Source organism: Mercurialis annua, linkage group LG2 (genome assembly GCF_937616625.2).
Source record: "Mercurialis annua linkage group LG2, ddMerAnnu1.2, whole genome shotgun sequence".
Classification (NCBI taxonomy): domain Eukaryota; kingdom Viridiplantae; phylum Streptophyta; class Magnoliopsida; order Malpighiales; family Euphorbiaceae; genus Mercurialis; species Mercurialis annua.
Window position 1 is genome coordinate 55,603,839 of NC_065571.1, and position 126,449 is coordinate 55,730,287.

Here is a 126,449-nt window from a genome sequence, read left to right on the forward strand (position 1 = left end):
CTGGACAATGAAGCCATTTTTTTAAAGAAATTTGGTGCAATATAGAATATCATAAAAGTCAAGAAATTTCTTCAAAGAAATTAGGAGAACGTTAGGATTAAAGTTACTTGCCATTACTTAATTATAAGCTTTTTACACTCGGATATCATCTTATTATTTTTTATATTTTGATAATTCAATTATCATTTTCCTATCTCAATTCTAGTCAATAGTTAAAATTGAACGCCATCTAATTTTGCATTAGCTACATAAACAATAATTCGCATGAATTGAGTGAGTTAACTAAAATTTACCAAAAAGAAAGTAAAAAATAAAAAGATGGTAAATGAAATGTAAAATAAATCTAATTCAGTAACCGTAAAAATATTTAAACAGCGAAAGTTAGGTTAAAGAAATATCTGCTCACCGAATCTCTAACAACAATCGATGGACGAGCATTATAATTGCAAAGATCCAAACAAACTTCCATTCCAGAATTTCCACAGCCAACAACTAAAACTTTTTTCTCCCGAAACAACTCGCCACTCTTATAACTACTAGTATGAACAACAGGCCCTTCAAAGCTCTCCATTCCTTCAATATCAGGCACAACTTCCTCCGCATTTTCACCCGTCGCGACGATCAGCCACTGACACACATATTCGAACTCTTCTAGTTTCATCCCGAGCGTCTTCACTCTCCAAAACCCGCATCTATGATCGAATTCTGCACTCACTACTGTGCTATTAAAGACCGGTTGTATACCAAAACGCTTCGCGTACGTCTCTAAGTAGGCTAAAAACTGTTGTTTTGTGGGGTAAGTGGGGAAATTTGATGGAAATGGCATGAGCGGAAGCTCGCAGAATTGCTTCGGAAGATGAAGGCGTAAACGATCGTACGTTTTGAGTTGCCATAATGATGCTATGCAATTCGATCTTTCGAGAATCAGACTCGGAACTCCTCTTTCTTGAAGACAAGCGGATGTGGCTAATCCTGATGGACCAGCGCCAATTATGAGTCCTCCCGGAACCCAAATACATCGGCTTGTGCTCGTTGTCGTCGTTGTCATTTTCGCGTTGATCGGATCATGGATTCTTTTGCCTTCCACTTCTTTCAAATACTCCATGAAAGAGTTTTATTAACTATGCTTTTTCAATCAACAAATAGAGAGTTTCATGCAGAGTAGGAAACTAAATGGAAACCTCATTAAATCTTATCTTATCTAAGATTAAAAGAGATTTTGAGGAGATTATAAACTCCTTGATTATTGGAAATATAGGATATTTGAAGAGGGTATTATCCTATTTTATCAAACATAAAAGATTTTCATAATATCTATAGGTTTTTTTGGTTCGATGTAGAGAAGAAATTAAAGGGGAGAGCGATAGCTACGTAGGCTAAAAAAAAACGAACACTTTTTAGTTAAACAGAAAAATGGGAATTGAGTTTGAAATAGGAACCGTAGTGTATATATATTGGAATTGTGAGTGGTGAATAATGTAATTTAGTAAAATTCTTTTTTGTTTTTTTGTTTTGATAGTATCATCATAAATTGACACTACTGCTTCTCTATATTTTTTTTAGAATTCATCAAACTTTATTAATCGAATATGAATGAAACAGTTACATTTGTAAAAATTCGGGAAAATTCGAAAACTAAACCCGATGACCTGACATGGAACAAACAACATGCTGCCTGATTCGCAGATCTACTTACGGAAAAAAAAATATCTAACTGTTTCGCCAATAAAGTACCGATGTTCGCTCAATCTTCACCATCACCCGCAAACTGATTTATAAAATCAGAAACTGCAACCATGACATCGGATACAACCAACACATGAAAACTCTTCATAAAAAATGGACAACAACCTTTCACATAGAAAGGACAACAACCTTTCACATAGAAATGACAACAAATCCTTCATATAGAAAGGACAAAATAGAATTCTAAAAACAAAATACAATATTAAAACAATAAAAAAAACTACTATAGCCAATGAATAATTTCATCTTTATTGTTGAAAGATCTCCAATTTATCTTCGGTTTTTGATTTATAAAAATTTCAATTGGATTTGCGTCTCGTCGATAAATGTTAATCCATCAAGAAAAAAATGAAAAAAATTTGACTACTTATTATACTATATGAAATTAAAATAACATAAAAGAAAAGATGGCTACCGTCAATGGCATTACCTAAACCATTGACGGCAACCGAAGAAGAATTGAGAAAAGAGTTATGAACGACCAGGGTTTTTTCTACTGCTTCTCTAGTTAGTAAATAACTAACTATTAACCACCACTATACAAGGGCAACTGGCCTAGCCACTCTTCATACCATTACTCAATTATATATAGTACATCAATTTTATAAAATAGGAAAATATAAATCCATTACATTAAATTGTGAGCATAGCAAATTAATTTGTTTTCCGCACCAATTCGAGTAGAAATTGATATGAAAGACTTAAAAACATCGTACCATAATTAAAATCTATTCAAAATTCTTTTACCAAAATGCCAATGTCGTTTGGTCCAAAATTATTATAAAAAACAAAAAAAAAAACCAACAACATGGTATATAAAAGTTATGGGTAATGAGATGGAGAAAATAAAATAGAGGGCGGCTCGATAAACAGCTCTAGCCGACCGATATTGTAATATTCTAAATTAAATATGTGAGTGTTTGCACTGGCCCAAAAAGAGCTCATATGGGCTAATTCGGATTTTTGAGCCTAAAAGCCATCAATTATCATTTTATTCTTATCTTAGCTTAGTTGTTATCTTTTTTGGTCATTATCTTATTTTTAGTCATTATCTTAGTTATTTAGTTTAGTATTTATCTAAATAAGAGATTGTATCTCACTAGAATAGTTTTTCTATTTTAGGGTTTGTCCCCTATAAATAGCTAGCTTTAAGTTTGTATTAAGGACAACTCAAATTAATCAAACAAATACAACTTCAAAGCCCTGTGCTTTTCTATCCCCAACCTCCGCGATTGGTTAATTTAGGAGTAGTTTTCAGTATTAATCTCGCCTGAGTTCATAGCTCCCAGATTATTACTATTAGATCACGTGGTTAAGCGTCTTTAACCAAACAACACACTTTTCTGACTAAATTTCGGTCTAAAGCATACTTCCATACAGAACCCATCTATAAATTCAAAAATTCGAGTTTGGAAATATTTTCCTGCGAACATCTTTTGGCGACTCCACTGGGGACGTGTTATGGTTGACACAAGGACTGCATTTTAAAAGTGTCAAATTCAGACTCTTTGCAAGCTGTGGTGCGATCATAGTTTTGATCAAATCATGTCTTATTATTCGAGTCAACTATCGGCGATCGTAGAGAATATGAGAGCCGAACGTGCTGCTATCCAAAGGGAGATTAGGGCCGATTTTAATAAATTAACTTCGGCTATAAATAATCTTGCCAAAGTGTTAGGAGGCGAACAAATCAAAGAGCCAGTTTTTGAGTACGAGATTACCGAGTTTTCTTTAATCTCTACTAAGGAGATCGATAGTGTTGATGAAATCTACACCGATGATGATATTGACGCCGATCTTAATGTTAGCGATATTGAGAAAGAAGAGGCTTGCATCAATGATGATTCTAATATCAGTATTGACCTTGATAATATCAAGGCTGATATTGCTAGGCGAGTCAAGGATACTGGGGGGCATGGGCAATCTCTTTCCCTCTTAAGAGATCAAATGCAATCGGTTTTTGTACAAGCCGATATTGTTGAGGATGAAAACGCCGAGAGACAAGGCCGATCACCATTCGCCTTGACGAGTCATGCCAAATTGATTGTTAAGAATTTACCAAGGTATTCGTCGCGGTCAATGATTCTTGGAAAATGGAATGGAATTTTCAGTCAAGGTACAACTTATTTTCTACTATGCTTTCGGCTAAGAATTAAATATATGAATGATCTGAATAAGCCGATTTATAATAAAAAAGTTCACTTTAAATTTTGGACAATCTATTTGAAACAACCACGAAGAAAAAAGCAGATCGTCCAAATTGAAGGTAAGCCGATCACTATATTACTAATTGGTTGATGTTGTGTTAAGTGGTCGGTTAAAAATAGGTCTTCAATAAATAGTCGACCAAATAGCAAATGAGCATAATGGTTTGGATCGGCCCTTAATTTTTTTTTTTGTGGCCGATTAAAATAGTTGGTTGTTTCAGGAGTCTCACTTACTCCGTAAATAACTAATCAAGTTGCATGGGATTGAAATAATGGACAAGGTGTTAACCAAATATTGGTATTAAAGCTCGCCCAATCAGGTGAAAGTTGAGATTAAATGAATGGAAGTGAGTATATAGCAGGTGATATGGAAATTCTTTGGATGTGAGTAGTGGGCTATTAAAATCGATATATCAAGAAAAGGAGCATTTTTGGCATTAATATTTTAATGGATCGGCCAATTACTTATTCATAGACTTGGCCGATTAATTATATCGGCAAAGATTGGGCATCAAACTTTATTTTTTTATTCGGTCTCAACAATGACCGATTAAATCGTTGGACAAATGAGAGACTAAAAATACATCACAAAAATACGTCTTCTCACCTTTCTTGACATCAGCTAAAAAGACGTGGGGGGCATTGTTTGCACTGGCCCAAAAAGAGCTCATATGGGCTAATTCGGGTTTTTGAGCCTAAAAGCCATCAATTATCATTTTATTCTTATCTTAGCTTAGTTGTTATCTTTTTTGGTCATTATCTTATTTTTAGTCATTATCTTAGTTATTTAGTTTAGTATTTATCTAAATAAGAGATTGTATTTCACTAGAATAGTTTTTCTATTTTAGGGTTTGTCCCCTATAAATAGCTAGCTTTAAATTTGTATTAAGGACAACTCAAATTAATCAAACAAATACAACTTCAAAGCCCTGTGCTTTTCTATCCCCAACTTCCGCGGTTGGTTAATTTAGGAGTAGTTTTCAGTATTAATCTCGCCTGAGTTCATAGCTCCCAGATTATTACTATTAGATCACGTGGTTAAGCGTCTTTAACCAAACAACACACTTTTCTGACTAAATTTCGGTCTAAAGCATACTTCCATACAGAACCCATCTATAAATTCAAAGATTCGAGTTTGGAAATATTTTCCTGCGAACAGTGAGATAATTTGAATGCTACTTATGACGCTTAAAATTCATATACCAAATTAATTTGGATTAACTATTTTGATTAGTTAATTAGATATGAAAATTAATTTGGTCCAGTTGAATCTAGACTATTATAAATATGGGGAGTGGATCGCCTCAAATCCAAAAAAATTTATATATCCCTTAAATCCACTTAGAGCATCTCCAATAGACTCTTTAAAATTGACAAACTCTCTAATTTAAAGAGTTTTGTTAATAAATTAAAGTCCAATTGACTCTTTAAAATTTAAATTTAGAGTAGAGAATGAAAATGGCTCTCTATATATGGAGAGCCATTTTCACTCTATACTTCATTTTTAAAAGGATAAAATTTCAAATTTTAAAATAAATTGATTATTTTTCATTTGAAATGTGTTATTTTAAATTTTTTAATTTAAAAACTGAATAAATAAATTAATATTATTAATATTTTCATAAAAATAAAAATAAAAATAAAATGAAGAGTAAATTTTAGAGTCTATCAGAATAAATCTAAATATAATACTCTTTAAATCAAAAATGCTCTTTATTTTCACAGTTATACTCTTTAAAATAAAGAGAACGATTGGAGATGTTTGACACCTGAACTTAGTTGTCAAAAATCTGAGTAGATTTGACAAAAATGAAGGGAATTTAAATTTGAGTGGACTCATTCCCCAAACATGAAGCCTCCGCCCACCCCCGCACAACTCCCTTCCCCTGATATGGTGGCCCTCAATTGAATACTCACCTTAAATGTTGCATAATTTCATCATAATTGAAAACCAATCGGTTGTTTGAAGTTGAAACAAGATAGATTTACCTTCACCGGATAATTAATATATTTTCCTTATGATGATGTTCATCACAGTCGTCAAATTGATGTTGGACCGATTGGGATTTTTTTTTTTTTGACGAGAAAACCTCCAGCGGAGTCCACCATCTGAGTAAATTTTTGAGGAGGCTAGATTTGGCATTCCACTGTCCGTGACCTTCCATTAAATACGGGCTTTTAACAACTCGTCCAGCAAGTCCCATGTAAGAGATCTAGAATTCAAACAAGTGACCTGATCTTTGTTCCAATATGGTTATGGTCGACACATAGAATCAACTGAGTCAATCCGTAGTGGATATTAATAGATTGGGATGTTATTAATCTAATGGTGATATTTTCTCAAGTCTTAAGTTAGTTACTAGAAGGCCTACAATAAACTGGGAAGAAAGGGTCAACGCGTCCCCTGAACTTATGACACAGGGTCATCTAATCCAATTTATACTTTTTTGAGCAACCAACCCCAAAACTCTTCATTTTTTGGTCAAATGGCCCGATAATTATATTTTTAAAACGTGTAAAATACAAATCGGATGTGAGGGATGCAAAAAATAATTAGATACTTTCCTAATTATTGCGATATAGTTATCCTAAATTTATTTTTTAAAATAAAAATATAAATTATCGGGTTATTTGACCCAAAAATGAAGAGTTTTGGGGTTGCTTGCTCAAAAAAGTATAAACTGGGTTAGATGACCCTGTGTCACAAGTTTAGGGGGCGCGTTGATCCTTTATTCAATAAACTGGGGTTGTGTTTACCAAAAATAACTTGAGGTTCAACCACGGTTCAACCAATGTTTAACTCGTAATATAATTTACAAAGATTTATAATATGTTCATGTCAGTATGTGGACTAACAGTATAATGTTTACTATTTTATTGTATACAATTAAAGTTTACTAGTTAAAGAGCAAAAAATATCACTAGTCGAATGGTGGAAGTGTTGTTTTTTACTTTCTAATGCCATATATGTATGGTTCAAACGGGTCAATTGCCCGGTTTTTTTGAAGAATTTCAACAGTTCTTTACATAAAGGGTTATTATAGTAACCTGAACTGAAAACTCGTCAAATTCACGGTTATTTTGGTCGAACCGGCAGGTTCGATTCGAATTTGATAGCTATGGTTAAAATTTATTAGCGAGACGCATATCAATTCAATTTATCAAAAATTAAGAATCAAAGACAAATTTAACATATTTCAACAATAAAAATGGACTTGCTATGGAGTTATAGTAATTTTATTTTTCTAAATATTATACTTTATTGTTTTTCTTTTTTTATATAATTTTGTTTTATTTATTTTTAATGAAAGATTTATTTGTCTCTTTTTTTTTATGAAGGATATGTTCAATGGTGGTTGAACTAAATATCATGATTGTAGTTTTTTATATCTCGCGGGCAATGAATAAGTTTTGAACAAAAACTGTATTTTTTTAACGAAACAATTTGATAATTTGTAAACCCATTTCATGCTAGGTCATCGGAATTAATTTTCAAATTTTTTCAAATTTTTGTAAAATATAATTGTCTCGGATTCAATTTAATGAAATTTGAATTCGGAAGAAACATATAAGTTTAAGATATTATTAAAGATTGTGGAGTAGGGAACTAGTCAATTTATTAAAAACAAAAGATTTGAGGATGAAAATGAAAATTTGAAGCTGTAAAAGATTCTAAAAAGATCCCCGAATTATTCAAGGAATCCTAAAGTGGGATACCTAGAAAAGAATTGGTTAGTACACTACTGCTTTGATAAAATCTAGAGACATCGTCATGAATACTTATATATGTCCTTGGAAAGACTTAGTTCAACACGTCATCCGTGGACTAAACCTATCACATTATGACACATCATTAAAATAATTGCACTATTGTAAAATTACTATTCAAAAGTATAAAAAAAATTACGATAATGCCACTATTTTAGTGACATGTCCTAATGTGATAAGTTAGTTCACAGATGACGTTATAGACTGAATTTACCTAAAAATCTTTTATGTTCTTGCTTTCCCATTTCCAAACTTGCAAATAAAGATTTTATTTTGTTACATTGGAATAAATTTTATTATAATCATGAATAACTTTTGTTTTGTTTATAAAATTTTAAGTTCATAATATGAAAGTGAAGAAGAAATGATATGAAAATGTAGTTTCCAAAAATTCCGTAGAGGCGTGCCCTAAAAAGAAGTGTGACTCGTATCTTTTACAGTTTTGTATTGGGATTTGGCATTTCCAATACAAACATAACGCATGTTTTTTCTGTTCATCTCCATTAAACCACTCCTTGCTCCTTTCTTCTTCTTCAATTCCCCTTATGCATGCTCTATACTTCATGTGCCATCGACCATTTTTTATGTATAATTGTCAGAACTTCTTTTCTTTTCTATTGGTTCCTACTCATTTTCTGTTTTTTCTATTTTAACTGTTTAAACCCTAATATGAACTTTTTTCGGTTCTTTCATTCAATGTACCTTATACTTAGAATCAGTGGCGGAACCAGAAATTCTTTATAGAAGGGTCGAGATTTCACATAAAAAATTAAAATTACGTTAAACAAATTTTTTGATTAAATTAAAGTGTTAAATATTGAGTTGATAATAATAAATAACACAAACAAATTAATAAAACACTAAGAATTGAAAAGAATAAGAGGCGGCAGGTGAATATGCCGGTTTGCTTTGTTATGAAAATGTTATTAAATATTTTTATTGTCGATAAAATCAAATAAATAAAAATTCAATATGTTTGTTTTTCTTGATCTACCTTAAAAGTTGACAAAAAAAATCAATTTAATTCATCAAATCAATTCATCAAATAATGGCAAAGAAAATTATCAATTTAATTAATCAAATGAATTCACCAAATTATGGAAAAAAAAGTCATCAATTTAAAAAATAAACAGCAACCAATTCATTTATATAATAATTAAAAAAATAAAAATCAATTCGTCTATAATTCATCATCAACACACTAAAATAAATGTGACAATTATTTTTAAAAATTGTCAGACCGGTGACAATTATTTTTAAAAATTTCCTTACTTCCTAAATTGTAGTCTAACCAATTCTTTTTTTCGTGGCTAAATCAATTTAGATGGCCTAGGTTATAATTTAACATAATTATTATACAAATATATAAATTAAATTAATTTATACATATAAAATATATTAAAAAGTTTATTTAAAATCAAAGGTGGATGGATAGATTATGGAAGAAAAAAATTAGGAATTAAAATTATTGGAGTAATAATTGAGAAGTTAAATTAGAAAACTCAATTGAATAAATTAGAAATTAAGAAGGAATTAATGGGAAATTTGTTTGAAACAAGGTTTTGAGAATTTAAACCTCCTCCTTAATACATAAGCTGGGCTTTTATTTTAATTAAGTGAAATAAAGCCCAAACGACTACTTAGCCTGTTATTTTTTTGAAACCTAACTTTTTCTTTTCTTCTTTCTTCTTCTTGGAGTGAGCCTCCAAACCAGCGCCTGCCGCCGCCTGTATTCTGCAGCAAATCTCCATTTTCTGTGGCTGGGAGATCGAAACAAAGACGAAGACCGGTGGAGTAGCACCGGTCCCTCGCTTTTCTCCGGCGAGGAGGAGGGTCGGCCGACCCTCCTGACCCTCCCGTGGTTCCGCCACTGCTTAGAATCACAAAAAGTTAACTTCATGTGATTAGAGGATATTAAACGCCCTGGATCATTGGGTCACCGGTAGTTACAGAAAGATTACTATATTTTGTTATAAAAAAAGTTACCGAACGGTGCATTTTGTTATAACGGGAGGTTAATTATCTGTATAAAACTCACCGTTTCCGCACTAAAATGCACCGTTTTTTGCTTAGGGGGCAAGCCGTAATTACAAAAAGAGAAATGACCTTTTTATAATTTACGATAAGTTTAATGACCTTTTTATAATAAAATTAAATTTAATAATTGGACTGAATCTGCCTCACTAACCTCGCGTTGTCATAAAAGATCAACACAGGCAAATACAGTGGCTCGGGTGTTTAATATCCTGTAATTAGTTAAACCCGTCTAATTAATATCCTGTAATTAGTTAAACCCGTCTAAAAAAAATTACTTAAGTAGAGCATATCTAATTAAAGGGCGCAAGTTGACCAATGAAATGAATCAGATTTATAGTGATGGGATGTTCAAAGAATGTTACTTATGATGCAAGTATTGAACAATGAAGAACATTTTAAGCCATTACTCGTGCCCATTATAAAAGAAAATTCTGGGTCCGGTGACAGATTTTGCAGAGAGCTATTCAGGTTCCATGGTGCAACTTTTGCAGCAAATAGCCAGGCAACTCATTTTTGGAAACAAATTGTCTGACATTAATTCAGTAAACAACATTTCTCCAATATTTATACGAATATGCATGATTTATGAATATAATTACTATGATTCTTGCACTCAAATCACCTATATAATTAGCAACTTTTAGAAAATTAGTTCGCACTTATTGTGAATATGACAATATATGTGGCCTGATGAATGGTGCTTTTAGTGGCCTACAAAAATTTAGATTTCATAAGGGCAGAGTGTGTTTTATATAAACTAACTATATATACAAATGGAATAATTTTAATGATAACTTTTAATATTTAATAGAAAAGAAAAGCTAAAAACCATCTTCAATGGATAGGGATGGCAATGGGGCGGGGTGGGGACGGGGAAGCCATCCCCATCCCCATCCCCGCGTCTATGGGGAATCCCCATTCCCGTCCCCATTTAATTAATGGGGATAAAATCATCCCCGTCCCCATCCCCATGGATTCCCCATCCCCATGGGGATCCCCGTTCCCCGTACAATTAAATATAATTTATAAATAATTTTATTATTTTCATAAGATATTTGAAAAAAAAGATCATTATAGAAAATACTATTACCTTTTATAATATTATATATTTATAACTAAATAGAAACTAATAAAAAAAATTATATTAAATTATTTAAAATTATGAAAAACATACTAAAACTTATAATATAATATAAATATACATAAATATAAATCGGATCCCCATGGGGGCGGGGATGGGGATCCCCATGGGGTGGGGACTATACTCCCCGTCCCCTCCCCATCTCCGTGGTTGGGGAATGATTTCCCCCCATCCCCGTACCCATGTGGGTAATTGGTGGGGATTTCCCGCCCCATTAGGGGCGGGTCCCCACGGGGAACGGGGAATCCCCTCCCCATTGCCATCCCTATCAATGGACACAACACAAAGCAGCCTTGCATGATAAGACAAGCATTTTTACTTGAAATTCAAAATTTCACTTATATAGTAGACTTTCTAATAATCAATAGACATAAAAAATTAAAAATTTATTAGTTATTGAAATTATTAATTTATTATAGTTATAAAGAAAAAATTATTAAAAACAAAAAATTAATATATTTTAAGCAATTGGTACTTGTGAACCTAATATTAATATTATATTATAAAAAAAATTAACTAACTGTATTTTACAGTCACTAAAAATTTATTCATTTATTTACTTTATGCTTCGGTAATTTGATAAATAAAAAAGTCTTTTATTTTAGCATCATAATAAAATAAGTGTGGAAAAAAATTTAATTATAGTCCATGCAAATGATTAATGTAGAATAAATTAATACACACACACACACACACACACACACACACACACACACACACATATATATATATATATATATATATATATATATATATATATATATATATATATATATATTCTTTTAGCTAGGACATTTTATCTAATAATTAGTAACATTTATATAGAAAATATTATAAATTTTATAAACAATTAAATAATACAATCGTTAATTATCCGATATGGAATAAACTTAGTATTCTAAAACTTTGTTAATTATTAAAATTATTAATTTATTGATATTAAATATAAGAGAGTCAACTGAAAATATATAATGTATTTAGATATAACTCAAAAATAATAAATGAGTATCGGTCAAAAATATATATTTGCGTGTAGGAGTCGGCATTTTAATCGAGGCAAATCAAACAGAATGATATAGTTTTTTCAAAAAAAAACAACAAATTAGATATTTAATAATGTAAAACATCAAACTAAACTATTCCGCTAGGATGGTATTTTCGATTTGATTAGCCCTACAACTTATTCAAAAAAATGTATGTTTAAAATTAGGTCAAATGTCGTAAAAAGGCCAAATTTTTCACAAAAGTTTCACAAAAGTTCTGACCTTTCAATTTTGTCGATTTTGGCCAAAAACTGATTATTTGGTTTCACAAAAATCCTGACCTTTCAATTTTGTCGATTTTGGCCAAAAATGGATTATTTGGTTTTATAAAAGTCATGACCTTTTTATATATGTGCATGCCACGTAGGCGCCATATAGGCAAATTGAAATTAAATTGAGAGTTGACCACAATTGAAACCAAATAATCTGTTTTTGGCCAAAATCCACAAAATTAAAAGGTCAGGACTTTTGTAAAACTTTTAGAAAAGGTTTGGCCTTTTTACGACATTTGACCTTAAAATTAAACCGAAAAACCAAAATGTATTTATGATATCAAATTGAATTGAACCAAACTTATTGATCCGGTTGGTTATTCATTTAAACAAAGTGCTTGGCCTAAATATGTAAACATGTATACTATTTTGGGAGATAATGTCATTACTTTCACATGTCTAATCACATTCAAATTAAATTAACATTAGCATCTCTATAGCCTTTACAAGTTTGGTTCTAGCTAGCTGTTAGGTCACTTTTGATCACATTAATTATGTATTAGAGTGAGATTTAATAAGGTTTAACATGCAGATATATTTGATGGTTCAGTGCAGATAAATTAATTATATATGTGGGTCTAATTATAATATGTACTTTATACTAATTACTAGTAATTACCTTTTAATAATTTAGAGAAGACAATTGTACGACCAAATAGGCCAGCATCAATTAAGCTAATTCCAATTGACTTATTAAACCATTGAAGCATAAAGCTTCATAAAGTACAATCAATTTTCTTTAATTTTTTTTAATTTAATTAATTAGAAATGGGAAGAGAGAGAAACAATGGAACGCTCCATATTATATAATGTTACATATTTTCTATTTATAGTGGTTTTTATGCTTAATTTGCCCCCACAAACCTTTCTGATATATTCTTTTGCTATTTTATTAACATACTTACCGGAAAAAGAAAAAGTTAGAAGGGAATTTAATTGAGATGGGCCTATTGATTAAAACATTAACAATCAATTTAATTATAAAACTATTTTTATGTAAATTATAATAATCCCACTTTGTAAAGTTCCGCTCGAAAGCTTCATTACTGAAACTTCACTTGGTTTTTATTTTTGGGTGAAGAATAGAATCCGTTTTCTATCTTCATGTTAGTTAATTTTGGGCATCAAAATATAAGTTACTTATCTAATGTTTAACATTAATAACTTTTATTTTCAACAATTATAGGCTCTTTCATTTTTCATTAATGCGCTTCTTTCTTTAAAATAATTTAGCAAATAACCAACAATTTAATGAAAAGGGAAAATTAATGTTTTGTTTATTGAATGAAATAAGATGTGTATTATTTTAAAAAGAAATAAGAACATATTGTTAAAATTTCAATGAACAAAGGATCATTGGGGTTAATTATGACAAAATTAGATCATTTGGATTCCTGAACTTATCTACCTTGTACAATTTGTCCTAGATTGATCTAAAATAGAGAGTATGACTAATTGAAAAAAGGCACAAAAAACGGCAAACTCTACTAATTAAGAGCTTACGCACACTTAAGATTATAACTCTGAGGAATGAGATACAAAAATTACTGGATTGATATACAATATCAACTTCTAAGAAAGTTTAAAGTAGAATACAGAAAAGACGAACATTTATACAAGAAACTCGTAGTGATAAAATAATTAAAAATTGGGTTAAATCACGCTGTTTAAAAATCGTCTTTTTCATGAACTACCAAATTTTCTCAAATTCATACACCGTTTAAAATAAAATATCATTTGGTATCCAACGATCGTTCCAAAAAGAAATCGAAACACCTTTACTAATACGAAAACCAATATTCAAAATATAAAAATATCCCAAGTGTGAGATAATTGATTCTGACGTATAAATTCATGGACCAATCTTTGTTCAATTTTATTCTTATATCGGGTTCATGTCATAAAAATTCACAAACTTTACACGTTTTTTCAATTTAATCACGTTCTTTAACACTTCTCACAAAAATACATCAACTATTATTTTTTTTCTAAATTCATACACGGTGCTAACGTGTCACTCATTCATTGGTTAAAATGACTTACACCTCAACAAATTGCACCAATTAATGAGTGTCGCGTCAGCATCGTGTATGAATTCGGAAAAAAAAAAGTTGGTGTATTTTTATGAAAAGTTTTAAATAATGTGATTAAATTGAGAAATGTGTAAAGTTGGTGAATTTTTAATATTATCTTTTTATATTTGAATCTTTTCTTCTCAAGAGAATATTTAGTATTTGTATTTTTATTCTTTTTTTAATGCTCAATGCAATGCATAATTTTGGTACTCTTTGTTAGTTATTTATTTCCTAAAGAAAAGGTCAACAAATACTCTAAATACCAAAAGAATTCTTTGGAGTACCATATGCCATAAGTATTTTAATTTAAAGTTTCAGGTGGAATAGTGATTAAGTTGTCGTGAATTAGAATTTATTCTTGTAATTGATTTTAATGTAACATTGAGATAGAACTTGCCCAATGCTTAATTATAATAAGGATTTATCTTATTGCGAATATGCCACTGAAGTCTATATTCAGCCGTCAAATTAAAGTGTATTGGAAACTTCTTCATGAATCAACAAATTACATGTTAAAATTAATTAAATTCGGAAAATAAAATAAAAGAAAGTGTCTTATTATTTAAAATAAGAATATAGAAAGTTTATGTGTCGTCCCACATTGCTTAAGAGAACTCAAATTATTAAATTTATTAATTTGAACTTTCTCATTTGGATTTGAACCCTAAAGAATACCCAGTTTTTGAATGGGCTAAGAGATATATATCCTACCGTATTTACCACACGCGCGCCGTCCGGCCTGTCGGGGTCGGTTTGGTCGGCCTCGCTTGATCTGAGTTCGGTGGGTCGATTAGGTTAACTTAGCCTGGTCTGAATTGGGTGCGTCGATTGCCTGGGTCGATTCAGTATTTATGTTCCATCTTTATGATTTTCTCGACAACTCTTTTCCTCCAGCCTATAAATATTGGTCTCTCTTTTCATTTCAACACACACTGAAATAAAGCAATACAAGCAAGAAATAAAAAGCAATATATAAGTGTTTTCAGAGCTGCTTTCACAGTGCAGTGAGAGCAGTATATCCGGCTATTTTATTCTGAAGACGTCGCAGTTGATAGCCAGCTTTGCATCACCGAGCAGTGCCGCAAAATGTTTAAAAGAGAGCGACCTAGTCCGCGACTCTGCCTCATCGTAATTATGTTCAGTTTCAGCAATTGTTCCAACATTACATATTTCCAATAAGTCACTAAGACCATCTTCAACCAACGGCGGTATTGCACCGTAAGAACAAATTGGCGATGTTTCATAACATGAACAATCGTTATAAATTAATGGCACAGATGTAAAAAAAGGTAGGGTCGGAGGAGGGCGGAGTCGGAAAAAGGCGGTCTCGAATGAGGGCGGGTGGAGTCGGAGGCATTCAAATGTCAGAACAAATGTATAAAAAGTTAGTATCATTAATTCATATTAAATAAAAAAAATAAAATTTGTGGGGAAGAAGGAATTTTTGTTCTATTTATAGCATTAAAAGCTATTCAGAAAATACGCTAAATATGAAGGATTTTTTTTATTTTTAAAAAAATTAATTTAATGCTTGAATGTACAATGGAATTTCAAAGATGCATTTTTTGATAAAATTAGCGATTCTATAATGTTATGTTATAATTGAAAAGGGGTTAAAAGGTAGATGTTTTTTTGAAACATTAGGCTTAAAAATTAGGGCTAATATCTTAAAAAAAAAAACTGACCTTATAGCCTCTTTTCGATCCTATCCTGATGTTGAAATTTGTTAATTTTATCATATTTTGCATTTTATCAATTTAATTGTATCTTATTAAATTAAGAGGAGAAATTTTTAATGCAAAAAGAATTAAGATAACTAACTAAATATAGTCTTTTATATGGTGGTAGACAATAATAAAGTAACCACGCAAAAGATTAAGAAGTGTGGATCCTAATTGAAAATTAAAGTTAACGACAATTTTAATTGAACTAAAAGGATGTAAATGCACTATGATTTAATGAATTGTGCAATCATTATTGTTTGTCTACAATGAGTGAAAATTGTTCGAAAAGGTCATGGAGCGGACCGATTAGATTGATAATGTTGTATTGATGATTTCAAGCAATTAGACAAGACAAAAAGGCTTCGTTAATCCTATTTCCAAAAAGTTTTCTGTTAAAGTTCTTTAAATTTTAAAGAAGATACACTTGAAAAATTAATGTAATGAAAGATATGAAAAACTAAGATTTGATTATGAAGATAATATTTTAAAAAGATTATTTAGACCTGATTTTTTCATAGAAAATATTACTGTAATTCAAATGATATAAGTGCTGGACAGTAAATTGTTAAGTTTATGAGTTCAAATTTTCCCTTAAACGCTTCTCCTTTCTAATTATGGAAAAAAATTTATAGAAAGTATTGATGATGGAAGGGATATTAGAAGAAAGAAAATTTATATACTGTGATTGAAGACTGAAGGTTACAAAAGTTTATATGATAAAATTTATAGACAATGTATAAATATAAGACGAAGTAATGACGGTAATTTTGTAAATTGTACTTGTAAATAGTAGATATGCTATCTTTTCTTCTATCTTTGTAAAAAGAAAATCATAACAGATGCATATCCAATATATATATTTTAGTTAGTTTTGGTGGGCAAAATGAAATCATGACCATAACTTTTACATATTTCAGATGATGATGATTCATAGTCTTCTGCTTATGGGTTTGGCATAGTTGGGTTTGGCAAAATTGGGTTTGATATGAGAAATTGTTTAATTAGGTTTTATCTCAAAAGTACATGAGTTAGAGTTTTTATTTCATGTTTATTTCATATAACAGTTCGTGTCGTATCAATATTGACAACAAATCAGTGGACATTTATTATAAAAAAATCTTTAATTAATATTTATTTTTTATCATTAAATATCTTAACATGACAGACGCTTTATTAATTTGTTAATGTGGCACAATCATAATAATTAATTTTTATTTATTGCATAAGGAAATTTAAGGTCTAAGGTATTTTCCTAAACTCAACCTTGGTTCCTGAGACAATAAACTCTATTGTTTAATTTTTTTTTATTCTAACAATTACAAATCCTAACAATAACAAAATCTCTAACCATAGTGTTAATACTCCCTCCGGTCCATAATATTTGTCGCATTTGAGAAATTTTTTTGGTCCATAATATTTGTCATGTTATAATATTAAGAAAGCATTAATTGCTATTTTTCCATGTTTGCCCCCCATTAATTTATTGAAAGAATACAATAAACAAATGAAAATAGTAGTCATAAATGTAAACAAATTTCAATGTAGGGTTAACTTAGTAAAAGTGTTTATAAATTAAGACATATTAATTATTTTCTTAGTTCTTGCGCCAAAGCCAAATGCGACAAATATTATGGACCGGAGGGAGTATGTAGGTGTGCATTCCGAGCAAGGGCCACTTCAATCCGAACGATGTGCATCTAATTAAACCGAATTATATATATGTGTGTAAATCTAAATAAAAAAATCCGAACAATAAATATCGACATAATGAACAAGTATTCTTGTCTAGGATTAAAATTCTCTTAAATTAATTGCATATGACATATCATCAATTGCGTATCAACATTCCTAATCAATAGGACTGAATTTTTATCATTCCACTATTAAAAAAAATATGAACCCAACGTTGTGTCGTGCAACTGTTTTTTATATCAAACTTAATTTAAACACATTATTTGACTCTTTAAAAATAATTAAGGAACAATGTGCTGTTTAACTATTTTAAAATAATAGATGAACAACATATTTGGTTCAAAAAAATAATTCTAAAGAAATACTCATTAGGAAAAGGAAAATGAAAATGAAGGTTGTTTCTAATTTTATTATAAAATAAAGGGTCAAATTTGTCCTTTTGTCCTTTAAAACTTAAAAGAACGTTGCCATACCTAATTAATCAATTTATCTAAAAAAAATAGTTAACATAATCTTGTTAAGAAGAGAAATGCTAAACATCACGAAATATTCCACACACGAAATACACTACTTATTTGTAAGTTGGCAATTAATAGTAAATGGCTAAACTTCTTTCTCATTTGCTCACGTGTGAAAGCTTAGTATTGTGTTGAAATCTAAAAAAGAAATCTTCAATTTTTTTCCCTTTTAACTTTTTGTTATTTATTTTATAACTCTTTATTTTATCGTCAAATAAAAACTCTTTGTTTTATTTTTTATTTGTTTGTTCTATAGTTTATTTTTGTTAAAATAAATAAATAAAAAATTATAAAAACAAAAGGTATAAAAAAAACTCAAAATTTTCTCAAAAATACAATCAGCCTTTATACTTTTAAACACAAAAATCCTCATTGATTTTAAATTGAATCACATTTTTTGTACCTTATGCCAATTATAAAATAAAAGTTATAAAATTGAATTTTTGTCAATAAAATTGTGAATATTAATAACATAATTAGTTAAATAAATGTTTTTTATTAAATTTTTAAAAATAAAAATAGAAAACAAGGAAAGAAAATAAAAAGTTATAAAATAAATAAAAAATAATATCAAGAAAAAAGAAACTAAAAATTTTGCTTTGAGAAAATAATAACAAATAATATAAGTAAAATTTTCAGTTTCTTTTTATAAATAAAAAAATTAGAATTATTTAGGAATAAGAGGATAAAATAATGCTAAAAAATTTATAAATATAAAACTGATAAGCATTTTAAACATTAAGAGTATTTTTAATTTTTTTTTCTAATGCCACGTCAGCTACTTAACAACTGTTAGTAAAAGTCATGGATAAAAAGATTTTTTTTTCAATTTAAAAATAATGAGGATTTTTTGTGTCCAGAAAAAATTAAGAGCTAATTTGTATTTTTGAAAAAAAAATTCGAGGATTTTTTTGTTCTTTTTGCCTTTATAATTTTTTATTTATTTATTTTTATAAAATTAAGCCGTAGAACAAAGAAATAAAATAATAAAATAAAGAGTCCTTTTTACGATAAAATAAAGAGTTATAAAATAAATAATAAATAATTAAAAGGAAAAAAATTGAAGATTTATTTGTTACATTTTAACACAACACCAACCCTTTACACGTGAGCAAATGTAAAAGAAGTTTAATTATTTAGCATTAATTACAGCACTTACAAATAAGTAGTGTATTTCGTGTGTGAATAGTTTCGTGATGTATAGCATTACTCTGTTAAGAATAGAGAAAATGTGTAGATTTTGTCATCATAACGACGTAGTTTCATTGAAACTTGGTATTCTGGTATTGCGGGCCTTCTGGCCGCGTTTCACTGAAATATTAGGGGTTTTGTTCTAAGTGGATACAGCATGGTTTTAGACGTAAGCCTATTTAGAATTGCTTTGGGCCCATTTCAGAAGAAAAAAAAAAGAGGAAATTAGATGGTACACTGTGGAAGCCGTAATTAATCTCACTTTTACTATATCAAATGTCCGTGTTGAATAATACTTTCTAAAATTGTTTCCTACGTTTCTGCTATTGAAAATTACGGTGTCATTTGTTTTTGCTGCTCCACGAATCTTCCATTCATCGTCATCAACGCTGCTCCTCCTCTTTGTTTCTTCGAAGAAGAAATAAAAAGAAACGAACGGTTCCAACGATGGTTTAATAAGCAAAACTTGAAATTTCTGCGGCGCGGTGATGGAATTTCTTCTTCTGCTAGAGGTGCGGTGATGGTTGTTTAGAATCTGTTGTTATTAAATTGGATCGATTGATGGGTTGTTGATCGATGATTGTGGTGGCTGAGGGTTTCCCAGATTTTGTGGATTTTTTTGAATTGATGGGTTTGCGGTGGTTTGCTAATGATGAAATCAGTGCTGGATTTTTGATTAAAATGGGTAGTTGATAATTTTGGGAGTCAGTGAGCAATGTAAGTGGGCATGCAGTTCACTAACAGTTTATTAGTAGTTTACTAAAAGTTTTATTAATTATTTTTGCGAAACCATTAATGAGAAAATAGAACCAGAGATTTTCTATTTCAGGAGTCTGATTTATTATTCAGTAAAACGATAGTAAACTGTAAGTAAACGGTTATTAAATATAAATATGCTTTATATTTAATAAATTAGCTATAATTTTTAGTAAAACTAATAAACTGTTAGTAAACGTATGGTAAATTAACTTATTTTTTAGTAAACTGATAGTAAGTAAACTGTTAGTAAACATTTAGTAAATTGATAGTAAAGTTTTTGTTAGTAAACCGATAGGAGATTTACCGTATTTTTATAAATAAAAACCGTTAGTAGAATGTTAGTAAACCGTTAGTAAATTTTTTGTTTGTAAACCGTTAGTAAACTGTTAGTAACCCGATAGTAAACTTACTGGTTTTTTAAAATAAAAACCGTATTTTTCAACTCAAAAAGTGTAATTTCGCAACTTTTAAAAGTCAAACCGTAAAAATCAACTCCAACTGGTCAAACCGTATTTTTCAAAATATTTATAGACAGTATGGATATTTTTGAAAAACTCTCAAAAATAAAAATTGTTGTTTTGGACCTAGGCCCAACACCCAAAATGATTGGTGGGAGAAGGAGAACTCAACTAAGTTAAATTATCGGCTAATTACAAATAAAATAATACATTGTAGCATATTTTACAATTAGAGCACAGATTTTAAAATTTAACAAAAGTAGTCACCAATTGTTAATGTTTCAAAATTCAAAACACCGGCCTATTTTTTGCTAAAAACACACTGATGTGGCTGCCGAAACACTATGTATCATAATGGCTACATCGGCGAATTTGCAATAGAAAAATACAATGTCCTGATTGACTAAAATATGAAAGTTTGTGACTGATTTGTCAAGTTTTACTAATCGTGCTTTATTTGAAAATCTCGTTAAAATATGTGGTTTAATTTATATTTAACTTTTAAATTTTTTAGTTTTTTTATTCTTAAGTTGGCGTTGTTTTATATTTGGACATTTATTTGATTAAACTACATTTAGAGTTATAGTGTGCAGCCTGAGTTCTAAAAAGGGGTCTATTGAATATTGTCACTAAGTGAAAGGTTTGTTTTGCGCTATGCCTACTTTCTTATGATCTAACTTCCTTTTTTCGACGATTCTTCATCTCCTGGCTTAAGTCAAGATTTGTGTTCGGCTAATCTTTTTTCCTTCTCTTTCCACTCAAAATCCCACATTAATTTTATACATGATGTTTTTTTATTTATGTGCGCATTCGAGGATGGATACAAGAAGTTAGGGTGTGCAGAGTTTGAGAAAATTTTAAGATTAATAAATCTATGAATCCTTTGAAATTTAAATTCTTTAAAATGAGATCTCAAAAATCTTACCATAGATTGGATCAGTTCGGTTTAAAAAAATTGTTTTACGGTAAGGTTTAATTTAGGAAGTTAGTTATAACAGATAGAATTATGTTCGGATGATATCATTAAAACTACGGATATTATTTTAAACATAATCGTAAAAAAATTGTTTTTTAGATATGTATCACAGTACAATTGAAAAAATATAATATTAAAATAAAAAATTTAAAACAATTGCATTTAGAAATTATACCTTCTCACTTAAAAGATAAAATTAGATATAAACCAACGACATATATAGTTTGGAGTTCTTATCCAATACAATACCGTCGAAAGAGATTTTCAAGGTGGTACTGTCATAAACGTAGTCATATAACTCTTCATAGAACTAAGGGTTTGAGTAGGAGCAACTGATAGAGGAGGTGTACTGCTTCAACGCCATTATTACTTCCGAAAGTTACAGTTCTCTTTTTATTTGAAATTAAAAAAATTACCGTATTAAATGCATTAAAAAGATTGAAAAATTGTAGAATAAAATATAAATGTCCTTAATGAAAGAAATAAATCATAGTAATTTTACAATTATCACTATCATGCATAAATTGCATGTCTTTTAACCCGATATATCTTGTCATTTAAATTATTCTATTAGAATTTGAGTCTTGCCGAATTCCTGCTAGTAAACATGTCACCGGTTTATGACATAAATTAAATGGATCGTGTTAATGGATCGATTCACAAATCCGCCTAATTTATTTATATTTCTACTATTTATAAAAGTATAAAAATAAAAAGAGGTTTCTTTTGTTAGAGATAGATCTAATCTAGATCAGTTCTTAGATATATGTTATATTAAATCAGTCTTAGGCCTCGCTTGGTTCGTTTTATAGCAATTCATGGGAAGTAACTTCCCGGGAAGTGTAGTTCCTGAAAAGTTAACTTCTCAGAAAGTTTGATAAATGTTACTCCCTCCGTCCCGTTTAAGAAGTCCCATATTCTATTTTGGGATGTCCCATTTAAAAAGTCCCATTACTATTTTTAGAATATTTTTGCATTGAATATCCTATTTTACCCTTATTTTAGTTATCTTAAAAGAACTCTATGGAAAATTTCACTATCATTAATAGGGGCAAAACATGAAAAAACATGAAAAGACAAGAATAATTAATGTTTTCTTAATCTGTGTGTAAAGTCAAATGGGACTTTTAAAGTGGGACGGAGGGAGTATTTGTTTCAATTTTTACTTCCCGGGAAGTACAAAATTAATTTTAATATAATATACTATATTTTTAATTAAAAGACATAAATGTCCTTTGATAATTTTTATATTGTTAAACAAATAATTTTAATTTAAAAATCGAGCAATAAACAATTTAATTTTTGTTTATTATCTCTTATTTTACGATTCAAGTACTATTTAGGAGAGTTTTTAAATATTAAAATTTAAAATTTATATTTTTTATTTGAATTTTACATAATATAAAATATTTAATAAAAATATTTACTTATTATTAACAATTATAAAATAATATAAGTATATTTTTTGAAATAAATAAAAATATTTTTATATGAATTTTAAAAGAAAAAAAAAATTAAAGTTAAATTAGGAAAAACCAACAAAAGTGCTAGGGAAGTTCTACTTCCTTGGATTTTGTTAGGAAAGTTGCTTCCCTAGTTAAAGGGAATTCAAACATCCAACTTTCCGGGAAGTAAAATGTAAAAATTGAACCAAGCAAAAAAAATTTGCTACTTTCCGGGAAGTACAACTTCCCTAGTCTATTTACCCCCAACCAAGAAAGGCCTTAATTTGGCTGTGCTGAGATTCAAAATCCAGATCTCAGAAATGCACTTAAAAATCTTATTCACTTGAATTAGGCCTCACTAACAAATAAAAAAATTATAATTTCATGTAATTTATTTTAATTATATTAGCATATAGATGAAATTTACTATATTAAAAGATTATAATTTGAGTAATATATGATTTAAATATTTGTACATGTTAGAAGGGTTCGTGTTGGTCGTATCGTACTAGTTATATTAACATATTAGATGCTTATCTTCATGTGTTATGTCGTGTTGTTATTCGTTTTATATTCATATCGTGCTACCGAATATTTTGGAGGAATTCAATGAAATGTTTTTATTCCGAGATCTGGAGAAATAATTTTGTGGTTTATTTTTATATGGAAAATCAGAAAATGCGTGAACGTTCATCTTTTCCAGCAAAAAAAATTATTCTTCAGAATCATCTATGGATACTTCATAAAAGCTATTTCAAACTTCAAATGTATTAATCCATCTCTTCCTTATTTGGATTTTAATTTCTATCAAGATGCAAATTGTATTCTATTGTTCTGACTTTATTTTTGTCTTTTGGGATCGTATCCTTAAGTTGCATAAGCTTCTTGAGTAGTAGAGATTTGTCAACTTTCTAGCTTTTTTAAGTGGACTATTATTTATCATCTCTAAATTATTAGGTATCATTCTTTTTTCACCTAAATACCCTTCTTCTGCCATTTTCCTTTTTTCTAATTCTAAAACTCACATTCAAATCCTCTCAACTCACACTCAAACATAAAGAACCAATAACAAAAATTTCGAGTGAAAACGTCGGAAACCAACCGGGGCGGACAACGAGATAACATGGTAAGTTTTTTTGTTTATTTTTTAAATTTATTTTGTAAAAAACTTCACCTGAACGTCTCCAGAATGGGTCTCTCTAGAGGCAGAGACGCAATCTAAAGACGTCTCCCCAGAGGAGAAGTCGTTTTCAAATTGCATCTCCCCCTCTAAAAACGTACCCCCCCTTTCTCTGGGGAGTTGTTTTCTGGAAATGTCTTCTAGAAGGAGAGACGTAATCCGAGTGCAACCCATTATAAAAGATTAAAAAAAAATACCTGGTAAATTTTTTCGGAATCTTGATACTCGTTTTCCGACGAATTGGAATCGTAATCAGCCATTACAATTTTGAAATTGAAATGATGTTGAAAGGAAAAAAATTGTATGTTTCAGGGAAGTAATTAGGAAGGGAGGTATATAATAAAATCCTTTTTTAAAAATATAAATTCAATTCATCACAACAAAAGATAACTCAGATGGTCAACAGGGTAAAATATACTACCTTTTTTCATTTTAAGAATCGATAAGAGTTGAAGTTTAAAGGGATATTCGGCTAATAATCACCGACGGTCCTCGACTTTTACCCTAACCTTCCGTAAACTCCCCAACCTTTCAAAAGCTTTCCTAAACCCCCCAACCTTTGTGGCGGCGCCATTCACGGCCCTTATAGACGAAACTACCCTTTTGGTTTTGGCGGCTGTCCTTTTTTTTGGAAAAAAATAAATAGTGGCGCCACATGTTAATTGACACGTCATTTAATGTCAAAACAAAATTGAAACACCCAAAATACCCCCTAAAAAATTAAACCAAATCAAATTTACTTAATCAAACCCAACCCACGGTCAATCCGCCCGCCAACCCGAACCACTCACCGCACCCGCCGCCGACCACCACCCACCGCCGACCCATCGGAATCTGCTCTTGGAGAGCAGATCTGAATCTGTTCTCCAAGAACAGATTCAGATCTGTTCTTGGAGAGCAGATCTGAAATCTGTTCTTGGAGAACAGATGCACATCTGTTCTCCAAGAATAGATGTGCAGAAGACGAGCAGCAGCTCGTCTTCTCAGAGAAGACGAGCTGCTGCTCGTCTTCTGAAAAACGGTCTCAAAAACGGAGAAGACGAGCAGCAGCCCGTCTTCTCAGGGAAGACGAGCTGCTGCTCGTCTTCCCAACCGGAGAAGACGAGCAGCAGCTCGTCTTCTCAGGGAAGACGAGCTGCTGCTCGTCTTCTCACAACCGGAGAAGACGGGCAGCAGCTCGTCTTCCCCTGAGAAGACGAGCTGATGCTCGTCTTCTCAGCAGCATCTCGTCTTCTCAGATCTGAGAAGACGGTCGTCTTCTCAGGTGAGAAGACGACGAGCTTGGTTGTTTTCTCACCTGAGAAGATGACCGGAGGCGGGTTCGGTTGTGGCGGTTCGGTTTCGATAATTCAGTGGTTTGAATGGGTTGATTTGCTTTGATTTTTTATTTTTGTTTTAATTAAATTTTAATAGTTGTAAGGGTGTTTTGGGTTTTTCAATTTTTTTTTAGATATTTTGCCACATGTCAGATGACACGTGGCGCCGTCTTTTTTTTTTTAGAATTGTAGCCGCCAAAAAAAGACGACGCTTAGGGGTATTTTCGTCCATAAGGACCGTGAATGAGCGCCGCCATAAAGGTTGGGGGGTTTAGGGAAGCTTTTGAAAGGTTGGGGGATTTACGGAAGTTTAGAGCAAAGGTCGAAGACCGTCGGTGATTATTAGCCGGGATATTCTTAGTAAAATAAGGGCATATTTACACCTTTTGTCTAATTTAAACTTTTAATTGGCTACACTTTACTACAGAGTACAGAAATAGAATAAACAAAAAGGATAGACACATGGCAGGACCTAGTTGGAGTGATCAGTGATGGGTTCAATGTCTATGATTGTATGCGACAGAGGTGCACCACATTACCACCTGGGCTCACTTCAAGTTGACACTGGAGGGCTTGTCTTGTGTGCGCGAGGGTGTATGTCAACAGTCAAAAGGTAATCGCATTGGGATGCTAACACGTGCCACTCCAAGTTCTTACACTATCCACGTGGACGCATCAGACGAAGGAAAACTGATAATTCTCATTCCTACCTTCCTCTGAATAAGAAGAGAATATTTTTATAGGCTGTAAAATTTTATAATATTACAAATAATAAAGAATAAATTATTCTAAAATTCTTCATGTTTATCTTTCATACCTTTTATTTAAAAATTAAATGATTTATTATCTCAATTTCGATTTTGTAAAGGCTTAATTACTTAAAAACCACTCCCCTTGAACTTTTTTTTCGTTTATACCCTGACGTAGGAAAAAGTTCATTTATACCCTGACGTATGTATTTATGTTTCACCTCTATCCCGAAGCACTAAATTAACCTCTTTTCATTTAAAAATAAAATAAAATAGTTCTTCATTTTTAACCTAAGCTAATTAGAGTTTAATTAGAAATGAATTTTTCTCTAAATGAAGGACTATTTTAAACTTTTTTCTAAATAAAAAGAGGTTAATTTAGTGCTTCGGATAGAGGTGAAACATAAACACATACATCAGGGTATAAATGAATTTTTTCCTAAGTCAGGGTATAAACGAAAAAAAGTTCAAGGTGGGTGGTTTTTAAGTAATTAAGCCTTTTGTAAACTATAAAGACTTTATGTTCTGTTTATAATTTGAAATTTACTTTTAAACGATTTGATAGCTCGGTTTCAAGTATACAAACGATTTGGTACCTGAGTTTCAATTATATAAACCATTTGGTACCTCATTTTCAAATGATTTGGTAACTCACATTTCATTTCGTTAACGATTTAATATTTATATTAACAGAAGGGCCTTATAATTTACAAAATTAAAACCGAGATACCAAATTTGATTTTTAAATAAGGGATATCAAACTGTGAATTATGACAAACGTGAGGAGCCTTAATTTGCTCAATAATAAAATATCCTATCTGATATTTTTTTATTAAGTTATACATATAAGGTCAGAACAAGGGATCACTTTAATCTCTCAAATTGCGTCAAAGTGGCGAACCCGGGTCACTTATACCCTGAATTTATGCAAATCGGGTCAAAAACCCTTGTCATCTTGATTAGAGAGTGAATTTCATAAAACCACAGTTTACTCTAATCGATCATAATTAAATACTAATTATAACAAATTAAATTAGGGACTTTTTTGATCCTTTATCAATTTTTTTCAATTCTTTCAACAGATTGGCCGGAGCATCATCTTGTCGTCTCAGGCGCGGAGGAAGATCTCCTTGCCTGATAACGAGAAAATTAAAAAGAAATCGACTTTTTTTGTAAAATAAAAAAATCCTTTATTTTTTTAATAAATATTGATATGGTATATAAAATTTTAAAATTGAAAAGATTAATTTATTTTTATAAAAAAAATTATTAAGAGTTAATATAAAAATTTAAAAATATTTATTTAAAATATTTTACCATTAAAAACTATTTATCCAAAGAAAAAAAACCATCATCAACAACCGGTGAGTGTGCTTCATTTTTTTGGGATGAGAGTATGAAGAGAGATTTTTGATCGAATTTACACAAATTCGGGTAAAAGTTTTCATATTTGAACTTTTATGATACTTTTGCGTAAATTGAGGGGGTAAAGCGATCATGTGTTCTATAAAGTCATATATACTCCTATTACTTGTTCGAAAAATCAACTAGACAGTGTTGTCTTAAAAAGGGCGTAAACATAACTAATATTTTTAAAAATGGTAATTTACATCCTCGCAATTGAAAACGTTATTTTCAAATGTAGATGTCGTTTAGAAATAAGTTATGTGTAGCACTCCGGATTCAATAAATGCAATAATGAAGTATCAATTGATCCTCTAGACAAATATGATAGGTTTATTTGATAATTTTTCCTTTGAATTAAAACAGAAAGAGAATTTGAAATGAAGTAACTAATTTTTTAAATAATGATCAATTAAAAACAATTCGTAATAAAGGTTAAAAGGAGTAATTATCTTATTTACATAAAGAGCTTTCTCAAAAAAAAAAAAATTGTACAACACTGTGATATATTTTATCAGTAAACGATATATTATATGCCAAATTACAACAAATTTTAATGATAAAAGACTTTTAAGATTGAAAAATGATAGTATATTGTATTTTCTATAAGTTTAAATATAGATAAATAAAAGAGGTAACTGTAAAATAAAGCATAAATTTCAGAGTATTTCATAATTTAAAAATGAACTTTCAACTTTAATAATTTAGAACACGAACTATAAATTTTTTAATTAAAAAAGTAATTTTAGATAAAAATATGTCAAAGGGAACGTTATAATAAATATTTTTAACTTCAATATGAGCATTTTGTTTTCCACCAAAAAATTGCTTAGTGTTTCATATTGTTAAAAATTGATAGTTCATATTTTCAATTGCTAAAGTTAAAAACATGACAAGTTTATAATTAATTTTTCATTAATAAGTAGATAAATATTATTTAACGTGCATGTGGAAGAATTTTCAGTATAATTGTTGAGTGTATCTTTGTAAATTGAAATTCATAAGTTAAATTTAACATTATAGTAGAAAACTTCTATGTTTAGCATAATTTTTTTTTCAATATAAATGAAAAAGTAAGTGGAGCTATTAATCTTAATGCTAATTATTTCATAACTTTTATTTATTATTCTATTATTTAATAAATATTTTCAATTGTATGTTCTAATATTTTACAAATGTATTTTTTCTTTTATATAATTATGAGCATTCTATAAAAAGTATTATTAGAAGAAAAATGGGTTGTAAGTTTTTTCATGGAAAATGTGATATTTTATGTATTATTTTTATTTTAAAATGAAGAAACATGGTCATCATCAATAGAAAACACAAAAACCATAATTTTAAAATAATTTTGCCTTCTCAACTTCAATGCTCCTTATTAATAACATGGTGTATAATACAACAACAATAAAAAAAAGATTAAATGCACAAAAAAATCACCAATTTTTGCGTGTTTTTTATATTTAACATGAACTTTTAATTTTAGCATACAAATACATAAACTTTTAAAAAAATTCAATAATGACACCAACACCGTTTTGGATGTAAAATGGCACCTTTAGATAATAAAAAAATATCACCGTTTTGAATAAAAAACACAAACGTGATACATAATTTCAAAATAGGAAAGTTCATGCATGTTAAATATGTCAAATTAAAAATTCATGTTAAATACCAAAAACACGCGAAAGTTAGTGATTTTTGATGTATTTATATATACCATTAATTATTTTGTAAAATAGATTTAATCAATTAGAATATTTTAAAAATACCTGATATTAATATCTTTCAAATTGCGTTATTTAATTTTGATATTTGTTGTATTAATTATAATCTTTTAAAAAAATAATTTGAATTTTTTTCACAAAGCAACCATGTCACAGCCAATTTAATAATTTCTATCAAACAACTAATTTAACATTTTATCAAAAATATTGACCATTTAGACAAAACCGAACCATCTCTTACTTTAACTCATTTTTTTATTAAATCAAAGTTTTTTAAGCATTCTTTATTAATTTTTTTTTTAAAAAAAAAACAAAAGTGTCACCATTTTGATTGAGAAATTGTTTTTCAAAACTTTTTTGAGATATTACTTTAAAAAAATGTTTTTTTTAAATAAAATAAAAAGGATATTAATTTACTATTAATTTTAGAGGTGGCCTCACAGTTCGTAAATCGGCCTATAAAAGGTCAAATCCTGTATCGGGCCAAAACTGGCCCGAGACTGCGCGAAGGCCGGTCACGAACCGGTTCCAATTTTTTTAGAACCAGAACTGGCGGTTCTGGATCAAACCCTTTTAAAAAAATTACAATTTTACCATATTTATCTTTAGTATGTTTTACTGTATAATAATTATTTATTTTTAAATACATCATACAATATATACTATATATAATTAATCAAATACTTGTTTTTGCTTTCTATTACTTAATTAGCTATAAATTATCACTTATATCTATGTTTAGTTAAAATTTATTTATTTTTTGATAGAACAGTACAAAGTTTTAAAATTCACATCGACAAACAAAGAAGAACCACAATAAGAAGCTTATAGAAAGGATAATAGTGTTATTCCCTAAACCTCTCTTACGTTTATTTGTTACTAATATTTAATATCATATCTATCCATCGACTTAAGTATCAGAGCGAATTCGGATCCCAAATCCAAGTTTTTCCGTTACTTCTCTGTGAACCTATCTTTCGCAGGTAACCCGATCTGTATTTGCATTCCAACCAGACCCGCACGATCCCAAACATATCTTTATCCTCTTTATGGTTTGATTATGATCATTAATATATGTGTCTTTTTATAACTACAACCCATTAATAATCTTAATTGTATGGCTTAATAGCAAAAGGAAGTCAAACCTTTGCAATGATCCTTTTAATTTTTGTTGTTTGAAAAATATTAAAAAAAACAAACGAATAAAGGATCAATTTTGCTTTCAAGTTTATGTCTTGCAATCATATAAGTTATTCTACTTTTTTTAGTTAAATAAATTTTTAAATTTGCATTTTGAAATTAAACAGAGCACTTTATACTAGTTTCATAATCAAATAAGCTACGCATTTGTGACACAGAGATTAATAGTTATTTGTCTAAACTTAAAGAGTTTGAGATCTAATCTATTAAAAAAGTTGAAAGTGATTATTTGATGAGCAAATTATTCTAAAATACCTCACATTTATTATAATTTACAGATTGATACCTCTTATTTGAAAATCAAACGATTTGGTACCTCAGTTTTGATTTTTTAAACTATAAGGCCTTTCTGTTAGTTCCGTTAATAATTTGAAATTTATTTTCAAACGATTTGGTACCTCAGTTTCAATTATACAAACGATTTGGTACCTCAATTTTAATTATGTAAACGATTAGACACCTCATTTATAAACGATTTAGTACCTCACATTTCATTCCGTTAACGTTTGAGTACCTATATTCAACAGAAGAGTCTTATAATTTACAAAATCAAAACTGAGGTACCAAATCGTTTGACTTTTAAACAAGAAGTATCAAACTGTGAATTATGATAAATATAAGGTACCTTAGAGTAATTTGCTCTTATTTAATCTAAAAAACTGGAAGCTGGTTTGATGTTTTATTCAAAAACAAATATACTGCATTCAAGAATTTTCTTAAATTACTAATATTTTGACGTTTTCACCACTGGTGTCTCAACTTTGCCGGTAGAGAATAATATTGTTTTATTTATTTGGACTGTACGGGCAAAGTTGAAAGTTATGAATAACGTGGTATTGCATTGGTGTGAGGAACCTCCACAAATGGTTACAGCGCTGTACCTCTGAGTGTGACGGCCTCTTTTCAATCTTACAGAAAAGCATCACAGCTTTCATTAAAAGTTAGTAAGAAAATTTCTTACTTCCTTGTTGGAACTCTAAATACAAATAAAAATTGATTTTCTCTTGCATTTCATTGGACTAAAAATCATTTTTTCCGGTTCATAATATTTATCGTATTTAATTTTAATACTATATAAATAAAAAACTAATTAATATGTCTTAATTTATGAACACTTCTATTAAATTAACCCTATATTAAAACTTGTTTACATTTATGACTATTTTTATTTGTTTGTTGTATTCTTTCAATAAATTAATGAGGGCAAACATGGAAAGTTAGCAATTAATGCTTTTTTATATTCTAAATTGACAAATATTATAGATCAAAAATATTTTTCAAATGCGACAAATATTATGGACCGGAGGGAGAGGGAGCATTACAATTTGTTACAATAATTGAATTTTATAGTTTTTGCATTAATGATTTATGAATAATAAAATTTCATATAGAAAAGAAAATATTTATATATATTGACCCCTAATTTTAATAAATTTTACATACTATATAAAAAATAGCATATTTTTCTCTTCTTAATCTTAATTTCTAGCTACAACCCTGCACCTCATCGTTCACCTAAAAGAAAATTAAGGATTTTTATAAACTACATATAACAAAAAACGAAAGTAAAATTTAAAAATTTCATATTTGATTTATATATCTATATAGAGCTTGTCAAAAATTATGCTAAATTTATAAGAATTAATTAAAATATAATTAGTATTTTATTTAATATATTTGTTTTTATATGTATTAAATATATTATATTATTTTTTTTGGATGATTCCTATTCACCATAAAATTATTTTTTTATGATAGAATATATGGCGTAGTTGAATTTAAATTTTCGATTGGTGCATTTTTTTTGTGATAACCATAAAAAATTAAATGAATGCATCACTATAAAGTATATTATAGACTAGATTTTCAATTAGATTCGTAGTATAATTAAATTAAAATAATTAATCAATACATGCCACATTATTCTATTAAGATTAGATCAATGAATTATAACTCAAATGGTATAAGCGTTAAGCAACGATCTGTTAAGTCGTAGGCTCACAAATTCTCTCTCGCCAATTATTAGAAAAAAGATTAAATACTTCAATCATCAAATTGATGTGTTTTATTGGGTAATTGATCCAATTTATGCACACATTAGATTATGAATTGACTATTTATAATTTTACATGATAAATTGAGTTATCTTAAAAACATTTCATGATTAAATTAACTTTTTAATTAGCATTATATATTTCCATCGATTCAAATTTTTTTATAAATACATCATCAATAAAAAAAAATTGCATGATAAATTTAATTCAATTAGAATTTTTGTATTACACTCAATAAAAAAATTCAAGCAATAATTTATTCATTCAATTCCTATTGGTAAAAATAAAATATTCAAACATACATCAAATCATTCAGCGAATAACATTACACACCTAATATATTATATATGAAATTGTTTAATATACTTTTATAGATGATATTGTAAAATTGTTCCCTGCGAATAAATAGCTTTTCTTTAAGAAATATTACATTTATACAAAAAGAATTTTCTATTTATTTTGGTTATGATACAAAATAACATTTATCATAAGCAGTATATGGCCTTCTTTTAATCTTTTTACATGAAAATATTACTAGAGAAAAAAACTAAAAAATAATTAAAATACGAAAATTAAAAAGAAAAAAGAAGATAGGATGCAAGAGAAATCATGTGAATAACAACCAACTAAACTCAACTAAAATCCACCTCCAAAAAGAGAAAATGGATAAGGCGGCGGTGCTGCGTTCGCGTCCACATCCGCCGCAAAATCTCCCAAATAACTCATTTGACCACCGCCTCCATAACTTGTCAAATTATTACCCGCAAGTATTAGCGGCGACGGAGAAACTGCTACTGTCATATTACCCTCAATCCCTCCACCTGAGTATCCCGGCTCACCTAACCACCCTACAATATTTATCTCCGGCGACGATGAAGACCGACAAAAATTATTGTATACTTTGCTATTATAATCCCCATCAAACCCAGCTTCTTCTTCTTCAGACTTCACTGAACTAGAAGTGGCAGCTCCGCCAGAAGACGACGTCGACGGGGAAGAAAACAACAGACGACGCTTCTTGTCGCTATTAAGTTGTTTAGTTTTTTCTTTTTGCAGCATCATACGAGGAAGAAGATCGGGATCTTCAACAACTTTATAAAGAAAAGCCATCATTTGTTGCGGCCGTCGCTCCGTCGCTTCTAAACGCTTATTCATGCCTTCAAGTTCCTTATCCAACACTCTCTGTTCTTGCTTTAGTCTTGCTATTTCCATAGCCAGTTCTTCATTATCAAACTCTTCGAATTTACCCGAACTTTTATTATGTTTGCGACGAGCTATATTCTTCAGTAATTGCTTTTGCCCGCGAAGAAACCACTCGTTGGCAAATTCCCATTTATCCGGATCAACTTTTCGAAATCCCTGATGATTAACATTAAATCGAACAAATTAAATAAATTATACAAACACATTAAATAAAAGAACATAAAGATAATAAAATGAGACTCACATAAGTATTTAGCTGACGAACGAAGCTAGAAAAGTTGTTGTGCTTGAAATAAACCGGCAAAATCCGTTGCGAAAAGTCTAAAGGGTCAACGACGACGAAAGTATTGTTAGCTTTACCCCAAGTAATTAACGGATCGGTGATCGGATCGTTGACGATTTGATAAGTTTTCATGACGAACGGAGCTATAATATTATTGCTATTACCACTCTCCATCCCATACATACAAAAAAAACCCTAATTTAGAAATAAGAAGAGAAAAAAAAGTGTGAGAGTGGGAGAAATTAGGGATTGCTAAAAGGAGAAATGATGGAGCAGTGTAATATATAAGTGGACGCGCATACACTGTAACAATTAATGGCCTCGTGGCAGAGTAATGTATGGCTTGTGATATCTCCTCAGTCACGAGATGTGGGGCCCACTTTTCGTTCCGCTTTTATCATCTTTAGCTACACCTCATCATGGTCCCGTTATTGTTTAGATATTTTAGATTGTGTTTTGAACACTCGCGGTTATGGCGCGTCAGAAGAGGCTACAGAAATGGATGGTCCCCTTCTTTTTGGCGACAAAAAGAAATTAATTGAGGTGAGAAAAACGACAAGGCTCGGCTCTACATGAACACGCTGTCGCACGCTTTGGAATACAAAACATTATCACCCTACGATGCGCACTATTTTTATTGGAGATTTATTTCTTTTAAAATATTCATACAAACCGTTGTAGAAAATCTTATGCATAAATCTCACTGAAAATACTTATACATATAAAAAAAATTAATTTATATAACAAAGAGACTGAAATGTTTATTTTTAATTAAATGTTATATATATATATATAATCAATAAATAAAAATAAATTCTGATATTTTATAATAATAATTTGTAGGGGCAGATTTAATATTTTTTTACTTTTACAAATATATCATATACTACGTAAAACGAACAAATTAAAATTAAAAAGAATGCTTTTATCAAATTATAAATGATTGTTCTATCTTTATCAATTGTTATCATAAAAGTAGTGTAATCTATTATGATAATAGTTAGTAAAAATATATTTAATGTTTAATTATTTAAATATATTATTTATGATCTAAAATAAAAAAAATAAAAAATTTAATTTGTAAATAAAAAAATAAATTTTTATGAATGTCTTTTTAGTTTGACTCATGATCTTTGATAGATCATTGAGTCGTTTATAGATTAAAAAAAAAATTAATAACGCAAGAAATACGAACGATGCTAAAGCCGTGAGATATACAAATATATATTTAAAAAATTATTAAAAGATAGATAATAATTTTTGTAATCTAAATGGAATTTATGTATTATTTATTGAATCCTTTTTATATATTTATATATTATATATATTTTTAATAAGAATTTAATGTTTACTTATTACTAAAATAAAATATTTAATTTTACAATTGTGCATATACTCGAACAAGGAGTGTAGAAGTCCGAACTAGTTTGATCTAATGGTCTAAGTTTCAACTATTTGTACGCCATAATCGCAAGTTCAAACTCCGGTTACTCTCTTTTTAATAAATGGAGTGGTTGAACTGAATTACTGACTAATCCCTCCGTCCAAATAGAGTGGTCAACTTTTAAAAAAAATTGTTTTAAAATTGTTGTCCACTTTCAAAAGATAACAACTTTTATACTTAATTTTTCTATATTATTTCTATTTAAAGTTGAATAATAAATAAATTAAAAGTAAATTGTAAGTGGGGTCGATATTAAATATGAAAAATGACAAGAAAGCGGGAATTTTTTTACAAAACTCATAGTAATAATTGTTTTTTTTAAATTGTGTGATAAATATAAAGTGGATAATTCTATTGAGACGGAATAAATATATTATAGTATGTAATTGTCGGTTATAGGGGTTTGAAGATAATTCATATTTCGAAATTTGACAATAATTTTAGACTTTGGCTTAGGAAGTGAGACTCGTCGAAAAAAGAAAAATAAAATAAAATAATAAAACAAAAATAAAGAACAGTGACTTAGATTCGGTAGCTACGAATCGGATATGTTTTCGGCTTTAATATTGGGTTAAACTTTACTCGTGCGTTGGCTGCACAAAGTCTTTTCCGTTACGTGTCGGGTTGTTTATTAGCCACGTCGCTCATTCCACGTATTTAATATTTAAATGATTATTCGATTGGTGTTAGGGCCGTAGGGAGCAACTTTATTTACTTAAACACTGTTAACGCTGTGGCGCCTTTTTATTGGCTCATTCTCACTTGCCCCTAACTTTTTCATTTTTGTTTAATGATGAAGACATAAATTTCAACTCAAAATTTTATTCAAAATGTTACCCATTTCGATATTTTAAATTAGATATTAGTAGATTATTGTAAATATTTTTATTGATTATAATAAAAAAAATGCAAGTACTACATAATACAATATTATATATAATAATAAAGGACGTACTTTCATAGAATTAAGTAATTTTATCTTTGATAAATTAAATATCTTTTATATTTATTTATCTCATTAGAATGGAATAGTAATTATATTAAAAATGTATTAAAATATAAGGTTCCAAAAAAAATTCAAATTGTTGAAAAGGCTAACTTGTTCATTGAAATAAAATTATAAATTTTAGATACAATATTTTTAAATAATAATACAAATACTATTAATTTTATGTATAAACAGATAAAAAAAATTCCAACTCGTTTAAAAAAGATTAATATTTTTAATTAATTATTATTAATATAAAAAAAGACTTATTAAATTCTATATTATATTTTGATGTTAGTATGTAATTATATTTTAATATGTGTTATAAACTTATTTTTATGTTATATTAAATACATTTATAATCATTTAATAATTAATGGATTTAAATGTGTCATTTTAAACAATTAATTTAACAATATATATTGTCTCATATAACCGGATGCAGTAAAATATATTATATTTAGATTTAAATTTAAATTTTTTAATATAATTATTAGTTGTGTCGTATTTATGTTACGACCAACTATATTTCATATTTAAATTTTGGCTAAACGCATCTAGAGGCCCTTGTACTATATCATTTTTGTTCAAAAAGCTCCTGTACTATTTTTTTGTTCTTCAAGTCCCTCTACTTACATAATTTTTGATTTTCAGGTCCTTTTTTAGTTTTTTCCAGTCCCTCTACTTACAATTTTTTTGTTCCTCCAGTCCCTCAAAAGGACCTGAAAATCGGAATTTTGTCAAGTACAGGGACCTGAAGAACAAAAAAATAGTAAAAGGGCTTTTTGAACAAAAATGATATAGTACAAGGGCCTTTGCATTTTAAAAAGTACAAATCAACCCTTTTATTTTTTGGGCACAATTAAGCCCTTGTGTTTTTAAAATTGAACAATTAAATCCTTATTGTTTTAAAATCAAACAAATAAATTCTTTTAGTTTACTTTTGGGACACTTACCCCCTCGAATTTCGGTAAATATTTTAAACATTAAAATTATTTTTGAACTTTTTTCTATATGATTTTGAGAGACATGCCAGCCATTCACGAGTGTTTCTAATGATGCTGGACGAAAGGGGTTATTTGTTCTATTTGAAAATAAAAAGAGCTTAATTATCCAAATAAATAAAAGAGCTTATTTATACTTTTTATAAAAACTACAAGAATTTTTTTATACTTTTTGCCTGCATTTATTGTCCACGAATTACTAAATTCAATTATAAACCAACTCTCTCTCATTAAGGCAATAGCAATTAAGGGTCTACAACTAACTAACCCCAAAATATAAATAAAAAAGTACTCCTTTGAACTTTTTGGTTCAACTAACTAAAACAAATAATGCACAACTTTACAATAAAATTAATTATATATTTAGCATTTCTTTGAACTTATAGTGAGGTTGAAGAAGAGAAGAAAGCGTTATTTGAATTCAACAACGGTGTTCTCTTTTCAAAGAGAGAAATCCAAATCATAAAGAGAAAAAAATTAGAGAAAGGGAAAAAGTTTTCAAAAAAGATTTTCATGACAGAGGGGATGATTTCCAACCTCTCACTGTATTTTGTTTATAAAATTAGGAGTATGATTTTTTATGATTTTATTTAACAAATTACTTCATTTTTTAGAGACTTGTTTCATTGTGTTTTGATATATTTTACAAGTATATTCTGATTTTATTTAATTATTTGGTTCAATCAAGAGCATTTAATGTTTATTCAAACTTTAGATTTTAATTTTTTAAATAGATCCAGGTTGATGTAGTCTTATTATATCTATTTTTTTTTATGAATTCTCATTATCTCTTAGGAACGGGATATATATGAAAATAGAAATTTCACGGATTTCATCACTTGAATTCGTCTGATATTAGTGCATCAAAAGTTCGTTTTAAATTTTGATTACGTTGTTTCATTTTTAGAAGATTAATTGCTCGATTTTGTTTGTTTTTCGATCTTTTAAATTAGTGGCTTTGCAATGTATTTTAATATTGTGTTAAAAAAATGTGATATGTTATTAGAGCATATACGTGTACAACCTAGGGTTTATTTATTACTAATATTTATGCTGAGTCATTTATTAGTTAAATAATTAAATGTTCTCACTCTCAAGATTCCCAATTTCTTCATTAAAATATAGAGAAGAATGGTTATCTTGATGGAGTATCTTTCTTTCTGCTTTTAGCATATGAGTATCCAGTTATATGTGCACATATAAAAATATATTCCCAATTGAGTGGTGCGGACAATAATGTAACTAAACAACATTATTTAAACATCAACAGTCCATCTTATAATAATGTTTTTTATTTTTCATGTATATACCCATAAAATTAGAGTTCATTCAGTTAAGCTAGTTTCATGATTAATTTGATACAAATCAATTATGTATACTTGCTTGAGAGGCAGATGTAAATTAAGGGCTATAGCACGCAGGATGCACGTGAGATCAGTGTTTTTTTTATGGCTAAACCCATTTTGGGTCCTTAAATTATACGATTTTAGTTCATTAGATCCCTCAACTTCTATTTGCCTTACTCAAATTTTTTTATTTTTGGTTCATTGGGTCCTTTAATTTTGTTTTTTTGGTTCATTGGGTGTCTAAACTTTTGTTTTTTGAGTTCATTTGGTTTTTAAATGGATTTCCATTTAATGACCTAATCATTCAAAAAATAAAAATTTAGCGATCTAATAAAGTCAAATAGAAGTTGAGGGGTTTGATGAACCAAAATAGTATACTTTACGGACCTCAAAATGGGTTTAGCTTCTTTTTTTTTTCGCAGTCATGCTCTCTCCATTTTAAAAAGGCCTAATTAATATCTCAACTTTTTTATTTTTTTTTATTTATGGCCCTATCTTTCAAAATTTTAATTTTAGCCCATTTTTAAATTTTTACTTTCAACTATGCCCATTTTTTAAAAATTGAAGTGAAAAAGGAGTAAAATAAACCTCTTATATTGCTTCATTTTTAAAATCAGTTATGATAAATATACAAATTGAAAAAATATGAAGTAACATAAACAATAAATTTGAACTTTTTCCCATTTTATTTTGGACAAATAGCTATACTTGAAAATGAATATTGAAAACTATATTAAAATTGAATATTTTAAAAGATGAGGCCACAGAAAAAAATAAAAAATAAAAAAGAATATTTTTGGATGATTAACTCTTTTAAAATGGCCGAATTCAATTTTACAATATTTATCTATCTATATAATATTTTTAAGTTAATTTTTTATTTTCTTGTTTATCATTTTTTAATCAGTTTAATTTTTCAAGTGGACGTGCATACACTGTATTTTTAATTTTTTTAGGAGTAAGATTTTTAATGTAATTTAGTTGAATCAATTTGAATTGATTAGCATGAATTTTCTTTCTACTGCGCTAGCTACAAAAATGACTTGAGCATCCTAGAAACATGGAAATATCAGTCTGACAAGTGACAACCAAAATTGTGAAAATCTTCAATCATAAAATTAATTAATTAATTGGACTAGTAGATGCACTAATCAATGTCTATGTAATCTTGGATTTGATATGAATTTTCTAATTTTTCTCTCTCTATGAGCTTTCTGGAAAAAGATCCCCAAGAACCTTCGACGGAGGACAGAACGACTAAGAAAGCTAGTTTTCAAGATGACGACTTTCAGGCTACCTCTCCGCCGGTCATGTCGTTCTGGGATAAAGTTATGCAATCGGAGAGGGTTAGGGAAGAAGCCCTGACTGGAGCGTATGAAGATTTTGAGGTCAATCCTGATGATGTTCTTGTCTTTAAAAATGAGAGCACGCCTTCCATTGCCTTCTCCGATAGGGTGCAGGAAGAGTTATCAAAGCAGTGGAAGACTACGGTGGTGGTGAAGTTGCTTGGAAGACCTATAGGGTATAGAAACCTCTGCAATCTTTTAGAGTCCATGTGGAATTTTACTCAAGTGTTTGATGTTATTGATCTTGAGAATAATTACTTCTTAGTACGTCTAAAAAATGGTGGAGATGTAGAGGCGGTTCTTATAGGAGGTCCTTGGGTTATGCTTGACCATTACCTATCAGTTTACAATTGGAGTACTAAATTTGATTGTATTACTGACAACATTGAGATAATCCAAGCATGGATCAGATTACCGGGAATGCCAATTCATCATTATAATAAAAAGGTCATTCGTTACATTGGTGAGATGGTGGGTAAAGTGATTAAAATTGGTGAGATAGTGGGTTCAGCTACTCTCATAGAATTGAGGCGGTGTGATTCTCTTGTGGCATTTGGATTCTTTGGAGGCATGAAATTAATATTCTATTCTAGACAATAACAAGTATTTCATTCATATGAGAGTTTATGATGGGACGAATTCTTTTCTTTTTACTGTGGTTTATGCGAGCCCTAATGCCTCGTTGCGACAACATTTTTGGGCTGACCTAACGGATTTGGCAAACTCGATGATGGAACCTTGGATTCTCGGAGGGGATTTTAATGCTTCCTCGTTCGATAAAGAAAGGAAAGGAGGAGCTTCTGACAATGCTGGTTGGTGCAAATCTTTTAGAAAGTGGTTCGAACTTTGTAAGATGGTGAATTTAGGCTTCTGCGGTTCTCCTTTTACCTGGAAACGTGGAAATCTTTTAAAGCGACTTGACATATTTGTTTGTAATAAGAGTTGGGTTGGCAAATTTGCTTACCATTACGTTCTTCACCTCCCTAGACTTAACTCTGACCATAACCCAATTTTTATTCGTTTTCATTCTCAGCGGGATAACTATTTGGGGAGCAAGCCGTTTAAGTTTCAAGCTACGCGGATTGGAAATGGGGGTTTCAAAGATATGGTAAAGCATAGCTAGAACAACGAGAACTCTATTAATGACTCTATCGCAACGTTCTCTGAGAAAGCAAATTGTTGGAATGCTAATGTTTTTGGGAATATATTTAAGAGAAAAGACAATCTCTTGGCTAGAATTTATGGGATTCAAAGAACTAGAGACTATTATGATTCTTAAAAACTGATTGAACTTGAGAGGAAGCTTAATCAAGAGCTTGATGATGTTATTAATAGTTATATTATGCTTATGTAAGGGTAGTATAGTCCTTTGTAGAACAAGTTTTCTAATCTGCTTCACTGCTCTTGGATTCTCAAGATTGCGAGACAGATACCTCCTAAGCCGAATTATGGAGATGACATCATCTATTGGGGACATTCTTCGTTAGGCTTGTTCACTACAAATACTGCTTATAAAGCTTTGGAAGAGAATAAATGGAGTGATGAAGAGTTAGGTTGGAAAATTGTGTGAAACTGGTATGGGCCTAAAAAGATCCGCCACATGTTGTGGCTTACGCTGCATGAGAAGTTGATGAGTAACGTGGAGAGGTATCGCCGACAAATTACTATCCACAAATCGTGCGCTCGCTGTTTTGCTGCTGAAGAGGATGCTGACCATATCCTTAGGAACTGTATTTATACCAAACAAGTCTGGAATAGAGTGATTGCCCCTGCTATGCATCAGAGATTCTTTGTCCTGAATTTTAAGAATTGGTTGTTACGTAACTTGTCGGGAAAGGACTGCTGTAAAGGAAAAGAAGACTGGAAATGCCTTTTTGGGGTAATAGTGAGGAAAAGTTTCCTTTGGAGGAACAGAACAGTGATTGGGAAGGAGAAGATGGCGGTTTGTCAAATTGTGGATGATATCCATAGTAGGGCTGAGTACATCAAGCTTGCCTTTGATAATAAGAAGGCTCGTATTAGCCCCATAACTGATAGGAGGGAAATCCAAATTGGGTGGGTTTGTCCTCCAGTTTCGTGGGCTAAGATTAATAAATATGGGGCCTATTGTTCAGTGATGGGGATCGCCAAGGCATGAGGCGTTATAAGAAATGATATGGGGGGTTGCCTTGCTAGCTTCTCATCTACTCTAGGTGAAGGTTCGGTTCTAGAAGCAGAATACCGAGGGATCTTCTTGGGTCTCCAGTTTGCTTGGAAGATGAGTTTTAAGAGGATAATTGTCGAGGTTGATAGTAAGGCAGCGGTAGATAAGATTATTAGTCGGAATGATGCTGCTCTCTTATCCAATGTGGTGAATGCCATTCGTGAGCTTCTGAACAGAAATTTGGGAGGTTGGAATGGAACACATTTCCAGGGAGACAAATTTTACAGCGGATCACTTGACTTCTATAAGCGATGATTACATTAGTGAGAATATATTTCATGAAAGACTCCCTACGAGTCTTTTGTCTTGGATCATGCATGATTTCTATGATACTTCGTATAATAGGAACTTAGCCTCTTCCCCTTCTATCAAAAAAATGTCTATGTAATATGATTTATTTATAAACGAGACCCTTTTTTTAATTTGTCATTTCATTTCATGCGCCAATTATTTTTTCAAGAAAATAAACAACTTGGAACTGATTAATGTTAACCCATAATCAAAGGCTAAAACTCTCTTATAAGTGGTCAAAAATACAAATTAACGTGTAAAAATTTCTTAATGTCTAAGTTTGATAAGCAACTTCAGACAATGTACCATTTAATCAAATTAAATTAAGTTTAATTGATGTATATAAATAGTAGCCGACTTTGAAATTTTGCAGGCAGTCGATTGATAGAAGGAAATTTCATGATCTTCACACAGATTTTGTGGGGCAATGTCATTCAATTTTTTGTTTTTAAGATCAGTGTTTTAAAAGTTGTATTGGCAGCCAAACCGGTAGAGTTATCAATTCAATAATAAAAAAAATCACATAATCTATTTAAAATTGACAACATAAAAGCGATAATGAGTTTTTTTAAATAGTACAAAGTATAGAGTGAATACTATAGAATATAACTAATCGTAAATCCGTTTGTTTGTCCAGAATTTGATTAATAATCACTTAGTAGTTGTGTTTTTAAAATAAATTCATGCATATAATAGCTAATATATAATATTTCATATTTTATTAAATAAGTAATAAGTAATTCATTTAGTTTAATAAAATTGATAAGAATTATTTATTAATAATAATTTTAGAAATTGAATAAGTGTTTTATTTAGATTTAAAATTCATGAAACTGGTGTGCTGGATAAGTAATTTATTCAAGTTGAAAAACTAATAAAGATATATAATTTATAAAAATTAATTAAGTGTTTTATTTAAGTTAAAAACTCATGAGAATATTCTTTTATTTCTATAAGTATATGGATACAGATTTTTAGAATGAGTTCATATATTTAAAATTTAAATACATATACAAAATTCTTAATAATAATCAAATTAAAAAGATTAGTACATAAATCACTCACTCTAGGTAGTAAATAGAGAACTTTATGATTTTTACAATATAATCGGTTCAACAACTATCATTTTTTTTAAAAAGAAGTTAAATTGTACTTTTTAATTTTATAAGAAAAATGACTTTTGATTTGATTAAATGTGTTAACGTGATTGGTCTGATTTAATTATTAAAATACTACTTAATATTAACTTATATTTATTTTTAATAAAGATGAATTTAATTAAGTTAATTGTTAGTATTAAAAGTATAATTTTAAAATAAATCAGCCGAAACAACTAGCTGCCGTAAGGCTCAAAACCAAAATTTCATAAGTACATTTAAAAAGTTTAATCACTGAGTAATGCTATATAATCCAACTCTTTTAATCCACATTCTTGTACCGCCTGACGTGTCAGTTAAAGAGTGGATGCATTAAATTTTGTTTCTTGAAATATACACTTTTGGGTGGGTATTGGACGAATGAAATCCTGCCACGTAAGGTGGGTTATTGAAGGTGGGTTATATAGGTGGGTTATAAAGCATTTTCCTTAATCACTTAAGGTAGGTCTCAATCACAAAATTAAGCTATTTGATTAGGTATAATTCAAAATGAAGAAGGAGGATGAATCATATAGCGACAAGCGGAATTGTCTTAAAAAAAAGTAAAATTGATGAAACGTCACAAATTAATAAGTGTGAAACGAATCGTTGATTTTGGAAAGGATACTCCGAGGGAGAAGTGGACAACATTTTTGTATATTTCAATCAATTTCATCGCAATGTCTCATCATAAGAAGAAATTAAGTACTAGTTATGAAAATTTTCTCCCAAGAGGGCACATTCCAGAATTTGCTGGTTGCTCAAAATATTGCTCGAGAAACTAAGAAAAAGAAAATACATAACTTTTTTTTCAAAAAATAAAGAATAATCTTAGCATTTACTAATTGTAAGAAATTATAATATATTTAAGGTTTAATTTCTTAAAAAAGGCTCACCTTACATTTTTTTCTCGTTTATACCATGAACTTATAAAAACACTATTTATACCCAGTTTTGAGTTTTTCTATTTCATTTCTACCCAAAAGCATTAAATTATTCTTTTTTTATTTAAAAAAGAGTTTAAAACAATCCTTCATTTTTAACCTATATACTAATTAGATATTAATGTTATTAATAGTATAAAAATGCCATCTTCTTTAAAAAAATTAAAAAAAAATAAATTATTTCAGGAGCCGCCGTCGCTCCTTCTTAAAAAACTAATTAATTATTTGGATGTATTTGATTGTTTTTTAAATTTAAATATTTGTTTATATTTTTTAAAATAGAAAAAGTATGTTTTAAACTCTTTTCCAAATGAAAAGAGTCCAATTTAATGCTTTTGAGCAGGGATGAAACATAAAAACTCAAAATTGGATATAAATTGTATTTTTACAAGATCATGGTATAAACGAAGAAAAAGTATAAGGTGAGGTTTTTTTTAAAAGGAATTAAGCCTATATTTAATGACAAGATATGAAACAAGATTTTTATGCGAAAATATAAAACTAAATTCTTGTGTTGAAATATAAATACCTTACTCGTATATCGTCTTACAAAATTTAAAATTTAAAACTATAGAACTATTAGAGCCTGATCTAACTGAAAAAATTTAATTATTCAAAACATTTCAACGTAAAATCTAATCAACACAGAATTTTGAACGGATAAAGGAAATCATAGTTCGTTTCATCAAAAAGATTAAAACTATAATTTTTAAAAACGCTTATCAGTCCTTATTTAACCAATGGTTGAAACACACAAATTTAAAATTACAGCTTGAAAAAGCATGAAAATTACACAAATTTTACAATACAACAATTTATTTAAAAAAACAACTAACTAAAAATTAGACATACGGAAAGATCATAATTTTTCGATTAAAGGTTGAAAATTATCATCTTCCATCTGCCTAAATCTCTTATCAAAATCACTCTCTCACTATTGGGTAACGTGTTATGCTATTACAAAGTCGTGATTTCATGTATTATCTAATTCGATTACTGTGATTAAATTTGAGACTCTTGTAATTAATTTTTTTATCAATAAGATGAAATCATTTTTAGAGAGAAAAAAAATGGGGATCAAAAAGGGATTTCAGATTAAATTACCAATTCAAGCACCAAGAAAATTACTATAGAGCATCTTTTAAACAAATTAAAAAAATGACTCTAAATATTTGAGGTAAAATCGATTAATTTTTCTTGGATTTTATGTTCAGATTTCCTTTAGGTAGTTGAAATTTCATCAACAAAAAAAATAATAATACAAAGTTCATTCCACAGCAAAAAAAAGTATAGCCACTACTCCAAATACTAAATTCCATAAGCTTTTCTGATTAAAAGATCCCCACTTTTTCTTAAGTTTGATGTGGCTTATGCCAATTGGGTAGGGGTCAAGATTTGAATGAAAGGATTGTCCACCAATGCAAATTTCTTAACATTAATAAACAACTGCAAAGGTCCAATGAACGGTCGGAGACAATTTGATTCATCTTGTGGCCAATACATTTAAGAGCTTGACATCAACTGAGACCACTCTTTTTAGGAATCGAACCGGAACCACCGCTGGTTTTACTCATACAAGTAAACTAATTGAATCGGTAGTTAAAACAGTCGAATCATGTGTCATATTAGTTTGTCCTATTTTAAAACATTGATCGAGTCACATTATGATTATATTTTATTTTTATGTTATTTGGCATATTCTGCTGGTTAAATGGATGTTGATCGATAATTAATTTTATGTCACATGAACATGACAAATCACATTCAATTAATTTATCATTTTTTTTTGCATGATATAACTAATTACAGATAAATGAAACTAATCTATACTATTGCTTACTCCCTCCGGTCCATAATATTTGTCGCATTTGAAAAAAAAAATTGGTCCATAATATTTGTCACATTTAGAGTTTTAAGAAAACATTAATTGCTATTTTTCCAAAATTATCTCTACCAATAAATACTTTGTAAGATTAAAAAAACTAGTCAAACATAAAACAAGTGGTAATTAATATGGACAATTTAGTAAAACTATACACAAATCAAGACATATTTATTATTTTCTTAATCTATGTGATATGGCCAAATGCGACTAATATTATGGACCGGAGGGAGTATATTTTATAATAAAGGCATAAATTGTTTGAACAATAATTTTCTTGTTCAATGAACGTGAAATGAACCCAATTCTAATTTTTTATATGAAGTCATAAGTTTAAGTTAGAATTTGGAACATTTTTAGATGACAAGTGGCAGAATTAAGAATGAGGAGTACATGAGTTGAGTTGATGTTAGTGGTCAGCAAATTTTGTGTTTCCATAAGTGTATTACTCCATAGATAGAATGACATGTCACCAAATATTTTTCATCAATCTTTCACATTCCTTTGTCACCCAAAAAGGGTGAATCTACAATGGGTGAGAAGCTAGATGTTTCAGTTTGTGAGTCATTACTGATGAATCTGGTATGACAACTGGGCTGTTTTTTTTCCTCTTTAAATTATGATATGAACTTTTAAATAAATAATTAAAATAGACTTTAAATTTTTTGAAGGATTCACGCATTTAAATAACAAATATGGTAAGTAATGATGTTTTGAGTAGATTACTTCCACACCCATGCGATTTACAGTTGTCTTTTTTTAAAAAAAAAAATCGACATAATTTTTTTTCATTAACTTTTAGATTTGGATAAATAAGGCAAAAGATTTTGAGTATAAATAAAAAAAATATTTTTATAAATTTTGTTGATTTAATAATTTTTTTAATATAATAGTTTCCTAAGTTTTTAAAATTTTCCAGTTTAACAAGTTAGAGAAGAAAATTAAGAAAAATCAAGATATATTAGAATTAAGAATATTAAATATTAAGAAAACAAAGAAAAAATTAAATTAGATTCCAAACCATCAGGTCTCATAAAAAGATAATATTCAAATTTTGGCTATTGAATAGTTAGACAATTTAATTTTGGCTATTGAATTACTATTATAGACTATAGTTGAAAATGAGATGAATATTTGACATAAAAAAGGTAGTCTTGATATAATGGTTTTTTTATATATATATATAAAAAATAATGCCCATTTTAACTTCTTAATATAAAAAAGGCACTTATGAATGTGTTTGAAATTAAAAAACATATAAGGAGTACATCATAAGACAACTAAATTTTTTCCGACAATTGAAAATAAAAAGGATAACATTCAAATTTCAGTAGCATAAGGCAGAATTCCATGATCATGAATTATTTCCAGTAGCCATATGCATACTGATACACCCCAAAAAAATGGGATCCAATGAACTTGCCGTTCTACGTACTTAAAAGTTGCTAAACAGACAGATTATGAGATAAGATAACTGCAAAAACCTTCTCAGGTATTTCAGAATTTCGAATGCTCACATGGATGCTTGAACATTATGACATTATGACAGTTTCCTTTTAGTATTGCCTACGTTAAAGATGTTAATTAGAAAGACAAAATCTGGTTGTGGCTATCCCTCAGCCAGTGGACAAAACAAGCAGTCTGTACAATTAGTAAACTACTCAGATATTGGCTATGACATGGTAAAAATGTGCAAATTGAGCAACTAAATAAAAGTAAAAGCAGCAGAAAAGAAGAATGAATATGGAACTCACAAATTTCATAATATAGAAGCCTCTGCTGGAAACTGAGGCTCAGCGTTGCCTAAATGAATCAACCCGATGATTACCTCCAATGAACAAACACCCAAATCAGAAGCATCTGCCAGAGTAAAGCTCTGAACCCCACATATGAACGAGCTCTCCACATGAAATAACCCGCATCAATTATGAGCTTTTACATTGACATGCAACCAAACTAATATCTTTTCACAGTCAGTAAAGTATATTGCCAACAACAAACATCAATTATGTCGTAACTTATGCAGCCAAACAACGTATTATTCATGAAATAGACTATATGCCACAAAGATTTTACAATAAATAAAAGCCAATAAAAAGAGGGATTTATATTGTAGGTTTCTGTAAACTCCCAGTCAGAATAGCTACTGACTTGATAAGGTAATATATATAAGCAAACCTCCTCAAAGCCCCCAATTTTCATCCACCTCTAAAAGCACTGGTTCTTTATGATTCGGTTGAGTTCCAATGAAGTGAAACTGACCCAGTAGCTGTATCAATGAAGATTTAATCTAAAACCAAATCACATATTTGTGAGGAACTTGAGTCGTCGCTTCAAATGCCTTTTAAAATTTATGCCTTATAATCTTTATACACTCTCCAATCAATCAGTTATCATAGGAAGATACCAAAACTTGATGCTCATTCAAACGCCTTTGAAATTGAGCCAAACGAGTCTGTAGCTGTATAATTCCTGCAGCCTTCTGTGAAAGAATACCATTCAGCTTGGATATATAATCATCCAGTTGATTGCCTGGTTGGTCAGCTTCATCGAGCAAATTCATCTCCTGCATCAATCATGAGTCATTCATTCCCAAACTAATAATGGCAGACAAATGTAGCAAACTGGAAAGAGACTACCACTAACCTCCCTAACCATGTCTATACTCTCTTCCACTTGTTTACGGTGGGCAGACACAAGATCTTCTTCTTCCTAAACATACCAAGCAAAAGAAAGTTGGCATATGCATATGTATCAAAAGCCGAATTAAAAAATATATAGAATGTGATTACCTTCAGCAGGGCATTAAGATTATCATCTAATCGGGAATCGTTTGCCTTCATGTCCGCAACTTCTCTTCGCTTTATTGGAACAGCAGGTTGCTTATTATTCATCCAAGGTAACCTCTCTTGTTCATACTTTTCACCAGTGTAATCAAAATCATCCTTAGTAATGCCGACTTGACTAATTTGGCGCTTGTAATGATCTGAAAAGACAGAATCCGCCAAATTCCCATCTTCCCTGCCACTTGGGATGCGATCCAAAATAAAAGGGGGAGATGTTTCTCTTTCTACCTGTTTTGCCCACCCAAACCTGTTCCTTGCATTAGGAACATCAGGTACGTTATTGTCAAAGGTTGCTTCATTAGGTAATACTGAAGGCAATGCATTCAAATCTCTAAGGTTTGGAGAAGACGAAGACGCTGGATCCCTTTTAGAGTTGTTTCCTTTTGAAAGACTTTTCACCCTGAAATATAAATATCTATCAGAAATTCTGCAAAAAGATGATCAATCACTTCCATATGTCTATCTATATTAGAAATCTTCCAAATGTCTATCTATACTACAAATCTTAATACCTATCAGCATATCTTAATGTATTGAGTGTATGTTCACATGATCCTGAGCTTGGAGAAATACATGATATCATAACAGTGCGAGAGTCGCCAACAAATGAATCTCTTAAAACCTCTGTCAGCTTGCTTCCTCTGAAGGGAATGTGACCTTGATCACTGTCAAGAGCTCTAATGCACTCTTTCAAAGCCAGTAAGCTCTTATTTATTTCAGCACCTTCCATTCTATAATAAAGTAAAAGCAAAGAATTCTGTTAAACCACAAAATTATCGAGATAACCAATTAAGAACAGCCATTAATTTGTAGTGCTAACCCACCTTGTCTGTTTATCATTATCGGTAGTATCGGCACCACGCTCACTTCCAGCCAAATCTATGAAAGACAACTTTCCTACAGGTCGGGGAGGCTTTGATTCTGCGCCATCAACTGATCTCTTGATGGAAAGCTGAAGTATAGCATGCGATCGAGAGGATTCCTCATTTGCACCCGTTGTACCAGTGCTTCTAGCTGCATTTCCTTTCTCAATGAACTCCCTGATTACCTCAACATCTGATACACGGTATTCCTGCAAACCCACAATGCATACTTGTTGTTTACCATCCTCCCTCATGCAAAGTTTTCTGCAATAATCAGGCCTCCACACAGTCAATAAACATAATAATTGTGTCTAGCCAGAATCAGTAAAACAAACTCACTTCCGATCATTGAGAAGATCAAAAAGCTTTCCTCCGTATATCTCAAAAAAGCTGACAAGCAGTTGGAAACCTTGGTTCCTGTATGTGTGGCGCATTAGACTTAATATGTCTTGGGATGCTTTGATTGGCAGTGGTTGCATGGTGTAAGTCTTTCCACTACCTGGCAAAAATAAAACCAACCCAAGTTTATTCGCAGCAATAAATTGAGATATGGAAAGAAGGTAAAAACTAAGCGAACTGCTGAAAAAGAAACTAAGACGAAATTCATTATTCAAAATAAGTTTTGTCCCATAAAACATCAGCCAACACGAAGTATCATAGAGACATAGACACCAACACCACTTGCCTGTTTGTCCATATGCAAAGCATGTTGCTTTCGTTTTATGGAATATAAGAGGAACTACAGGCTCCACAGTCTCAGAGTACACCTACAATGATGAAGAAAAGAAATCCAATGAAATCAAAGAAATAAAATTCACATTATGGACCAAGTGCTATTTAATACTAACTTCGTCATTTGATACACCTTCATTCAGCACCGCATCAAAAACAAATTCATGTTTCTCCATGTATTCTGTCAAGTCAACCTGCACACAATTGGTTTTAAGAAAATAAAAACCAATTCCCTTTCTTAAGTAATGTATGAGAAAAAATTGCATAATTTGGTTGATATCTGGGTAAAGAACGAAATCTCCCTAGTGGCAAAATGTTATTTGCATCTATTCTAGAACAAAGACATACACCAAATACTCACTTTGAGTTTCGTTTCATGAACTGTGAGAAAATTAGAATTTGGCTCTATGGTAATTATGTCTTGCTCTTTCTTTGTCATTTCCTTTTTGTTTAATGGCCTCTTGCGTACCTACAGCCGAAAAACAAATAACACCATTTATCTTATCAATTACAAGTTTACAACGAAAAACAGTATATGAATGGCATCAATTAGACATACCACAACTTTGATCTTGGCAACATTGTTGGCTCTTTCCTTGTCTCCTGAGAAACTTTTAAGAAGGTTATTCTCAGGCAAACCTCGCGGTCTGTTTATTGATTTGTTTGCTGCTATAAAAGGTTCACAATCATCAAAACTTTTACCACGACCAGGTTGATGATTATGCGAGAATCCTTCATAAACATTAGGAACAGACACCTACCACCAATCACATATACATGATAAATTAATAACAAGTATGACAAATTTAGAACAGAGGCAAACATATATCAGTTCTTGTTAGTGTCTGGAGAGTCTAAAAATCTAAGGAATCAATGTAGTTTATTCTTCTCTTCTCAAATATTAGAGATACTACAGTAGCACGCACGAACACTTCATTCAATCAACTTGTCCCATAATGTTTAAGACGCTTGATGATGCAGACACAAAACTTCATTTTTTACATAGACAACTTAAAAAAACACCGTTTTGCCATTTCGGTGTCCGTGCTACTGCTACCTAAATGATGTGATTTTGCAAGAAATCAAATCAACTACACTCTTGAACATATATAATTTATTTCAGCAACACTAATTCCTTCATCATCATCAAATTTCAAATCGTCACACTACAAAGATATCGAAATCAATTTATTTTGACATGTTTAATTAATAATCCAATACCTCTGATAAAAGTTCAGTATCAAACGAATGAAGATCAAGCAAGCCAGGGCTAAGTTCACCAGGTGACACGTAATCATCACCATTCTTCCTTAAACTCGACGATCGCGAACTAACCGAAGAAGTTGACGCGTCCATTGACATCATGTTCCGGTTCATCCTCGAACCGTATCCGAAGTCCTACACAGTGCACATAGGAATACAATTTATGTTTAAGAAATTTAAAATTAAACATTTGATAAAATTTAACAGACTAAAAGAAAATGGAGAAATACCTGAGAAGACGACTGAAGCCATCTGCTACTATCAATTAAGTTATCGGAGTACTGACGCTGGTGGTGAACTGACGAATTGGATCTTGACATCTGTCGCCCGACCACATTCATCTTCTAAAAAATCACTCAAAATTTCAAAAAAGTTGCCGGCAGTACAGTGAGTCAGTGGCCGAGACTATACAAGTACAGAGCCGGCAATCGGAGTACAGAATCGGAGATTTAAGCTTTGGAGTCGATGAAAATGGCAGAAATGGTAATTTAGTTGAGATTTTCTTTTGACACGAGAGAGATGATGATGAAATTTTTGAAACTTTGAAAAGAAACACCCGGGTTAGTTTTGTTTCAAAAGGTACTAAACGGCGCGTGTTTTGTAACGTTTAGTAGAATAATTAGACCGGCGATTGGTGGGACTCAAATTATAAAGTGAACCACGCGCATGTGCTATGATGTTAACGTCACGCGCGCATGGCCTATCTTCTTTATTGGCTGGAGTGGTCAAGAATTTATTTTGTTGGTTTGGTAAACGTTAGAGGAGGCAATGGGGGCAGAGATGCTCTTAATTAATTTTGTTGCTCTTCACGTCGTTTTGAGGTGTGGGTGTTGGGTCCCGCTTCAGTGAATCGCGGCACTTGATTTTTGAAAGCTATCTAAAGTTGTGGATCGTCCGATTGTCATCGGCGATTGTTAGATTGGTTTGGAAAGGTGGGAACCATTCACGATTGGCATGTTGAGATGGTCAGGTGGTCAAATGGAATGGTCCATATAGAATATGTGTGATTTGATTGGATAAGATCACATTTTGGACCATAACATTTTTTTCTTTTACATTATAATTTTAATTTTCTACTGATTTTAAAAAATAATACGTATTAGCTCTTAATTTTGTTGATTTTTAGAAATGATACATATTTGTTTTAATAATTACATATTCTTACAAAAAAATGTTAGACTGAGATTGTTATATAGTATAAGGGTATGATAATGAGATTTGTGCTAGTTTATAGAATGTCAACTATTTGATTATGACATAAAAATTTACTTTTAATTTTTTTGCTTAAATATGACATGAGCATCAAATTCTCAAGCATATTGTTTGTAAAAGCAGAGAGAACCGTGAAAGTGTCCAATTCGCTCACAGTTATGACACATGGAAATAGAATTGCCATCCAGGAGGATAATTAATGCATTTTTTACCGACTAAACGTCTCATTTGCTTATAAATGAATAAAACATTTTGCATCGACCAAAGAATCGCATTCGAGGACACAATTGATTTTTATACTTGCAATAGTCCATTTATTTATTGGTATTCTCCAAGTAGGCAAAACCAAATTACTCAAGCAAGAACAATCTCATCATAATAGAAGAATTGAAGAGTAAATACTAAAAGATAAATGGTTGAAATAAAGTGCTAGAGAAAAAAAAAACATACATTATACTATATGATTCAATATAAACTGACATGACAAGCAAAAAAACAAATACTTTTAAATAAATCGTATAACTCTAGGGCGCTTCTAGAGCAATTCTTAGTGATAACGTAGCACATCTAGTAGGGGCGAAGCAACCTCGCCAGGAACGAACATCGCTAAGTCAAGCATTTTACCGACCTGGTAACAATTCCCGACCTTCTTGAAATCATAGAACGCATGACTTGGGGGGTCACCGGATCGATGGGAATTCAAACATCATCCGAGACAATCATGTCTGATAAGGTCGGACCAAGAATCGTACCCGAGCTCTGAAGTATGTCCAATTCATACCTAAGCCGAGCTCCGAGCTCCGGAGCCCGAAAGACTGGACCATCTGGTCCGAGCTCTGAGCTGCTCTCAGATACAGGAACCATGATAACTTGACTCCCAAGATATCCGGGCTCCGAGGTCCTGCCCGAGAGCGCTCACTCGTGTACCAGATCCTGGGACCACAGAAGATCTTCTGACAGGTACGTGAGGAATGTTCCCTCTGACACACCTAACAACCCGTGCCACCCGCAGGGATATTCTACCACGTCAGCATAACTGATTCTTGGGACCACTGGGCTCACAGCCTGCCAGCAAGGCAGGTTTGTCCTTAAACCCTAACTATAAATAGAGGGTTTAAGGACAAACCCTAGGTAATTTCTTTTTCTCTACTCTAAGCACTCTCTTTTCTCTTCTTCTTCTTCCTTTACCTCAAATCTTACTTGAGCGTCGGAGTGAACGTCCGGTGACCCCCACCGGAGTTCTTTCTGACCTCTGTCTGTTTGTGGTGTGCAGGTCGTTATAGCTCGGATTCTATTTTGGTGATTCATCACTTGGCGCCGTCTGTGGGAAACGTTTTGTATTCCCTTGTTCTACTCTGGTTCTCTTGACGTTGCTGATCAGATCTTGACAAGAAACAATGGCTGATGATCCTGTTTTGGACAGGGTAGATCCTCTGGGAACTACGGTTGCCGACGCTAACTTGGTTGGTGGAGTCTCTGCTAGTGGTCGGACCTCTGTGATCACTGGCTTAACTCCTCCGGCGAATGCTCAGGTGGGAGGATCCAGGGCTTCCGGCAGTGGAGCTGGATTTGTGCCTTTATATGGGTTGGAAAACTATCCAAGGGCGAACCCTTTTGCTTCAGATCCAAGTCACACCCACTTATCAACCCCAGGAACCACCGTGCCTCAGAGTTTCCTCCACAATACCTTGTCTCCCACTCAACTCAACTTCCCGGTAGACGCTACACTGGTGGCTACGGGAACGGGAACAACTTCTGGGCAGGATATACCTCCGGCGGTCTTACAAGCTCAAGAATATTTAGAATACATGGCTCGCCAGCTGCACCAGGCCCAGCAGATGCACTTTGCAGTCATGTCCCAGTATTACCCAAGTTACAATCCCTCGGCCACCCCCGTGGCCCCCCCACCCCAAGCTGCTGAGTTTCAGGATGGTCGTCCTCCGAGAGAGGAAGGTCGGAGCGATCACCCACGACCCAGACCTAGAGGTCCCACAGAGCATCAAGCACCCAGAGGCGAAGATCATCGTGACACTAATTTGCCGAGAGACGAAGGTCGGCATGATCGCCCTCTGCCGAGAGACGAAGGTCGGCATGATCGCCCTCTGCCGAGAGACGAAGGTCGGCATGATCGCCCTTTTCCGAGAGACGAAGGTCGGAATGATCCTCCTCCTCCTCGAAGGGAGGGGGCGCAAGACGAGAATCTACCACCGGGGACACAGCGCGGTGACGCTGGTCTGGGGAGGGGAGACCCAGACCCGGAGGCAGATCCTCTGCGGACCGCGAGGGCAGGAGTCCCACCGGTCAGGAGAAACGGGGCAGAAAGTGTTCACAGCTCGGGTGCAGCATCTCAGCATCAGAAAACTTTGCATGACGAGGTTACTCGTCTGGTCCAGGCCGAGCTGGATAAGCACAAAGGGCACAAGGCAGAGTCTCGACCTTTTACTACCTGTGGCATTGCTAGCCCTTTGTCAAAGGCTATATGGGATGACCCATTTCCAGATAAGTTTAAATATCCGCCCATTGACAGATATAACGGTAAATCCGACCCGATGACTCATTTAAGTTGCTTTCAGGTTGCCATGGGAGTTCAAAGTGTCTCGGACGCCACAGTGTGCAAAGTGTTCCCCTCGACGTTGAGTGATGCGGCGCAAAAGTGGTACCAGAACCTCAAGGAGGGCTCTATTACTAGTTTCAGGGAGCTTGCTATGGCTTTCAAAACTCATTTTGCCCCGAGCATCGAACGAAAGAAAAGATCCAGTGATTTGAAGAAGTGCTTTCAAAAACCGGGAGAAAGTTTAAAAGCTTACATTGCTCGGTTCAATGCCGAGGCGATCATGATAGAAGATTTGAATGATGATACCGCCATCGATGCTATGAAAGATAACACCAGCATGCAAGTCTTCCGAGACAGCCTGATCACCAACCCGGTTGACACTTACACCGAGTTGATGGACAGGGCTTGGAATTATATCAATCTTGACGAGGAAAGGCAGAGGAAGTCTTATGGGACGGCTAGCCCGGTTCCCAGTAAAACACAGAACACTCAGGGATCTAACCGTAACCAAGATCGGTACCGACCTCTGAACGAGACTTCGGGGTACAGAGGTAACAAGCCATTCAATGCTCAGACCAGTCCGCCAAGCACGGGGCCTGGACCTAAGCCAAGTTTCAGTATTGGAGGAGGAACGGAAGGATATGTGGATCGAGCAGGAGTACCGAGACAATACGTGCCACTTAACACGCCAAGGGAGCAGATTCTATCCTGGATCAAGCACAACAACGAAGAGATTCGTTATCCACCAAGGCTAGTGAAAGATGGAGACCGATCCAAGTTCTGTGATTTTCATGATGGTTATGGCCACGAAACGGAGGAATGTGGACGTTTGCGAAGCGAGATAGACAAATTAGTCTGCCAGGGGCGATTACAACATTTTGTTGTGGCCAAGGAGGGCCAAGACCGAGGAAATACGAGGGTCAACTCGGTCAGGTCGGAGCCCGGGGGGAGTAGGGAAGCCCAATCCCCATCAAAGAAAACACAAGTCACGGGAGTAATCAACACTATCTCAGGAGGAACCTCAGAATCCGAGTATGGTCGCAAACGCAGAAAGAAAAAGCAAAAGATGGTCATGTCGGTATCTACCGGGTCGCCATGGCCTAACATTGTTTTCGGGCCAGAGGATGCGAAAGGAGTAGATTTCCCTCATGAAGACGCTTTGATTGTATCGGCCATCATTGGTTCAAAATGGGTAAAACGATTGCTGGTGGACGATGGAAGCTCGGTTAACTTGTTGACTCTATCAGTCTTTTTGACAATGGGAGGATCCAAGACGGACCTCAAGCCTGTGAACATTCCTCTCCTGGGGCTGGGGGGAGCTCCGGTCACCCCAGAGGGCATGGTCGAGCTAGACTTAGAGCTCGGCATCGAAATACCTCAGGAGGACGGAACAGAGGGAATCCTGGCGGAACCAACACGGAAGGTACGTTCACTGTTCATGATAGTTGACATGCCTCTTGCTTATAATGGTATTCTTGGTAGACCCATGTTGTATAGCACAGGTGCAGTGACTAGTATTCGTTACTTGATGATGAAAATCCCAGTAAAAAACGAGGTCATAACTATCAGGGGAAACCAAACCCTATCTAGGCAATGTTACATGGCCACTATGGGCAGCACGGTGGAAACGATGAACATCGATACACCCGAGCTGCTCATCAGAGAGAAAAAAGCTCAGAAACCCCGAGAAAACTTAGAAACGATTGAACTTACAGAGGGATCCGAGATGTATGTAAAGCTGGGCGTAGACTGGCCAGACGAGCACCGGGAAGCTATCATAGCTCGGATAAAACAGTATGTGGAAGAGTTTACCAACAAGCCAGAGGATATTGGGGGGGTAGACCCTAAGATCATCTCGCACAAGTTAAACGTGGATGCAAAATGCAAGCCTGTCAAGCAAAAGAAAAGAACTTTCTCTCTAGAGAAACAAATTGCTATCCGAGACGAAGTGGAGAAGCTCTTGAAAGCCGGGTTCATCAGGAAAGTAGACTACCCTGAATGGCTGGCCAATGTAGTCTTGATCAAAAAGTCCAACGGTAGATGGAGGCTTTGTATAGATTTCACTGATCTAAACAATGCCTGCCCAAAGGACAGTTTTCCTCTGCCAAACATTGACCAACTGGTGGACGCGACGTGCGGATTTGCGGTCTATGCCTTCTTAGATGCTTCGCAGGGATATCACCAGATCCCGATGAGTAAAGATGACGAAGAAAAAACAGCTTTCACAACGGATCTGGGGACCTATTGCTACAAGAAGATGCCTTTTGGTTTGAAAAATGCTGGAGCAACCTATCAAAGACTCATGAATCATGTTTTTAAAGATCAACTGGGCAAAAATGTCGAGGTTTATGTGGATGACATAGTAGTAAAATCTAAGGGGATCGAGGATCACGCACAGGATTTGGCAGAAACTTTTGAAAAGCTGAAGGGTTTTAACCTCAAGCTGAATCCAGAAAAGTGTGTTTTCGCAGTCCGCTCGGGGAAATTTCTAGGGCACCTCATCTCGGAGAAAGGCATTGAGGCCAACCCGGAGAAAATCGAGGCAGTGATGAGCATGAAAGCACCCAGCTCGGTGAAGGAGGTACAAAAGTTGAACGGGAGAGTAACGGCGTTGGGCAGATTCATGAGTTGCTCGGCCAAACGATGTTTGCCATTTTTCAAAATCCTGAAGAATACAAAGAATTTCAAGTGGACAGAGGAGTGTAACGCAGCTTTTGAAGAGCTGAAGGTTTACCTCAGCACACCCCCGGTGCTAGGTAGACCTGAGCCCGGAGAAATCTTATACTTATATCTCTCGGTGAATGACGAGACAGCAGCAGCAGTCCTTGTGAAGGAGGATAAGGGTCTGCAAACCCCAGTTTACTATCTCAGTAGAGTCTTGAAAGGCCCGGAGGTCAGATACCCAAAAATTGAGAAATTTGCTTTGGCATTGAAGGTGGCGGCGGAAAAACTAAGGAGATATTTCGAGGCTCACATCATTGTAGTACGTACGAACCAACCTTTGAGAAAGGCGCTGCAGAGGCCAGAGATGTCGGGACGGCTGGTCAGCTGGTCGGTCCAGCTGGGAGGATATGACATCCGGTATGAACCAAGACCGGCTCTGAAAGCACAAGTATTGGCAGATTTTATAGCTGAGACCACAGCAAGCGACCAACCTGAGGAACCCGACGAACAACTTCTACGGTGGGTATTAGAAGTCGACGGGGCATCAAATCTGGATGGATCTGGAGCGGGCGTAGTCTTGAAAGGCCCTCACGGAGTCACACTCCGAAGCTCGGTAAAATTCGATTTCCCGGCATCCAACAATGCCGCGGAGTATGAGGCTCTGTTGATCGGATTGAGAATGGTAAACGTGGTCAAGGCCGAGCACGTAACGATAAGGAGTGATTCTCAGTTAGTCGTTTGCCAAATCTTGGGTACTTTTGAAGCTCGGGATTCGGAAATGAGGAGATACGTGGACAGAGTCAAGTTCTTCTTGAACAAGATTCAGGAGCTCGGAGGAAAATGGGTGATAGAGCAAGTTCCTCGCTTGGAAAACCAAGAGGCCGATGTATTAGCCAAAGCAGCAACAGTGAACGAAAAAATACCGGGGGCTCATTTCTCTGTTCAAAAGCATTCCAGTATCGACAACCATGAAACCATTTTTCTAACTCAGCCGTTGGAAAATTGGATGCAAGGTATAGCCCACTACCTGATGGATGGAACTCTGCCAGAAAATAGAGATAAAGCCTACAAAATCTTGCGACAAGCTCCGTACTACGCGTTCCTCGACGGAGTCTTGTACAGAAAGTCATTCACCCACCCGTGGTCGAGATGCTTGACGGCAGAAGAAGGGGAGTATGTGTTGAGAGAAATACATGAAGGTATTTGTGGGGCACACATAGCTCCTCGCATGTTAGCAAAGAAAGCAGTGTTGCAGGGCTACTACTGGCCCTTGATGGTCAGACAGGCAGAGGAGATAGTAAAGAAGTGTGAAAACTGTCAGAGGCACCAGAACATCCGACACGCTCCTACTACAGAGCAGTGCCCTATTACTAGTCCTTGGCCATTTGCAACGTGGGGAATTGACATCCTGGGGCCTTTCACGCCAACCACGGGGCAGAAAAAGTTCTTGATAGTGGCAGTAGATCACTTTACTAAGTGGCTCGAGGTAGAGGCAGTGAGCACCATCACAGAAGCTCGGATCCGGGATTTCTTCTGGAAGCAAATCGTGTGTCGTTTCGGTATACCCAGAGCGTTGGTAACTGATAACGGAAAGCAGTTCAACTGCCGAGCCTTCAAGGAATTTTGCAACGACTTGCACATTGACTTACGTTTCACTTCAGTAGTTCACCCACAGAGCAATGGGATGACCGAAGTAACCAACCGGACGATCCTAAAAGGGCTCAAGGCCAGGCTGGGGGAGTTCGATAGACAGTGGCTGGAAGAGCTACCGAAGGTCATATGGGCTTACAGAACCACGCCAAGGGCAGGCACAGGAGACACCCCGTTTTCTCTAACATATGGGTGCGAGGCGATGATACCGGTGGAAATCGGGATGCCAACTCTAAGGGTCCAGTTCTTCGATGAGGCTAAGAACGTGGAAGAACAGAAATTATGCTTAGACCTACTGGAAGAGCGAAGAGAACAGGCAGCGCTAAGAATCGAAGCATACAAGCAAAGAATGGCTAAGTATCATAACAAGAGAGTTAAACCCTTGAGTTTCCAAGTTGGCGATCTGGTCCTACGACGGGCAGACATTACTAAGGGAAATGCTGGAGTGGGAAAACTCGAACCTAACTGGGAAGGCCCCTATCAAGTCACTGAGGTCGGACGAGCAGGAGCTTATAAAATAGCACACATGTCGGGCAGAGTGCTTCCGAGAACTTGGAACTCCCAGGTTCTTCGGAAATACTATCAATAGTTCCTTGTTTTACTTTTTCGAGGTACCTAGGGGTTTTTTCACTTATGTTTGAGTTAGGCCTTTGTAAAACTCAAACATAAGTTTTTCCCCTCAATGAATAAAAAAGATTAAAAAGAATTTATGTCTTTTCCAAAACCCGAGCACTCTACTCGGTAAAAAATCCACGGGCTATGTGCCATCCACGGGCTATGTGCCATCTACGGGCTATGTGCCACCAGCGGGCTATGTGCCATCCACGGGCTATGTGCCATCCACGGGCTATGTGCCATCCACGGGCTATGTGCCATCCACGGGCTATGTGCCATCTACGGGCTATGTGCCACCAGCGGGCTATGTGCCATCTACGGGCTATGTGCCACCAGCGGGCTATGTGCCACCAGCGGGCTATGTGCCATCTACGGGCTATGTGCCACCAACGGGCTATGTGCCATCTACGGGCTAAGTGCCACCAGCGAGCTATATGCCACAAACGGGCTAGATACCACCAACGTACTACGAGCAATTCTCGACCCCGAGCAACAACAACTCCGGGTTGTCCCAAGACAATAGGCTATCCACGCCGAGCAACTTGCTTAAACTTGGTCTATGAACAACCAAGAACCAACATATGAAAACAAGAGGATAGAAAAAGTCCACACTACTGGAGCCAGCTCGGAAACTAGTTTGGATTAAGTATGCAAACGTGTTGTCACATACTTAATCAAAATTTTCAAAAATAGAAAACAAAAACATCATTCAAAGAAATAACACGAGTATAACAAAGAGAACATAGGCAAGTAAAAAACAAGATGTATATAAAGGCCAAAGTGATCAAACTTTGCAAAAATATTCAAAGTATAACAAAGGAGCTCGGAGCTCGACATTACAAAATAAAGGAAATCTCATTCAAGAAAACAAGTATATACAAAAGAAAGTATTCAATCTTATAAAGAGAGCTCAAAGCTCAATATTCAGGAGTTACAAAAACTGTTCAAAAATTACAAGGCAAAAAAAGAAAAAACTATCTAAGGAGGGTTGGAGCCCGGTTCCTGGTCATCAGCAAGGTAGTCTTCGATGTCGGCGGGCACATCATAGTCTTCTGGCAGCTCCTTGGCTCGCCGACCCAGCTCCTCGATGTCCAGAACAAAGTCTGAAACATCCACATCGGCTCCGAAACGACCTCGGACATACTCGCCCGCTTGAACCTCGCTGACATAGAGGATGCGGCGGAAGTCGTCATAAATCTTCTCTTCCCGGCCTGTGACTTCCTTCACCTCGGCCTCCGCTTTCTCAGCCCGCTGGGTGATCTCAGCAATCTGCTTCTTCTGGTCGGCCACGGTCTCCCGAAGACCCTTAGAAGCCAGATCGTTCCGAGTTGTCAAGTCGGCCAGCTGTTTGGTGAAATCGTCCCGGGCCAGGACTCTGTCATTCTCGAGTTGAGTCACCTCAGCTCGCAGCTTCTCCAGCACACCGAGGTCCTCAGCTCGGCGGTCTTCCGAACTCTTCAGCTGGGATTCCAAGGTGGCAACGAGGGCAGCCCCCTCAGAAGCTTTCTTCTCTGCTTCGGAAGCCCGCCTCTCAGCTTCCCGGGCCTTTTTCTTCTCGATCAGAAGAAGGTCTTTGGCCAATGTCAGGTCAATCTCCACCCTGCTCTGGTTTTGATCGGCCATATAGGCCATCTGAGAGGCCTGCAATAAACAAAAAACACAAGTCAAAATAAAAACAAAGACAAAACAAGTAAAAAGAGGAGAGAACAAGATATTCACCTGGAGGCAGAAGGAGGAAACTACAGCCCACAAGTTCTCAGGCTTGTGGGACTTGTAGTGCTCCCGGTCAGCAGGGAGAGTGGTCACACGAGCAACGTCGCCCGCAATGACCAGGTCATGCAGGGTAGCTGGTCGACCATCGTTATGCCTACTGACCCACTCGGCAAAGCTGGCCCGAGTGATGGTCTGGGGACCCGGGGCTGTAGTACTCGACCCCGACGAGATGTCCGGGAGATCAGGCACTCGGGTCGGCGGAGCCCTGGAGCTTTGACCGGCAGGCTCGGTAGGTGCTCCCTGGGGATCAGCTGGGCCCCGAGCTGGACCATCCACCGTCTCGGTAGAGTCCAAATTCACGAACGGGATGTTCCCGACCGGTTCGGCACCTACCGGCACCTCGATCCCCTCCGGTAAACGAACCCGGAGGGGGACAGCGTCAACACCCCGTAGGGGTTCTTCAGGAACACCCGTGGTAGCAGGTGCCTTGGCAGCAGGTGACTTTGGCACCTCGGTAGCTCGGGGAACTGGAGCAGGAGCCGGAGTCACACCTCGGCTCGCCGGCCTCTTTCTTTTCTTGCCAGCCAACTTGCCCAGGTCAATATTGTTCACTGCAATAAAAACACACAACGAAGTCAGTATTCACACAGGCAACAAAATTCAATGTAAACAAAAAACAACAAGACATGCTAGGCAAAAAAAAAAAAAAAAAAAAAAAAAAAAAAAAAAAAAAAAACACAGAGAGCAAATCACAAACCCCCAGCGCCGGGCACTGAATTCTTCCAGTAGTCAAAAACAAGCTTTGGACACAAGTCATCAGCTTGTGCTTTCTTCCCCGGAGGGGCATCATCCCGAAGGATCGCAATGTCTTTATCTTCTAGAGGTCCCGGGATGTGGAACCACTTCTCCGGCTTGTAGCATTTGATCACCCACGAGGTGCTCATCCCATCAAAAGCCGAAGGGTGGGAAATCTGGAAATAGTCCTCTTTGAAATCCCGGAGTGAATCAATCACTCCGGAGATCAACCCCCCGGGAACCGCTTTTCTTTCACTCCGAAACCGCAGGTACGCGAAATGGTTCCGGCCCGTCAGAGACATGAGGTATAAACAGCAGAATAACCTCATGCTGGGAACCACCCCGGTCTTCTCACAGAGCTTCAAGAAGCAAGAGAAGTGTCGAACCCCATTAGGGTGAATCTGAGACAAAGGAACCTCGAAGTACCGGCTCAGCTGCTTGTAGTCCTCGCGCAGGGGAAACCGGATCCCGGACTGCAAATGCTCCAAAGTCAGCATGATGGTGTTCGCAGAAGGCACGTCGTTCAGCTTTTGCCCCTCGGGCACCAAAGACAGCTCGTATTCGACAGGAATACTGAACGTTTCCCGTACTGCTCTCAGAAAACCCTGCGTGCACCGAGAGGCCTTGATATCACGGTCTTCATTTTTATCGCTGGCCTCGGGAGCCTTTCTTTTCTTTTTCCCCTCCTCGACCGGTAAAGGTTGAGAGGTCCCAGTCTCTTCCACATCCGGGGTGTTACCTCGGAGAGGGCGAACGACTACGAACTCCGTAGACGGCTCGTCTGTGCCCACACCGTGATCGTCATATCCCATCCCCTCTTCACGATCTAAGGTTTCACCCGACATACCTAAAGACACAGAAACTAGCTCGGATGAGACGAGTTCCAAATAGAAAAACTAGATAAACTTATAGCAGAATCGAAATTATGGATCAAAGACAGAGTTCCTAAGGGGTGAAACCATCAGAACATGAAGAACATCACGATGAATTTCCAGAATTTCTGGAAACTCATCGCTCAAAGCAAAACATAAACTCAAACACAACAAGGCATTTCAATTTCTGGAAATCAACAACAAAAGATCTAGCAAATCACAGTACTGAAACACATAAAACAAGGCAAACACGAACGAGTTTCATCCATCTTTGAAAATCAACAGACTACAAAACGCAAGGGGAGTTCATTCTCTCTATGATTCAGAAATCCAAAAACAGAATTACAAAGGCAGAAATCAAAAATCAAGCACACAACCAGAAGCCTATCACTAAGAACACAGAAATTCAAACACGTATTCAAAACTGAAGGAAACAAAGAACTAAAGCAAAAACTCAGAAATACTCACTTGTATATAGCACAGATGATCCTTGGAGAAAACAACAGAGCACAGTAAATCCTTCGCAAGAAGAAATGAACACAGCAGCGAACAACTTCAATTAACAGAACCAGCAAAATCTCCCCAACGATGCGAAGAACAAACAAAAAGGTCTTCAAACTCAGAGAAACAGAGAAATTCAGAAGGCGATGAACTGAGAAATTATAAGTTTTAATTGTCTAACTCAGAGAAACAGAGAAATGAAAAAGTCTCTAAAGGTTTGAAAAATGAAATTTATACCTGAAAAGAGAGGGAAACTGAAAGGACACGCCTTTAATTTTTCTCTCTCTTTCCACTCATAACGTCTCCTAGAAAATTGCACTAGCAATAACTGCTAAACACGTGGCTGAGACGTGCGCTGAAGCACAACCGCCATTTAAGACACCCACCCAAACAGCTGTCATGCACGCCAACTCGAAAGGACAGGTCTTTTCACATAGCCGTTTCAGCTCACCCATCTCCCTGACAAGCGGCTCGGTGTCAGAGATCACTCAAAAACAAAGTAAGCACGCCCAGAATCACGTGACCTAATAACCCGGATAAACTCGCCATCTCGGACATAAATATCCGACGCACTGGGGGGGGACTAGTGATAACGTAGCACATCTAGTAGGGGCGAAGCAACCTCGCCAGGAACGAACATCGCTAAGTCAAGCATTTTACCGACCTGGTAACAATTCCCGACCTTCTTGAAATCATAGAACGCATGACTTGGGGGGTCACCGGATCGATGGGAATTCAAACATCATCCGAGACAATCATGTCTGATAAGGTCGGACCAAGAATCGTACCCGAGCTCTGAAGTATGTCCAATTCATACCTAAGCCGAGCTCCGAGCTCCGGAGCCCGAAAGACTGGACCATCTGGTCCGAGCTCTGAGCTGCTCTCAGATACAGGAACCATGATAACTTGACTCCCAAGATATCCGGGCTCCGAGGTCCTGCCCGAGAGCGCTCACTCGTGTACCAGATCCTGGGACCACAGAAGATCTTCTGACAGGTACGTGAGGAATGTTCCCTCTGACACACCTAACAACCCGTGCCACCCGCAGGGATATTCTACCACGTCAGCATAACTGATTCTTGGGACCACTGGGCTCACAGCCTGCCAGCAAGGCAGGTTTGTCCTTAAACCCTAACTATAAATAGAGGGTTTAAGGACAAACCCTAGGTAATTTCTTTTTCTCTACTCTAAGCACTCTCTTTTCTCTTCTTCTTCTTCCTTTACCTCAAATCTTACTTGAGCGTCGGAGTGAACGTCCGGTGACCCCCACCGGAGTTCTTTCTGACCTCTGTCTGTTTGTGGTGTGCAGGTCGTTATAGCTCGGATTCTATTTTGGTGATTCATCACTTAGTATGAACAATATAGTTATTCAATAAAAATTTAGGGACAATCATAGCTGCGAATTAAAGTTTTAGGATGATAATGTGAAAGAAAAGAAAGGCTAGGGACTCAAAATGAAAATTATCCTAATTAATTCGACCAAAATAATAGGCTACACACTAAATTGATAGATTCAAAAAACTTCAAACACCATTAATGCAATTTTTACTTACTTAAAAATTAAAAGAATGAAAAATCCATCTCCCTCCCAATTTCAAAATTGACCCTTCAATTTACATTACCAACTGCCGCCGAAATCCAAAAAATTGCAGAGCAAGCTAAAGCACGAAAATGGCACAAGCCGCCAGACTCAATCTTCGAATGCAGAAGGAGCTAAAGCTTCTCCTCACCGATCCTCCACACGGCGCGTCCTTTCCCTTTCTCTCACCGGATCACGATCTGTCCTCCCTGTCAACCATCGATGCCCGTAAGTCCGTTTACATAATTACACCAATTTTAAAAATTAAACTTTAAAATTAGTTTCATTTTGCTCCGTTTTGTACAACAGAGATTCAAGGACCGGAAGGGACTGTGTATGCAAAGGGGATATTTAATGTTAAGATTCAAATACCAGATAGGTATTTGCTGATTTATTTATTTATTTGGGGATTCTAGCAATTTGATTGTATTGGAATGGAGTATTTTTAATTATTAATGTTTATTTTGAGGAGGTTTTTAGGTATCCATTTCAGCCTCCTAGTGTGACTTTTGCCACCCCGGTGTATCATCCTAACATCGATAATGGAGGTCGGATTTGCCTTGACGTTCTCAATCTTCCTCCAAAGGTAAAGCACCTTAAATTTATTAATGTTTTCCGTTTCGAAAACATGTCGTAACTTAACTTTTTGGATACAAAACTTCATTTTTAACATACGAAAGCTTAAAACAACACTAATTCGACAACGTGTCCTAGTCCAAGTGTCCTGTATCCGTATCCATGCTACAAATTGCAGCAATTGGATTTAGTTTTGGTTTTCATTGTCATATATCTTTTATGTTTAGTGTAGAATTTTCCCATCCGTTGGTTTCTATATTAACTTTTTAAGGTTCTAACTCTTTAGAATGCTGCACCTATGTATCCTTACATGTGAGTTGTATTTGTCAATTGCTGAACTGTTAGGTGAAAAATTCGGTAGCTGATAGCTTCTGAGACTTCACAAATTTTCCCTTGCTACAGGAGACTAGTTTAGAATGAACACAAAATTGTTGTTATCAATTGTGAACTTTGATTACTTTCATTTGTTTTATTTATATGTGTGAGCAGGGAGCATGGCAACCATCATTGAATATCTCAACTGTGTTAACAAGCATAGGATTGTTATTGAGTGAACCAAATCCTGATGATGGACTAATGTGTGAAGCGGTGAGTAGATATGTCACATACTGATGATGCTATACTGATTAATTACTTAATTATGAAGTTTTTAGTTTATGATCTGGTTGGCTGAATGTGCAGAGCAAGGAATACAAATACAACAGGCAGGTTTTTGACCAAAAAGCACAGGCTATGGTAGAAAAATATGCCAAGGCAGGACATAGTGATCACAGTTGCAGGACTCAAAGTGTTCAATCTAACGTAGATAAGGACGCAGAGGTATTGCTAGCTGGTTTTTCTTTTTGACATTTCCAAAATCTTATTCTTCATAAGGATACACTTACATTTCTGCAGGTGGAAGTTAAACATTTAGAAAGAGAATCAAGGCATGAACTCAATCATTTTGCTTCTAATGATAATAAACCATGTGGAATCAGTCGGAAGCTGTCGCTGGATCCTTCAAACTCAAAACTTAAAACAGCCAGCGATGATGGAGAGGCAGATAAAGTGCCAAATCCCCCACAAGTTTGTTCTGAAAAGATAGGAGTAAAAACTGAGAGAAATGAGGTAAGCAACGGTCCTATTAAAACCGAATTAAGAAATGAGAGGATACGTGCGAGTGGAAATGTGGGGAAGTTATCGTTGTTGCAGGGTGGCAGTCTTAATGAGCTGCAGCATCATCGCCACCACAATGCTAAACTAACACATGACAGCAAATTCACTAGCTCGGAAAAACTATATCAGGTTAGCCAGAAAGTACTTCCGGGATCTTTTGATGCTGGCCAAACCGGTGATGGGAATAACGATAACATGCTTGTGAGTAGTGCAGCACAGCCATTTCAGTCACATTCAAATTCTTCGCCAGGGGCCTCAGCCACGCCCTCATCTATCGGCCACATTGGATCAAAGACAAGTCAAGATCCTGTGCTCAAAACAGAAAATGGCTTAACTGATGCAGATCGGAGGAAGGTATGCCCAGTACGTAAGAAACTTTCTTTGGGCGTTAAAGGTTTTTCCGAGGGACAGGAAAATGTTATGCTAATGCACAACAGACCAATTTCAAATGCTGGAATTAGTTCGAAACTGTCTCTGGGTCCTCTAACTCAATTGCAGGGAGGCAATGGAGATAATGGCCAGTTGTCCAGTGAGCATCAGATCACCAAACTTACTACGGTAATTAAAGAATGTCGAGAAGAATCACCAGTGGCTGAGTCAGTAATAGTTCTAGATAGTGAAGACAGTGATGAGGAAAACAATGGGTCAATGAGGTTTAAACCGTCGCTAGTGCGTAAGCGCACTGTCAAGAGAAAAGCTCAAGCTATGTAATGTTTCTTCATTTTGTGTAACTGTGGCTCCTGATGCGATGGCGCATGGAAGTTTGGCTACAAACTAATAATATTCTAAAACCATATTCAAATTATGACTGCTACTGCATGAATTTGACTGGGACAGACCCAATATGTAATTCAAAACAATTGGCCGCATAGTAGCTGCCTTCTCTGACCCATTGTTTATCAATTGGCACACACAAAACGAGTAACAAAAGAAAATCAAGATAAAAACTGTATTTTCAGTCCGAGAAATAGCTTAAATATTGAGTATAAACTCACTGGAAATGAAAATGATAATAATTTTATAATTTAAAATCGAAAGATAGAGGCCCAGCCCATCCAGGCCCAATTTACAAAGATACATAATGGATATGAACCACCAGAAAAGCGGATAGAAATGCGGTTGTGGGAATGCGCAGATAGAGAGGCGGTTGGTGGTTTTGTATTCTCAGTTCTCTTTCAAGTCTCCTCTAAATCACTCAGCTGAATCAAATAGTAAGAAGAAAGGATAGGACTGTAATTATGGCATCCGCTTGCCTCTCAATAAACTCCACCTCAAAACCCTTACTGCTTCTTCCTCCTACTACATCCGCAGCCGCCGTTGCATCTTCTTCTTCATCGTCGTCGTTTTACTCATCTCCGAGCTGCAATGGTTGCCGCTGCTCTCTCCTTTCTTTCGCGCCGATGTTTGGCTCTGGACGCCTAATTTCTTTTGCTAGTAACGGTAATAAAAGGAGTTGCAGGCGACAAAAACAAGTGGTTTGTATGGCACCTGATGAGGAAAAATTAACTCGCCGGAATCCTCTCGATTTTCCTATTGTACGTGTCTCCTGCTCTCTCTTTTAGTTGCTTGCTCCTTAAATTTTAGCTTTATTAGTTTATGACTATTTATGGTGTGTGTGTTCTTAGTTTAGGAATATTTTTGTGTATTAGTAGTTATTGAATTTTGATTCTCATATCTGTTTATCTTCGTAATTAGAGTAATCGACTGATTTTAATGGTAATAATGAAGCTAAGTCACTGTGCTCAAGTTTTAGTGATTAAGAGTCGCCTGATATTGGAATTATACCACGAAATTATATCTAGAATGTATACGATTGCTTCCTCTGACCTAGAGGAAGCCTAACTTTACTTAATATGATATGATACAAACTCGAAAGTTTGGGTTGTTTGTGAATAATACTCTAGACAAACCTTTCTAGCTTACTATGCGGACGGATTTTCATTATGCTTATTTAGGAAGCAGTCTACCGGAGTTTTCTAGAAAGAAATTTCTTATTAAGCTATGAATCGCGGTTGACTGTTTTTTTTTTTTTTCCATCTTAGTCCTGAATTCTTACAGCAATTTTGTCTAAAATATTTCTACTGTCAAACTTTTATTAAATACCTCATTCCATGGTTTTAATAACAGTACTGGATCGGCTGTTTCAACCGGTTTGTTCGGTAACTGGAGGTCAGTGCAGTTCGATTTTTCTCTCAAAATTGATTTTTTAGTTCAACCGCTTTTTTTTTGTTTTGAGATGTTAGTTCAACCCCTTTCAAACGGAAAAAACAAGAAATGAAATACCATTAAAGTGGTTAAACCGTCCTGTTTATCATCAACAAAACTTATTTGTGGCGAACCCAAAAATAAAACATAACAGAATGCCTGTTTGATCTTAAAGCATTATAGCTTCTTTAAATAAGCAAAACACAACTGTCTTCGGACATCAAACCCACATCCAAGACATCAAACCCACATCCAATATTGAACTTGGAACTGAAACTGGTAATGGTGATGCTGAATATGGTGATGGTGGAGTGGAGATGCTGAATATGCTGTTGGGGAGACAATGTTAAAGAAACAACAAAATTATGCATTTTAAGTCTTCGATTTGAAGTTATCGTAGGATAAATGTGAAAATAATCACTGCATGTCAAAGAAGCTTGAATACAAACTGATATGATGTTGAGATCCACTGATAAATTAGGACCCAATCCAGAGATATTGCGGAAGCAGATTAGATGAGGAGTCGATAACATTTTTGCAGGTTAGGCTTTTTCAGTGCCACCAAGTGTTGTTCCATTTCCTTTTTTTTAGGGAACAATGGTATAGAACTGCTACTAGTGATTTGTGAAGATCATTGAAGCTTGAGTTGGTTTGATTAGCAAGAATTCTAAAAAAAATGGTTTAGAAGTAAGGTCATGATTCTTTCCTTTATCTTTTCAAGAGGAAAGGGGTTGCCGAAAGTAAAAGTCCTAAACTCAATAATTGTCTGATATAGTGATTACTGCAATGAAATGTTTAGCGAAAATTAGAGTTTATTTGTTGTATATCTTTCGATCTCTATGCTATTAGTATTTTTGTATTTGAACTTCAACTTTGTATTAGTGATATGTAAGTTGACTATAAATAACTTTATTTTTATTGAACTGATTTAACCGGTGGTTGAACCTGTTGGATTGGTTGAAGTTGAACCGCCTGGTCGATTTCTAAAACACTCCCGTGTTCTTTCTCTAGGCCTTTAGTTGGTAAATGATAGCTCTCTGAAAACAAACCAAATGTTTAGGATATGTTATGAAAGAAACAGAATGAAGTAACAATCAGAATTAGAGTGAACATTTTATATGTTTAAATTTTGAGAATCGACTGAAATACACCTAGTTTTTTAATGTTATGTTTTGTGATCCCATGGCAGGAGTGGGAAAGGCCAAAGCCTGGGCGCAGACCTGATATATTTCCACAGTTTAGCCCCATGAAGACACCAATACCACCCCCATTGCCATATGATCCTCCTGAAGAAGACGAGGAAGAAGACGAAGAAAAGAAGAAAGAGGAAGAGGAGGAAGATCCTGAGAAAGAAGAAGATCCAGATAAGCCAGACAAGCAGTAGTATTTTTGATCTGTAAGAGCCTCAAATTTCTTTGTTGCCCTTTACTTATCCATTATGTTCTTGATTAGTTATATCTAGTTACCAACGGTGGTTACAGAAAAGTGGATGAATGCATAATCATCATCCAGGGAGAGTTTTGTCATGGCTGGTATTCGAGATTGAGGATAAAGGATCTTGCGGGTCTCCTTTTAGGGCTTAGTAAATGATAGTGTGTGATGATAAGGAAATTTTCATCTCTTTTTGGTTGGAATTTGGATGGTAAGTTCTGAATTTGATTAGTAAATTCATTTTAAATATCCTAGTTTAAGTTGACTTGTGAAATGAAAATCGTAGTTTTTGCTATTTTTAATTGAGATGCTGTTTCGGTAAAAATTTTGAAATTTGATTGGGAGAAAGCTCAGCTCCCACATCGATCAGCAATCTCTTTGATGCATTGGTACTCATACCTAATTGCTAAACTTTCATCCGACAATATATGGAATGTTTCATATATTTTTTTCTTTTTTAACTTTTGTTTTTGAACATCATTTTTTCATCTAATTGCAAAGTAACATTTTGCTTCTTGGGGTATAGCTTTAGTAGTGCATCCATTATTGTGCTTGATTAGGATCCAGTTCTTGTTTTTCTTTCTGAAAAGCAATTACAAATCGAAAGGCCCTAAGCCCAAATAGATACAATAGTCAGGATGTGGATAGCCCAAATTCAATATACACATCAGAATGATGGTAATTTAGTTTGAAAATCATTTTTAAAACTGAAACATTTATTTCTTTTATTAGTTATAACTAAATTTTTAAATTTTTATAATTATTGCATCGATCCACCCTCGGTATTAAAATTGCATCACCGTAATGGATTTGGACTCATCCAACATCTACTTTTCTAGTATTAAAAATACTTCATCAGATAGTTGGAAACTGCATCTTGCCATTTGCCTATTGAAATTTCGTTGTCGGTAAGCATACCTGTAGAACTAGCATGCTGTGGAAGTATCCAAATTATATCCTATTTTAATTTTTTTTTTTTTGAAATTGTGTACAATATTTTAAATTTTAATCTTATTTTTTGTATTCTTTATCAATTATAATTAATTTTTAAATTGTTGACACTAATTTTTGAATTGATACATGATAGAAGACGCAATTGAACACAAAAGATACACAAAAATTGAATTTAACTTTAATTCAAACTTTTTAATCCACACGTGTCAAAATTTAAATTAAATTTGCTATGTGCTTCATTCTCTGAGTTAAAATGTAGATGTAAAAAAGTAGAAGAATGAAAAGACAAACTGACATGCAGTGAGGTTTAGTTGCATATGAATAATAATATGAAGACCCGTGTATGCCTACAGTTGAAGAGAATTAGTTAGCTTGCACCCAAAAAACAGCTGGTTAGTGGTTAGCTCATGTCCACACCTGTATTATGGTGGAGGTGGTTGGTTTGGTTTGGTTTGGTCTGTTTCAAAAGACAAGCTTACTGGCTACTGCCTGCTCATTTTAATTTCATTCCAACAAACTCTATTTCCTAATCAAAATGATACGACAAACTCTGAAGATGTGGACCGATATTTTTTCTTTCATATTTATTGGTCTCTAAGTGCTTGCTTTTTTCACTTAAAACCAAGTTCACCAATTCTTTTGACAAATCAAGGATAAGCATTAGATTAGACTCTTAATTAAACAAAGACTCAAGATGATGATGCTGACAAAGAAGGGCACATCTGCACATGCCTCTCTTTCCTTTTTTTGTCCTAAGCATAAACATAAACTTTACTAGCTATTTTACATTTTATTAATAGGCTTTCTAGAATTACTTTATTTTTAGCCTCTTTTATTAATTTCAACATTGGATACAAGTGATAGCAACTCATCTAATAGTGAAAAGTGAACAAAATAAGCATTGTATTTTCAAAAAATAACCATAGACAATCTCTTATTAATATAATAATCAACACTTCTATCTATGGAGTTAAGGCTAAAAACTGTCAAGTTCGAACTCGATTCAATAATTAACTTGAGTAGCTTGAATTCGAGCTCGACCCGATATAAATCAAGTCAATTTAAATACTTTTCGAATCATTTTCGAGTGGCTTGCGAATTGACTCTACTTGATTACGCCCCTAGCCCAGATTTGATGTGGTACTGTCTCTAACCATAATATGTCCCTATAATTACTACTTATTGCCAACATCTACCTTAAGATGGTACAAATGCCTAAATGTATGGGTTTTTGTTTCCCATAGTTGTAGCTCTTTTTACCGTTTCCTCTTGACATTAAATTGGCTTAAATTAGGCCACATAATTCACAATTGGAAAATGTTATTTAACCACAAAAAATAATCCACTTTCTTGTACCGCCTGCGTGACAGTTTTTATTTGCTCAATTTCTTCTCGATATGTCTCGAATTCCTTTTTTAAATATAGCCACTAGTTTGTTGACACGTCAGGTGATACAATAAGTTGGATTAACTTTGAAGGGTTAAATAGTACACATAATTCACAATTGGAAATTAAACAAAATTTAACTATTGTAGTAATATGTTTGTAAAATTGCACTGATAATGCAAGTATTAGTACACAAGTCTTATGCAATGAATTATACCACTGAAAATCAAATTTGAATATCAATTAATTAGTGGATTGACTATTTTTGAACCCACTCACATTGTGGGGTTATCATGCTAAACTTTAAATTAAAGAGAAGTATTCTTAATAATCATCTCTTTCTTTGAAATGCATAAAATAATTAATATGCACCAAAATTTTCATTATGATTTTGATGCATCAACAGCTTATCCACTTTAAATTCCTAAAGTGCCCTTTTAAAAAAATTGTCAGTAAAGAAACAAAAATCAATTTCGTAATAAATTACCGTTATGAGTAGTGAGGTAGTGCGGTCCAGCTCAAAAACAAAAAAACTCCTTCAAATCCACAACCATCATCCACCGTCCACTAGCTGACCCCACAACCCAATATTTACAGATTTAATCTGACGATCAGGATCAACCGAGCTCATCTAATCCCGCCGTATACCATGCAAAAATAATGTCCCGAGTTTCACGGGTTTCCAAAATTACCCCTGTTTAGCATAACGTTAAAATAACTAAAGAATCATATAAATACGAAACTGGGGTCAATTTCGTCATCATTAAAAACATTGAGTTTAGTCATTTAAAAATTGCCTAAAAAGTACACACAATTAGTCCATTTTCTTTCTTCCACTTAAGCACTTCCCTGCACTTGACAAAATCCTCTGTAAATTGTACTCTGTTAATGGCTGATTTTGCGTGTTTTTAGCTCGTTTTTCAAATTATAATTTGCTGAAAGAAAACGACAGTTATTCAGTTGTAGTTTTGAAGACAAAGATGCTGGACGGGATTCTTGGCAGAGGATTTACATCAAAATGGTAAAGAATTAAGAACACTGTTTTTTAAATGTTGTGTGTTTTTGTTTGTTTTTTAGGGATTTTGATTGATTTTTTTGTGTTTTGATGCAGTAAATCGTTGATTAAAACGACGAAGAGTCGGATCGACGTTTTGAGGAGAAAGAGAAATGCTACTTTGAAGTTTTTGAAGAAAGATATAGCTGATCTGCTAGCTAATGGACTCGACATTAATGCTTATGGCAGAGTATTTTTTCTTTCTTTCTGATTTATCTTATTCTTTAGTGATTTTGAAAGATATCGTTAACTGTGTCGTTTTGTATTCATTGGAACAGGCGGACGGACTATTAGCTGAATTGACACTGTCGTCTTGCTATGAGTTTGTTGAGAAATCTGGTGATTTTGTGTTGAAGCATCTCTCTGTTATGCAGAAGATGAGGTAATTACTTATTAATTGCTTAATTTGTTTTTAATTTTATTTTATACTATTAGATTTCTTTAAATTGAAAACTGCACGATTATATTCATGTTCGAGAAAAGAAAGTTAAGTACGTCGGTAGAGTTTAGTAAATCGATAACGGATGGCGGACTATTGTTGATAGATTTAGGTATCATGATATGCAAGTATAGTTTTAGTTGTTGAGGATTTTAGGGAAGATATGTTTATTAATTGGTACTAGCTGCATTTAGTACTAAATCTGATTGGTTTGTTTTTAAGAGATTATCATTTTGAACATTTTTTGTGATTATTTATCTCTTAATTGAACTGTTATGATCATAGGCACTGCCCTGAGGACTGTAGGGAGGCTGTGTCGTCCTTAATGTTTGCGGCTGCGAGGTTTTCTGATTTACCAGAGTTGCGTGACCTTAGGGATGTGTTTTATGAGAGATATGGGAGCTCTGTGGAGCTGTTTGCGAATCAAGAGGTACTTATTGGTTGATGATAAATACACTCTTAGTGGAGATTATTTTCCTTAATTGCTTCTTTATTACTTATTCTTTGAACTTTGTCCATCAATAGTTTGTTGAGAATTTATCTTCAAAGCCATCTACAACAGAGAAGAAAGTTAAACTAATGCGTGATATAGCATCAGAGTTTGGAATTGCATGGGACTCCAGGGCTTTTGAACAGAGGACAAGTAAAGATACTAAAACCCCTGCCTCTGCACAGGTTTGTCCCTCTATTTCTTTCTGTTTTATTCAGGGTTTAGGACTTTCAGTATCCACTCCATGGATATGAAGGGTTTGTTTTCCGGAGGATACTGGATTCTTTTTATCTGTGAAAAGTCCTCGTTTTACCCCTTGCTTTCTTTTGGCATTACACTGTAGACTCATTTTCCCCCTTGCTGTCTTCTGGCATTGCACTTTAGACTCATTTTCCCCCTTGCTGTCTTTTGACGAAACTTAACATGGCAATTATTTTGCAGAATCACCCTCAAGTCCATGGTTCTCCACATGCTCATCATGATAAGTACAAGATAATCAATGGCAATGGCAATGGCAACATTCCAAAAGTTACAAATGGTGTTTTGCCTAAAGAAAGGCCTGAGCATGCTAATAATGGGTATAGATTGCTCAATGAAAAAGAAAGCAATGTCTCAAGAAGAGATGGTTTTGATTCTAAATACAGATATGAAGTCCCTGGAAATGGATACAAACCAGTGAACATAAAGGGAGAACCCATTCTGAACAAGGACACACATGATAGTTTGCATAAAGGAAGGCATGAAGTTGCAATAGAGAAGCATGAACCATGGAAGGAGGATACTCCCTTGGAAACTCTTAGAAATGGGCTCAATTTTCAATCAGGATATGGAGTTCCCATTAATAAATACAAGTCGTCTGGTGTTAGGGAAGAATCCATTCCGAAAAGAGACACCAATAATAGTTTGTTTGAAGGAAGGCAAGAAATTGCGGTGGACAAGAATGCACCATGGAAGGAAGATACATCACTGAAAACTGTTAGATTAGGCAGTTCATCTCAGAGGCATAGAATAGAAAGTGTTGACCGTGGATCCCATCTGCGCGATGGTAGGGGGAATACTGTACCTAAAACAGATGACCTGGAATCTTCAAGTCACGGGAAGGTAGAAATCGCTTCTAGTTTTGCAGGATTAAGTTCAAAGGGTGATGGAAGAGATTCGGCTGTGGGTAATCATTACGATGACCAGTACAATGCTACAAATTCAGCAAGAGAAGTCCAGGAGGAAGCACATAAGTTGAATTCCTACTATAACAATGTCATCCCTCCTCCTTATACTAAACCTAATTCTAGATTGAAGGATCCGCTAAGGGACAACAGAGCTGATGCTGGTATCAAGTCAGAGAAAATCATACAAGAAGTATATCATCTCGATCATGAGAGGCATAATACTGTTGGATCCATGAGAGCAAATTGTCATGAGCATGAGAATGATTTTAAGCATAAGGATGATGGAATTAATACTGTGATTCCAAAGCCAAGATCTTCAAGGCGAAGGCATGCGAAATCACATAGCAGCCGCAATGATGTCGGAAATCTTGAAGACCTAGGAGGAACTGTCAAAAGAAGATCAAGGAGCAAAAGAAGGGATGACTCAAGACGAGGTCTCCAAGTCTTGCTTGACGACGATCACCATCGGAATGATGAAGAGGAAAGGATGATTGATAACCTTTTAATGCACTATAGCAGTAAACCAACATCCTTCGAACCTGAAAATCTCAGAAGAAAACCCAGAAGTCGCCATGTACAGCATGAAGGCATTGAGCACAAGTCCTCTCGGAACATCAGCCAAGATAAACATGAAGAGGTCTCGGAAATGCTCCCGCCGCCCCGATCAATATCCCTCCCACGTGAACAAACAACTCAATCTGAAGCAACAAAAGTGTTCGCTCGTGCTGCTTCCTTTCAACCCGAGAGGTCAACCCCAGCTAAACACGTGCATCCCAAGTTACCTGATTATGACGATTTGGCTGCTCGGTTTGCCGCCTTCAAAGGAAGGTAAATCCAGCCAAAATCAGCATGCATCTTATTAATCACCACAGTGCACTCACTTTTATGTCATAAATGGCTGAAGTACATGTTTTGGCCCCGCAATCAAATGCAATTCAACAGTAAATATGAACATATAGCCTGTGTTGTTGGCATTAATACACTGTAGACTCAATTTCGAACCCGTAGATTCTAAAATTTGTAACGTGGATATTAGATGTTAACGTTCATACTTGTCTGTTGATTTGATACAACTTGAGTTGAGATAAAAGATTTGATTATACTATACTAGACTCCGGTACGCCTTTATAATACTACCTTTCAGCTATTTTCTCTGTTCTTGATTGTTTTGTTACTTTGTTTCATTAATAAAGTAATCTATAAATCCTTGTGTGTTTAACTGTTTACAGCTAAAGAGGAAAAGTTGATGCTTTTGACCTGACTGGCTTTGCAGTAAGTAATTCTCACCTTTTCTTTTTATAACCAGAGACGAGGGGTATATACTATTCAGGTTTAACCAAATTAACTGACCGACCGAACCAACATTTTGATTTAGTTTGTTTCCGGTTAATTCGTTTCAGAACAATTTTGAAAGTTTTGGTTCATTCGGTTCAGTTCGGTATGAAATTTCTAAATTACTCGAACCGGCCAAATTTATTGAATTATAATTTATATCTATACATGATTTTACTTTTATAACTCTTTTACAAGTTTAAGGTATGTGTTAAATTTTTATAAGACCTAAATATCAATTTGTTTATTTGGTTAACTAAAATAACTGACTGAACCGAATAATTATTTCGATTCAATTACAATGCGGTTGTATATATGCTTTTACAGTTATGAAAAGTTGGAGAAATTTGATTAAAGTTTAGTGACCGAACCGACCGATACACACCCGTACCATGAAACTGATGGTAATAATGATGATGTGGAGAAATGACAGAAATGACCTCGAATGTCAGTTACCCCATTAGGTCAGAACAAAAAAGCCTTTTACCTTCCCCATACCCAGTACTCAAAGATTCTGTTTCCATATCCTATCTTTATCAAAGGTTAAAAAACTCTTTCCCGCCAAAACAATAACTTACCCTCTTTTTTCACTATATGACCCTTCTTTTTTACTGTCCCTCACACTAGTAGACACTGAAACAGAGTAGAGAGAGAAACAAAGAGAGCTTAGAGAGAGATGAAGGGTGCATCTAAAGTGATAATGGGAGCTACACTAGTAATGGTGGTCAGCCTTGCCATAGTGCTGGGCTTGGTGCTGGTGCTATTAGCAGAGCTTTACTGTACTCTCTTACTTCGCCGCCGCAGGCTCCGTGTCACCTCCTCTGATCCTACTACCACCACGGTTATCCCAGCGTCTCCGCTCACCAACATTTCCTCACCAGAGACCTTGCAATCTCAAAATAATTTGGGTTCTCCTCGAAGCTACTATGCGCCGGGGGTTCTTCAGGCTCCAAGAAGCCTATTCTTCCCTGCAGTTTCTCAAAAAGAAAACAAGTCGCTAGATGTCCATACACAAGAAGAATCAAACACTTCATCCTGTCCAATTCGAGAAATCGCGATTCAGATTAGCAGTTCCGATGCTAATAATGAGCGCAAATCCTGCATTGGTCATGCAGAGTCTTTAGTTTACATATCAAACCCTGTCTATGACAATGATGCAAACAGGGTAAGCAGAGTGGAGACTCCATTTGAAACACCTGATTCGTCGCCGTCGCGATTGGAAAGAGGCAGATCATCTTCATCATCTTGTTCAGAATCAATACCGGCGGTCACTCCTCCATTGAGTCCAATGAAAAAGCTACCGGCAGAGGCGTGTTCTGTTTCTTTAAGAGACGTGAGGTCTTTAGGTACTTCAGGAAGTGACTCTGTGAGTAACAATGGCGTATCATCATCATCATCCTCAGGATCTCCATGCACATCTCCTTCTTGGTGACTCTGTTTCTCTTGTATTTTACATTGCAGAACTTTTTTTTAATTCAATTGTATTGGTGTTTTTGGAAATTAGTTTGGCATTTCTATCTAGCATTGTGGAATTTAGTTTAATTTAGATGTGTCATGTGAAGTTTAGGAGGAAAAAATATTAATAAAATGTTAAAAAATACTATAAAAACTCAGTTTTTGAGGGACCTCAAAAGGTGATACTAATGCATTAAAAAGAAACTGTAAACTGCGAGGCATTTGTCCACTTTAGATTAAGACAACTCTTGTTGTTTTCTATAAGGTTCAAGAGGACAAGAAGCTTCAGTTTCTGTAGCGTCTGAAATTTGCTTAACTTTAACTATTTTTCTGTATTGGTTAGTGATGTGGGTATTTTCCATTACTTCACAAAAAACAAATTAAGGTTAGATAAAAGAATTGATAGAATTAGTTATATAATAATAGCATTGGTAGTTTGATTTGATACAACAAAGTTTGAATGATTGAACTGCTGCTGCACATTTCTATTTTTCTTAATTATTTAACAATTAGTGTATTAAGAACCGAATCGGACATATTGGTTCAACTGACTCGGCAGAAAACTGGAGATCAGTCTGTTTTGATTTGTTTATAAAAATTAAAATAGGGTTCAACCTATTTGAACCGGAAAATATAAAAAAAATTAGAATCATTGAACCAGCTAAACTGTAAAAAGCATTTCATTATTAGACAAAGCGTCAACTTCTAATAAAGGCCAAAAACGTGTTCTTTTTTCTCATATTATCTTGATGTCGTGTAAGATTACTACACAGTTAACGGTATTCAATGCAACAGGTGTGTCTCATCAATAAACCACATTTATCATATAATTAGAAAGATATGGATATCCTATTTTAAACATTTGTTTGATTGTTTGAATAAAATTTATCAATACATAATATGATTGTTCAATATTAATATGATACATTTGTTGCATCGAATAATTTTTTAATTACTATTTACTTGTATAAAAACCATACGATTCGATAGTAGAGAAGGGGCTAAGGGGCGAGTGCTCATCCAGCCCTATAATAGTTCCGCCTGTGCCCGCGATGAGCGCGTCATCAGCATTAGGAGCAACAGAACATACTCATGCCACTTCGATCCGGTTGTTCGTTATGCAGTTTCATTCCAGTTGGACGCGAAGGGGCAGCTTTCGCCAATTTATCAGCTGCAACAACACTGCTTTATTTAGTTTCCGAAACGAATCTACATTACGTTGTAGCATGTTTTCGAGTGGTAATCAATTACCTATTTCATAAAAGAGCTGGTTCACATTCTGTGCTGTTTTTGCAGACGTTTCAACAAAAACCAGGCCATTATTTTCCGCATATTGCTCACCTTCCTGCAACATTTAGTAGACTTTTTTTTTAAAATCAACCATCTTCTTTAGCCAATTAAAACTAGGCTTAATCAAGAAAAAAACCTCCACCTTTCGGCCCTTTTTTCAGTTATACTCCGACGTTGTAATTTTGTTCAATTCATCCAAAATTCACACTTTTGGTTTCCATTTCCACCTTAAATAAAATTGGACTCTTTTTCATTCGGAAAAAATTCATAAAAACCCTTATAAAATAGGGCTGTGCACGGATCCTAAATATCTCCAAAACTGAACCGAAAACCGGACAGAAAATATCCAGAACCGAAATATATTCGTTGACCATTGACTTTTCCCGAACCGAACCGCACCGAAAATTTTATTGGTACGGTTCTGAATCTTTTATAAATAACCGTACCGAAAATTGAACCGAAACGAACCGTATCGAACCGAAGTACCAAATTTATATCCGAAGAACCAAAATTATATATATCCACTTTTAATTTGATTATTATATTCATATTAATTTTGAATTACTAAACATTAAAATTGTTTATAAAATTATATGAATTTGTTAAATATTTAATAATTATTAAAAATATTTTATAAAAATTGATATGAACAATTTACATATTCATTATTTTCTATTATTGACCAAATTACATAGTTTTAACAAAAATAATATAGTTTAGACTTGAGAATAGATAAAAGTACCCTTATCAAATCATCAAAAATTTAATATTAATCGAACAATAATATATATGTTGGGCTCTTTTATTTTGCTGCTGATTATTTATTTATGATAGTTGAAAATATAAAAAAAATGTATGAGTAGCTAGTAAAGATCATATTTCAAATAACACAATATTCGTGGTTCTAGTGATATCCGTACCGGACTGTACTGAACCATTAACCGAATATTCATATCGAACTGTACCGAAAAATAAAATCTCCGAACCGATTATTGGTACGGATCCGAAGATTTGATTTTCAATATTCCCGACTTTTGGTTTGATTCTGGAGATTTGTCAATCTCCGGATTCTTCCGAACCATGCTCACCCCTATTATAAAATATATGTTTGAACTATTTTCGATAGAAAAAGTTAAAAATGAATGACTTATTTCAATTTTTTTCAAATGGAGAAGAGATCAATTTAGTATTTGAAGTGCATTGAAATCTAGATGTGCGAATTTGGGTGAATTGGATAAAATTTCAATGTCGAAGTGCAACTGAAAAGGGACTAAAAGTTTAAGGGTTTTTTTGTGATTAAGCCATTTAATTGGGTTAAGCCTTTAATAAATTATAAAAATAGTCAAATTTGGATTTTGATATACCTCACTTGCCACTTTTCTCTTCTCTTCCAAATCAGCTTTGTTGGCCGCCAAGAAAATAATTAAATTTGGATTAGCTTGCGTTTGCAATTCTAGAACCCATTTTTTTGCTTTTGCAAATGATTCCTACACCACAAAAATACATTTACTCTGCTTACTTAGAGTTGATAATTTTGACAGTTTTGGTGGACAATCATGTAAAGTGCTTCGCTAGAGTTCTGGTATAGGTATGCGATATATAATTTCAGCGTAACAATTTTTAAAAAATACCACGATTTTAAAATCGTGCCGATTAGTCTCATCATCTTTTCAATTTTTGCCAAATATACTCATGACCGTTTTGAGTTAATATGACGCAATATTATTCGTCTACACGTACAAAATTTATTCTACATGGCATATCAACCTCACGTCATGTCTATTTCAAATGAGTCTGGATATGTATTATTTGACAACAAAATGAAAAATGATCTATCAAACTGGTAAGATTTAAAAATCGTGATATATTTAGCAAATTAAAAATGTTAAAATTATGGATAGACAAATTCATTTTGCCTATTTTTTTTAATGCTGCATAACTTAAATAAGCAATAATAAATGAAAAAAGACTAATGAAAGTGTACCAAGCTTGTTATATCATACACCACAACAGCCGCAGCAGCGCCCCGGTAGTACATGGGAGCCAAACTGTGGTATCGCTCCTGTCCTGCCGTGTCCCATATATCAAACTTTATAGTCGCCTCATTCACCGATAAAACCTGACTGAAAAACGCCGCTCCGATCGTCGACTCCTATTCATTCCAATCTACTTATAAATAACCTATACCAAATAATTAATAATCATGAAATGGTACATAATAAGGACCAAAATGAACCTGATAATCGTAAAATTGGCCTTTGACAAATCTCAAAACTAGACTTGTTTTTCCAGTCCCCATGTCCCCAAGAACCACCTGAAATAAAAATTAATATTGCCGTAATATTTTCTTAAATGATCACAAATAAACAAGGGAAAATATATAGCTACCAGCTTGGCTTGTATATTTCTGCTGCTTGTTCTTGATGGTACCATTATATTTGCACAAAAATATATTATTGGCTTTGATTTATCAGCTCAAAATATACTCAACTTAACCAAATTAGGGTAAAAGACTGTGATTTCTTGGATAAAAAGGTATTGAAAACATAAGGAAATGCTATTGGCAGAGCTGTAAATGTTGTGACATTAGGGCATGTATAGTTTGGAAGAAGTAAAATGTAAGCTGCAAATAGTGTTTTATTTTTTCAAAACCTGACTGGTAGTTTGTTAGTTGACTGGTAAGTTCCGTTAGTTTTAGGTTTAAGTTGTCTGTTCTATTGTCGTTTTGGTTTCTTACCATTTTATGCTTCCTTGCATTATATTTTGACAGGTTTCGGTATCAAAATTGAATTATAAAAAACGTTGGTACTCTTCATTATAAATTTATTTTAAAAAAATTAAATAATTTCACAGCAGTAAAAATTAATTTGAGACATATTATTTGCAGCGAGTGTACACATTATCGGGGTTTGATTTTTGAAGGCCGTTGCCAGGATTTTATTAATGCGGTTAATTCTTTCTCTACTAACGGCAGAGATGTTGAGTAATTCTACAAATAATTTTGTATTAATTCTTTATTTTTAAAGAAATAGATTCCAGTTCGTTAAATGAGATTGTATTAATTTAGATGACGGCTAAATCACCATTTATTTTATATTGGCAATTTTATTAAATAGTCATTTAATCTTATATCAAAGCTCTATTCTTCTAGATTATCCTTTAACAAAAAGGAATTTAACAAATGATCACATCGCCACCTCAACTTAGCACAAAATATCAAATCAGTCAAGCAGCTTTTCGCAGGAACAGATTCAGAACTTATATTTTCGCAAGTGAGCTACTGCCGTAGAAAAAATGGAAAAAAAAATGATCCCTAATATTTTTTTAAATCTTAATAATTCTTAGTTTTAAATTTTTAATTATATCTTTTAAGTTTTAAAACTTTAATAATTTATTTAGTCTATAACAAGAATTGATGAACTTTTTTTTCTTCTTCTTCTTTCTTTCCTCTTTCTTTCGTTCTTCTTCTTCCTTCCAATCACCGTCCGTCGCCGTCACCACATCGCCACCACCCCTCCGCTTCCACCTCCTTAGGCAAGGAGCTGATACTCCTCATGCGAGAAACAGTGAATCTGACTTCCTATTTCAAGCGAGGAGCATGAGCTCCTTGTCCGAGGAGCGATTTTCGCGGGGGGGGTGGGGGGGGGGGTTCAATTAGTAGCAGCGGTTTCTGGTTGATTAGTATTAGGTGTTTAATTAGAATAATTAATTTTAATTAGATTTAATTCTGATTTTAATAGTGGTTAATTAGAATTAATCAGTATAATTAGTAATCCCATTCTCTTTTTATAGGGTGTTTTGTGTCAAAAAGCTTATTTGAGATAAAAACGCAATTGCAGGTTTATTTATATCAAAAACAGTAAAAATGACTCATTTGATATTTTATAACAAGTTAAGAGGGTGAATTGATCCTTTATTCAAAAGGAATTATCTAAAATACTTATAAGCTACTAGAAGCTGAGTTAATGAAAGTCAAAAAAGTTAATGAAATCTACGTAACTCAATCTATTGTCCTAAAATTCATTCCAACAACTAGGCTAATGTTTAATATCAAACATGTAATGTAATTTTAAAAGTAACTCTATAATATATATATAAATAAGAGCAAATTATTTTAAATTCTGTGAAGTATAACATAGTTAACAGTTTGATAATGTTTATTTTAAAAGTCTATTTAAAAATCTTTCGGTTTTAATTCCGCTAATTATTAGAATCCTCCGTAATTTTAAAATTTACTTTCAAACGATTTGGTATCCTATCTTCAATTTTATGAATGATTTGATCCCTCAATTTTGATTCTGTTAAATGATTTAGTCCTTTAAATTAACAGAAGAGTCTCTCAATTAACAGAACTAAAATTGAAAGATTATTAAATGGATTTTTAAAATAAAAGGTACTAAATATTTCACAAATGTCAACGTAATTTGCTCAAAAAATAATTCAGCAACTAAAAAAACAAGATAAATATTGACATAAGAATCGTAATAATTTTATAACAATCATCTTCGAGGAGGGAATAGGATGAAAATGGGAATGGTAGAGAGTTGGTGGTGGGGCAATGGAATTTTGTTTTGATTGGATGGGAAAGTGGACCAAAGCCACGTAATGGTAGAATTGTTTGGATTTCAAAACTAAAAGAAGCTGAAATTCTAGGAATTCGGTCCATTTGGATTAGGTGTCTACTTCTAGTTCTGGATGAGTTTCTTTCTTTTTCACTTGCGTGTTACGGCGCCGTTTTTCATTTTCACTCAAAATAAAATTCCATTTCTTTTGCCACTTTTCTATCTTCAATCTTTTATCTTATCCATCAAAAACAAGTTGATGAATCATTTTCCTTTCACATAAACACCCTCAAAATTAACTTACCTTAAAATCAGGAGTAATATGTTTGTATTCCTTTTCTAATTGTTTAATTTAGATTGAAGATTTTTGAATAATCAAAATTTATCAATTTTATATAATTTATGGATTTCACCAAATAGTTATCTTTTATTTGGATTAAAAAAGTGTGAGAATTTATAAAATTTATATAATTTATGAATTTCACCAAATAGTTATCATTTATTTGGATAAAAAAGTGTGAGAATTTATAATTTTTATAAATTTATTATGTTTTGAAATCGTTTAAATTTTCAAAATTCATCATTTTTATATGTTACACATAATTACGATGAAAGGTAATATTATTGTTTGTTAGTATACTACAATCGAACTTGAACTAATTTATATATCACATTCAAAATCGAGTTTTGATTTGGTATAATCCGAATTTGAAAAGACATTTTTAAATCATTATAAATAGGATTATCAAAATAAAGTGACGGTCATACTTGGATCGTATCAACTAACTTGTTTGTAAAATAAATAAATAAAATTACTCTAAACCCAATCTTCGTCCTTCCGTTTCTCATAATTTACAGTTTCGTACGAATTGTTTAAAAATTAAACAATTTGTTATTTTAATTTTAATTTTGCAAACACTTACAACCTTCTGTTAAATACATGTATCAAATTGTAACAGAATAAAATGTGAATTATCAAATCGTTTGAAAATAAGGTACCAAATTGTTAACATAATTGAAAATGAGGTATCAAATCGTTAATATAATTAAAAGTGAGATACCAAGTCAGTTGAAAGTGAATATTAAATCGTTAACGGAACTAACAGAAGCCCTAAAATGTTGACAAACTCAAAACTGAAGTATCATATTGTTTGATTTTTAATAAATCTATATTAAAATGTGAATTATGACAAACGTGAGAAAATTTAGAATCACAAAATGAGATATCAAATTGTTTGAAAATAAATATTAAATTATTAAGAATTAACAAAAATTACAAAATGTTGGCAGAATTAAAACTGTAGTACTAAATTGTTTGATTTTCTTAAACTGTGAATTGTAACAAATGTGAGGGTTTTTAGAATATTTTGATCAAAAAATAACTATTTATATAGATGAGAAGACATGCGAGTAAATCGAGAAAAAAGAGAGAATCTAATACGTGTGCATAGTACAAAGATCCACATCCTCTGAAAATCCCATCTCCTCATGCATCCCCACTCACCTTTCCATGTGCTTCTTCTTTTCTATAGTCCCTCAACCTTTTTATTTTTCATAGCTAACCCTTATCTATTCTAATTAGTGATAATAATTTGTTTAAATAAGTTTATTTTGCATATTCAAACTAACTTAATTAATATTGTGACAACATTAAGATTTTTAAGCTTATTTATTGAACTTAGCACTATCCAAAAAAATTCATTTTTCTCTACTCTTAATTATGATTTTTAAATTATTGCATACACAATTCATATATAAAACAAATAAAGTCAAATGATTATGCATTATAATTGAAGTTAAGATAAATGGAGATTAATTATTAGTTTAGGTGACATGATGAGACCATCTAAACCAAATAATTGGATTACACAATGTCTTGATATCTTATCCAAATCACAAACATTTTAACTCATTTATGTATATTTAAATTCAATCAATTTCTTGTTTTCTCCATCAAATGAAAAGAGAAAAAGAATACCTACAAGCTATAATAGATTGATAATAATTCTTCCTTCTTAATCAAAAATCAAATTTTTAAATTTTAAATATAAAATATTTTAAAATCTTATGAAGGAATTTTATCAGGGTCCATTTTTTTTAACACTTGAGATATGGTTAGCTGAACAGATATCAATATTACACAGCGTAATTTTAAGTTATTCAGTTGGAATAATAAATTATAAAAGTCGAAATTAAAACCACGAATTTTGAAATGCAATTGAAGAACCTAGCCACCGAGAATAGACTTCACTCGCTACTTGGTTCAATCCGGTTTATATTAATTGGATAATAATTTTGAAAATCAAAATATTTATATTAAAAATAAAAATAAAAATAAATTGCCCAAAATAGACAAAATTAAATTTGGTAAGTTACAATATAGACAAAAAGGCAGAATCATAGAGCACCACTTAATTAAATTTACCAATTCTAGCCTTGCACTCTTTTTAAGCAAAACATAATCATAATTATTTTTACTCTCATCTCTCTCCCTACCTATATATATAAGAAACTTTCATTTTGGTAGTTTGAACTTTGAAGTTAGTAGTAATACACATAATAATAATTTTTATTATATAGTTTATGGCTTCTAAAGCTAGCATGACGGTTTCCACCTCTCCGAACGGCGGTGGCACGGTGGCGTCAAGCTCACCAAAAAGTGGCGGAAAGTGTTTGTGTTCTCCGACGACTCATGAAGGTTCATTTAGGTGCAGATTTCATAGGTCAAGGTCGTTCATGAAACGATCCAATTCTATGCCTACTAATAAATCTGTAAATTCTCTTTCTCCTAAGTCAGTTGAGTCTACTTAATTAATTAATATGTATAAAAATATTAATATATAGTCCATATTTCATATATATTAATATATAGTTAGACAGCAAATCCTCCTTTTTATGTACTTGTAAACTCTGTTATTAAAAAAGAAATGAAAACAGAGTTTTTTTGTGTGTGTAAATTAAGGATCTTTGTGATGTCTGATGTATAAACTGAAGGGGTTTTTAGTATTTTTGTTTTACTGAAATTTAGTAATCCAATGAGAATAAAGTTTTGATTTAATTTTTGTTGAGAATGAAGATTGATTACTCAGATGAACAGTTGGTTTAGATTATTAGTACTGTGCAGATTAATAATAAATTTTCCAACTCAAAATCTGAATGATAGGACACTTTTTTTTCTATATTGGTCCGATTATTAAAACAGATATAACTTAAAAATAGTATATTAAAATATATGAAAATGTGAAAATTTGACTTCTGCTGCCTTCTTATTATCTTCTACGTCTCTGGACCATAGCTGATATATGCTTTGAATGGCTTACAAATTAATAAGATTATCATTATATTTATCTCATTTTGTTTTACATAATTTTCGTTTCATTTAAACAAGTGAATATCTTTGACCAAGGAAATAAAAATCAGAACGAGTGAATGTCTATAGAGATAACATTACGGTTAGAGGCTCAACCATTCAATTTGATCAGCTTTGTTTTGTCAAATAATTAAAAAAAAACCTATAAAAATATGTGTCAATTTTGCTGATGAGTTCATGTCATTGTCTTTGATTTGAGTGTTTCCAAATTGTTGGAAAATGAAGTTGGAATAAAAATCATGGATTCAATTGGATGTACATCTCATCAAACATTTTCAAGTACAATTATTTATAAATTGTATGCTTGATAAGGACAAGACATAGATAGTGTTATTCATGTGATCGATCTTAGTACCATAAATAGCTATATGGAGATATTGGGTATGTTAAAATAAGGTATATACTTCATTTTTTAACAGACGTAAAATCTAATTACGTAAATAGTTAGTAGTTAAATTTTCTAAATTTTGAATCGGGCTTAAACCACTATCCTAATGAGAACTCAAAATGAAAACCTCATGAATACACTAAAGAGTGTTAGCCACATTCGTTTTCCATCAAATCTCATTAAATTAAATATATAACAGTTACATTCATAAGAAATTCATGATAATTCAAAAACGAAATCCAATGATCTGGCATGAAACAGACAACATGTTGTCTGATTCACAGATCTTACTTACGAAAACAAAAATAAATTATTAACTGTTTCGCTAATTAAGTACAGTGTTCAATCAATTTTCGATCAAACTTCATCCATCATCCATCACTCGCAAACTCACATCATCTGATTCAACCACCATTTGATAACTCCTTCATAAAAAAAGAGACAACAAACCTTCCACAGAGGAAGGACAACAAATCTTTCATAAAAAAAGGACAAAAGAAAAATTCAGAAAGAAAAAACAAACAATGAAAAAATAAATAAATCTAATATAACTCATAAACGATTTCATTTTGTTGTTGAAAATATTAATGAAAATATTAGTTATTTTATTGTTTCCTATGAAACAATATAAGGTAAATTTATTCAAAAACATCAATTTTCGAAAAAACAATATAGTTAATTAGTTTTTTCTAAACCCATATATATTTAATTAGTTAGAATGGTTTATTAGTCTCTACATATATAAGTTGGATGAGTTAGAATGGCACCATAGAAAGAGCCGAGAAAAAATGACGGCGTTAAAAAAAAGAGGCTAAATCTACTTTTGGATCTCTAAATTTTAATTTATTAGATTCCTCAACTTTTATTTGGCTTTATTAGATCTCTAAATTTTTATTTTTTAGTCCATTAAATCTCTAATTTTTTATTCATTGAATGTCTAAATTTTTGTTTTTTGGTTCATTTGGTCCTTAAATATATCTCCGTTTAAGGATCTAAAGGATCTAATGAATCAAAAATAAAAATTTAGGGACCTGAAGAAATCAAATAAAACTTAAAAGGTTTGATAAAGCAAAACAATATAATTTAGGGACCCAAAATGGGTTTAGCTTAAAAAAGAGAAAATAGAGGTTGAAGACCATGATGTACAAATTCTGAATTTTATATACATCATTTAGTATTTAAAATACAATTTAATCTTGATTTAATTAAGATATTACAAACGGGACGAGCAGTCTATAAATCCGATGTATTCATTGTTTCAATTTTTTTAAATGTATGAAACAAGCATTTCTAGCCGTTTCCGATTACTAACGTACTAAAAGGCAAAAAAAATTATTTTTATTTAAATTTATATATCAATATTAGGGGGGCTGCTGGTGCTTTTTAGGGGGGCTGCTGGGGCTAGCCTGAGGCTTTTGTAGCGGGTGATCTCCAGTTGGCCTGTTTCCCCTGTTTTTTTGCTTTTGTAGTTTCTGTTCCCTGTGCAGGTCTGAGGCTTTTGTAACAGGCCTGGGTTTTTTCTTCTTCTTGTTCGAGCTTAGTCTGTTAAGCTTAGTTTTAATCTCCCTTTTGCTTGTTTAGGGAGGTTTAGGTGTATTCTCTTTTGAGTTTATTCAATTGAGCCTTTTTAGTTGCTTTCTACCAAAAAAAAATATTAGAAAAAATCATAATTGTAATATCGGCATATTTAAAAATAATCTTTGACCTTTAGCGATCTGGTGATCAAAATATAGATAAAACATTCATTTGATATATTTTAAACAGCTAAAATACTGATATAAAATATATAAAAAAAAAAATTAGACACCTAATTATAAAAAAATTCAAAAAAATAGAATTGATATAATTTAAACAAAAAAATTGCAGAATATTTTTTGTTTAGTTAGAACTTTTTATGCCACATAATTTTGTAATGTGGGAAGGAATGTCACGTTAACGAAAACATCTAATCACATTAAGTACTGTATTTTCACAATATGAATTTTACTAATATTAGGGTCATAAATTAAAATAAAAAATATTGAATGACTAAATGAGAATGAAGATAAACATTAGGGTCATTTTTATCCCTTTCTCCTAAAGCGAAGAAGCAACATTGCCACATCATCAAACGCAACAAATCATGCCGTATTACCCACGAAAAAGCAGTAGCATACCACTTTTTAGTCTTTATTTTACTGTACCATCCAATAAAATAAAATAAAAAAACACACCATGGCAGGAAAAGCATCGTCTCAGCAATACGCGCCGCTACCAAGCCACCCCATACACCAAAACGTCATCGTTTTACCCTATTTTCATCCACCGCCGAACTCCACTTATCTCTTTCTCCGCCGCTGTCTCTTCCATACAACCGCCATCCTCCTCCTTTTCTCGGCCATATATTTTCTCTACCCATCAGACCCATCTGTCGGAATCGCTCGCATCAAACTCAACCATATCCGAGTCCACTCAGTACCGAAATTAACGCTAGACCTATCGTTCTCTCTCTTAGTCAAGATTAAAAACAGGGACTTATACTCGTTAGATTATGATTCACTTAATGTGTCAGTTGGGTATCGAGGGAGAGAGCTGGGTGTTGTTAGGTCTGAAGGAGGAAAAATTAGGGTTCGAGGATCGTCTTATGTTAATGCGACACTTGATTTGAATGGGTTTGAGGTTATTAATGATGTTTTTTATTTGATTGAGGATTTGGCTAGAGGTGTTGTTCCTTTTGATGCTGATACTATGGTTGATGGTCAATTAGGGTTCTTCTTCTTCAATATTCCTATTAAGGTTAATTCTTTTGCTCATCTTTTTAAATTTGATTTGATTTTTGGTTCTTTTTTTAATTTATATTAATTTGAGTTTAAATATTACTACACTAGATTAAATGTATGAATTCAGGGAATTTGGTTTCTATTTTTAACCATGGCTTGAATGCATTAAGGGCATAGGAATTCATTAGCACAGATATAGAATTTAGTGAGTTAAGAAGAAGGACTCATTGTGTAGTTATTTGTTAGCTGGAATTGAATCTGGAACAATGACTATGAAGTCATTCGGTGAAATTAGCAAGTCGCAGGTGATAATGTTAGCTCGAGAGCATCTTATTCTATGATCGTGTTCCTGGAACTGAAGGGCACTAGCTATGATGATATTAGTATTTAGGAAAGCGCTTGAAAATTGGAACTTTGAGAAATAGTCGATAAGCTCCGTTGATGCTGAATTCATAAAGCTTAATGAATACAGTAGAAGGTGGTGGATTAAGATGTTTATCACAATGGTAGAGTCGATTTTTTAGGCCGGTTGTATTGGTTGATATTGCACTTAGAATCAATCACCTTGGATTGATATATTAGTGGTCTTCCAATTATGAACAATAAATGGCAATGAATTGGCATGATGTGCCCTTGTTGCCATACTTGCATTTACATGTGGATTGGTGAACCAACAAAAGGGAGAAGAAGAAAGCCTTGAATGGTCCATTTCAATGAGAATGATGAATGAATAGTAGCATTTTACTCAGCCCAAAAAAAAAAGATGAATGAATGGTAGCTTTTGATTATTGGTTTATCGAAAATTTTCCAAGTTTTCGTAGTTGTGTTTTAAGGGTACATTCGCATAAATCAGTTCAGTAATATTCGTTTATAGGACAACCCTGGCTGCATCATATGCACTCTTTGCATTCCAGTTTTTGTGTTAACTGTTTACTACTTGAATTGATTTTTCGCAGTGGTTTAGTATTGACTGTTGAGTTACACGCTGAACTTGCATAGTCACTTTTTGTGGTTATATCTGTTGCTTTTTATGTTGTATATTTTACCGTTTATTTGTTAATATTCTGAATTCTGCAAATTAACCAAATGATATATTATAGCATCTTCCTTCTAGAGTGTAATTATGTTCCATATATGTTACAGGCAAGAGTATCATGTGAGGTGTATGCAAATACTGTCAATCAGACAATTGTCCGTCAAAATTGTTACCCTAAGGTGAGGAATTTCTCTTTAATATCGAATCAGGACACTAGAAATTCTTAGCCAGATTCCTCATCATCCAGCTTGCGTGCTAACCACAAACTGGTATCTGATTTTTCAGTGATAAACAGAAGTTTCATACAGATCTCTTGAAGAGCCGAGGACGTGGAGCTAGGTGCCGGAAGTAAATTGTTCGATTTTCCCAGCGGCCCTTTGAACAAGGGTACTACTAGCTCTTCTGTGCATTTATTGCCTGCCCTTTACAGTTTCATGTCAGATCATTTCGAGCTATATTAGCTTGTAATTAGTGTAAAGGATTCATTTTATCAAAGAACAAAAAAAATCCGTATAGCCAACTTATACAAAGCTGTTGATTCAATTCTGAATTTCTGATCTCAGTTTTTCTTAAAATTACAGTATCTAAAATTCATTGTATCCCCTAATTCAGTTACTAGAACCACATAAATACGTCACAAAGTAAAAAGCTAAAACATGTGAATGTTCATTATCAAGTGATATACGATCCTTGCTTCTCATGAATAAAAAATTACAGAATTCCACCAATAAAGTTTCTGTTGATTGCAGCAATGGAAGTTTCTGAAAATGACATTTTTTGATTTTGGTAGGGACAAGCATGGTTATCTATTTAAAAGAATATCAGTTTTTTTTTTCAAATAAAAGAATATCAGTTCATTGCTAATGGGCTAATGGCAGGTTACATTCTTACTATTACCAGCTTATTTACCAAGTTCTTCATTTAAAAATCAATTCTCATTCAAGTTGGATGAAAATTTGTGAATAAAAAATGAAAATTTTCTGAAATTCATTTCAATCCTTTTATTTTTTATCCGACCCAAGTTTACTTCAACTTGAGGAGTCATATTGACGAATCTACACCGTTTATTATAAAATAAATAGTGTAGATCAATTTAACTAAATTTTTTTTTTTTATCTACAACATTCATGGGATGGTAAAATGAATGCTGTAAATTCATTTTCTCTCAAGTTGAAATGAACTTGAGAAATTTTAGTCCGTAAATAAAAAAAACTCATTTTACCTCAAGTAATTAATACATCCCAAAAAGCTATTTGAGGAGACTCCAACAATTAAACCGTGAGCTAATCTCTGAAACAAAACAATTTATGAAAGAAACCTTTTGCTTTGATTCCCAACTAATAAAGAGTAGTGGGAATTTATACATGTTATAATTAGATGTAAATAGATTGATATGAAAATGAAATATAGACCGTTAATCAGTAGATGAAAGTGAAATCTACTATAATCAATCATCTACTAGACTGAATTTTGTACTTTTTAGTTGAGAAACTATAACCAAACAAATCAATAAACACCAGAAAGAGAATAAACAGTAGTTTATACAGTTATTACATATATATTCACTTGCTTGTAGTTAATCTACGACCCCATGCATAACCAACATGGTGATGCCTACACCTGAAGGATCCCGGGTGCGTCGTCGGAGAACAAACGCACCTCTTCATCGATGCACCATCAGCACCAGCACCACCAGCAGCAGCTGTCTCCGTCGTCCTTGCATGCTCAGTTACGTGCAGAAGGAGCCACCTTTGCTCCTCCACCAAGGTCCGATGGCTATGGCTGATCACAGAAATACACATGTTTGTCTTCAACAATTAATCCTAATTTGGGAGAGTTATTAATAGTTTCATGCGCAAGAAAGTGTTAAGAGAAAAAGCAAAGAATCTGAGTCATCTGACTATCTATGGGCTTATTATATAAGCAAAGAAAAGGAAAGAATAAAGAGAGATGGCTAAGTAAAGTTTAAGTGGGCATAATTTGATTCCTTTCAAGAAAGTGTTTGCTTTTAGTTTTTGTTTTAGGTTAAACTTAGACCTAACCAGAAATGGCTAGCCACTTGCACTTTAAAACCTTCCAAGTTTCACCCATTAGCCAAACCGAGACCGATGAGTGTTTATTCCACCGATCGTTATGTCATGTTATTTTTAGGACAAGTTAATGAATATTTGTGATTAATTTTTAATATTACATATTCTTTTTATATTCAATTTTCTACGTAGCTAATGCATTATTGATTTGTTGTTTGAAAAACATAGCACAACGATTGTGTTGTATAATTTTTCGAAAACCGGAATATGGCCGAATATTAGGATGGGCAGAAACCGCAAAAAAGAGGATTAGGTCGACCGCTTTTCCCAAGAAAGGCAAAAGAAATAGACGACACGGGGTAATTTGATTCTGCCAAATGGCCACATCTATACAGTCATGCACATTCCACTTGTTATCTGCTAAGTGGCAAACACTCATATGTATCTAAATAAAGATCCAGTGGCTGCTGTATTTGCATGGGATGAGCACAAATTTGTTAGTTTTTAGTTTTGGAAGTATGGATAGGGTTTTTGTTTTGAAGAATGGATAAAGATGGTGAACCAGATGTTGGTGAGATGAAGACAAATTGTGATTGAGTTCATTTGGATGGGTAGTGATTCGTGAGGTGAGGTGATCGCTGCAAAATGCAAATGGTGGTGCCGTTCCCCATATTTCAATAGGATTTATATAAGGCTAAATGCATCATTAGGTCCCTTTATTTTCTAAAAACAATTATGTGATTTTTTTTCAAATTTTGTCTTTTTCTAGCTCATTTTCAAATTGAAAAAAGCGGGTATTATACTCGCCGTAAAATACATGTGAGACCGAATATAAGGCCTTACTTGGTTGGGGGTAAATAGACTAGAAAAGTTTTATTTTCCGGGAAGTAGTAAATTTTTTTTGCTTGGTTCAATTTTTATATTTTACTTCCCGGGAAGTTGGATGTTTGACTTTCCTTTAACTAGAGAAACTTCCCTAACAAAACTCAAGAAAGTATAACTTCCCTAACACTTTTGTTGGTTTTTCCTAATTTAATCTTAATTCTTTTCTTTTCTTTTTTTAAAATTCATATAAAATATTTTTATTTATTTCAAAAAATATACTTATATTATTTTATAATTGTTATTTATAATAAGTAAATAGTTTTAGTAAATATTTTATATTATGTAAAATTCAAATAAAAAAATATAATTTTAAAATTTTAATATTTAAAAACTCTCCTAAATAGTACGTGAATCGTAAAATAAAAGATAATAAGCAAAAATTAAATTATTTATTGCTCGATTTTTGGACATTTATGTCTTTTAGTTAAAAATATAGTATATTATATTAAAATTAATTTTGTACTTCCCGGGAAGTAAAAATTGAAACAAGTAACATTTAACAAATTTCCGGGGAAGTTAACTTCCCGAGAACTACACTTCCCGGGAAGTTACTTCCAAGAAATTGCTATAAAACGAACCAAGCGAGGCCTAAATGTCCATCTGATGTGACATGTTGGCAAAATACTTAGAGAAGAACCACATAAATAATTAAACATTTGTAAGTATAAGGCATATTGAGTAAAAAAAACTTGAAAAGTAAAGTATTTAAACACAAATTTAAAGGGCTTTGTTCATATATGCTTGAATTGGGCTTGGACTTTTTATAAACACTCTTCCATTAAAATTTTAGCACATATACGCCTTTTTTGTTTAAAAGATAGCAAATATGCCTTTCACCATAACAGACTCTAATACCGTTAAATATCTCCATCTTCTCCGATGAACAACGACAGTTTCTTCTTCAAATCAATAAAAATTAGGTTATTCAAAAATTAAAGTTGAAGATAAAACAGCTAATCTCCAAAATTGTTCCGATTTCTGCTGATTTCTCCAAAAATTTCAGATAATTGAATAATTAATCAGATTTGTCCCGTATATTCAAGTATTTGTCTGACTTCAAGCATTCAATCTCTCATCTAATTCAGGTACGTGATTCAAATTTAATCAATTACTCAATTAATGTCTTAGTAAGTTTTCATTAAATTCAATTTTGTAATAACAAATTATAATATCTCTGTTTTAGTTTCCATTCTATTTAGAGAGATCTGAAATTTTTTAGGTTTTTCTTTGAAATAAATTACAATTATGATGAATGAGTTTTATTTTATGCAATTTTTGAATCGATTTCTAGGTTATAACTGTGCAATTATATTTGGCACTATATAAGAACGTTTTTCATTAAAAGATTTAGACAAATACAAAATAAGAATTCTCTATATAAAATTATGATTGATCTGTTTGAATATAGTTGTTAATAGCTCTATTAATTATCTCTGCAATGTGTGCAAATTAAGTTTATGGCATTTTAAATTAACTGTCATGGTTAAATATTATTAGGAATAAGTTCAAAGCATATTTTGATTTTTTTTGTTTTTGTTTTTCTGTTTAGTACATGGAAAATATTCCAGTATTCATTCATTATAATGGAGAGTGGAATCAGAGTATGGACTACATCAATTTTGATGTTACTGGAATGGTTTTGCCGGATGAATGTGACTACATCAGTTTACTACAGAAACTAAATAATCAACTGGAAAGCAACCAGAGAGCTACTGAACTAGAAGTCAAGTACCAAGTGAAGAACGGATATCCATTTTTGAAGATACAAGATAATGCTACTTTATTCTTTTACAAAGAGCTCAAAAAACAAGATGGAGATTGCACAAAGTATCCATTGTGCATATCATTTGCCAAAAGTCAAAGGGACGTCAACTTCTTTGATTCAACTTTATTATTGACTAATACCCAAATCAGAAGCATTCATACAGCTGCTGCCTCAAGCTCAAAAACTACGTCAGAAATGATGTCATTTAATGGAGAAGCAGACGGTAGCATTTCAAAGGCAGTCCTTTGCGCAAACTATGCGAGTAATGACTTTGATGGCGAGGACGAAGAGATAGAGAGCAAGTTTGATGATGCGAATGTGATATCGAATAGAAAACATCCAGAAATTGATCAAGGGCAGATTTACAAAGACAAAAAAACTTTGAGCACGGTTATGAGCTTCTACGCGATAAAGAATCACTTCCAATATAAGGTGAAGAAGTCATGTAGAAGACAGTTTTTCTTAGATTGTTGGGATGAGAGATGTGATTGGAAATTAAGAGCTTCAAGAAAAAGAAACACAAGCATGTTCATGATAAGGAAGTTGAACAATGTTCATATTTGCCCATTAGAATCAAGAACAAGCAACCAAAGGCAAGCAACATCAGCAATCATTGGAGAGTGCATTAAGTCAAAATTTCTGAGTTTAAAAACAGTTTACACGCCGGGAGATATATTGAGGGACATGAAAGAAGACTACGGTGTAAACATCAACTATACAAAAGCTTATAGATCAAAGGAGATGGCTCTTGAAAAAATAAGAGGAAGAGCCGATGATTCATTTGGAAAGCTGCCGTCTTATTTATATCTCCTACAAATTGCAAATCCAGGATCATTTGTGAGATTACAAACTACAGAAGACAACAGCTTTCTCTACGTGTTCATGGCTTTAGATGCTTCAATAAAAGGGTGGACTTCGTGTATGCCTTTGGTAGCAGTTGATGGCACATTTCTAAAGTCAGCTTATGGTGGAACACTGCTCTCAGCAAGTACACAAGATGGAAACGGCAAAATTTTCCCCTTAGCGTTTTCAGTGGCAGATTCTGAAAATAATGAATCATGGGAATGGTTTATTCAAAATTTAAGAGAGGCATTTGGATTGAGGGAGGGAATGTGTATTATTTCGGATCGGCATGAGAGCATCAAAAATGCAATTGGAAAGGTATATCCTGAAGTTAGCCATGGAATATGTACCTTTCATTTGTACAACAACCTCAAAACAAATTTCAGGAAGAAATCAAAAGATTTCAGAAAAACATTTTTCAAAGCAGCAAGGGCATACACTAAAGATAAATTTGAATTTTACATGGATGAAATTGATGAGATGGATGCGCGTATAAGGCCGTATCTAGAAAAAGTGGGGTATCCAAAATGGGCGAGGGCACATATTACAAACAATAGACATTTGATGATGACAACAAATGTGGCAGAATCTTTGAATGCAAAAATTAGAGGTGCAAGGGAACTACCAATAACACCTTTGTTAGAGTACCTACGAGCATTGGTTCAAGAATGGACATATACAAATAGGTTCTCAGCCATGTCAACCTTCACAAGCGTTTCAAAAAGAGCTGAAAACATGCTACATGAAAACTACATTGATTCGCTGAAAATGAAGGTCAGATTTACTTGTTATATATCCTAATAAAATGTGTGTGCATTTTGGTGTATGCCCTTATTTTATATTTGTTTCTTTTGTGTTCATTAACATGTGTCGGCTTTAATTAATTGTTGCTGTTTATGATAAAATGAGTGTCCAGTTTGGATTTTTGTAGCTTGACAGTAGCTTAGTTGTGACTTTTAAATAGATTTTTTGTAATTTTAAACATTAATCGTAACTGATCTTGAATTGCAGGTATCAAAATCAACTGATCAACTAAGTACGGTTTATGAACATGACCTGATATTCACAGTAGATTTGAAAGAAAAAACTTGTACTTGTAGAAGATTTCAAATGGACAAACTTCTGTGTCCACATGCCATGGCGTTACTAAAAGAGCTACACCAAGAGCCTTATAGGTACTGTTCAGAATACTTTGGAAAAGAAATGATGTTAAAAACTTATGAAGGGATAGTATATCCAGTTGACAATCAAAACTTGCCTAGCATACCAACAAATGTTACAGAGAAAATAGTCCTGCCGCCACATGGAAAAACCAAGTCAGGAAGACCAAAGAAGAGGAGAATTAAAGGGCCATGCGAATCTACAAATCAGAACAAATGCAGCAGGTGCGGAGTTTACGGACACAACAGGAAAACGTGCCAAAATGCCCCAAAAAAAATTGATTGTAATTCTTTAGTTATTTGATTTTTTTTAAATATATTATGATTTTATGATTCAAATTCAAACAAGAATATGAAATTATTATTCAATAAATACACATTTTAAAAATATCTTATGTTTTTTTATTTTTATTTAAAGATAGCAATTAATGAATTACAAGTAAAATCGTATGAAAAACACATGGCTATGGTTTTCGCTATAAGTATTATTTAAGTAGCTTTTGGTCAGCTAATTAGTAGCTCATTAGTAGCTCATTAGTATGAGGTCTTGGAAAAGGTTTAAATTTACCTTATGATAATTCTTTATGTTAAAAAAATGGACTTCTTTTCATAAGTAAGCTACTATATTAAATATTTATTAGATACATTCTGATCAGATCATCAAATTCAAATTAAAAAATACATTTATTGTACAATTATAAAAAAATCTAAGCAGCTTTATGGTAGCTCATGAGCACCTACAAATTCAAGCAGATTTATGGTAGCTCATGAGCAGCTTTTTGGTCATAAATATTTCATAAGATGTGAAAATATATAAAAATTTAAACTTAGAGTATAAAGATCTGATCATAACATAATAGAAAGAAAAAATCCAACAAACTCCATATTTTTAGACAAAGTATCAAAGTATCATAATTCATATTAAAAAATCACTTATTCTCTATTTTGATAATCTTCCTTTTCCCCCTGTCTTGTTCAACCTTTGATTCAGCTCCAATGTCTTTAATCTCTGCTTTGATCTTCTTCCTTTTCCCTCGTCCTTCTTCTACAGTTGGTGCAGCTTGAGTATTGGTTTCCTCCATTGGTGGTTGCTTTGACAGTGCGTGAGCATACAACAAAGTACAATATCTAGACCTCATATTTTCAATCGAGATACGCAAAGGCACCTTCCTCCCTTCGATGATATACTCAGCAAATGCAGCCACGAATACACCACAATCACTACATATAAAAAAGAAACATAATATAATCACCAAATTGTATCACAAAAAGAAAAAAATCAAATTACAATATCATAAACACAACCATAATATAAACAACGCATATTAAAATGTAACCAGAACATTTAATCAAATTTAGGAGAGAACGCTACTCATTCATATGCATTAAAAAGAGAAATAAATGAACGAATGAAAAACACAAACATAAATATTTACCTGTCAGATTGTGTTGGTAAGCCATCAACTTGAGACAAAGCAAAAGGTTCAAATTTGGTTTTCCCAACATAAGCAGGAGAAGACAAATCAATAGCTTTGATAGACGATAGTAGATTACCCATGACTAACAACCTTGGAATCAGGACACAATACCCCATAACCACTTCAGCCGCCGTTCGGTTGAGAATAGGTGACTTTTTAGAGTTGTATATATAAATGCACCTATCCTTGAACGATAAACGCGCCAATATCCAATGCCAACTATTTCCCACATGAATAGGAAATAAAACGTCGTCAACTTCACTCCAAGGAGTACCCATAAAAATCTTCTTACCCCGCATATAATCAAAAATCAAAGCGTCCCCTTTTAAAAACTTTTCAGCATCAGAAGTCGACAAATATGAAGCATACAAACTTTGCATGCGTCTATCAAAGATATTGTCAGCAGTGGTGCATCTCACATTAGACCTCGACTTTTGCTTCTCCCTCAAAAAATAAAACAGCACGTCGATATGCTGAAAATATAAATTAAAATTTGCAAATAACTTATCAGTAAATTACAAGTAAATTAGTAGTAAATTTGTTTTATTTACTAAAAGTAAGAGTAGTAAAAAAACTCACGGAACATGATAAAGGCAGACCACTGTAGTTCAGATAAGAGAACCATGTTTTTTGCTTATTTGATCAACATACATCTCAAAGGGAGGTGCAATCTCATTGTCCTCAGGAGAATAATGCTTGTACCTAAAAAAATAAAAAATAACATTATTAAAATAAGTCACAAATATATTTTATAAAAACAAATTTATAGATAAAAATATATTTACCTGTTTTTCTCTTTAAATCCTTTCCCAAGCCATAAATCAAACTCAATTTAATTGCAAAAATCAAATGATGCATCAATATCATTTAAAACCGGAGCAGCATCATGTACTACAGCAGTCAGATTTGCATGAACGAGGTTGGCATTCTAAAGAGGCAAAAACAAACAATTTAAAGAATCAATAAATAAAAAAAAAAAAAACTGACAAGCAACAAAATAAATAAAATTAACAAAATTAAAATAAAAAAATACCAAATTTGAGGGTAATGACTCTGAAACAGTCTCAGCCAATACATGACTCGGATGTTCATGAGCAGACGTGCACTCAGTATTCTAAAAGAGAAAAAAAATGATACATGTAATAATTAATAATTAAGTAACAAACATTCTACATCCTTTAAAATAGTATCGATGTTGCATTGTGCATCCTTTAACGTCTTATCGATGTTGCATTCTGCAGCCTTTACGATTTCAGGCTCAACTTCATCACTAGAAACTTTATCAAACTCATTTGCTGCTTCATCAACTTGAGATAAATTAGTTTGATCTTGTTGCTCAACCTCCTTTTTATTCTCTACTGCCGTATCATCCTCCGCCAAATTGTTCTTTTTTTCCACAATAGGTTGAACAATATTGCGATTGATCACCTATATAATAATATAAGTTTGTCGTTTCATATTAGTACATCACTATGTTGCTTAAAAAATTGATACAAATACATAATAGCTTAATTATTTTACCTTAAACGATATATCCTCCTCCTTGTCATCAGACCCATTATCACTAATTGAAGCTCCATTATGCTGTTAAAATAAACAAAAAAGAGAAAAAATCAGTAAATAAATACTAGTTAAATTAAGCATATCATAAGTAGTTTAGATGTGAAATGTAAGTAGTTTAAAGGTATATCAGTAGTAGTTCAAAAGTAGATTGCAAATTTTAACAAAAAAATTACTTACCAAGTTTGTCTGCTCTTCAATTACATTTGACCTCTTCTTGATTGAATCAAGAACTTTAAAAAGATTAGTAAACTGAAGAGTCACATAATCTTTAAAGCAGTTCAAATCTTCCACAATTTTATTTTGAGAAGAAACCACCGTCTGCAGCTCTTTCTCAAAATGATCAAGATGCAATCTTTTCTTTGGTAAAGCTGAAGATGATGCCTCACCACCTTGATACTCAGCTTTATCATCTTCTGAATCAGATAAATTCTCGCTCACCTCCTTCTTCTTATCCTTTCCCTTGATAAAAAAATGAGCAAAGTCCAACTTTTTCATCTCCTCAACAGAAGGAGTGATTTTCCTCAACTTCATCTGTACAATGAAAAAGAGAAAAAAACAAAAAATAAGAAAATATAGATTGTATAATTTTTATTTTTAAAAAAAGACAACACTAACCTGTTTTCCACTCAAAGAGAAGAAAGGCTTCTCTAATTCCGCAATGTCAGGATTATTGTCAACTTTCCATCTCAAAATCCTTGGGATAGCATCACCATTCTCCAAAATTGCAAGGTTATTGACCGCGACAGGGCAACATTCATAGAACCAACATTGCAAGGCATAAATGAAAACAGCCAGCCGATAAAATGGGGTTTTACCTTCTTCTTCATATTGCTTACTTTTCCCTTTCAACTTATCCTTTAAATCATCTATCCCACAATTAAAACAATCCAGTCCCCATGGAAATTCATTGCACTCAATTGACTCAATTATGTTAAGGTTGACTATGGAAACACGTTTTACGTTTTGAGACGAAAACAGAAACACATCAAGAAAATACAAAATTGCTATTTTAACTCCATCTTCCGGACTAGACCATCTCCTAGTGACAAAAAAATCCTCTAAGGCTTGCTTATTAAAACAACTAAGGTCCTTAAAATATTTGTCAAAGATCCCATCAGATGTGTTTCTAAACCTAAGTTTACTAATATCTCCATGACATTTCAAACCTGTAACTAAGGCAAACTCATCAATCCCAAATTTCAGTCTCACTCCCCCAATATTAAACCACAATTCATTTGCATTCGGTTGGTTAAGCAACCTCAATAAAAGGAAATGCAAAACTTGTGTTTGAACCTTAAAAACTGGCATATCAAGAAAATAACCAAAGGGACTCTTTCTAAACAAATCTAACTCAACATCATTCAATTTGGTTTTTAACTTTAAAATGGGATCATGATTTAAAGTAGTTTGCACTTTTGCTACAAACCATTCATCAACAGGTATAGCATATTGCCAAATCTGAAAAAAAAAACCAACATAAAAACATATACAAGTAATCAATCACACAATGCTCAATTATTTGTAAACTAAACATACAAAATCATATTTGCAGCATATTTTATTACAAAAAAACATTGACCTTAGGCTGATTATCAACATCAGTAAGTGTTTTCTTCGAATTACTTCTTAAACCAGCACGATTTCCATCTTTTCTTGTCGCACTGACTTCATCTTTCCTTGGTGTGACTTTTTTTATTATGTTTAGACACTGACTTTAATACCATTTTCCTGAAATATATTGCCAATAATCTAAAGAGTCAATAACTTCTATCATACTAATTGTGAAATTTGGATCATAAAGCAAGTAAGGACATCACCAAAAACAAAGGCATCAAAAAACAGTTTACTTTAAAATTCCTATATTAATAAGTTAAAAACCTAACACATTCCATGTAAAATATGTTAAATATATTCACTTATAATATACATAAGGAAAAATATGAAAAAAAACATGCTTATATACTGTCAATTTAATTTTAACCTAATGTCAAACAACTGTCAATATACAGTCAAACAACTGTTAAGCCAGATACATAAAATACCTTTTTTGAAATACCTATAGTAAAAAAATATAATGTAAGGAAGAATGTTACATAACAAAACAAAATTGAACATAAAAACATAAAATTACAAATAAACAATGAAATTAGATTAAGAATATAACATCTGGCAAAAAATATATCTGAAAATACTTTTAATAAAATGAGAAAATAATGAAAAAAAACACATTTTAAAGTTTGAAATTAATGAAGCAGGATTAAAAAACAGCATCAAAAACAAAATATACTACTAATCATTTAAATAAAAAAAACACTAATTAAAAACAAAAAAAAAACTGTTCAAGCACAACCTTTAGTGATCAAATAAAAAACTTACTTAGACACCAAAAACCGTCAATTCCTTGTTTCACAACAGCACCAAAAAAACTTCTGCTGATAACAAACGGTTGCGTCACGTCAACAAAGTAAATTCACAAATTTTCCTAAAAACATGATAAATAAAAAACACAAATGAGAAAAATAAATAAAGTGAAAAAAATTGCAGCAAATAAAAGTGTAGTCTGATAAAATAAATCAAACAGGTAACAAAAATAAAAATGAAAAACAACAATGTTCATAGTAAGATAAAATTCCATCATATCTGCAAATAATACAATCAGTCTACCAATCATTAAAAACCAAATAAAAATTCTGGAAAACCTAAAATTAGATACATATCATCAAAAAATTGACAGTTGCATGAATAAATACACAATCCTAAAATCAAATAAGCTTCAAACATTAAAAACTAGGTTTTAGATAAATAAAAATAAAGACTCCACCAAATTCTTGAACAGGAAAATCAACCTGAACCTAAATAGCCACCATAATCACACACTACAAAATTGAATACAGAATATTGAGAAAAATGAAAAAAAAAACAATAAAACTAAATAATCAAATGACAAAATCCAGAAATACAAAAGAAGTAAAATCATGGCATTCGATAAGCTTATGTACTGATTTTACAAATAAATTAAAAAACACGAAGAAAACCCATAAATTAAAATAAAAAAAAATCGAGAAACGATAATTTGAAAAAAGAAATTCAAATACCTAAATCAAGTATTTTACCTTTAGATTAGAGATTGAAGCATGTATCAGTGATCAGACTAAAACAGGAATGGAAGAGGGGATGATTCAGCCGGAAAAAGAAAATCTGGCGAAGAAAACGGTGAAATCAAACGGAGAAAAAAGAAAAGAGACGGCTAAAGAATGGCTAAAGAAAAAGGCGTAATTGTGGAAACAAAGAATTAAAAAAAGCGTACGCATGAAACCCTAAAAGTTGAGAGGGCATATGTGGAAAATTTTTTAAAAAAGGGGTACAGCGCGTCATTTCCTCAAATTTAAAAGCATAAAGGGCCTTCTATTATTATTTTTAACATGAAATTTTTTAACTATTTAAGGTGATTGGGCTATACAATCACAATTTGCATCCATAAGAGATCCGTGAAATAAAAAATAAATAATACACGGATTTATTGAATAACAAATAAAAAATTAAAAATACACATACCTTTTGCTGAATTAAGCCGAATTTTGAAGTAGAGCTAATATGGGATCACCGAGATTAAAACAGTTGTAGGCAGCTAATATTTCAGAAGTTGGCCAAACCTTCAAAAAATTCTCGCTAATAAAAGTGAAATAATTTTCGTTAATAGCAAGTGACAATTTATCAAGATTTTATTGCATCTAAAAGACTGTTTGATATATAAAAAACATTATTTTGAATAATTAGCTAAAAATCAGTTTTTATAAATGAAGATTAGTGTTACTTACTAGCTTCAAGTTAATTAGTGTTGTTGACGACGAGTTTAAATCCAACAGTGAATTGTTCAATCATTTTTAAGATTCAAGTAATTTTTACGTTATGCTAGGATTTTATTATAATTGAAAAGATTTAACCAGAGTTAAGATATATTGATAAAAAGAATTAGTACGAGAAGTTTTGATTAGGATTTACCAATTCTATTGTTCTTTTATTTTTAATTTTTTTTTCTTTATTTCGTTTCTAGATTTTTTTGGTGCCTTATATGGTATTTGTATTTTTAAAAATAATTTTATATTTTTTTTCTATTTATTACTTAATTTTTATACGTTCGATCACAGTTTTACTTGATCTTTTTGTGTGCAACACACTTTTGTTAAGGCCAAACCCATCTTGAAGTCCTTATATTTTAATCCTTTGTTTATTTGGTCTCCCTCCAAAGTTATGTATTCATTAGATCCTTATACTTCGCTAATTTTATTTAAAAGATCATTTTTTGGATGAGATCATCACGTGTGTGTTTAGCTGCCGTTACAGATATCACATGGGAACATGATTAAGTGAATTTGAGTTAATAGGTTAAATTGTTTTATTTTTTATTTTTTATTTATCTAATCCTTATACTTTTAAATTTTTATTTATCTAGCCTTATATTTTTAACTTTTTATTTATTTGGTTTCTCTTCCAACAAATAATTCATAAATTCAAAATATATTAAATATAGGAACTAAATAAAGATAAAATTTTGAAAAAAGACCAAATAAATAAAAAGATGAAAATATAGGAATCTGAAGATGTTTTTATTAACATAAAAACGTTATAAAACTATTTTCGAAAGCATAAAAATCAAGTAAAAAATAACTCTTCAGAAAGAAATAAAAAAATATATAAAAGGTGTAGCAATCTTAGGATATATTTTACCTTTTGATAATAATAATCGATTGATTGATTTCATCAAAAGAAAAATTGATTGATTGATTGTAAAATGCTTAGCTCCTTGAGCTATTAACATTGACAATCAACTACACTATTAATAAAAAACAATTACTTGGAAACACATAGGCATGAATCAATTACTTGCGAATGAGTTTGAGAGAGTTGTGTTGTGAGCAATGTTGTTTAACCCGGTCCAACACTCAAACCGTTGATGAACAAAGGTGAAGAATTTGAAAGTTCAACCGGAGTCTAACCCGTATTATAATTTATAAAGATATATGAGTTCAAATATTAGTCGAAATTTATACTTATCGTATTAATGCTTACTGTTTTATTGTATACAATTAACTTTCTAGAGGAATACATACTTAATGTTTACTACTTAAAGAGCAAAACATCTCACTAGTCTAGTGGTGGAAGTGTTCTGTTTACCTTCCAAAATTTCTATTTGTTTCAATTGAATAAAGATAATTTTTAATCAAACCGGACCAGACTAGATCAAATTTAGTGGGTAATATGTATGGTTCAAGGTTAATTGATAGGGTTTGAAGGATTTCACCCTTTTATTACATAAAGGTTAATTATAGTATTCCGAGCCGGAAAATGGTCCAGTTCGCGGTTATTCCTGTCGAATTGGTCGGTCATGTTCGAGTTCGACAACCATGGTTGCGAAAGAATGGAATTCGATAGATTTTGGTTATGTAATCGGCTGCGATTTCTCTCAATAATTTGCTAACCATTCAAGTATATTGACCAAACAATGAAACAAACGTAAAGTCTTGAACAAATGCAAGACCAGAAATGGAGGATGTCTAAAATCAACCGAAGATAGTTCAAAGTTCATGTGAACAGACCCAAAGTCTCCCGGATCACACCACAACACACCATTATTCTTCTAGAAATTATTTTCCCAATACGTAGACCATAATGCTATAATTATCTAAACATTTTATACTGCTTCAAAAAAATCTAAACATTTTACAGAATATTTAATTATTAAAAAAATCAAACTTTCAACATCTTTTTGTTTTCAAATGTCTTAACATTTTGTATTATATTACTAAATTTTAAAAATATTAGTATTAATTTTATTCAATATATACAACTTTTAATTGTATTATTAAATTTTGAATTTTGATATAAAATTCAGCTTGTTCTAACTTTATTTTTCATACAACTGACTATTATGATAATGAAAAGTATTATGTTTAAATGATAATTCAAGCTCAAGATCTATTAATTTTATGGGTGGTACCATTACCACTTGAATTATCCATCTTGTCAAGATTATTTTAATTACAAAATTAAATAATAACACTCAATGTGATATCAAAATAGTTCATTTTTATTGATATATTTTATTTAAAGATTTTACTCTTTTAAAGTCTTGTAGCGTATATGAAAAAATAAAAAATATTAATTATATACATATAGTTTTTTAAAGTAAATATTATGTCTTTTGTCAAAAATAATCTATTTTTTTAAATCTTACTAGACTCAGTATCTAAAAAAAATAGAAGAGATTTTTAGGTAGACCCAGTCCATCACGTCATCCGTAAACTAAACCTATCACATAATGACACGTCATTAAAATGATGGCAATTTTATAAATTCGTTTATTATTTATTTACACATTTGAATGTCAATATTATAAGATTGTCATCATTTTTATAACATGTCATTATGTAATAAGCTTATTTCATAGATGACGTGGTGGACTGAGTTTACCTAAGAATTTCTCAAGAAATAGACTTAACCAATCAAATGTTAAAAAACCTAATATATTGTTTCTAGTCTTTTATTTTATAAGCATTTTTATTGATTAATTTTATATCACTAAATGAGTCAATATTTTTATTTTAATTAAAATAATTATTTTTCCTACCATAATTCATAGATTTTCAAATTAAAAATGAGTGGATTAATATAATAAATTAAACTGTAATTGAAAACTTTAAAAATTAACTTAATGGTTGAAAATGATTTTGAAATTTCAGGATTTTCCTTCAACAAAATCAAAAAAAAGTACTACTATTCTTCTGAGTTTGCCACGAGGCAGCATATTAGAGGTAAAATGTAAGTCCGAGTCAACAAGCCGCCCACTCAGTCAAAACTCACGCGTTCCCTTCAAATCCACTCTCTTTTACTTTCTCAATATAAAAAATTTTCCTTCACTTTCCCGGAAAATTCACATGCAATGCCAAACACAAACGTGTTCTTATAATTAGACACCCATATAAATACCACCAAATCTTTTCCCAGTCCACCCACCATTTATCAATCAACTACCTTCTCTGTCTCTGTACATATAAATCTTGATTTTAATTCATTTTTTTCGGTTCTTGAAAATGTCGACCGTGAAGCTGTCCGTTTTGCCGATTGTTGGGTTGATGATCTTGGCTCTGTTGCAGATTGGATTTGCCCAAACTATGGCTCCTTCTCTTGCACCAGAAGCTCCGTCTAATGATGGTATGTTCTTGTTTTTTCTTTTTTGGATTAACCCATGTTAAGGTTCCCCAACTTTACGTTTTCAGTTTATTTGGTTTTTAAATTTCTATTTGGTCTTATCTGGTCTCTGAATTTTACGTTTTTAGTTTATTTGGTTCCTGAATTTTCATTTGGTCTTATCTGGTCTCTGAATTTTAATTTTTTCATTTCCTCGGATCCTCAATCGAATGAAAATTTAAAGAATAGATTAACTACAAAATATAAAATTCAGGAATCAGATAAATTAAAAATGTAAAATTTAAGGACTAAACAAAACTAATTAACAATTCAGGGATTAAATAAATTTAGAATTTAAAGACCTTAAAATAGATTAATCGTTCTTTTCTTTCAAATCTTGAATTGAGTTTTGTTTTTGGGTAATGGTTTTGATTATGGGTTTTGATTTATTTTGCAGGCAAGTCAATTGATCAAGGAGTTGCTTATGTTCTTCTAGTTGTGGCACTTGCAATCACATACCTTGTTCATTAATTATCTTCTTTTTCTTAGCTATTAATTTTTAGTTAATATACTCAATTTTTTTTATGTATTTTCTCTGGATAGATTTGGAGAAATTGCAGCAATTTTTGTATCTAAATTATTTATTTATTTTTGTATCAAGCAACTATTCATTTATATTGAGAAATAAAATACTTTGTTCTAAATATCAGAAAGAATATTTTCAAATAATGAGCAATGATTCATATCTGAAATGTAGTAGAATTCTGCAAAGACCGTGAGATTAATGTTAAAATGCCCCTCTTAAACGATATTTAAAAAGAAAAGAAAAACAATTTTAAAATTACACCATCTGGGATGGAATTATATTTTTATTTGCATGATAAGTCTTAATTAATAAAGAATCAAAAAGGTTTGATATGTCTTGATAGAGTTCATCACTGAACTAGATACCTGTTTCGTCCGATCCGCTTGAGACTAAATTCAAATATTTATCTTTTCATTGAGTTCGTGTTAAATTTAAATGCGTACAAATTCATTATCTAACTTTTTATATTCAGTTAAATTTTTATGTAATTCAAAGAAATTTGACTCGAACACATACATTTAATATTTAATCATGAACCAGATTCATATTAAATTTAAATTTTGTAAGTCAAGTTGGACCAGTTCGAATCCAGCCAAGACTGGCACAAACATGTAAATGGCTGATGATCTGAAATTTCAATTCTTTTACCTAAACTATCCTACTTGAGTTGTGACACTTTCAATCACATAATGTTTGTATAACCTAACAATAAACAAGTCCAATGAGTTAAACTTATTACATGTTTCCAGTCCTTCAAGACCATGCAACTATAATATAATTGTGAATATGTATGTTTTCATGAAAGGGGAATTCAGGGTAATTAATCTCGATGGTCATTGAACTTTCGAGTTTTTTTTATTTCAGTCACTAAATTATTTTTCTTTTCTTTTTGATCACCGAACTTTTTTTTTCATTTTGATATTTTCCGGCCAAAAATGCTTAGGTGTAAAAACCTGTCATATATGCATAATTTGAATAAAAACTCATTTTTTAAAGTGAATTTATGTATGTGTGATAAATTTTTAAAGTAAAATAGTAAAATTCGGTTGCCATCTAAGTATTTTTGGCCCGAAACATCAAAATGAAAAAAAAAAGTTCAATGATCGAAAAGAAAAAAAATAGTTTAGTGACTGAAATGAAAAACTGAAAAGTTTAATGATGGTCAGAATCAATTTCCCGGGAATTCAAGACAAGACTTTAGAAAATTGCAAATCAAATTACGAATTTTAACGTAATTTACAATTATAATACAAAATTTGAAATTTGAAAATGTCAATAACCAACTTTTATTTTTTGACAAATTGGTATACTGACCAATCATGTCAATAACACATGGTTGTATATTAACCTCTCAGAAAATGTACTCATTTTAGAAAATATACTCATTTTAGAAAATGTATAAATATGTCCATCATATTTAAAAGGCCTAATGCTTCAAAAAATCCTGACCTTTTACCCCCTTTTCAATTCTACCATAACGTTAAAAAATGGTTAAAATTTTACCCTATTTTGAATTTTTGTGTTTCAATTGTACCCAGAAATATTAAATTGACGTTTTTTTCGTTTGGAAAAAATTAAAAAACATTCTCCATGTCTAACATATATTAATTTGTATATGTTGAAAATTTATTTAGATTTAGTTAAATTAATTCAGAATTTAAATTAATTTAAGAGAAAATTAGCTCATGTACTGTCTTTGGCTAAATTAATGTGAATATTACGGGAGCAAAAATTCAAATTGACTTTTACGGTTTCTATTTTTATAATTTCAATTATATATTTTTGATTTGTAAAAAGATACTTTTCAAATTAGCAAAACACTATTAACATAAATGGTAACCTCACTCTTCAATTGCATGTATCCGTTTATCATTGATATTTTCCTAGATTCTCTCCCTAATTAACTCATCTTTCTCATTCACAAAATCTTTCCCACTTTATTTTGTTTGTTGATTGAAAAAAATTTGAAATGCGAATACTAAATCTTCCTCAAATCAAACTTCTTCCGAAAAATTCCAAAACAAGAAAATCTCAATGACTAAATCGAAGAGGGTTGCTAGCAAACGGAAAGTAGAATTCACCGAGCCTCCATCTTCGAGTAAGAATCGTGGAGTTCTTACTAATCAAAAAGACAATAGTAATGATTTCGAGGCTTTCACGGTCACCGACCATGAGAAGAACAAAACAGTGGTTCCTCTTCCTCTCTTTGTTAAGGTATTTGAAATTTTAATTATATATTTTTAACATTCAATTTTAATTGTTTATCAATTTATTATTGTTTATGTTATTGTTAGGTGTTTATGTGTCTATTTTTTGTTTGTTGGTTTTGAATGTTTATGTAAAGGGTATGATTTCTATATTTTAACAAATTATTGAATAATATGTAGAAATAAATTTAATATAATGGTTAATTTATTGTTGTTTTTAAGTACATTATATGTTTTTTAAGTTTTTTATGTTTGCTGCTAGTGTTTATGATTTGATACCTGTTTATGTAATTTTGAGATAATTACTCACAAATATACTTATTAACTAACGGTTATTTAATGGTTAGCTGATGGTTTGTTTATTTACTAGTGTTTTTGATTTGATAGGTATTTAAATTAATTTTGGAATAATTATTTACAACTATACTTATTAACTAATGATTATTCAATGGTTAATTGATGGTTATTTAATATTATAATGGTTTTTGTTTATATTAATTGACATTATAAAATTAATATTTTAATGGTTAACTGAAGATTATTTAATTTTTCTTTGGTTGTTGTTTATCTGAATTGAATTTAAGGGCATTAATAGTGATTTTTTGCATTTCTCGGTCACCGGCAATGAGAAGAACAAACCGATGGTTTCTCTTCCTCTTTCTGTTAAGTTATTTGTGATTTAATTATATTTTTTTTACATTTAATTCTTATTGTTTATCAATTTCTCATTATTTATGTTATTGTGGGTGTTTATGTGTGTGCTATTTGTTTTTAGTTTTGAATGATTATGCAAAGGATTTGATTTTTTATATTTTATAAAATTATTAAATATTATTTAGAACTAAAGCTAATATATTGGTTAACTGGTTTTTTATAGTTATGTTATATGTTTTTCTCATTTTTTCCGTTTACTGCTACTATTGTTGATTTGATAGGTATTAAATCAATTTTGCAATTAGTAATTATCATTATTCTGATTAACTGATGGTTATTTAATTTTTAACTGATGGTTATTTAATGTTTTATTGGTTGTTATTTATCTGAATTGACTTTATAATGTTAATAGGTTTTTTTTTCTTGAACGTAATTTACCAATGGTTAACTATGTGATAACTAATAGTTAACTAATCTGTTTTTTAAACAGAAACATGAATTTATAAGTTTTTTGATCTACCAACCCTATAGAATAGGTAAGTTTTTTAAAACATAATTTTTTTTTATTTATTATTACTTATAATTCTGTATTTTTGTTTAGTGATTGTGGAGCGTTTGTATTGCCTTTTGCTGAGCATTTGATCCAGAATCTTCTAATTCCAGCAGCATTTTCCATTGAGAGCCATCGTGAACGTATTTCTTTCATATTTTATCAATATGGTAAAATGAAGCAAACAAGCAACACTGACAGCGATAAGGAGTTGGAACTGAAACCAAAGCTGAGGAGGAGGCAGAAGAATTAGATGTCTTTATAGTTTTGGAACTTTTAGATTTTGTTTTTAGTTATAAATTGAAAACATTGATATTTTATAGCTGATTTGTAGGCAAGTTTGTTTTTCCTTTATTTTATTTTCAAATCATTTTGTTATTATCAAATGTATATTATATTTTGTTTACCATTTAGTCACCTTTACGCATGTGTGAACTACTAGTTAACTAACAGTTAACCAAATGATAAATAGTATACTATTAGTTAATTAACAGTAGTATACTGTTAGTTAAAATATAAGTAGCATACTATTATCTTTTTAAATAATAAATAGTATATCTGTCATACTTCGTCGTAGTAAACTAGAACTTTTAACGTGGCCATTCCTGCATTAATATGATATATTTGTTAAAAATCACATTAGTTAACCTTTAGTTAACTAGTTAACTTCAGTTATTGTCACGACCCATTTTCATGAATCGCGACCGGCGCTAGGGTATGGGTATGGTTGTACCAAAACCCGTAGCAAGCCTTGCGGATAACCATATAAGTACATAAACCTGCAAGAAACCCATGCTCGGGGGCAACCGAGACTTCAGCCTAATTCTAGCAGTTTATAATAATCACATTTATATATTAAGTGCTCGAACAAATGCGAGTCTCCAACATGGCATAAATACATATTAACCCAAGTTAATATAAGAATGCTAAATAATATATAAATCAATTGAATAATTGTATAACAAGTATTAGACAAATAAGACTTCTAATTACTGTTGACAAAAATGCTCACGCAATAATGCCAACTCGTAGTAATCCGGAAGTCGGATGTCGATCCCACGAAGACAAGGGGTTTAAAGTGAATGAAATTGACTTTGATTTTCAATTCGGAAAGCAAAGAGTAGTTGGATTTTTGATTAAAAACAGCGGAACTAAAATTAAACAAACACTGATTAGACTAAGAAGCAATTAAGAATTAAACGATTAATTGATTAACGGATTAAAAACGATAATTAAAAGCGCCTAAGGGTTGCTAATCATGCCATCGAGATTCCTAGGTAATAGGTCGGGTATATGGGTGTTGGTTCGGGTCGAGCCGTTCTAAAGTATCTAAATCCGCTCTCTCGAGCCGGAAATTGACGAATCGACAATTGATTAATGAGTCGAAATCCAAATCACTCTCGCACAAGTGGATGTCGACTACAACAATCAATCCGATTAATCCGCAACTCAAACAACCGCTAAATCCCCAAATCACTCTCGCGCATTTAGGTCTTAAGCTTATGTTTAACAAGGTCTATTCAATTAGCTTAACTCTCGTCCTCACTAATCAAACACAAATCATCAAATAAGGAGCTAACTTATTTCAAGCATTAAGATCATTGAACACAACAAAACCCTAACCCATACAACCCTAACCAATCATCTAACAATCATACATAGCAATCATAAACAACCCCTAGACTAGGAGTTTAGCTACTCATGATTAAAGTAAAAACAACAACTAAGCAATAGTAAATCATCATAATAAAAGTGAGAAAGCTTACCTCAAATAACAATGAAGAACAATAAAGCATGAACAAGATAATGAAGATTCAATAACTAAGCTTGTATTAAAGATGAATTCAAAACCCAAAATCTGGAAATAAAAGCTTCAAAATCCTTAACAATGGAGGAATCTCCAAGAACAAGTCACACCAACTAAGGGAATAATTGCTAGAGTAATAAATGTTGCTACAAAAGAGGCTTACCCTAAAATGTGACATAAGGTGTCCTAATATAGTAAAGCCCAAAAAGGAAATAAAAAACATCCTATTACAAGCTTGTTTGTCCAAAAGTGGAAGTGGGCCAAGAGAGCACAAGACCCAAAGCTGATTTGAAATGCTGAATTCTGGCCCTTCTCGATCGAGAAGCTTCATTAAAGTCAGCTTCTCGATCGAGAAGCTTGATGTCCAAAATCCCTGCCGAATTTTGCTCTTCTTCTCGATCGAGAAGCAAGGTGAAATTGTGCTTCTCGATCGAGACCATGCAGGAGAAGGGCTTCTTTGATCTTTTCTTCGCCCTTTGCTTCAATCTCTCTCTCGACTTCCACATATCATCGATTCTTTGCTCTTTTGGACTCAAAACCCTTCACATACGCTTCGTTTATCCTGAAACACTAAAACACGTAATAAGCGATATAATCACTCGAAACATGCAACAAAAGTATACAAAGCGATGCGAAAGAGACTCGTAATATAGGAGTATTTTACTCCTATCAAACCTCCTCACACTAAACCTTGCTTGTCCTCAAGCAAGAAATGCATTAAACCACAACTAACTTAGAGACATTGGCAAGGTTGAACACACATCAATATTCATACTCCCATTACCAAATTGTACAAATGCAAATGTCTAATGTCAACAACTATAATCAATGCGAACAAATGAGCAATGCAATTTGTAATGACATAATGCGAAGGCAAAGAGAACACAATTGCATTAGTTTAACATTAATCTTGGACACTCAAGCTATCACCATCGTTTACGGGACATGCGATTATTTGGTTAAGCAACAATGTAGGGCAAGTCATGGCAATAATCAAACAAAAACAATTGAACCTAGGCATCAAAATCCTCACTAGGTATCACTCTAACACACAAGTGTTTAGATAAGAAAATTAAGCACACAAACACGGAATTCCCATAGGTTTGCTCATAGTCCTAAACTCCACTACTTAGCTCGGTGATCAACAATTATCTCATGGGCTTGCACGGGTTGTAACGTGGCCAATGTCGGGGTAGATCAAAGTTGATACTTTAGGCTAAAACTTGACTTGAAACTAGTTAAAACATTGATAAGAACTTGGGCTAGCTTGGACTTTTTATATTTTTGAACTCTTTTTGAACGCTTAACTCAATCTCATGCCTTTATATTATTTTTTTCTTTTTTTTTTTTTTCTCTTTTTGGATTTTTCTTTCCCTTGCATATTTTTATATTTTCCTTTCTTCTTCTTCCTTAGGCACTAATTTCACTTTTAGTTCAAGTTCACTCTTGTTTATGTTCATCAAGCTATTACCCTCTCCTCCTCACACTAGTTGTCAAGTCAAGTTGGGTGAATGAAAGTGGAAAATTAAGAAAGGGATTGTGTTGTTAGCATGGTAATATCAACAAAGGTCTAAGCTCAAACTTGGCTATCTAAAGGTTAAAGGTAGGCTTTTTAAGCGGTCTCTAGAATGGTTACACCTAATGCCATAGTCATTTAATTATCAATCACTCAACAATGCAATTTTGAATGGACACCGAGCAAATTCTAGGAATTCCGGACAAGGCAACACTCACAAAGACAAGTAGGCTCGAAATAACTCAATATGAAAAATGTGGTGTTATGCCTATTGTTCAATCCCTATGTTTTCATGCCAATTATGCCCAAATTATGCCAACACAAATTTTTCACGATTTCGCACATCATGCAACCGTATTAAGTTTAAACCATCACATCCAAAGATTAATAACTAAAGATCAATTTAAACACTATCCCTTCACACATGTCATATCGAATTACATCCATTAAGCAAGCATTTAATCATAGTTGTTAAATCTAAACAAATGCATTATGGCAATAAGGCACAAGAGATAATACACATTGATATGGTTCAACACGTTGCCAAGTGACTAATTCTCATTTTCGATTCATTTCACATGCTTAGTACAAGAGCTTTAGTGGAGGCGACACGACAACCTAACTAAACTCTAGCAACTAAAATTAACAAAAATAAAACACAACATAAAGCAATAAAAGATAGAAACGAGATACAATTTCGCTACCCTCCTCAAACTATTTCTAGCTTAGTCCCTTAAGCAAGAAATAAAATAAAACAAGAAATTGTAAGAGATAGGGTTAGAAAATGCAAATCTCGCTAGTCGAACGCCGGGGGTTCGGGGGATGGAGTAGGTGACGGGTAGTGGGGCCCTCCTTGGGCATTGAAGTATGCTTGCAATTTTTCCGCTTCCCTTCTTTGCCTATGACGGAGCCGCTTCATTTCATATCTAGTTTCGTTCCAAATTCTCCTTTGCTCCGCCATAAATTGGCGTTGTTCATCCTCAAAGCTACTTCCCCCATGTGAGCTAGTGGCCCATGGTTGGCCCCATTGGGCCCCTTCTTCTTGAACCTCCGGTTCCGCCGTTGCTTTCTCTCTTCTTCTTACCGGCTCCTTTTCTCTTCTAGGTGCCGGTTGTTCTTAATCAAGCTCTTGATCACCCTCCTCGCCATGCTCTTCTTCTCCACCTTGACCTCCAAATTCCGCTTGTCTCGCCGCTTCTTGCCCGTGCGCCTTTAGCCATGGGCCGCGTTTGAAATAGGGAACAACATTCCCTTTGTGAACATACCCGGCCTTGTCAAGATGCTTGATATCAATGGAGCGAGACGGTATCGGGGTGAGTCCTTCGAACTTCTCATTGGGGACACCAAATTCTTTTGCTATTCGGGTGACCAACCATCCAAAACCGAGCTTTGTGCCCGCCTCCGGAACATCGAGAAAAGTGGTAATTAGGCGGTTGGCGGAGTCAATCCGATAATCGGCCACCTCGGGATGCATCATAGCATTCATCATCACAACCTCGGTTTCCCCCACCTTGTTGTACTCGTGACGCCCCCCGAAAGTATGGCCAAGCCATTTCACCGCCACCACAAGAGCGGTGTCCTTGATGTCGTTCACCTTGGCCGTCTTCGCTTGATAACCCTCCAAATCCGATACCTCTTTCCACACTCCTTTGTAGTCAAATTGCCTCGGGTTGGTGCGCAAACCATCCGCCTTCATTCCGTGCTTCCTTTTTAGAGCGGATACCCCTAATTCGTATTCCACTCCAAACAACCTTACGATTAACGAATTGGAGTACCCTTCCTCTAATTTAAGACTTGTGAAAAACTCCCAAGTCAATTCCTCATACCCCACCTCCGGCGCTTTAGCAAGTGTGAGCACACCCAACGGCTCCAAGAATTGCTCCACTTCGTCGATCAACCCCAAACGGCCCATATCTTCCCAATTAATTTGATAGGGAATGGCGAATTTTTGGCTCTTCAATTCTAGGAAACGCTTGCCTTCCTCGTCGGAGCGGATCTCGAAAGGTGCTTCATATTTCCTTGTGAGGGAACCCGGTGTGTTGGGTCCCACAACCGATGCACCGGAGGCGGTCTTCTTCTTTCCTCGGAGAGGTCTCGGAACGGGGGTGGGTGCGGTGGCGGCGGACTTTCCTTTGCTTGCCCTTGAGGTTCCGGCCATGATAACTATAGGCAAAAGGGTGGGTAAATATGTGTTTAGGTTGAAGTTTGGTGGTTGTTTAGGTGGTGAAAGGGGGTGGCCGAATTTTTGCTTGAAGAAAGAAGAAGTTATGGTGTTTTGCTTGAAATGGAAAAGATGAAGGAAGAAGATGAAGTGTAGGGGTTTTTTAAAGATGGAAATTCAATTTTGAATTTTGAATATTCCTTGAAAATGACATTCCCTTTCTTGTGCTTTGTGTTTGATGTATCCAATGGCCTAGAATGAACCACCTCACACCCCCATGTGCAAATGTTGGACCTAGGGAAGCAAAAATTGGCAAAAAATTCGAAATTCAAATTCAGATTCTTCATGCTTCTCGATCGAGAAGCACCATTTAAACTAGCTTCTCGATCGAGAAGCTCTTTGAAGGAATTCCCTGCCAATTTTTGCTCTTCTTCTCGATCGAGAAGCATAGGCAAAATTGGCTTCTCGATCGAGAAGCCCCTGATTTCTGCACAACTTCTTTCAAAACTTCAAAAAGTCTTGTCCAATGCTTCCCAACTCAAATTAGCTCCGTGCTTTTCTATTTTCTACACATCAAAAACATGAACACCCCGGCATTAAAGAGAACAAACGATATAAACAAAACTAAACTAATTCAAAAAAAAAAAAAGAATGAAAATTTCCCAAAGTAAATAACTAAAACGAAAGAAATAAGTAAAAAGAAAGAAAATCTAACCGCTTGGGAATGCCTCCCAAGTGCGCTTGTTTTAAGTCAAAAGCTCGACCATTCTTGCTTGTAGAACTCATGAGGCGGGGTCGAGATAACATTGTTCCCCCTTTTGATCCGTTAAAGGCCCCAAGTAAGGCTTGCAACGGTGTCCGTTGACCTTAAACGTTTCACCTCCTTGATTCTCCAACTCAATGGCACCATGATTCGCCACACTCCGAATCTTAAATGGTCCACTCCATCGGGACTTAAGCTTTCCCGGAAACAATCTTAACCTCGAATTATACACCAATACATACGATCCAACTTCGAAAGTTTTAGGGGAAATGTGGGCATCGTGCCACCGCTTGGTCTTCTCCTTGTAGAGCTTCGCATTCTCATATGCCAAGAACCGGAATTCCTCCAATTCATTCAATTGCAACAAGCGTTTTTCCCCCGCCGCTTTTAGATCAAAATTCAACTTTTTAATCGCCCAATAGGCCCGGTGCTCTAATTCCAAGGGTAGATGACATGCCTTCCCATACACAATGCGATAAGGGGTCATACCTAATGGCGTTTTGAATGCCGTGCGATATGCCCATAATGCATCGTCGAGCTTCAAACTCCAATCCTTGCGAGTCCCATTCACCGTCTTCTCCAATATTCGCTTCAACTCCCGGTTAGAGACCTCAACTTGCCCACTTGTTTGCGGATGATAGGGGGTAGCAACCCGGTGATACACATTGTACTTCTTCATTAATGCATCGAATTGCCGGTTGCAAAAATGAGATCCACCGTCGCTAATAATAACTCGTGGGGTGCCGAACCGATTCATCAACCTCTTGAGGAACTTCAAAACTACCTTGGCGTCATTGGTAGGTAGAGCTTCCGCTTCCACCCATTTCGATACGTAACATACGCCAACTAAAATATATAAGTTCCCATGCGACATCGGAAAGGGACCCATGAAGTCAATCCCCCAAACATCGAAGATCTCTACCTCTTGTACCGAAGTTAACGGCATCTCATCCCTTTTAGAAATGTTCCCAACCCGTTGGCACCTATCACAATGGCTCACAAAGTCCTTAGCATCACGGAATAAGGTAGGCCAAAAGAATCCGCTCTCCAATACCTTAGCGGCGGTCCTCGCCACTCCATAATGACCGGCGTAATCGGATGTATGACAAGCCTCCAAGATGGGCATCATTTCCTTCAAAGCGACACAACGCCGCAACATTCCGTCTCCACATTCCTTAAACAAATACGGCTCATCCCAAAGAAACCTCTTAGCATCGGAAAGGAACTTCTTCCTTTGATGGTGCGTCAAATCCGGAGGCATTACCTTAGATGAAAGGAAATTAGCAATGTCGGCATACCATGGAGTTTCCAATTCCCGGATCACCATAAGCGTTTCGTCCGGAAACCACTCGTTGATTTCCATACCGAGAGGAATTGGCTCCGGATTCTCGAATCTTGACAAATGGTCCGCCACCACATTCTCCGTGCCCTTTTTATCCCGAATCTCGATGTCGAATTCTTGCATTAGGAGGATCCATCGGATTAGTCTTGGCTTGGCATCTTGCTTGGTAAAGAGGTATTTCAAAGCGGCATGGTCGGTGTAGATGATACACTTGGACCCAAGCAAGTATTGCCGAAATTTATCCAAAGCAAAAACTACCGCCAACATTTCCTTTTCGGTAGTGGTGTAGTTGAGTTGGGCCCCCGCCATTGTCCGACTTGCATAATAGATCACATGCACTTTCTTGTCCTTCCGTTGACCCAATACACATCCCAAGGCTTGATCGCTTGCATCACACATAAGCTCAAAAGGCAAGTTCCAATCCGGAGATGAAATAATAGGAGCGGTCACAAGGGCCTCCTTCAATTTCTCAAAAGCCTCTTGACACTCCTTGGTGAACTCAAATGGGGCATCCTTTACTAGCAAACTCGTTAATGGCCTCGCAATGGATGAGAAATCCTTGATGAACCGGCGATAGAAACCCGCGTGGCCCAAAAATGCCCGGACTCCTTTAACCGTCACCGGAGCCACCAACTTCTCTATAACCTCTGTCTTTGCCCTATCTACCTCAATACCCGCTTCCGAGATTCTATGCCCGAGCACAATTCCCTCTTCTACCATGAAATGGCATTTCTCCCAATTAAGCACCAAGTTGGTCTCCTCACACCGTGCTAGAACACGCTCAAGATTCGCCAAACAACCATCAAACGAGTCACCAAAAACGGAGAAATCGTCCATGAATACCTCCATTATATCTTCCACCATATCATTGAATATCGAGGTCATGCATCTTTGAAATGTGGCGGGTGCGTTGCATAAACCGAAGGGCATTCGTCGATACGCAAAGGTACCATAGGGACATGTGAACGTTGTTTTCTCTTGGTCATCCGGAAAGATCAAGATTTGGTTGTAGCCGGAATATCCATCGAGAAAGCAATAGTATTTGTGGCCCGCCACCCTTTCAAGCATTTGATCGATGAATGGTAGCGGGTAGTGGTCCTTCCGAGTCTCCGCGTTCAACCTTCGATAGTCAATACAAACTCTCCACCCGGTAACCGTTCGTGTAGAGATTTGTTCCCCTTTCTCGTTCTCCACTACCGTCATTCCTCCCTTCTTAGGCACACATTGAACCGGACTAACCCAACCACTATCGGAGATCGGATAAATAATCCCGGCATCTAGAAGCTTTACTATTTCCTTGTGCACAACCTCCTTCATATTAGGGTTCAATCTTCTTTGCCTTTGAGTACAAGGCTTGGCTTCATCCTCAAGGTGGATCTTGTGCATCACCACTTGCGGACTTATGCCACGAATGTCGGAGATTTGCCACCCCATGGCTAACACATGCCCTTTCACCACTTGCACAACCCTCTTTTCTTGTTCCGTAGAAAGCTTGTTGGAGATGATTATCGGTAGGGTTTCATTCTCCCCCACAAAAGTATACCGGAGATGAGCCGGAAGCGGCTTCATTTCAACAATTGGTGGTAACTCGGAGGATGGAGGAGTCACACCATCGTTCTTGCTCAAATTCTCCGGCTTAGGTTCATCATCTTCGGTGTATGCATCACTAAGATCATCGGAATGGAAGACAACCTTTGAAACTTGCGACATCTTCCCCCTTCCTAAGCTTCTCGATCGAGAAGTGGACTGGGAGTTGCTTCTCGATCGAGAAGCTCTTGGTTGGAAATCTCTGCCAATTTCACCTCTTCTTCTCGATCGAGAAGCAAGGTGTAATTGTGCTTCTCGATCGAGAAGCTCCTGGGCATAGGTGAAATTGTCAAATTTTTCCAACGTTCCCCGGTTGAATGCTTCCACGTTTTCCTCGACTTGATCCCTCACAACTTCATCTACCACATCAACCCTCATGCACTCTTCTTCCTCGATGGTACTCCTCATTGCTTTCTTCATATCGAACTCAACCGTTTCCTCATCGATTCGCAAGGTCAATTTCCCTCCATGCACATCAATCAAAGCTCTCCCGGTGTTCATAAAGGGCCGCCCTAAGATCATTGGGCATTCCTTATCCACCGCATAATCCAAGATCACAAAATCAACCGGGAATATGAACTTATCCACTTTCACAAGCACATCCTCAACAATCCCATACGGCCTCTTCAATGAGTGATCCGCTAGTTGGAGTACCATCGAGGTGCTCTTCACGGTTTGATCTCCACATAATTCCCTGAAAAGAGTTAGAGGCATAAGATTAATGCTAGCACCAAGATCACATAAGCAATTTATAGAACTCATAGTGCCAATAGTGCAAGGTATAGAAAAACTCCCTGGGTCCTTCAACTTAGCCGGTAGATCATTCAAAATGATTGAGCTACAAACTTCCGGAATGGGAACCGTTGCACCACTATCCCAACTCCGTTTGTTGGTAATGATATCCTTCAAGAATTTGGCATATTGTGGCATCTCCCGGAGTGCATCCGCCAAGCTAAGGTTAATTTGCAATTTCTTGAAAATCTCAAGGAACTTATGAAACTTTTCGTTCCCTTGAGCTTTCCTTAACCGGCTTGGAAATGGAACCGGTGGTACAAACGGTGGTGGCGGTGGCGGTCTCACATAAGGCTCTTCCACCTCAATAGCCACCTCCTCACGCTCCTTTGGTATTTCTTGGCTTGAGCTTGCTATATCAATCACAATTTGGGGTTCATCTTCCTCCACAACATGCTTCTTCCCATTTGCTTTCTCAAGGTTTCTCCCACTTCGGAGCTCTACCGCCTTAACATGTTCTCTAGGATTATTTTCCGTCGTGGATGGCAACCCTCCTTGAGTTCTACCTTGAAGTGAGATAGCCATTTGAGAAATTTGAGTTTCCAAATGGTGAATAGTGGAAGCTTGGTTCTTCTCCCTTTGCTCCATTTTTTCTAATTTCTCAAGCACCTTGGCAAGCACATTTCCCTCATCCGTATTCCGTGGTTGTTGAAAACCGGGAGGATGTTGTGGTCTTCCACCGTAATTGTTCCCATGGTTTGGGTTTCCTTGATAGTGACCTTGTTGTTGTGGAGGCCTATTATTGCTTTGGAAGCTTGAACCCGCTTGATTTGACCCTTGAGCATTGCCTTGCCCCTCTTGATTTCTCCACCCGAAGTTTGGATGATTCCTCCACCCGGGATTGTAGGTGTTGGAATAAGGATCATTTGCTTGTCTTTGACCCCCGACATAGTTTACTTGCTCACTCAAAGCTTGCCCCGTAACTAGACATTCTCCCCCCGAATGGTTGAAATCACCACAAAACTCACATCCGACTTGAACATAAGCCACCGGTGCATTTCTAGGCGCAACTTGTTTTTTCAAAGCATCCAATTGTGCTTGGAGTGAAGCATTTTTTTCCTTGATAGCCTCCATCTCTCTAACTTGGTCAAGCGTCATTACCGACTTTTGACTAGCCGGTGCCCTTCTTTCCGTGGGCCCCCATGTGCTACTAACCATGGCCAACTTTTCTACCAACTCAAGAGCCTCTTCATACGTCTTTTGCATCAAAGACCCCCCCGAAGCCGCATCAATAGTCGCTCTAGTGGTGACATTCGTTGCATCATAGAAAATCTGAATCACATGCTCCTTATTAAGCTTATGATGGGGAACACTCCTTTGTAAATCCTTAAAACGCTCCCAAGCTTCATAGAGCGACTCCCCGTCGAATTGCACAAACTCAAGAATGTCTTTGGTTAGCTTCGTTGTCTTGCCATGTGGAAAGTACTTGTTAAGGAAAGCTTGAGCCAACTCCCTCCAAGTATGGATCGATTCATTGGGTAGAGATTGAAGCCACAAACTAGCCTTATCCCTCAAAGAAAAAGGGAACATCCGGAGCTTGATTTGGTCCGCGGTTATCCCATGAAGCTTGAACGTGTTAAGGACCCCCAAGAACTTGGCTATATGGGCATTTGGGTCCTCATGCTTCAACCCAAAGAAAGCACAACGGTTCTCCAAGAGTTGGATAGTACTCGGCTTGATCTCAAAAGTTGCCGCTTGAACCGGCATAGCAAAACATCCAAACGTGGCATTATCCACATCCGGCAAGAAGAACTCGCCCAAAGTTTGCCTCGGTTGATTTTGCACTTGCGGTTGCACTCGAGGGCGAACCTCCCTTGGTCGCTCTTGTTGCCTTTGTTGATTCACATTCTCAAGTGGAGGAGGGGGTGGGTATTGTTGTTCCCCTTCGTCCACTAGAGGATTGAATCCTTCCT

The 126,449-nt window shown here is 33.7% G+C and overlaps 15 protein-coding genes and 1 long non-coding RNA gene across 18 annotated transcripts in view; 9 read left to right on the plus strand and 7 right to left on the minus strand.

The window, feature by feature from the left end:
• Positions 1 to 1,473, minus strand: part of LOC126666880 (indole-3-pyruvate monooxygenase YUCCA2) — a 3,590-nt gene extending 2,117 nt beyond the window's left edge. Inside the window, exon 1 of the mRNA XM_050359769.2 lies at positions 407 to 1,473. Within this exon, the coding sequence (XP_050215726.1) occupies positions 407 to 1,105 (699 nt within the window). The 5' untranslated portion in view covers positions 1,106 to 1,473. The remainder of the gene's footprint in view (positions 1 to 406) is intronic.
• A 31,640-nt stretch (positions 1,474 to 33,113) lies between these two features.
• Positions 33,114 to 34,439, minus strand: LOC126670647 (heat stress transcription factor C-1). Its single transcript, XM_050364424.2, has 2 exons — positions 34,130 to 34,439; positions 33,114 to 34,041 (listed from the first exon to the last, which is right to left on the minus strand). Exons 1-2 carry the CDS (start codon positions 34,349 to 34,351, stop codon positions 33,319 to 33,321), a joined length of 945 nt encoding a protein of 314 aa, XP_050220381.1. The 5' UTR covers positions 34,352 to 34,439; the 3' UTR covers positions 33,114 to 33,318.
• A 5,716-nt stretch (positions 34,440 to 40,155) lies between these two features.
• Positions 40,156 to 40,896, plus strand: LOC126668761 (uncharacterized). The gene has a single exon (XM_050361941.1). It carries the CDS (start codon positions 40,156 to 40,158, stop codon positions 40,894 to 40,896), a length of 741 nt encoding a protein of 246 aa, XP_050217898.1.
• A 16-nt stretch (positions 40,897 to 40,912) lies between these two features.
• Positions 40,913 to 41,866, plus strand: LOC126668762 (uncharacterized). Its single transcript, XM_050361942.1, has 2 exons — positions 40,913 to 41,404; positions 41,714 to 41,866. The coding sequence occupies exons 1-2, from the start codon at positions 40,913 to 40,915 to the stop codon at positions 41,864 to 41,866; spliced, it is 645 nt and encodes a 214-aa protein (XP_050217899.1).
• A 6,798-nt stretch (positions 41,867 to 48,664) lies between these two features.
• Positions 48,665 to 53,040, minus strand: LOC126669253 (kinesin-like protein KIN-13B). 2 transcript variants are annotated; one of them, XM_050362672.2, is made up of 12 exons: positions 52,687 to 53,040; positions 52,415 to 52,591; positions 51,753 to 51,950; positions 51,555 to 51,662; positions 51,310 to 51,387; positions 51,143 to 51,228; positions 50,801 to 50,956; positions 50,423 to 50,725; positions 50,111 to 50,329; positions 49,545 to 49,998; positions 49,399 to 49,464; positions 48,665 to 49,318 (listed from the first exon to the last, which is right to left on the minus strand). In XM_050362672.2, the coding sequence occupies exons 1-12, from the start codon at positions 52,795 to 52,797 to the stop codon at positions 49,139 to 49,141; spliced, it is 2,136 nt and encodes a 711-aa protein (XP_050218629.1). In that variant the 5' UTR covers positions 52,798 to 53,040; the 3' UTR covers positions 48,665 to 49,138. The 2 variants fall into 2 exon arrangements, with proteins under 2 accessions (XP_050218629.1, XP_050218630.1); XM_050362673.2 differs by having other exon boundaries at positions 50,801 to 50,960; positions 51,147 to 51,228; positions 52,687 to 53,039.
• Positions 53,041 to 61,987: 8,947 nt separating this feature from the next.
• LOC126668764 (uncharacterized) lies at positions 61,988 to 64,504 on the minus strand. The gene is made up of 3 exons (XM_050361943.1): positions 63,622 to 64,504; positions 62,871 to 63,475; positions 61,988 to 62,792 (listed from the first exon to the last, which is right to left on the minus strand). Exons 1-3 carry the CDS (start codon positions 64,502 to 64,504, stop codon positions 62,130 to 62,132), a joined length of 2,151 nt encoding a protein of 716 aa, XP_050217900.1. The 3' UTR covers positions 61,988 to 62,129.
• Positions 64,505 to 66,591: 2,087 nt separating this feature from the next.
• LOC126667948 (uncharacterized) lies at positions 66,592 to 69,147 on the plus strand. Its single transcript, XM_050361103.2, has 6 exons — positions 66,592 to 66,839; positions 66,921 to 66,990; positions 67,092 to 67,197; positions 67,677 to 67,775; positions 67,869 to 68,006; positions 68,082 to 69,147. Exons 1-6 carry the CDS (start codon positions 66,704 to 66,706, stop codon positions 69,051 to 69,053), a joined length of 1,521 nt encoding a protein of 506 aa, XP_050217060.1. The 5' UTR covers positions 66,592 to 66,703; the 3' UTR covers positions 69,054 to 69,147.
• A 295-nt stretch (positions 69,148 to 69,442) lies between these two features.
• On the plus strand, positions 69,443 to 72,280 carry LOC126667953 (uncharacterized). Its single transcript, XM_050361109.2, has 2 exons — positions 69,443 to 69,877; positions 71,737 to 72,280. Exons 1-2 carry the CDS (start codon positions 69,581 to 69,583, stop codon positions 71,929 to 71,931), a joined length of 492 nt encoding a protein of 163 aa, XP_050217066.1. The 5' UTR covers positions 69,443 to 69,580; the 3' UTR covers positions 71,932 to 72,280.
• Positions 72,281 to 75,111: 2,831 nt separating this feature from the next.
• LOC126667947 (uncharacterized) lies at positions 75,112 to 79,174 on the plus strand. 2 transcript variants are annotated; one of them, XM_050361101.2, is made up of 8 exons: positions 75,112 to 75,339; positions 75,430 to 75,562; positions 75,651 to 75,754; positions 76,097 to 76,241; positions 76,337 to 76,486; positions 76,743 to 78,295; positions 78,697 to 78,739; positions 79,127 to 79,174. In XM_050361101.2, exons 1-7 carry the CDS (start codon positions 75,299 to 75,301, stop codon positions 78,698 to 78,700), a joined length of 2,130 nt encoding a protein of 709 aa, XP_050217058.1. In that variant the 5' UTR covers positions 75,112 to 75,298; the 3' UTR covers positions 78,701 to 78,739; positions 79,127 to 79,174. The 2 variants fall into 2 exon arrangements, with proteins under 2 accessions (XP_050217058.1, XP_050217059.1); XM_050361102.2 differs by lacking the exons at positions 78,697 to 78,739; positions 79,127 to 79,174 and having other exon boundaries at positions 76,743 to 78,572.
• Positions 79,175 to 79,475: 301 nt separating this feature from the next.
• Positions 79,476 to 80,320, plus strand: LOC126667950 (uncharacterized). Its single transcript, XM_050361106.2, has one exon. The coding sequence runs from the start codon at positions 79,476 to 79,478 to the stop codon at positions 80,229 to 80,231; it is 756 nt and encodes a 251-aa protein (XP_050217063.1). The 3' UTR covers positions 80,232 to 80,320.
• An 812-nt stretch (positions 80,321 to 81,132) lies between these two features.
• LOC126667952 (ras-related protein Rab5-like) lies at positions 81,133 to 84,220 on the minus strand. Its single transcript, XM_050361108.2, has 6 exons — positions 83,933 to 84,220; positions 83,781 to 83,858; positions 83,529 to 83,696; positions 82,909 to 83,031; positions 81,506 to 81,599; positions 81,133 to 81,425 (listed from the first exon to the last, which is right to left on the minus strand). The coding sequence occupies exons 1-6, from the start codon at positions 83,975 to 83,977 to the stop codon at positions 81,325 to 81,327; spliced, it is 609 nt and encodes a 202-aa protein (XP_050217065.1). The 5' UTR covers positions 83,978 to 84,220; the 3' UTR covers positions 81,133 to 81,324.
• Positions 84,221 to 92,041: 7,821 nt separating this feature from the next.
• Positions 92,042 to 94,209, plus strand: LOC126667951 (uncharacterized). The gene is made up of 3 exons (XM_050361107.2): positions 92,042 to 92,639; positions 93,767 to 93,838; positions 93,945 to 94,209. The coding sequence occupies exons 1-3, from the start codon at positions 92,079 to 92,081 to the stop codon at positions 93,945 to 93,947; spliced, it is 636 nt and encodes a 211-aa protein (XP_050217064.1). The 5' UTR covers positions 92,042 to 92,078; the 3' UTR covers positions 93,948 to 94,209.
• Positions 94,210 to 96,232: 2,023 nt separating this feature from the next.
• Positions 96,233 to 100,646, plus strand: LOC126668765 (uncharacterized). Its single transcript, XM_050361944.1, has 5 exons — positions 96,233 to 96,260; positions 96,459 to 96,542; positions 97,598 to 97,659; positions 98,124 to 99,956; positions 100,194 to 100,646. The coding sequence occupies exons 1-5, from the start codon at positions 96,233 to 96,235 to the stop codon at positions 100,644 to 100,646; spliced, it is 2,460 nt and encodes an 819-aa protein (XP_050217901.1).
• Positions 100,647 to 101,069: 423 nt separating this feature from the next.
• Positions 101,070 to 102,912, minus strand: LOC126667955 (uncharacterized). Its single transcript, XM_056104725.1, has 6 exons — positions 102,854 to 102,912; positions 102,472 to 102,522; positions 102,400 to 102,421; positions 101,779 to 102,293; positions 101,276 to 101,563; positions 101,070 to 101,079 (listed from the first exon to the last, which is right to left on the minus strand). The coding sequence occupies exons 1-6, from the start codon at positions 102,910 to 102,912 to the stop codon at positions 101,070 to 101,072; spliced, it is 945 nt and encodes a 314-aa protein (XP_055960700.1).
• LOC126667949 (uncharacterized) lies at positions 102,406 to 105,859 on the minus strand. Its single transcript, XM_050361104.2, has 8 exons — positions 105,760 to 105,859; positions 104,963 to 105,111; positions 103,999 to 104,841; positions 103,561 to 103,914; positions 103,342 to 103,404; positions 102,854 to 103,248; positions 102,606 to 102,748; positions 102,406 to 102,522 (listed from the first exon to the last, which is right to left on the minus strand). The coding sequence occupies exons 3-6, from the start codon at positions 104,689 to 104,691 to the stop codon at positions 102,967 to 102,969; spliced, it is 1,392 nt and encodes a 463-aa protein (XP_050217061.1). The 5' UTR covers positions 104,692 to 104,841; positions 104,963 to 105,111; positions 105,760 to 105,859; the 3' UTR covers positions 102,406 to 102,522; positions 102,606 to 102,748; positions 102,854 to 102,966.
• A 4,357-nt stretch (positions 105,860 to 110,216) lies between these two features.
• LOC126667954 (uncharacterized) lies at positions 110,217 to 111,275 on the plus strand. Its single transcript, XR_007638314.2, has 2 exons — positions 110,217 to 110,595; positions 111,029 to 111,275. It is a non-coding gene; the product is annotated as an uncharacterized LOC126667954 (long non-coding RNA).
• The last annotated feature ends 15,174 nt before the right edge of the window (positions 111,276 to 126,449 follow it).

Bases quoted from the DNA above. Each gene is read 5' to 3' on its own strand.
- LOC126668762 (XM_050361942.1), top strand. From the start codon at position 40,913: ATGAGAGTTTATGATGGGACGAATTCTTTTCTTTTTACTGTGGTTTAT. The intron at 41,405-41,713 runs GTAAAGCATAGC...TGGATTCTCAAG, and splicing joins ATGGGGGTTTCAAAGATATG to ATTGCGAGACAGATACCTCC.
- LOC126667950 (XM_050361106.2), top strand. From the start codon at position 79,476: ATGAAGGGTGCATCTAAAGTGATAATGGGAGCTACACTAGTAATGGTG.
- LOC126669253 (XM_050362672.2), bottom strand. From the start codon at position 52,797: ATGAATGTGGTCGGGCGACAGATGTCAAGATCCAATTCGTCAGTTCAC. The intron at 51,229-51,309 runs GTTAGTATTAAA...TCATCATTGTAG, and splicing joins AAGGTGTATCAAATGACGAA to GTGTACTCTGAGACTGTGGA. The intron at 49,319-49,398 runs GTTAGTGGTAGT...TGATTGATGCAG, and splicing joins GTATAGACATGGTTAGGGAG to GAGATGAATTTGCTCGATGA.
- LOC126667948 (XM_050361103.2), top strand. From the start codon at position 66,704: ATGGCACAAGCCGCCAGACTCAATCTTCGAATGCAGAAGGAGCTAAAG. The intron at 66,991-67,091 runs GTATTTGCTGAT...GGAGGTTTTTAG, and splicing joins AAGATTCAAATACCAGATAG to GTATCCATTTCAGCCTCCTA. The intron at 67,198-67,676 runs GTAAAGCACCTT...ATGTGTGAGCAG, and splicing joins TTCTCAATCTTCCTCCAAAG to GGAGCATGGCAACCATCATT.
- LOC126668761 (XM_050361941.1), top strand. From the start codon at position 40,156: ATGAGCTTTCTGGAAAAAGATCCCCAAGAACCTTCGACGGAGGACAGA.
- LOC126668765 (XM_050361944.1), top strand. From the start codon at position 96,233: ATGGATAAAGATGGTGAACCAGATGTTG. The intron at 97,660-98,123 runs GTACGTGATTCA...TTTTCTGTTTAG, and splicing joins CAATCTCTCATCTAATTCAG to TACATGGAAAATATTCCAGT. The intron at 99,957-100,193 runs GTCAGATTTACT...CTTGAATTGCAG, and splicing joins TTGATTCGCTGAAAATGAAG to GTATCAAAATCAACTGATCA.
- LOC126667951 (XM_050361107.2), top strand. From the start codon at position 92,079: ATGGCAGGAAAAGCATCGTCTCAGCAATACGCGCCGCTACCAAGCCAC. The intron at 92,640-93,766 runs GTTAATTCTTTT...TATATGTTACAG, and splicing joins TCTTCAATATTCCTATTAAG to GCAAGAGTATCATGTGAGGT.
- LOC126668764 (XM_050361943.1), bottom strand. From the start codon at position 64,504: ATGTCGGGTGAAACCTTAGATCGTGAAGAGGGGATGGGATATGACGAT. The intron at 63,476-63,621 runs GTTTGTGATTTG...TTTTTATTGCAG, and splicing joins TTCAGTGCCCGGCGCTGGGG to TGAACAATATTGACCTGGGC. The intron at 62,793-62,870 runs GTGAATATCTTG...TGTTTATTGCAG, and splicing joins TTTCCTCCTTCTGCCTCCAG to GCCTCTCAGATGGCCTATAT.
- LOC126670647 (XM_050364424.2), bottom strand. From the start codon at position 34,351: ATGTATGGGATGGAGAGTGGTAATAGCAATAATATTATAGCTCCGTTC. The intron at 34,042-34,129 runs GTGAGTCTCATT...GTTAATCATCAG, and splicing joins TTCGTCAGCTAAATACTTAT to GGATTTCGAAAAGTTGATCC.
- LOC126667955 (XM_056104725.1), bottom strand. From the start codon at position 102,912: ATGAACATCCGAGTCATGTATTGGCTGAGACTGTTTCAGAGTCATTAC. The intron at 102,294-102,399 runs GTGAGTTTTTTT...TTATATTTTCAG, and splicing joins GTCTGCCTTTATCATGTTCC to CATATCGACGTGCTGTTTTA. The intron at 101,564-101,778 runs GTAAATATTTAT...TTTTATATGTAG, and splicing joins TTACCAACACAATCTGACAG to TGATTGTGGTGTATTCGTGG.
- LOC126667953 (XM_050361109.2), top strand. From the start codon at position 69,581: ATGGCATCCGCTTGCCTCTCAATAAACTCCACCTCAAAACCCTTACTG. The intron at 69,878-71,736 runs GTACGTGTCTCC...ATCCCATGGCAG, and splicing joins ATCCTCTCGATTTTCCTATT to GAGTGGGAAAGGCCAAAGCC.
- LOC126667947 (XM_050361101.2), top strand. From the start codon at position 75,299: ATGCTGGACGGGATTCTTGGCAGAGGATTTACATCAAAATG. The intron at 76,242-76,336 runs GTACTTATTGGT...GTCCATCAATAG, and splicing joins AGCTGTTTGCGAATCAAGAG to TTTGTTGAGAATTTATCTTC. The intron at 76,487-76,742 runs GTTTGTCCCTCT...ATTATTTTGCAG, and splicing joins AAACCCCTGCCTCTGCACAG to AATCACCCTCAAGTCCATGG.
- LOC126667952 (XM_050361108.2), bottom strand. From the start codon at position 83,977: ATGGTACCATCAAGAACAAGCAGCAGAAATATACAAGCCAAGCTG. The intron at 83,697-83,780 runs GTTCATTTTGGT...TGGAATGAATAG, and splicing joins GCCAATTTTACGATTATCAG to GAGTCGACGATCGGAGCGGC. The intron at 83,032-83,528 runs GTACACTTTCAT...TTTGTGGTGTAG, and splicing joins TGTATGATATAACAAGCTTG to GAATCATTTGCAAAAGCAAA.
- LOC126667949 (XM_050361104.2), bottom strand. From the start codon at position 104,691: ATGCCAGTTTTTAAGGTTCAAACACAAGTTTTGCATTTCCTTTTATTG. The intron at 103,915-103,998 runs GTTAGTGTTGTC...TTCATTGTACAG, and splicing joins TCTCTTTGAGTGGAAAACAG to ATGAAGTTGAGGAAAATCAC. The intron at 103,249-103,341 runs GTAAAATAATTA...ATTATTATATAG, and splicing joins AGGAGGATATATCGTTTAAG to GTGATCAATCGCAATATTGT.